The sequence below is a fragment of the Cricetulus griseus genome, assembly GCF_003668045.3.
Source record: "Cricetulus griseus strain 17A/GY chromosome 1 unlocalized genomic scaffold, alternate assembly CriGri-PICRH-1.0 chr1_1, whole genome shotgun sequence".
NCBI classification, from domain to species: domain Eukaryota; kingdom Metazoa; phylum Chordata; class Mammalia; order Rodentia; family Cricetidae; genus Cricetulus; species Cricetulus griseus.
The window spans coordinates 143,028,390-143,172,568 of record NW_023276807.1 but is presented as its reverse complement, the minus strand read 5'-3'; the positions used below and the strand labels follow the sequence as shown (position 1 = coordinate 143,172,568).

Genomic DNA, 144,179 nt, shown 5'->3' with positions numbered 1-144,179 from the left:
AGTAACTCATGAGGGCTCAGCTCAGTGTCATTCATTAAGATATACACATCACCTGTGCAATTTTAAAATGATTGAAACAACTGTTTCCATGTCTTGGATGCTGACTGTCAGCTGCTGTGTTGGGCACATAGACCTGTGTTATCCTTCTGAACCATCAAAACCTGTGGAGCAGGGACTAGTATAACTTTCCCCACGTTTCCCTATATATAAACTGAAGCTTGATGGCTCATCCAACAGGACAGCACTGACCAATGAGGACACACTTTCGTTTAGCTTGGCTCTAGAGATTCCTAATTTAATGCCAGGTTGTGCTTTCAAGCATTGCTTTTCAACATATGCTGTTAGAATTTGGGGTTTATGAGAGTTTCACCATAATTTCCCATAGCACTTAGTACAGTCCTTCAGGACTGAGGCTCCAAGTCCTGCTGGCTAACTCAACACTTAGTCACTTCTAATAGAATCATCAGATGTGTGATGTACTGAGATGGTTTTTAGACTTTCAACCAGTGCAGAGACTGTTTTCAGTTATAAGAATGGGGTCTTTAAAAAGTCATTTGAACTAGAAGCCAAAGCTTAGTGACATGGAGAATGCGGGTACACTCAGGCAATCTGGAGCTTGGGAGGGTAACTCATGCACAGCTGACTTGGATTGCATCTAACCACTAAAATTCACAGAGGCTCCAGAAAGAAGACTTTTGTCTGATTGTCCTCAAGCAGTTCAAGTGTGCTGTACCCTCAACAGGCACTGTAACTTCAGAGTTAAGTTTCTTCCTGAAAAGCCTCTACATTTTATTTTGCCCAAGTATTACTTCATTTATTTTCCAAATTTTTGGGGGTCTTTTACTTACAAAGAAGCAAATGTAGAGCATTTAAGAGCAACTTTATACAGCTGTGCTAAAAAAGGAATTGATTTTTCTCCCCATCTGGTATGTTTACTAATCTTCAACTGTAAGTTTTGAGGAGTTTGTGGATTTTCTCTTTTCCTTGGAAACATTGATCTATGTACTGAGTCATGGTACCATTCAGCATTAGGCTTCTCCTCTTTAATAAAATCTAGTTTGTGATGCATCAAAAATAGAGCTGAGGTCAATTAGCAGGACCGAGCAGAGGGCTGCAGCAGAGCACTGAGAGGGAAGAAGAAAGACGGTAAAGGCTCTCCATGCTTCTTTCTTGCCATGGACAGAAAACACATGTTTAAATGCAGTTAGTAAGATCTGAAGCAGGGCTATAGCGTAGTTTGATGCTATAGCAGTTACCTAGCACGTGTGAAGCACTGGGTTTGATTGATCACCAACCCCACAAAAAGGAAAAAAAAAGTCTAAAGATGAAATCCCTACTATTGAAACTGTATATAAGAACCTGATCAGGGGAGGGAGAGGGAGAAGGGACTTACATGTGAAACAAGCTAGTTCCCTAACTTGAACTAATAAACAAACAAACAAACTAACAAAAACAAACAAAAAAAGAACCTGATCAGTCAGCAAGATGGAAAAGAAAATAGAAACAACATGAAGCCACAAACAAAAAGACAATGTCTAATATTAACAGATGTTCAACATGATTAGCTATTAGGAAAATGCAAACCAAAAGCATGGAATACCACTTCACATCAAGTGGGACGGCATACTGGCTTACTGAGGCTGTCCATATGAAAATGTCATAGGCTGGGTTGTGGTAAAATATTTTAAGGTGTGTGATTTTTGTTTATTCTGCATTTGTTTAACTCGGTGAAGCTGTGATTCTTTGCTTGTCTAAAACACCTGATGGTCTAATAAAGAGCTGAATGGCTGATAGTGAGGCAGGAGCAAGGATAGGTGGAGCTGGCAGGTGAGGAGTATAAACAGGAGAAATGAGGAGGAAGAAGAAGAGCAATGAGAGAACAAGGAGAGGAGGACAGCAGGAGCCAGCCACTCAGCCACTCAGCCACTCAGCCACCAGGACACCAGGACACCCGGCCACCAGGCCACCTGGCCACCCGGTCACCCGGCCACCCGGCCACCCGGCCACCCGGCCACCCGGTCACCGGCACCCACCCGGCCACCTGGCCACCAGGCCACCCGGCCACCCAGCCACCCAGCCACCAGGCCACCCAGCCATCCAGCTACATGGCAGTTCATGGAGTAAGAGTAAGATTTACAGAAGAGAACAGGAAAAGTCCAGAGGCAAAAGGTAGATGGGATAATTTAAAGATAAGAAAAGCTGACTAGAAAAAAGCCAAGCTAAGTCTGGATTCATAACTAAGAATAAGCCTTCATGTGTGATTCATCTGGGAGCTGGGTGGTGGGTGCCCCCCACAGAGAAAAAAACATCTTTCTACACTGGGTGTCTTAAATGAGAGTCATAGCTGTGGAGTCTGGAAGTGCAAGGTCAAGTCATCTAGTTGTCCTAAGCTTTTCTTGTTGACTTGTCGATGACTACCATCTTAGCACATCCTCTCATGGCCTTATTCCTGTGCCTGATTACCCCTCTGTCTCTTCATTTAAGGACACCAGTCACATTGGATTATAGACCCATCCTTATGATACTGATGAATTCTAGCTTTTATTAAGGTTCCAGCCCCAAACACACATGCAGAATCATAGACAAGTTCACATTGCTATATAGGAGCTTTTAAGGAGTCGAAGTTAACTATGCAACAGATGACTGTAAGGACAGTTGGAGATGTGGAGAAAGTATAGCACTGGTGCACTGATGGTGGGACATTAAAGTAAAGCAAAAAGATAAAAGTGGTCTCAGCATTTCAAAAAGTAAAATGGAGAGTATAGTTGCTTCTTCATCAGCCTTCCAGTGCTCTGCTATCTACTTGGAAGAAGACGGATGGGGAAGTCTGATGCTTATGGCCAAGAATAAGTGCAAAAAGATGAACATGGAGAATTTCAAACAATTCAAATAAGAAATGAGGTCAGATGGTCCCCCGGAGAAGGGGAAAGGGACAAGGTCTCCTAAACTAATTGGGAACATGGAGGGAGGGGGAGGGGGAGTTGGGAGAAAGAGAAGGGGAGAAGAGTAGGGGAGAGAGGACAAGAGAGAGCAGGAAGATCTAGTCAGGGGAAGAATAGAGGAGAGCAAGATAAGGGATACCATCATAGAGGGAGCCATTATAGGTTTAAAGAGAATTCTGGCACTAGGGAAATGTCCAGAGACCTACAAGGTTGTCCCCAACTAACAATATAAGCAATAGTCGAGAGGCTACCTTAAATGCCCTTTTCCAATAATGAGATGGATGACTACCTTACATGTCGTCCTAGAGCCTTTGTCCAGTAGCTGATGGAAGCAGACACAGACCCCCACAGCTAAACACTGAGCTGAACCCTGGAATCCAGCTGCAGAGAGGGAGGAGTGGTGAGCAAAGGGGTCAAGACCAGGCTGGTGAAACCCACAGAAACAGATGACCTGAACAAGGGGGAGCTCATGGACTCCGACTGATAGCTGGGAAACCAGCATAAGACTGTTCCAGACCCCCTGAACAAGGAGGTCAGTTTGGAGGTCTGGAGAATATATGGGGCCACTGGTAGTGGATCAGTATTTATCCCTAGTACACAAATGGACTTTGGGAGCTCACTCCACATAGAGGGATACTCTCTCAGCCTAGACACACTGGGGAGGGTTTAGGCCCTGCTCCAAATGATATGACAGACTTTGAAGATTCCCCCATGGAAGCCCTCACCCGCCCTGGGGCACAGAAAGGGGTTGGGATAAGGGGTCAGTGGGGAGGGGGCAGGAGAGGAGGGGAGGGAGAGGAAATTGGGATTGACATGTAAAAGAAGCTTGTTTCTAATTTAAATAAAAAATGGTTTGAATGGAAAAAAAAGAAATGAGGTCAGACACATGTGGATGAGGTTAAGAGTTACACACAAAACTTTGAATGGGACATATATGGAATAGATCAACTTTCATAAATAGCACACATTTCCTCAGGAATAGAAAACAGAATAATTTAATAGCTGGAAAAAAACTACAAAGTGCTTAAGGATATGATTAAACACCCCAGTTAGATCCCCTGGTGCAAATCAGTCAAAATCAACTAGGCCTTCCTGGGTCACAGAGCTTCCTAACCCTCAGGCATCTACGTGCAGCCCATTGTCTTCTTCTGTTTCCCACAACTCAACTGGTCTCCTAGCTCCAGTCTTGCCTCCCTTCCTACCAATGAGTAAGATTCCACTAATAAAGAGATGGAGTCATAGCACTTTTATGCATAAACTCCTCTGAACACCCAAACACCCACATATGCTCCACAAGACTCCTCAAGTCCATCTGTGGGGAGCACCAGCCTCATCTCTAGGTGTGTCCCCACCCCCACTCCACATCTGCTCCTTACTGCTGACTTCTGAGCAGCTTTCCTTTGCCCTGTATCCTCCTTCACCCACTATCTTCTTGTCCTTCCACTATCCAGGGGAGTCTTTGGCATGGACCTTCCTAGTCCAGCACCAGTTTAAAGGCCACTTCCTTATGAAAGCCTTATGTGTCTGAGGGTGACTTCTCTTACCCTACATGCCACATGCTTCCATTGTAATAGGATTTCAACACAGAGCGCCTGTTTCCTGCTTCCTAACTCCCTCTAACAAGTTCATGAGCATAGGGGTTTTAGCATCTTGTCCACCATTCAAGTCCTAGTACCTAACACTATTCCAGGCATGTATCAAGCATTTAACACAAGCTTAATAAAGAATAAATGAAATACAACATTTAAACCAAAGGTGAAGATGACAACACTCACTGATATAAACTATGAGTAAGTAAATACTTCACTCTAATAAAAATAAAAATATATCATGGTCCAGATGAATTTACCTTGGGACTATAAGGATGATATAACATCGGAAGCCTAAACAGAAAACCACACATACAATCAGTTTGGTAGATGATAAAAGACATCTGAAGGACTTCAAAATTCATTATGATAACCACTAATGAACTTAAAAGTGGAAAGGTTTTAACTTTGTATAAAGCATCATTGTGCTTTGTGGATAAATCGGCAGGGCAGGAGCCCTTTGGAAACTGCAATGAACGTTTTGTACACTGTAGCTTGAATACAGTAAGGAAAAGGAAGAAAAGTCCAGAGGACTGGCTGTATCTCAGTGATGGAGTGCTTGCCTAACAAGCCCAAGACCCCAGGCTCCATCTCTGGAGGATAAAACCAAGGAAGGGAAGGAGGAAAGAAGGTATGACAAGAGCTGGGGAGGGGAGAGGAGGGAAAGGGAGGGAGTGTGGGGAACTGAGGAAGCCCTGAGTGAATGTGTGCTGTTGACAAGGATCAAGGCCTCTGACCCAAGGGGATTGGCAAAGTATTCCTGTGGGTGAAGCTCAGAAACCTGGCGAAGCCTTCCCCTGTGTGTTCACAAATACTGACCAGAGTGTGCAGAAACTACAACTGCAGCTGCCTCCTCCAGGCTGACTTTAGCCTGAGACTGCTCCTGTACAGACACCTCCTGAGGAGACCAGCTAACCCCTCCTGCTAGTGCTGTAGGCAATGAGCTTGCTCTACATAATAAAAAGGTGCATTTGAGCCCTCTATTAGAACATTCAATCTACCATAGCAGCTTTTATGTATGTGTGTCTGTATGTCTGTCCTTCCTTCATTTCCTTGTCACTCCAGTCAGGTTTCCCGGACTAAGCAGTGCATAGCATTGAGGGAGGGAGACAATTACTTCCAATTATGACTATCTATTCCAGTACTACTTGAAATAATCACAAATCTTACTAAGTTTTATAGAAATGAGCAGCAGAAAGGCTGATTCATGAGAACAGTGCCAAGTTTCCAAGAATAAGCATAAAAATATAGAACTTAAATGAAGCAAAATTTCCACAATAATCTCTAGGTTTAATTTAACCCAAGTCCAATCACACCAATGAAATCGCTGCCTGTAGTTAGACACTGGATGTCTAAATCTCTTCTAGCAAAAAAAGTCATTGATAATACATTTTTTAAGGTAGAAGAGACAAATCAGTTAAAATGGCTGATTTTTATCAGTCCTTTATCAGATAGTAAAGTGGGATATAACACTAAAATTTAAATACTGTTCTGTAGCACCAAAACAGAAATGTCCAAGAATGATCATAGAATGTTCTAGGAAATGCATAAATAAAAGTATAACTGGATTTTAGTGCAGCTACATTGGGGTTTCCCAGGCACACAGAGGAGCCAGATTATTTAATAATGTGGTTGTGACAACTAACTTTAGTTGAGAAAAATTGAGATAACTACTTTTTTTTTTTTAAAGGTAACTACTTTTATGCAATTCTTAAGTATATCCCATGCAGTTTACAAGAATACACACTTTAGAAGACAGGCCTGGCAATAAAAACCTGTTCCCTCAGCACTCAGGCTCATGCAGGAAGATCCTGAATTCAAGGCTAGCCTGGGCTACCTAGCAAGACAAGGAACCCCACCTCCAATAGCATTAAAATAAATATTTTTAAAATTCACTACATTCGTTATTTTTCTTGCTGCTGAGACAAAACACCCCCACAAAAGGAACTTAAGGAAGAAAGGGTTGTTTTGGTTGATGTTTGAGGAGCGTCTATGATACCATGGAGGATTGCGTCTATGGTAGAGCCAGGTCATGTGCCTCTGCAGCCAGGAAGCAGGGGGTCATGACTGCTACTCAGCCGCTGGCTACCCCATTTATTCAGTTTGACACCCATGGAATAGTGTCATCCATATTCAAGGTAGCTCTCTGCTCCTCAGTTAACTCCCTCTGGAAATACCTACCCCAGACAAACCCAGATGGCCATCTCCTAGGTGAGTCTAAAACCAGTCAAGCTGAAAATAAAGATCAATGCCACATTCAGAATACCAAAAGGAAGCTCTACTGCTGAAAGAAACAAATCCAAGATACAAGAGAAAGGCCAGTAAAGGCAATCCTATTTGAGCAAATCAATTTTGCCTAGCCTAAGTTATGTAGTATGGAAGTAAAAAGGGAAAAACAAAAAGATAAACCGGAAAAAAGGTTTGATAACTCCAGGATGACAGTGGTTATGAATCATAATTTAAATATCTGATATGTGACCCCCAAAAGGGTTGTGACACACAGGTTGAAAACTGATGCTCCAGGATTTCTCATGGATAATAAATGAGATGGTATCAGAAAATACCCTCTGAGAAGGGCAAGGCCACTGTGAAATGTATGCAGCAAGTTCATGTTCTGAACGTTAGCCCCCCCCCCCCCCCCCCCCCCCCCCCCGGCCAACCCAATGGTGGCCATATTAGGTTATTTTTTCTATTGACAGAATAAAACACCTTGACAAGCAACTTAAGGAAGGGTTTATCTCACAGTTCCAGGGTAAAGTCCACTTCGTCTGGGAAACACCTCACCCAGAGGAGGATACAGAGGGGGATGAATGTTTGTGCTCAGTTCACCTTCTACTTCTTACTCAGTCAAGGACCCCAGCTCATGAAGAGTGCTGCCCACACTTGCTTGGGTCTTTGAATCTCAAAGTGATCTAGGCAATCCTCCGCAGTCACGCTCAGGGGCTAACCATATTAGATCATCCCTCATAGGAACGCCCAAAGACTTGTCTTTTAGGGAACTCTAGATCCTGCTAAACTTGACTATTAACCATCTCAGTGGTACTGTTTGGGGGACAGGGGTTCTGGAAACCTTAGGAGGTGGAGCCTACCCAGTGCAGCAAGCCACTTGGGGTGTTACTGAAGGTCAAACCCAGCCCCAGGTTTCTGTTCACCTCTGCTTCCTGGTCTAAAGTAACGTGAGAACCTTCTTCACCCATTCCAATTGTCATGAACTCAGCTATTTCGCCATGCCTTCCCCACCACAATAGCCTGAAACCCGAGGCCAAGATAAATCTTTTCCCTTAAGTTGTTTCTATCAGGTATTGTGGCCACAACAATGGAAAACACTAATACACGCACTGTGGTGATATTTCATAAATAAGTAAATGTGGAATTAACTTGAAGGCAACCATTGAAGAAGTGGTTAAATTATGGCATGATTACACATCTGCTCATTAAAAATATAATTAATGATATGATAAATATCTATCTGCTCATTAATATAGTGTTGGTACCTATTTGTTGAAGTGAAAAACATCCATGGTATATATTTTTTTCAGAGAAATGTTGTTGGGAGATACCTTAGCCCTGCCCAATAGTCCTGAGACAGGTGCCAGGTGGACCCGGGACTCGCCCATAAGGGGCGTGGTGAAGGAAAGCTGGGGTGACGTAAGAGAAGCTTCTTAAGGGCTGCACGTGGAGATCCTAGCCCCTTCTTTCTGGCGGCGCTAGCTGGGTTCCTGTGACCTCGCTCTGGCCTGCGTTTTGCCCTGGTGCTTTCTTGAATAAAGAAATCTTATCATCACGGACTAATTCATCCTTGAGTGCACGCTGCACACAATAATCTTCAGTTGGCGCCCAACGTGGGGCTCGAACCCACGACCCTGAGATTAAGAGTCTCATGCTCTACCGACTGAGCTAGCCGGGTTTTTTGTTTTGTTTTGTTTTGTTTTGGAGTTTTTTGGTTTTTTGTTTGTTTTTGAGACAGACCCTTTACTGAAACTGAAGGTCAATATCTAGACAAGACTGGCTAGCAGGCAAGCAGGTGGATGCTCCCGTCTCTTTGCCCTACTGCTGGGATTACAGTAGCATGTTACCATGTTAGATTTATTACACTGGTGCTAGTGACCTGAACTCAGGTCCTTATGCTTAGGCAGCAAAACTTTTAATCTCCCCAGCCTTGGCTTCTATTTATTTAATTTTAGATAGGGTCTCACTATGTAGATCAGGCTGGCCTTGAGCTAACAGAGATCTGCTTGCCTCTGCCTCCCGAGTGCTGAGTGTGTGCCAAGATGTCTGGCTTGTAGCTACTGTTTCTTAGTTTGTTTTTTATTTTGTTTTTGAACACTACAGAAATGGCCTTAGAGGAAGGGACTGCCATTTGAGTTCTTTGCACTCTTAAGAGCTTACTACAGAGTGGAGGTTAAGACCGGAGGTTCCAAGTCAGACCTCTGAGGTTATAGTCCTGTTCCAAACTCTGTTTTTTATACACGATTCCCTAAGCCTTCATTTTCTTCTCTGGAATTTGAGCTAACCTGACGCCTTCCCTCACGAATAAGCATTATGAGGATTAAGTGATGCGTCTATTTGAAGGTTTGAGGACAGTGCCTACAATAGAGTAAGGCACAATTAACGATATCATTCTTTTGCAAAAGGCAGATAAAAGACTATATACCCCAAGGCAGAAAGGATGGGGCCCTAAGTGACTATGAAAGAATGATGGAGAGGCAGAAAGATCTAGTCCCAAGAAGTGCTGAGTCAGCTTCCTGGGGAACAGATTTTTCACTTACCCCTCCCAGGCTGCAGGTGGACATTTTCAGAGAACAGTCTGTTTGTGGGCACGAGTACTTATATAATCCAAGAACATTTGCCACTCAAGAGAGAATAAGAGAGACACTCAAGAGCACAGGGCGGTTTCATCAATCACACTTATTAAAGAAAGATCTCTCTCTGATGTGTGCATGCAAGCTTCAGAGAACAAGGTTATTGAGGCAGCAAAACATAGAGAAGTAAACAGAGAAGGCATAGAGGATGCTACCGGTCCAGACACTCTCCCCAAAGCCAGTGAGTAACTTCCAGCCTCCTCCACCATCACAGTGAAGGCAGAGAACAATGGCAAGTCTGAGGTGCAGTGGGGAGACTGAGAGGTGTCCAGCAAACCCAGATCCCAGTGGCTAAGAGGCTTGGGGACTCTGTGGACACAGGAAGAGGACGGAGGCATGAGATTTGAGAGGTCAAATATGAGTTTCCAAAAGAAAGGGAAAGAAAACGCATGTAGCTCGGTGGTGGTAAGACGTGTATAGATGTGCATGGCAGCTTCATCCAGATGGATTTGCATTATAAATGCAGAGTGAAGCAAAACCAAACAAGTTTACAGCAACTCAAAAAATGTGTGGAAAACAGAGAAGGTTTGCATCGTGTATTATGTAAGTCTGACTTTCAAAACCTGAACGATAAACTGATAGGCATGAATGGGGATGTATGGGGAAATCAAGGTCTAGATATGCAGAGGGGATCTAGGGTCTTTATTTTTTATGGTATATTTATGCAGAAAGCATTTTTCTCTTACATTCAGAGTTTTCATATTCACCCCCATTCCAGGGACATAAACCTATGTCTACCATGAAGGCAGCTGTCAACCATCTGATCACAATGGAGCTGTTCCCTTCCCCTCAACTTGTTCATGTTGCAACCATTTCTCCTAAGGTGGCTGGAGATTCTGGAGCCATGACACAAAAGGGGAAACCAAGTCCACATTGCCTTGACGTTCCTTTTGAATCCAACCTTCTCCCTCCTTCTCCCTCCCTCCCTCCCTCCCTCCCTTCCTTCGTCATTCCTTCTGACTCTAAGCCCTGGCTGTAAGATTCAAAGAATATCAGTTTTCTCCCCTCTACCCTTGCCTCTGGGGATGCAGCAAAAATGAAAGGAGACAGACAGACAGAATAGGGATGAGAATGAGACAGAGGAAAAAAAGGGGGGGGCTATTTCCAGATTTAGAAAAGGAGAAAAGGGGTTTCCTGGTTTTTTTGTTTTTGCTTCTGAGAAGGCTCGGAAGCCAGGCAGTGATAGGACATTAATTAACAAATGCTAGAGCAATGCCATGAATCATATCCCATAAGGAGACAAGTTTTGTCAGTTCATATGTTTGTAATTGAGGACAGAGGATGTTTTATGACAGAGTCTTCAATGTGACTTTTTTGGCTTACTGTGTACCCTAGACGGCACCAGGAAGAACTTCATTAGCACATATTTTCAAGGCCGTCGGTTTGTCAGAAGAAACCTTATACTCACTGGCCTTGAAGTGGAGCCTTCCAGGGCCACACATACTATCACACACTCTTAATAAGCAGAGTTGCTTTTTTTTTTTTTTCGAGTCAGGGTTTCTCTGTGGCTTTGGAGGCTGTCCTGGAACTAGGTCTTGTAGACCAGGCTGGTCTCGAAGTCACAGAGATCCACCTGCCTCTGCCTCCCGAGTGCTGGGATTAAAAGCGTGTGCCACCAACGCCCAGCTCAGAGTTGCTTTTTTAAAAAAAAACATTTCTAAGAAAAGGGGCACTTTTCAAGAAATGACAGAACACAGGAATTGACAGAGGTGTTTCTTTGTGGAACAGAAAGAAAATGTTGCAGTTTCTAGGTCAGAGGAAAGTCATTTCTGGCTGTTTGGGTGGGGTCAAGTCTTCTCACAAATCTCCCATTTCTCTCCACTCACAGAGTGCAGTCTGTGCTTTCACAGGTGGGGAGCACAGGTGCTGACCCATGGTGCAGGATGACACACAGGAGAAGCCTGGATTTCCAGCCAGAGAAAAGAAAGGTTAGAGACTTTTTATCCCTCACCACTAGCTGCACTGTGCAATATGCCCAGGCCCAGAAGGGAAGTCGAGGCATGTAGTATGCTGTGTTAGTCCCATTGAAGGTCAGTGACGACAAGGTGTCTGTTTTAGTCCCTACCCTACAGTCCAGAGGATCAGAATACCTAAACAATGGCATCCTTTACATCCGGATGTGGCCTTTCTTACCTTTTTTTTCTTTTCATATTTTAAAAAAGTTACCTGCATTTAGTCATGATGAAATAATAGGGACCAAATTTATCCAGTCTACTTAAAGGACAAAAAACTAGACAAAATATATGAAGGAATATTTCTCAGATGCAGTATTGCCTGGGATAAGGACATCAGAGTTGCCCCCACCATGACTCTATTTTTACCACATACAGGAACTTTACTGGCTAGGGTGCAAGGAGGAGGTAGGGAAGCCCAGTAGCTGTGAGTTGAGGAAACAGAGTGAGGAAGACCAGGGCTACCGAGACTCAGGACTGGGGTCAGTAAAGAGTTGAAAGTCCCAACCTTGACTTCCAGGGAGTTTTCTATTCAGAGGGAATTTCTTTAAAAAAACAAGTGTCAATAAAAACCCACCACTAACAGTCTAGGACAATGAAAAGTGGAGAAAAGGTTCTTCAGGCAGAAGAGAAATGAGAGATCTGATACTATCTACAAAAACAATCTGCTAACATTATATCGAACAGTGAAAGTCCGAATGCCCTCAAGTAAGAGCATAAGCAAAGCAAGAATATCTGCTCTCACTAATTCCACTCAGCACTATCTGAAACAGTCATTGCAATAAAAGAAGAAATTGCCTAGAGCTTGAGAAGGAGGAAGTAAAACTACTTTTACTTGTGGACGACATAATTACATTAGTAGAAGATCTTATGAAATGTATAAAGAAAAAGCTTTAAGAGCTAGTAAGTGAACACACCAACATCATAGGTACATGATCACAAAATGCGTGGGGAAAAGCAAACTGCAGTTATGGATACTAGAAACCAAGGGCTTGACATTAAAATTTTAAAAAGTACCATACTTTAGTTTTCTTTCACACTTTTATTTTCTTTTGTGTGTGGAGGGGTACATGAGCTTGTGGAAGTCAGAGGACAACTTTTGGGTATCTATTCTCTCTACTATTTGGAATCAAGGAGTCAAACTCAGGTTTGGTAGCAAGTGCTGTTACACATTGAGCTTTATTGTCGGACCAACAATAATTTTAAACTATTCAATCCTTAGGAAAAATGTGACAGAAGCTATAAAATATAGTCCTGAGCCAGGCCTTACCTGGAATTGCTATGGGACTCTCAGCATCACTCTGTCTTTTTGAGTCAAATAATGTGGGGCAGTTCATATGAAATCCTAATGTTTCCATCTTTATTTTCTCTGAGTAAATCTGATAATTACTTGCTTGACAAAAATAAGAAAAAAGCTTTAAAAGTAAGTAAGTAAGACCAATGAACTGCTCTGTTATGAATTATTTTTTTGGTAACAAATCCCCCTAACCGTTAGATGTATCTTCTTAGACAATGAAGAAGAAATGCTGGGTTGATAAATTTTACCTCAGCAATGTTTTTCTTTTTGACCTACTATTAGTCAATAAGGACAGAGTTATTATTTCATTTAAAGTATCTTTAGTGCTTTTCCAGTTACCATAGAATATAAATAGTACCTTTTTTTTTTAATTTCCTTTCCAGCTTGATCATAACTGAAAATGTCAGCGGATGATGTGATAGCCCTTCCTTGTCAAGAAGCACTTGCTGTAACTGGAAGGTGGATGTGCCCTGCAGACTAACTGTGAGACCAGACACCAGGCTGGAAACCACTGAGAACAAATGGTGACGGGGTGGCGGGCAGGGACAAGACTGAGACCCAGAGGCCCCATGTCAGGCTGACACAGCTCAGTAACATTCCTCCCACATGTCTCCAAGTCATGCTCTGCAGCCAACTTTACAGTCTAAGATCAGCAATAAATTTAAATCAGCTATTATTTTAGACTCTCAGACAGTTTGAAATACAATCACTCCCTGGCCCATTTATATTTGAATAAGCATTTATGCATGTGTATATTTTTTAAACCAGCATTTCTTAAATTTCTATAGCTTTCACGCCAATACACACACACACACACACACACACACACACACACACACACACACACACACTCATTCTGTCTCTCACACAGGCACACTCACATCTCCCACACTCACTTATACTTACACCCTTGTACATACACAGCTCTGCATATGCAAACACACACACACACACACACACACACACACACATACACACACACACTGGAACACCAGAAAAGACTGATACGATGGCACTTGGTGACAAATTCCTACTTATTCACTTAAATCGTTCCCTTGTTTGGACTTCAGTCTCGTCTACTAAAAGAACACAGGTGAGAAAAGGTGGTAATATTTCCCTCCTCCACCCATTGTGACACCAATGACAATGTATTGGACATGTCCCTTCATGACAACAGCCTGCAGACAGCAAGTTACAGTTTCCTTGGGGTTGGCTCAACTTCTGGGAGCACAGCTGAGATTTAAGGAGGCCTTCCAGACTGAAGGTCACAGCAGTGTGCTGAGTAACAAACAGATCCCTATAGAGAACCAGTACACTAATCCCAAAGAGCTGCATATGGCTCAGTGACAGCTGAGACACCTTACTAGCAGGAACAGGATGCCCTGCGACAGCATTCCATGAAGACAGTCATCTACACAGCTGGGTATCTACCTGAGGATGTTATGCAGCAGGCAGGAGTTTTATAACCACTTACACCACAAAGCCCCATCCTCACTTCCACCTCTGCTCCCAAAAGTATTAGTCACCTTCCACATGAATATCAGGGCAAAGGGAAGTGCAGATAAAGTTTTAATATGAAAAACACTGTTCTTATTAAACTATAAATACTGACTGCCCCATGTCTAAGGACTCTTGTTATATGTGTATGTATGTTCATGTGTGTGCATGTGTGTGTGCGCATGTGTATGCACATATATGAATGAGTGAGCACACAATTCCTCTCTTCACTCCACTGACATTCTTTTTTTTAAAACTATATTCTAGAACTTCCTATGAAATAAAATGGGGTCAAATCAAGAGAATAAGAGACCAGAAATTACAAAAACCCATCCTAGGTCTGGTCTTGTTTCTGATACAGTGGGATCCTAAGATCGTCACCAAGCTGAAGTTAGCATATATAAACATCTGTGGGTGGGCATTTCCCAGGCTGAAATTCATTTTCATCATTGTTGAGATTTACCAGGTATGGTGTCTCACATCTGTAATCCTGGCATTTAGGGTGCAGAGGCAGGGGGATTTCGACAAGTCTGGGCCAGCCAGGGAATCATATCTGGGTCCCCTGGAATAGCAGCCTGTGCTCTTAAATGCCGAGCCATCTCTTCAGTCCTAAAAGTGATTTTTATATGAGGACGAATTACTTACTACTGAATTTCCCAGTTCTCAAACCCAGAGTTTAGAACAAACACAACATCAGATCTTCTAACTAAAAGGTGCCATGGGTAATGGGCCTTAATTTTATTACAGCACACTGGGATTGGGCAACTGAATGCCCTGTGGCCAGTTGTTCTGCAATTGTCCTACTATATTGGTCCTGTATGGATATTTGTCCATTGTGGGTGACGAGCTTGCAAGAGCCCATATATCTTCTACAGTGTATGTTTAGACATTCCCATCATGAAGGCGTGGCTCTGAAGAAAGAATGCCATTTTAGCTAGCTGTGTGAAGAATGTGTAGTCAGTTGGGATACACGGCTGCTTAAGTGGTTTCTGGGCTCACACAGTTCATGTCAGTCACTGTGTACATCCGGAATGCCAGCCAGGTTCCAGGGTGTACAGAATTCATTGATATTCTTGGTTCCTTTAAGAGACATGGAGAGTGTGGTGGTTACTAGTGTGGTCCCTAGGGCCAGATGGTTTGGACTGCAATCCTAACTCTGCCGACAACTTCCTGAGGGACACGTGGACACCATTTGATTTTTGTTTGCCTGTTTCCTCTTCTATACCACAGGAATCATAATCCCTACCTGCTGTTGACTGAACCCTGTCATCTCATCACAACTGACTGGTTGAAGCACCCACCTCCAATTGTGACTTCATTTGAAAATGGGAGGCAGCTAGAATTAGGTGGAGTGGAGTGTCTTCATGATGAACTAGAGCTGTATGAGAGGAATCCCTCCTCTCTCCTTCCCTTCATTGTCACCTCTCTCTGTGTGGACACGAGAAGGTAGTCCTGTAAAGGAGGGAAGAAGGCCAGCACCTTGGCCTCAGACTTCCCAGTTTTTAAAACAGTGAGAGGTAAATATGTCTACAAAAGGAGAGAGAAGAGGCATCAGCAGAATCTAGAGTGGGGAGCAGCAGGGCAGAAAAGGGAGTTTGGATACTGGGTGAAAAATACAGTTAACTGGGGGATTAGTTCCAATGTGCAAGCACAGTAAGGCAAGTGTAATTTATAACTGTGCGTGAAGACTTCAAAGTAACTAATGGAGAGACTCTGAAGTCCCCAAACACAGAAATGACTGTGTACGGTGACAGAAATGCTCATTATCCTGATCATGACACATTGTATATGTATCAAATGGTAATGCTGCACCCTCTTCGTACAAAATATGAGCCGGCGTTGGTGGTGCATGCACTCGGGAGGCAGAGGCAGGCGGATCTCTGTGAGTTCGAGGCCAGCTTGGTCTCCAGAGCCAGTGCCAAGATAGGCTCCAAAGCTACACAGAGAAACCCTGTCTCAAAAAACCAAAAAAAAAAACAAAAACAAAAACAAAACAAAAACAAACAAACAAAAAACTAAAATGAAGAGTGTTATTCATGAAATAGATAAAAAAATTTAAGATACACAGTTATAGCAGTACAAGAAGAGTGATTTATTCCCTCCATAGATCACACAGTCAGCACTCAACACACGTCAGCTAGTACCAATATTCCACAGTTGATCACATTAAGGCAAACTCCATGGTGTATATTCTACTACCACTAAAAATTTCATCTGTCTCACATTGATAGCCGTTAATCAATTTAATGCCATTCCAGATTTCTTAAAATTGGATGGATGTGGCATTTGGTTGTGACAAATCTTTGATTATAACAGACTGAAGAAACATTATGCTTCTTCACATTAATTGACAAAAAAAAAAAAAATTGCCAAGATGCAGAATAGCAAGAAATCGCCCATCTGCCCTTCAGTGAGTCACTTTATGCAGAAATACATTTTGTCCTGAAGCAATAGTCCCTGATGCTCATCTGTATATATAACAGGACAGAACCATGAGCACTGCTGGGATATGCCAACCAACTTGATTCACTGAGAGTTTGAAACATGACAAAGCCAAAGAAGAACAATGAAGGGGACCTCGGCCTCCTAGGCACAAGTGGGAATCCGGGGGAAACGGCTGATAGCGGTGAGGGCATGACTGTGGGAAGGGAAGGCAGTGGTCACTTCTGGAAGCAGAGAGAAACTGGATCCACACAGCACCTTGGGGCCTACTTGAGGACAGCGGGAACAGTGCATGCTCAGTGCTTACTGTGAATGGGAACAGGAAGGAGAAATAAAATAGTGACTTGGGTGCTCACCAGTGCTAATCACAGGCAGGGCCGTGGCCGTGTTCTGCCTTAGTGAGAGCAGTAAGAGGAGATGAGAACTTTAAAACACCAGCTTACTTTTAATTCTCATAATGCACTAGCAATTCAGGACAATAGCAAGTGTTCCTTCCCCTGAAACAATCTTGTGTAAGTTCTAAAGTGTCACTATAGTCTTGTCAAGGTCTAACACTGTGTGTATAAGTCTCAAGTTAACACATTTTTGTTTTGTGTCTCCAATAAAAATTTACTGTGTGTGGCGGTTAGTTTGGGGAGTGCCCACTGATATACCCGGGGAGACAGACTCTGCTACGCTGATTCATTTACTCTGGCTCACATACTCTGTCAGGCTATAGGGCATGCCTGTAACAGCAGGCTCAAAATGACAGTGTTAGTCCAGCACTGCCCTACGAGCAAAAAACTTTTCAATGATTTCACTTCTGTTGTTTAGGTGACCCTGTAACAGGTAGAGCATTACTAAATGCCAGGAATGATACTTTTGTTTGCTAAGAGCAAACTTTATTTTATATAGGAAATATTTTACATGATACTGGTATCACTACAATTGAAATGTTTGAAATTTTGGTTTTAAAGCAAAGACTCTTGACAAACACTACTACTACATTACTACAACATATTACTACATATTATTATTATTATATTATTACATCATTATTAGATGATGAGTGAAAAAACAACAACTATGGTTACAGAAAAAGGGATTTAAAAAGTGACTTGTTGACTCGGTAGAAGAGTTGCATGTCCAAGGCCCCAACACTACAAAATAAATATAACTAAAATGACCTATTCTAGCTTAAATATAGGTTACACTATGACCTGAACAACAAGGGTTGACTGGTTCTGCATTTTGATTGTGAACGACAAGAGCAGACATATCGGTTTCTTTAGTGTCACATGAAAACATAAAACATGTTTCTAAAGGAGCTGGATAACTCAAGTCCAACAGGCAATTATACTTCACTAAATAGAAACTAAACATGACTTAAAACTGCCAACTGTTGGCATCAAGGCTACTGAGTCATAGTCCCTACACACATATTCAAAACTGTCTCAGTGGCTACTCTGTCACACTATCTATCCAGTGTTCGAATTCACATTCGATTTCAGACCATTCAGGTAAGGCATCATAGGTTGGAACTTCTTAGAGCTGAAAAAAAAAACTTCATTCTTATCAAGAGTTTTATGAGATTAATACTATATTCAGAGATTTATCGACTTATATAAATTTATGTGACGAAGGCTAAAGTTAATGATTAGAAAACAGGTAATTCTAAAATTCTATATAACTGAACAATTATTTATCTGGCTGTTTACTAATGGAGAACAATTTAGTAACTCCTTAGGAAAGTTAAGTCACAGTTCCCTACCATTCTTGCAATTAGTTTCCAGTCTTAACATTCTGTGAATCAATCTTTCAGGCAGGAAAGGTCAGCAAATGTTTGCCATGTGTTTAGCATTTTGCTTGTCCTCATCATTGGTTTGCAAGACATATAAGACCGGAGTCTCTGCTGGTCACTGGAAGGAGAACTGAATTCAATCACAAAATGTTCCAGCGAGGGCACAAGGATGTACTCAAAGCGCTACAGGGGGACATGGGTAGCTCAGAGTACACTCCAAAACTCATCTGTGTTGCTTTTCCTAGGGCCATGTGAACCGGCCATCTGTTCACCCAAGACAGAACCAATGATAGAAACAAAGCAACGATTCCACTCAAGTGTGAGCCAGTGAGTTTAACCAGGCTTTCTTACAGGGGCATAGGTGAGGGCTGCTTGAAGGAGCAATGGGCACTGAAGTCTCTCTCCAAACACCACCTGTTAACTGCTCACAGACCCTCCCACGGCAACTGCCCATATGTCCTCAGAGGGGTCAGAGCCTCATGAGCTCTTTCCCAGCATAACATTAATGGACTCAATCTGTGAAAGTCTCTTACTGGAAATCAAAGCTGCTGGGCATTCAAGAGGGTGACAGCCGTAGACTCCACACCCGTAGACGGTCCATGCAGGTGTCAAGCTAGAATCACAAGTCTGCAGTCACAAAAGATGGGCATGCTGCCATCAATGAGGAAGTCATTAGGGGGAAAATGATGAGGATTAAAACATCCCAGACAGCATGAGATCTGCTAGGGAGGTCATGTTTAAGTAGAAGAGAAATGACAGGGAGGGGAACCCTGTCTGTAGGAATAACCTCCTGGAATGCTGGGGCTGCTGTTCATGTAAGATAAACAGTCACATGTTTTCACTTCTGCAAACAAGGTTGGTTGCCCCAACTGCACAGGATGTGCTTGATCATACATAGGAGGGAGGTACATAGGCAGGAAGTACGTCAGCCTTGTGGGTTTGGTCTTTATAGGCACCTGACTGACCTAAATTAGTGACATTTCTCTGGGAATCCCAGTTTAGGGTAAAAAGAAAAGTTTTGTTTTTTGTTTTTGTTTTTTAAAAGAAATCTAATACTCTTTTTTTTTTTTTTTTTTTTTTTGGTTTTTTGAGACAGGGTTTCTCTGAGGCTTTGGAGGCTGTCCTGGAACTAGCTCTTGTAGATCAGGCTGGTCTTGAACTCACAGAGATCCGCCTGCCTCTGCCTCCCGAGTGCTGGGATTAAAAGTGTGTGCCACCACTGCCTGACCACAAAGAAAAGTTAATAATTTCTTTCTTGACTAAAAGCAAGAAATGTCCTTGGGACTCATTCTTATCAAGAGTTTTATGAGATTAATACTATATTCAGAGATTTATCGTTTAAAGTATATTAAAGTATACTTTAAAAGTATACTTCATCTTTTTGGTGGATGGCCTATGGGAAAAGTCTTTGTTGAATGAGTAAAAAGTAATTCACTTACTGTAGAGCTCGAGTATTTTCCCTGCTTATCACATGCAATCTACACTGCATAAAGCAACTTGACTGAGAAATTATTGCAGCCAACGAAGTTATCCTTCAGTATTCTTTCCCCATCGACATTAAACAATGACTTCCTGACTCTGATCCTTTTACTACTTTATACATCCTAGGTATCCAGGAACAAAAACAAAACAAAACCATTTCCTAGTCATCCAGTATGGTAAAGTGTTAAACTGTTCAGACAGCATTTACAGTGTGTTCTCAAAGCTCCTGTATTTGTGGCTCTGTTCCCCAACCTTTTGAAGTATATTATGGTTGGCACTATGAGAGCCTGTTCCTTCTTGCAGGTTTCCAGAAACCTTGAAGCCAAGACTATCTGTAACACAAATAAATAAAAAACCCAGAGACTGATATTGGGGTTCAAACTTCAAGCTGAATATAAGAAAAGCAAAGTAACTGGCCACTAGTTCTTACCACTACCTCAGGTTGAAAGGTTTGAACCATGAGATTTCCACTAAGCCTCACACGGCTGCCTCTCCTCAGTGTGGCTGGAGAACGAATGCCTCTCCTGAGACCTTGCTTCTGTCTTATATACTTCCCTAATGTTGGGATTAAAGGTGTGAAATATAATTCTCTTTTAGAGTGATTCACTCTTTGTAGATCTGGGTGGCTTTGGACTCATAGAGATCCATCTATCTCTTAATACTGAGTCCTAGGATTAAAGATGTGTACCACCACCTCCTAGCTTCTGGCTGCTGGGATTAAAGGTGTGTATCACTACTGCCTGATCTCTATAGCCTAAGGCTGACTTTGCTTTTCTGAATCCTCAGGCAAGCTTTAAGAAATCATAAATAATATATCATCACAACTATCTTCAGGATGCAGCTGGTACTTAGCATGAGTAATCGGAAAGGGTCCCGGCATGAGTAAATGGGAACACGGAAGACTGAATGAATGCCCGTATGAATGAAAGAATTCAGGAGCATGTGTAATAGGATGGGTTACTTAGACAGCATGTATAGTGAGGACCTAGAAGATATCTAAGATATCTATTTATTGAGTTGATAACTGGCCTATGATTGACAAATTATAATGGCATTGCACTTGTTCTCACTGTCACTAATTTATCAGTTGAACAGAAACAAATGATAGAGGACAGTCTTTTATTAGTGTCAGGAATTGCAAAGCATTTATGAAAAAACTGCCTATTTTGTGTTACTATACACATTATATACCATATAACTTATTTATTTAGTGGTGTGTGTGTGTGTGTGTGTGTGTCTGTGTGTGTGTGTGTGTACATAATGTCTGTGTGGACATGCATGCTAGGTAGGGTACATGTGTGGTCATCAAAGGACAACTTTGTGGAACCGATTTTCTCTTTCCACTTCAGCAGTTTTAAATGTATCATCAATACAGTGTAACCATTACCACCATCATCTCTATAACCTTCCATCTTACAAGACTGAAACTCTGTACCCATCAAACAGGAACTTCTCATATGCCCCACCTTGTAACCCCTGGAGATTGCCATTCCTGTCTCTAAGAGTCTGACTCATATAAGTAGAGTTATACAGCTTTTGTCTTTTTGGAGCTAGTTTTTTTTTTTTTTTTTTTTTCACTTGGCACAGTACACTCAAGGTTCAGTACAGAAAACAATTCTATTTTTTTTTTAAATTCACATAGGGAAAAAAGAAGACAGAGTACACACACACACACACACACACACACACACACACACACACTTTGTTTGTTTAGAGATAGGGTCTTACACTACAACCTGAGCTGCCTGGGAACTTACTATGTAGCCCAGGTTAGCCTCAAACTTGAAGTGATCCTCCTGGTTTGGCTTCTCAAGTGCTTGAATCACATGCATTAGCCACCATGTACTTAAGGCACATATTTTTAAACTGCATAAACTGCCTTGTGGAGAGGATAGTGTCCAAACCTGGTAAGAATCTGAACTGTCCCAGCAAAGCCTGTGAGCAAGCAGTCCTTTGAAGAACCCTATCAAGCACAGCTCTATTTACCTTGCCCTATATGCATGCCCTGGTTCTGCACTGAGTGAAATTAGAAGGACCTGGGGTAGAATTACAGCACCACTGCTCACTCTGACCCTATAAAACAAAAGTAAAGACTACCTCACAGAAATGGAAGAAGTAACAGCCATGTCTAATTCCTAGATACAATTGCCCCCTCCCCCCAGTGTGTGTGTGTGTGTGTGTGTGTGTGTGTGTGTGTGTGTGTGTGTGTGTATGTTTCTTTTCCTGGCATTTATGAAGCCAGACCATCACTATGGCCTTCCTGGGTCAAAGAGCAGGAGCAGTGGCCCTCATGGAACTGGAGAAAACTCTCTACACACAGAGAGAATCATACCTATGGTCTCTGATGACAAGCACGAGTGCATCACACTGCCTTCCTCAGGACTGGGATCACAATCAGGCTTGTTAAGAAAAGCAATTATTCAAGAGTGCTGGCAGAGGAAAGCTCGAAGCACCGAACACCTAGCACTGACTGGTGAGGACATGGTCTCACTGATCTTTTTGATTCTGAAATTGGGTCACTGTGTCCTCAGCAGTAACCTTGGAATTCTAATGATGGGGGACCAAAGCACAGAATGCGGAATGAGGAACGGCGCACTGATGGCACTGGCAGGCCTGGCTGCGTTAGCAGCAGATAAACTCCGAGGTGTGGGAGCGTCTTGTTTCTAGTAAGAATAGAGGATCCTGAAATAGTGTTCTCCCAAGTTCTGGCTTCCTCCTGTCTGCAAAGCACTATCTAGTTAGTAAACAACAGCTGGGCGCCAGGAAGTTGACAGCCAGGTTGGGGTCCTGGTGAAGGCTGTCTACCATAACCTCTGCTGACCGCATCTCTCCATATAAATCAGGTGAGGTTGGACCACGTGGTCCCTGAAGCATCTCTGACACTAAAACCCTATTGGTCTAGGAGCAATGTGATTTCTAAATAGATTCCTTTCATTTAACCTAATATTTCCACAATATTTGTTTTTATGAGCACACACACACACACACACACACACACACACACACACACACACACACACTCGACAAAGAAATTATCTTCAAAATGGGATAGAGACCTGGAGGTAAAGATGATTTGTCCCAAACCCATCTTGACATCCTGAGGTTTAGAAAATGCAGTCATTTTTGAAAGGTCAAAAATCATCAAATAGTGAAAGAAAAGCCTCCTTAAAACTCGTATAGTTTTACAACAGTGTGGTTGTGATGTAACTCACAGGGTGATGACACAGGTGCTCCAGCTGCCACACGGGTGTGAGCAACACCCAGAGGCTTTTTGGGGACACAAGGAGGAACATTCTCTGATCCTTTAGATTCCAGTTCAGATAACTCTCTCTAGGATCTTTCCCAACTTCTGCCAACCTAAGCCCAGCCCCAGGAAGTTGCCACAAGTCATGCCCCACTGGCCTTCTGTGGCACTTTACTAGTATCTTTCATGACATTTACCGCTTTCCTCTTATATTGTAAAATTTGATATATTTTGTCACTTTTATTATTAGTTCCCCACATGTTCCCAAATTGCTAGTAGAAATAAATGCTTGCAGCAATGGTTTTCAGGAAAAATATGTCATCTAAACCAGGCTGGAGAAACCCACAGAAACAGCTGACCTGAACAAGGGGTTGCTCATGGACCCCAGACTGATAGCTGGGAAACCAGCATAGGACTGTTCCAGACCCCCTGAATGTGGTTGCCAGTTTGGAGGTCTGGACAATCTATGGAGCTACTGGTAGGGATCAGTATTTATCCCTAGTACACAAATGGACTTTGGGAACTCTCTCCACATAGAGGTATACTCTCTCAGCCTAGACACACTGGGAAGGGTCCAGGCCCTGCTCCAAATGATATGACAGACGTCGACGATCCCCCATGGAAGGCCTCACCTCCCTGGGGAGCAGAAAAGGGGTTGGAATAGGAGGCTGGTGGGGACCAGAGGAGGAGGAAAGGGAGTGGGAACTGGGATTGACATGTAAAACAAGCTTTTTTCTAATTTAAATAAAAAATAAATAAATGTCTTCTAAAGATTTTTTTCTTACTATAATGCATAAGTAAAAGATACCTTTCATTGTTACATGGTATAACTAAATTCTACCTTAGATAAAAATAAAATTCAGTTTTTTGAAATTTATTCTATAGTTTGGGTATACAAAAGTAAATCCATACTTTGTTTAGCCTGTATCTTCTTATAGATACTGGGAAGCTAGATACCTTCCCAGACTCTCTTGCAGCTATGCGCAGTCATGACACTTTCTGAGCAATAAAGTGTAAATAGAAGTCATTGAAGTATTTTCTAGGAAAAAATTTTTTGAAGGATGAGATCCTTTTGGTCTCTCTTTTGGGCCCCTTCCCTTTCTCTTTTTCATCTGAAACATGGAAACAATGCCTAGAAATGCACTGAGCACCTTTTGGAAAACTGATCTTACAGACTTAATAGAATTTTTTTTTAAAGAGTAAATTATATTTTATACGGCCTCAAATACTTTCAGGTATGGAAATGGCTTTGTTTGAGATCTCATGTGGAAAACACCTTCTGTGGTCATTTCCATAGAAAAGAATCCCTCCTGTCAAAATTCAAATCATGTATTTAATTTTAGACAACATGAAGACTAGAACCCAATCCTCAATCCAGGTTTTGCTTCTGTGGAAGAAGCAAAAACATCAGCTGCCCAACATTATGAGGTAGACACTATCCTAGGGATATCAGGCCATTCACACAACTGTCCAAGTGTCACACACAGGCAGCAAAACCTAGCAAAGTTTACTCAGTGGTCTTTTAGATGATGAACTGCAACAGTCTTGTCAAATATTTTAAAGATAGACAACATTTTAAAACAACCTTGACTACAAACAGGAATTTTAATTCATATGATGGGTAAGTTAATTAAATCAAGCTATTCAAATCCACATTATTCTACGCTGGCATCAGTATATGGTGGTTTTAACATTTCTTCGAGACTCTTTGCTAACAATTGAGAGGTCTACTTAAACCCACCCAGGATTTTCTTCTTGGGGAAGGTTTTTTGATACATCCTGTACTTACTGAACACAACAAACAAACAAAACCAAAACAACGACAAAACCACTTTCAAGCCAGACTCTGAAAAAGATTTGAAATAATATGGCTTAGGTGTAATTTCAATTTTAGTCCATGAATTTTTTTTAATTTTAAATAGAACTGTAATTTTTTTTTTGTGTGTAGACTTGTCAGTCAGAACAGTTGCCAGATTGCAATATGTATAAAGATGTACTTCCTCTAGGTATATATCTGTCAGGAATATATTATCACCTTTTTCTATCTTGAGGTTATTATATGATGATCATAAATAATTCACTTCTTAGGTTAAATTAAAGAGTTTTAATTAAATATTTTAAACTTTTTAAATACTTGACATTTGAGGAGTTAATTTTTACTTTTTTATGCATGCTTCTTTACAACCAAAGTTATAAAGACACATTGAAGAATCAGAGAGTTCTACAGGCTTACCACACAACAGCTGTGCCCTGCCCATCCCCATTTTCCCCACTTCCTAGAGGGATCCTCATTCAGATCTTTGAGTATTTCTGTTATGTTTTCAAAGAACATGTTACATTGCTACTCTTGATTTTCCAGTTGTTATCTTTTCATCTTTTGACTTCCCATCCTAGAGGTTAGCCCCTCACATATACTCACCACCAACTCCACCCACACTCCCCACCTAACCACTACTTATTTTACCATTCCGTTCTATATTCTGTTTTTATACTAGCCCTGTATAAATGCTGTTCGAAGCTGAACCACGTGTCACACTAATGATTACTTGTCATTTCCCAAGGAACTCTGATATGCCCATCCCCATCCTACCACAAGTGACTAATTGTTTTAGTGCATGTTTATGTATCTAATTCCAATTATTTTCAAAATCATCTACGAAGTGCACTTTCTCTCAGTAAGTTAAATCAAGAATTCTGTCAATTTTGTTATGTGGGGCAGAGACAGGCGGAGCATGAATTCTACACCAGCTGGGCTCTACAGTGAGGCCCATGTATCAACATCAACAACAAATCCCATTTATCCTCTTGGAGACATGCATGGTCCCCTGAGATGTCCAGCCTATCCCTATTCGAGCTTCAGGACCACTTCAGGGCTGGTATTTGGGGATTTTTTCTTGTAGGACCTGAGAGGTTACTTTTAGTACTATGTGAAATTCATTATTTCCTGATTTTCATGTTTTTCTCTTCTTTTTTTTTTGACATTCTGTTTTGATGAAGACTCTAGTAACTTCCCAGGGAAGGGAGTTGGGAGGGTATGTCTTGTGCATGGCTGATGGGTGTCATTGTTTCATGGACTCAGGGGCCAGTGTGAGCACTATTACAGCAATGTGAAGCCTAAGCCCAAACACAGGGAGCTTGGCCTTAAGAATACCTTGAGCTTGCTGGTAAATATATGTCTGCCCACCCCCCTTTTTAACCTTAGTAATTATCACAGCTCAATGGTCTTCATTAAAGGGCCTCATGTTCTTATACGACCTAAATGAGATCTGGTTATTAAAAGACCAAGTTATTACAGAGGAGGCAAGAAAAAAGAGAAGAATAATGACTTCCCCCACCTAGTTCAGATAAGCCAGCCTGCTATTTGCTTTAGGGAACTATGCAACCCACTCTGACTGCAAAACAGCTTGTGTGAGGCTGATGAGAAAATTTCCGCACAGCTAACATGGAAAATGCAGAATGCATCAATCTCTCGCTGCTGGAACTTTCCAGATAAAACATTCTGATGGGCAGTGACAAGAAGGTCAAGAAAGGGAAAATCATCTCCCGTAAGTTGTGCTTCCTAACCACAAGCAAATACCTCACTTACATAAAGGAGGAACTGTTTGTTTCAGCTTACGGTTGCAGAGGGCTCCGTTGATGGCTGCTTAACTCCAGGTACTGGGGCCAGAACATTATAGTGTTAGAAGCATGTGGTGGCATGCGGGGGAGGAGACTCTCACTCCACGATGGACAGGAAGTATACAGAGAGACACGGGAAGGGGTCAGGGACAAGATACTGCCAAGGACTCATCCATGGTGACCTACTTTGTCCAGTTAGGTACCACTCCTTGCGGTTCCAAAACCTCTCAAATGAGTGCCACTACACACCAACACATGAGTATATAGGAGACATTTCATACCCAAACCCTAACAGGGGTGCTGTCAAACATGATCTCTCTCTAGAGTTCCATTTTATAATTACTCAGGGTATAGTCCACCCTTGGGACTTGGATTTCATGTCTGCATACTGTGCTCCTCAGTTGTTTATGGTTTATGAATCAGAAACTCTTTAGGGCCTTTCCAAACTTATGCAAATGTCCAAAGAAACAGAGGGGCTTGAGCTTGAAGATGTGTGGCCTGGGGACAAGCAAGATTGCAATTTTTAAAGCAATAAAAGAGTGCAGTGTGCCTCATGGGAGTCCTCATGGGGACTGACAAAAAGACAATGCCCAGAATGATACTATTTGTGACAGTTCATTGGGCCTGAAAGTCCTTCAGTGGAAGACTGAGCTGCAGCATGGAAATTTCAATACATACTCTGCCACTTTTCAGAAAACAGGTTTCAACGGGAGTCAAAAACTCAGGTTGGGAAAAGAACCCTGAAGGAAGACACAGGCCACAAAAGAGGATTATTTGACACATTAGCAAAGGAAAATAATTTGCAACTTTGCTTAATGCCAGCTATCTAGCCCAGAATCCAGAAGGAAACAATGGAATCTTAAACTTACTTTTAATTTTTTTTTTCAAGAAAGGGTCTGTCTCTCTGTGTAGCCCTGGCTGGCCTCAGACGAAGAGATCAGCTTGGCTATTGTCTTCTGAGACCTGGGATTAAGGGTGTACACCACCATGCATGCTGCAACTGGATTGTATAATGATGGATTTGCAGAGCAGCAAGAGTGGAAGTAAGAGGATGATGGGTTAATACATTAAACACCGAGCACCCCAAAGAGATGTTCTACATTTGCAATCAGTGCAGCTAATCTGTTGCCCCATTTGAGTCAGAGAAGAAACAAAGGTATTCAGTGGGAAACAATGGCACTCCTACCTAAAAAGACAATGTGGGTTTGCTAGACTGAACATCACTAGATGATAAAAAATGGTGGCACGAACAGTAACAGCCAACACTAAACATGGCACTTACTACATAGGAGGAAAGTTCCAAACCATATAGTCCCTTGTCAAACTTCACCGAACCCATGTGAATATATAACAAATCCTTGAATTACAAATGAACACAATTAATTGCAAATGAAAGCAGACCTGAATTTGTGCTTTGCAGACTGAGGAATTCAACCTCATCAAACCTTGTTTATTTTTATTCAAATACAGGACTAACCTTATGCTCAACAATCCAGTCATCTGAAAAATCAATAATATACTACAGGAAAATGCCTTCTATTTCAGGGCAAAAGAATCACACTTCCTTAAGGCCACAGAGTTTTGTTTTATTAGCTTTAATGTGCCTGGTTGGCATTCTTGCAACACCAGAGTCACTCTGCCGGCAATGAAAGCAGAGAGCTCATGTGGCTGAGAGCAAAGTGAAGTCTAGACTCCCTGCCTAGGCTAAACAAACAAACAAGTGACAATTTTTTATCATCAATCTTAAAAATGTTTGTTAAGTGAATTGTTTCTTTTGGTAATGAATTAAGATAACACTGAAGATTGGGTCTCTTCAATAGTTCAAGATTCACTGTTACAACCATAAGGAAAATAAATAAATAAAAGAGAGAATATGGCTCCTCTTTTCCTTGACACCAGGAACTCTGGGACTGGAAGTCACAGAATAGAAAGTTGAAAACTGAAGCAAAAGTCATCATATAGATGTGGTTTGGAGGTAGCTCACCTAGCACCCATGAGGTTCTGGGTTCAATCTTCAGAAGTGAAAATAAAAGTATGATGTCATCAACACTATTTGGACTATAACAGGGATTCTGTAACCCTTTAAGGGTTATTATAACAAAATGATTATCCACAGAGAGAAAATGCATAGGTCTTGTGTAAGTCAAAGCAGTCATGGAGGGGGGTGCTTCTTATATTATACCTTTGTTTTGAGTTCTTTAGACCACACCCTTAGAAGACACAAATGAGATCTACTTAGATGTTCTCCCCCTTATGGTTCAGATCTCATCCCAAAAACCACATGCTGGAGGATTGGCAGCCATTTGGGGGAGGAAGTAGAGCCTTTAGGAGACAGAGCTTAGTAAGAAGTAAGTAGGTCATGGTTAGGGATTCTTTGGGGAGCATTGCGGACCCCCCCCCACCCACTTATTCCCCCTCTCCTCTGTCCTCCCTCCCTCTTGCTTTTTGGCTATAGTGATCTGAACAGCTTTCCTGTGTCACCCCTTCTGCCTTGATATAAAGTCTCAACACCTGATTAGGATCACTGGAGGAAGTAACTATGGACGAAGTCCTGCACCGACCCCCCCCCCCCAAACTGTGAACCACGATACAAGTAAATCTCTCCTCCCTCTAAGTCATCTCAGGTATTTTGTCACAACTACACAACGCTGGCTAGCATTCCCTAAGTTATAATAACCACAACGAGGAAGAGTAACAGCTTGTCCTGCTGTGGTCCAAGCTGTGTTTTCCGTGGAGCTGGCATGACCAGCTGGATGTACTGGAAGCTCTCAGAAGGGAACACTCCTACTGCCTGGGCTGAGGGCTGAGGGCTGAGGGCTGAGGGCTGAGGGCTGAGGGCTGAGGGCTGAGGGCTGAGGGCTGAGGGCTGAGGGCTGAGGGCTGATGGAGGCCTTTGTAGGCATAGATAGCTCTAGCCCACCCGCTTTTGACAAATGATCTCCCCGATTTTCCCCTTCTCCCCTATTTATCTCCTTGCTGTGCCCTTTGAGACATGGACAACTTTAACAGTCTACAAGATTTGTTCTTTTCCAGAGGACCATACTATAGGGCTAGGCTGGGGAAGAAATGGGAAAGTCCAATTAGGTAGACAGCTTTGCCTTCAGGAAATTAGACAAGAAGAGCTTTGAAAAGACAGGCCACTTATTCATTCCCTCGCTTCACCAATATTTGCTGAGTTCCTTCCTGCCATGTGTCAGGAGTACTGCTAAAAGCCAGGGATAGAAAGAGAGCACACCAGACTTGGTCCCAGACTTCCTGAGGTGCCCCAGTCATACAGAAGTGTAAACTAGCTAATGTGGTAAGGACTCTGGAGGGAAAAGGTCACAGGAGAGCCAGGGTTGGGGAGACTTCCTGTGGATGGAGCACAGGGATAAGGAGGGGAGAGCTACAGGTGGAGAGGACACAGAAAAGACCTGGTCTGGAAGGGCTCGGTAACTATAAAGATAAAAGAAAGCCAGGTTGGCTGTAGACCAGAAGCAAGGAGAGGTTCAAAAAAGGTCTGGAGAGGAGGATAAACAGATCCAATAAATGAAGCTCACATGTTCCACTTCCCAGCTCCCTGAGGGTTTACACAAGGTGACGATCCGGGACTGCAGAACAGTCCGATCAGAGAAACCCCACCTCTGCCCAAGGTGCATAGGCTCTCTGATGAACTCAGTGAGAGGTGGTCTCATCCAGGCCCTGCTCAGAATAGCACCCAAGGGTCATTCATTCAAATGGGTCGTCTGTGTGGTTGGGACTAAAGAACAGAAGATGGAGAGTCACAGAAGCTAGTCTGGGGATCCGAGATAGCCACCGCATTTCTCTATTTTCTCATTGACAAATGATGGAGGTGAATTCTACGTTCATCCATTCTATTTGCCTCTGAGTAGTACAAAAAAAAAGGAGACACAACCAAAACCCAATTAATGAATAAACATGAAAGAGAAACTCAGACTGCAGGGCATTAGATTATTCCGAAAGCCCTGCTTGGATGAAGTGGAGCCCAGGAGATCCTGACTTTAAGCAGGAATACAAACTGTTACAATCCTGGGAAAGACCATTTGCAATTTCTAGAAAGACTGAAGGCAAGTGTTCAAGCACCCCCTGTGACTTAGCAATTCCGCCCACGGACACACATCCTAAATAAAGGTTCACATATACGCACAAAGAAACATGTATAAGAATATTCATAGCAGCACCCCGAATGACAGAATCAAGCTAGAGGCAGCCTAAATATCAGAAATGGAACAGAGAAATGTGGCTTAGTCCAGACCTCCATTTTCACTGCATCTGTACCAAGCACGGACAGACTATTCGTGTCATTTTCTCCCAAACAGTACAACACAGCAGGCTGTGTTTAGGTATCACCTTATCAGAACCTAAAGAAATGCTAAAGCAGATGGAAGGTTATAAATGAAATAAAACACTATTTTATCTTGCTCACCCTGGAACAGTATTTTTAGCATCGAGGTTAAATTTTGTAAGTAAGCCTCAGTGGAATAACAGATTGAGGGGGGTTGATGAGATGGCTCAATGGGAAAAGACCCTTGTTGACCAGCCTGTGAGTTCAACCACTGGAACCCACACAAGAAAAACCTTAATTTCAGACCTTCACATACACGCTGTAACCTGTAGGTGCCCATATAGACACATGACAAAAAAAAAATGCAAGGTACTTTTAAAAGGACAACTTGAGATCCTTGTGACATGTTTCTATGTAGCATTCAATATGTGGAAAAAGACAGGAAATGTTTAATACTGATTTTTTAAAAATTAAATTTTTAAAAATTAAAATTATTTTTAATTGAAACATAAAACCTGTACATGTTAACGGGGTATCACATGATGTCTTTTTTTTTGGTTGTTGTTGTTTTTGTTTTTCGAGACAAGGTTTCTCTGAGTAGCTTTGGAGCCTATCCTGGCACTCTGGAGACCAGGCTGGCCTCGAACTCACAGAGATCCACCTGCCTCTGCCTCCTGAGTGCTGGGATTAAAGGCGTGCGCTACCAATGCCTGGCTTCACATGATGTCTTAACACATGTACACATCATGTACTTGTGTGTGTGTGTGTGTGTGTGTGTGTGTGTGTGTGTGTGTGTGTGTGCACATGTATTTGTGTGTGGTGTATGTGTGTGCATGTGTATACATGTTTCTGCTTGTGCCTGCAACGACCAGAGGTCAACATCCAATGCCTTCCCCAGTTACTCTCCATTTTATTTCTTAGACAGGGTCTTTCACAGAACTGAGAGTTCATCCATTTGGTCAGGATGGCGGGCCAGTGTGTTCCTGGGCTCCGCTTGTTACCCCTCCCATCCTCAGTAATGGGGTCATAGACATATGTCACCAGACTTTTACATGAGTGCTAGGACCCAAACTCAGGTCCTCAGGCTTGTACAAGCACTTTACCAACTGGGCCACCTCCCACTCTATTAAGCATGCTTCTCCTCAAAACATTTACCAGGTCTTCATGGAAACATTCAGCATCTAGTTTCCCCTGTGTGGTACCCTGCATTGCACTGGCACATCAGAAAGAGTTCATTACCAACTCATGCCCACAGCTCACTTTTTATCATGTTAGTAACTATAAAGAGGCACACAGCATACAATGGCTAGATGCCAGATCTAAACAGCAGTCGCCTCTATAGAAAGGGAAAGAAATGTGTCCATAGAAGCAGCCTAACTTGATCTTGCTTTTAATATCTTAAGTGGCTCAAATGATTATGACCCTAGAATTATCCCTTTGTATGTGGAAAATATTTGCAACAACAAAAAGAAAGGAAGGAGAAGAAAAACAGGTCACTTAGCCAAGCCAATTTTGTCATAGCAGAAAGAGCTAGATGTATGTAGACAGAGTCCTAGGGAGAGAAAAGGCTAGGGCTTGCTTTAACCAGAAAGCAGGAGGCCTGGGTTCTAGGCACGGATGAGCCCATTACTAACCTGGGTAACATCTGGATAAATGTCTATGCACAGCAAGAGCTGGCTGTTCCCCTACAAATACAGAGTTCACAACAGATGACGTCCAAGGACCCTGCCACATCTAAGGCCTCATGGTTTCTTACTATCTAGGGCTCTGATGCAGGCAATAGAGGAAATAAGCATTAAGTTTCCCACACCCAGGTCATATTTAACCCATATTGACGTTTTGAAACTATTGTTTGCTAAATTTCCTCCAGATCTCATGTTATTCATTCTCTCTCCTCCCACCCTCTCTCTCCCCACTGTCCCTACCTCTCCTGAGACAGGGTCTCTGCACATAGCCCTGGCTGTCCTGGGACTCACCATGTAGACTAGGCTGGCTTCAAACTCACAGAGATCCATCTGCTTCTGCCTCCTGAGTACTGATATTGAAGGTGCACACCACCATGGCTCATGCTGTTATTCTCATGTTCATACTCAATAGTGAATTCATTGACCAAGCACCGTAGGTTAGGTGGCTTAAACAATAAAGCTTCCCTGGACTCTGGAGGCCAGAAGTTTGAAATCAAGGTGATTATAGGTTAGTTTTGTTTCCTCAGCTTGCAGAAGGCTGCCTGATCCCTGGTACTCTCTGTGGGCATCCAGGTCCCAATTCCTTCTCCACATACAGATAATTGTCATGGTAGATAGGGCCCACCCTAAGAACTTCAGTTTATCTCTGCAAAGACCTTTTCTCTAAATAAACTAAACTGTGAGGTACTAGTGGTCAAATTTGAATAAGAGCACAGTCCAGCCCTTAAAGTGGCAAGTCCTTCCTTTTGACAGGTTTGTTGGAAGGTAGCAAATTTACCGACTTACTCATTTAAAGTATGTGCTCTGCTAAATTCTGTAACTTCTACTTCTTGCCACTAAAAATGGTACACGGCTTCCTACTTAACCTAGGAGGAATCAGCATACATAGCCAACTAGAAATGGTGGGTTACTAAATGTGGACACACATGCTGTTCAAGTAGGAGTAATGGTTTCTGATGTTGAAACTAAACACGGCTTTCCTTTAAACACACTCTCGTTCACTGTCTACAACTGGCCTAGTGAGAAAATAAACACAATTGATTTCAAGGACCACAATTTGGTATTAAAAAAATGACACACGTATGATTTCCCCAGAATGCTATGTCAATAGTCTCAGATAATTGAGAGAATATAGTTCTGGAGGTCGTCTTCAGCAACACACTGGGCACTGTCTCATGTCCAGTTGGCGAGTCTGTTCCACACATGCTCATCAATTAATTTAGCTCACTGACTGACACACTAAATGATGCTGGCTGGCCCAGGGAAGCCTTGGTCTCTGCTAGCTCACACAGGGCCTCCTTTCTTAAGCCTGTAAGTCACAGGCCCTGAGCCAGGTCTCAGGGCAAAACCATCAAAGGACACCAGGAGTCATGGAAGTTGGCCATCTGGAACAGTTGATGGGCTAAAAGCCAAAAATGTCCCAATGAGAGCAGCTGAAGGACACTGTCCCTCTATGACACAGACCGTTATTTTTAACTTGGGGGTCTGCAGTTTTGACAAATTCATAGCTCACTGGAAAGACAGGTGAGTATTCTATCAAAGCAGAGTCCCAAAGAGCAGGTGTATATAAAATCTAACTGCATTTAACAAGTAAGGGTCAGAAGAAGCAGAATATTAAAACACGCACTGGATAAGGCAGTCATACTAGGTATCCAGTCTGCAAACCCAAAGTCTTCTATGTGGCTCTAAAGGTATTGGCTATGTTCTCCAAATGAAACCCACAGTCTCAGAATAAACTGATGATTCAAAGGTCTACAATCACCCAGAGGTCCACGATTACCCAGAAAAGCCCACAATTACCCAAAGGCCCATGATCACCTAAAGAGACCCACGATCACCCAAAGGACCTTGATATCCCAGAGAAGCCCACGATCACCCAGAGACCCACGATCACCCAGAGAAGCCCACAATTACCCAGGGGCCCTGTGACCACTTAGAGAGGCCATGATCACTCAGAGGCCCACCATTACCCAGAAGCCACACTCTTGATGACATCTAAGCAGCCACCTCTACTTCAAGCAGTGGTTTGAGGGGAAAAAAGAATGGCCAGTGATCTACACAAATGCTGTTTGCAAGGGAATCAGAAGGCTGAGAAAACAGTAGGGAGAGCCTGTCCCTTTACCTTGGTAACAAAAGCCACTGTGGTGGCCAGGTTCAAACGTGGGAGTCTCCTGAAGAAAAAGTGTTGACCGTGGGAATTACCTTGTTGACATTATAAGTCCCTGTTCTTAGTGAGTGGGAAAAAATGGCATTTACATCCATTATTAAAATGATACATTAAACCTGTCATAATTAAAAGGATCCTTGAAGTGTAAGTCAGAATAAACTTCCGTAATTGACTTGAATTTTAAGTCTACACTTTGTAGAATTACTCAAGACCATAATAGTTCATACATTTTTACAGGAGTAGAATATAAACATATCTAGTTACCATTAAATTTATTTGCTATCCTAAAAAAAAATGAAAAATTTTAGCTACATTTACAAACACACACAGAAAACTCAATTCGTATTTTACAACCCATCCACACTGGACTCCATCCCTCTGTCTAGGTAGCCCTTCCTGGCTTTCTCATTATGCTTTAGGCTCCAGCCAACTTGACTACAGCTTCAAAGACACTTTATTAAATGTCCTACTCGGGCTTCAGTAAAAACACTCATTTATTCAACTAGCATAAAGCACCAGAACTTCAAATAGACAGTCTCAGGTCACTGGATGTGCCAAGACGGTTTTCGAAAAAGAGCCTAAACAGTCAACAAAACCCAGAAAAACATTTATGGTGTTTAAAGGAACTTAGAAAAATCATACATACATGGGATGTTTTCAAAAAACGGTAGGAATCCTTGAGAGAAATGTATGTCAGTGTGACTTGCAGAATCTTAACAACTGAGAGTGGGGTGGGGATGGGGTAAACATAGGCCAAGAAGTAATTCTTTAAAAATAATTGCCTGAGACTAGATACAAAATGGAACTGCCACTTTAAAATTTATCAGCATACATTAATTATACATAATAGGTTTCATTATGACATTTTATGCATGTACATAATATATTTTATCATGTTAACTCCATATTGCCTTCTCATGCCACACCCCCACAGTCTCCTCATTTTCCCAACTAATCCCTATTCTACATTTCTGCCTTAATCTTTCCCCCCATGGCACTTCACTAACTGATACCCAATCAATAATCCTGGCTATAGACATGGAGTGCAAAGTCTCCTGACAAACTCGGAGACAGGTTCACCACAGAACAATGTCATGTGGAACCTAGATTCTCAGAGCAACTCAACAAAAACTACTCAGGGCTTAAGCAATTGCTCAGTGGGTAAAGTGGACTGAATTTTGGATCTTCAGAACCCACCACATAAAAACTGGGTGGGCAAGGCTGCTGTCTGTACTTTCCGATCTCAATCTCCTGGAGACAGGAGAACTCCAGGACAAGCTGACTAGCTACACTATCTGGAATTGGAGAGCTCCAGGTTCAGTGAGAGATCTTGCTTCAATAAATAAAGTGGAGACTGAGGAACACATCTCAGTTCAACTTTGGGCCTCCATGTATATGTACACATAAGCACACACACCTGCACAGCCATGTGAGCCAACACACACACACACACACACACACACACACACACCACACACACAGAGAGAGAGAGAGAGAGAGAGAGAGAGAGAGAGAGAGACAGACAGACAGACAGACAGACAGACAGACATAGAGAGATGGAGACAGAGAGCTCTAATATAACGTGGTGAAGGACAGAACTGGCTCCTGAAAGTTGTCCTCTGACCTCCCCACACACATCATGACACATGTACACCTAAGCCTATGACAAAGTCAATGGATGGTTCATTGGAACAAAAGCCTTCCCCAAAGACCCAGTACATAGTATCAAGTGTGTTCCCCTTAATAACACCAAGACTCGTAAAACTCAGTAGAAATGGATGAACCCTGTATAAGAAAAAATAAAAGTCATTCATGGTTTCTATGGGTTAAACAATTATTTATGGGCAATCCTGGACACTTAACCAATGGTCGGATCGCTGTAAATATGTTTCAGGTGACATTCTAACTTTCCCTGGTTCTTTCATTTGAACTAGATCCTCATGCTACAAATACCTGCATTTTACACACACACACACACACACACACACACACACACTCAGAGAGAGATGGGGGGAGAACAGAAACAAAAACAAAATAACATGAATTATGGGGAATTCTGATGTGAAGTATGGGGAATGCAACTAAACTACCTTAAATAAACAAACAAAAAAGAAAGTTTGTGCAAAAGATTCTGTCTTCCCAGCTTGGGTCTCAGAAAGCTCTGACATGAATCCAAACCCCTTTTTCTCCATCTTCAGTATCCACCCCTGTTTCATGGCCATTTCCTCCCATGCCTTTGCTTTGGCATCATTACTCCTCCAGGTCTGTGGTGAGAGCTGTGGGCATTCACAGAACACACACGTTCATGTCACTGTTGAGACATCCAGAAATGCCTTGGTCATCTGGCCTCTAGCTGTAGTGTGGACCTGGCCAGTTTTAACTGAAGGCTTTATGCTCAGAATGGTGCTACGAGGAGGCAGTGAAATTGTTAAGAGTGACATAGGAGGCATTTAGCTCATTGGGAGATGCAGTTCTTGGGAGAAACCTTGGGTTTGTATAAAAGTTGTTATAAAAGGTCAAGTCTGGCCCCTCCTGTACTCTCTGCTTATGATATAATCTTACTGTCACACACTCCCACCATCGTGATCACCATTTAAAGTGATGCAACTGAGTGCCTTGATCCTTTGCTGTTTAAGGACTTGAAACTCCAAAACAGTGATCTAAATAAACCCCTTCTTCATAAGTGATTTGTGTCACATGTTGCATTTTAGCAAAGCTGACTAGTACATCCATGTTCCATTTTAAAAGTCTCCATGGAAGAGCAGTTATTGTCCCTCCTTGGCAGGTACTTATCCTTGGACCTTGCATTGCATCAAGTTGCACTTGCAAATACCATGTGGATGATGGGGCGCAAGAAGTGATTCCTAGGAAAGGAGGCGGTAGATGACTCCCACTGCATCCTTTACGGGTTCCATAACCTTTGCACCCAGCTTTCACTCATCTATCACATGTTATCACAACTTCCTGTGGAAAGATTGCACTTGGGACCAGTGAGGTAGTTCAGTAGGTAAAGGTGCTTGCTGCCAACATTGATGATTTCAGTAAAATCCCCAGTACCCACATATCAGAAGGAGAGATTCAACTCTGCAAGTTGTCCTCTGACCTCCACATACCCACTGTGGCCTGGATATGAGCATGTGTGTATGCACACAAAATAAGTAAATGTAACAAAGTCTGCCTTTCTTATTAAGCCATGTGCTTAAGGAAGGCAGGGTATGTTTTTCTCTACTTATACACTGGGAAGTTTTCTGTCACTTAGATGTGAACACATGCATGAACACATGAGATAGGGTCTCAGACAGCCCTGACTGGCCTCAAATTCACTATGTGACTGAACTTGACCTTGAATTCCTGATCCGCCTGCCTCCACTTCTCAAGTTCTGGAACTATGGGTCATAAAACCATGGTGGTTTTCTGTGGTGCTAGGGACTGAATTTAGGGCTTCGCTCATGCTAGACAAACACCATTCCAATGGAGCTACATATATTTCTGTTAACAAATGAACTCATTTTTGTTGTGAATTATTAGTTGAAGATTCGTTACATTCATTTCGTTTATGGTGTGGAATATTTGTTTAATGATGCAAAGTTGTGTTGCATTCTTTATGTTGCTGCATTTGTTTAACTCTGTAAGGTCATGTTATTTCACCTGTCTAAAACACCTGATTGGTCTAATAAAGAGCTGAATGGCCAATAGGCAGGAGAGGGATAGGCAAAGAGAATAAATAGGAGAAATCTAAGCTTGAGAGAACAGGAAGAGGAGTGAGGAAAGAAGGAGAGGAGAGAAGGGGAGGGGAGGAGAAGAGAGGGGAGAGGAGGGGAGAAGGACACCAGCGGCCAGTCACCCAGCCACACAGATGCCATGGAGTAAAAAGTAAAGAAAGATATAAAATAGAGAAAGATAAAAGCCCAGAGGCAAAAGATAGGCAGGATAATTTATGTTAAGAAAAGTTGCCTGGAAACAAATCAAACTAAGGCAGGCATTCGTAAGTAAGAATAAGTCTCTGTGTATTTATTTGGGAGCTGGGTGGCAAGCCCCAAAAGAGAAAAGAAAAAAAAACCTACACATTTTAAAATGAAATTCTAAGATGAAATCATAAAATAAATGCAAACCTCATTAGGAAATTTTTATGCTAACTAATGGCAGATGAAAACCCTATCAATCTACCCAACAAAGCCCCCTCCTTTAATAGGCAAGCACCTGGAGCCCATCAATTGGGGACCCAGCATTACAAACTATTAAACCTGTAATATTGACCTGGACTACTTTGTCCAAATGATTTCTGTGCGCACACTTGCCTAATAAGATCCCCACAGGAAGCATCACTGTGGGCGGCAGCTTAACAGTAGACATTCTATCAAGAAAAGTGATAGGGCTCAGAAAAGTCTACAAAGTGAACCCTCCAGTGCAGCAAGGGGCGGTGAGGGATGAGGGAATCACTGTTTTTATAGCCTCACAGAGGGTGGAGCAGTCCAGTGACTCCAGCAACACAGGCGCCTTTCACTTCCAAGTGACCCACTTTAACTGCACAGGACCCTTCACTTCTGGTGAAGGTGTGACCATCACTTCTGGTGAAGGTGTGCTTCGAGGGGCACATCCGAGACACAGAAACATTTGAAACCCAGATATTATCTCACTTCTCACACTTAGAGTAGTATCTCTAATTGGTTACTCAAACTGCAATACTGAGTAAAAATTAGTTTTCCAGAATCTGGAAATAGACAAGGTATGTCTATTATATTTAAAATCAAATAAAACTACTAAGTTCTATTTGTGCATCTCTTAGAAAAACACAATGTATTTTTACTATTGTGTTCTATTATTATTATTCCCATTTGAAAATCCATTAAGCTCATATAGTAGTCACCTTTTCCTCACTCCTATGACAACTATCAGGCACAAAGCTACTTGAAGAAGGAATTACTTGGCCTCACACTATATGGAGACACAGCCCACTGTGGCGGAAAGGCAGAGGCCAAGGGCTTGCTCACACTTAAGTGGATTAGGGACAAGAAAGGGGAAATGTCAGCACTCCTTCAAACAGCCCATGGAATGGTGGCAGTTGCTTCCTGGTGGGTCTACTCTCCAGTTATTACTCTCTAGAGTCATTCTCACAGACACCCAGAGGTGTGCCTCCTTAACTTTACATCTGTCAAGTTGACGATGAAGATTTACTATCAATATGGCAACACCAGAGCCACTGAATGAAAAGGAGGTGTGAAGTCAAACACAGAAAGTGACTAAACGTGGAGTGTCCTAGTACATGCCAGTGATTGAAGGTACACGAGGAAGAGTCTGAGGCCAGCCAGCGCTGCATGGTGAGACTCTATCTCAAGGAACTGACCATGTGCAGAGCTCAGTGGATGAGTGCATGCCTAGCACACAATTTAACCCTGAGTTCAGTTCCCAGAATCACACATGCCAAAACCCCACAGGTCCAAGGCTAGTACCCTGACCTCTCCTCCCTCCGTCCTTCAGCTGCTACCCAGAAGGAAGGCAGTCTCTGGTGTAGAAGACTCTTACTTTTGATCACCTCAACAGACTTGCTCAAAGCGAGTTCCAGGATAGCCAGAACTGTTGACACAGAGAAACCTTGTCTCCAAAAACCAATAAAATAAAATAAAATGAAACCACAGCCGGAAAACCTTCAGCTCCAGACCTATTTCCCTTTCCGCAGGGAACAAATATTAGAGTTCTGCATGTAAATGCTTAACTCTGACTCTCCTCTTAATGTTCTCCTCTCCTTTTCTATGACATAAATCTGGAGAGTCACAAAGTGAGGCCACATACAGCCCATAATTTGCTTTCCTAGTTACAGGAAGTAACAACATTCTGTAGGTGTTTTAAAGGGTTGTAATAACACACAAAACTCAAGTAGTTAATGTGGCTTGGGGAGCCTAAATCACTTACTAACACCTTTAAGAAAGGTAAAGAATTATAAAGAATTGATGCCTGGGAGAGCTAGGGATTTCTGCGGTCACAGGGCTCAGCTAAGACTGTACCTCTGGGCTCTGGGCTCTGAGTCCCGGATGTCCCTCACCACCACAAGGTAGCACTGCTGACTAAAGCCAGCCAGGCATAAATGGAAATACCTTCCATTTGGAGGGGAAAAGAGTAGCCTTCGGGGTCTCTGCCACAGCCAAGTGAATAAACTAAAAATACAGATTCTACTAGTGTGCCCTAGGGAATCCTAGTTGAGTAACGTGAAGTGGATAGGAAGTCTTCGGTGGTGCATGGCACACCCCTGACAGCCCACCCTTCTCACTCTCATCAGAAGCCTTCAACTACCTCCTGAAATCCATTCCAGTCTCTGTCACTTGAAAGTAGGATTTGTTCATGGTCAAGTATCATTTATGACTCATCCATGCTCACACACGTAAAACCAAACTTTGGAGGTATGTGGCAGCCCACAACAACCACAGTCACACCAGCAGTAGTGAAGACAACAGCCTGAACATATTTTCATGTAGTTTAAATGTTAATTCAGGTCAAAATGACTTTTTTAAAAAAATTAATTGGGTGTCATATGCAATTCACTCACTTTGATGTCTGTAATAATCCAACCCACCTTAAAGCAACCAAGAAAAATTCAAGTAGGAATCCCGCCTTCCCCGCATACACATACCATATAAAAAGTTACCGATGGACAGGCTGGTTTCCATGTGGGCCATCTGCAATGGATGCTCACTCATTCATTCAAAAGTCCTCTGTGACAGGCAGAACCATTCACCAAGAAAGGTAGTGATAATTTATCTGTCTGTATGAATCATAGCATAGCCCTTGTCATCTATCTGGACACTTCTCAGTGCCCATGGCTGTAACTGACCCCAACTGTAAAGATATCATAAACAACATGTCCAAAACCTTAAATCACAAGGGGCCAGAAACAGAAAACGAATGCAAGTTTTATATTGTTAGGTTGGTAAATTAAAATAGAATTTTAGCAATCTATCCCAGTTGTTCCAGAGAAATACTGGTATGGCATCTTAAATAATGGTTTTCAGTGTTCTTTCCATATCATAGTCAGGGTTCTCTAGTGAAATAGAACCAATGGGATGGCTATATATTACCAAAGAGATTTACTAATTGGCTTATACTTTACAAGCTGGGTAATCAAGCAATGGCTGGTGCACACTGCAGAGGCTGAAAACTCCTAAGCCTGCATGCTTTGCCAGGCTTAGTCTGATACTATAGGCCTGGAGAGTTCTTGGAGAGTCAGGCAAACTCTAATGTCAGTGGAGGATGCAGCAGCAGCTGCCACAAGAGAGGAGATGCACTCATCACCAAGGAGTGAAGGCAGTAGGCAAAAGCCATGAAGCTCTTTCCTCAGACCTCTGTATAGCTGGAACGTGAAAGGTGAGGTCTACTCTAGAAGACGGTCTTCCCTCTCCGTTAACCCGTAAATACCCTCACAGACCTGCCTAGTACCTTGTCTCTTAGTCCATCCTAGGTCCAATCTGAGATTAACCCTCACTCATGTCTTATTAAAGAAGGATCATAGGCCAGTGAGGCACTAGCTGCCAAACCTGATAACCTTAGCACAGTCCCTGGTACCTACAAAGTAGAAAGAGAGAACCCACTCCTGCAAGCTGTCCTCTGACTTCACACACCCCCACACACATGTACGCACATGCACACAACAATAATAGATGAATAAAGAAAATGTCATTTTAAAACATTCATATATGAGCCAGGTGTTGGTGGCGCACGCCTTTAATCCCAGCACTCAGGAGGCAGAGGCAGGTGGAGCTCTGTAAGTTTGAAGCCAGCCTGGTCTACAGAGAGAGTTCCAGGACAGGCTCCAAAGCTACACAGAGAAACCCTGTCTCTGAAAAAAAAAAAAAAAAAACACCCAAGAAAATAAAATAAAAACAAATAAAACATTCATATATGAATTTTTAATGAAAATTGCAAAAGAGAGGAAAGAAGTCAGGAAAGGGGTAGGAGAGGTAGGACAAAGATAAATATCCTCCCGAGGTACAGTTCCTGACTTCGGAGCCCACTCTATTTCCACAGCTTTTGAATGCCCTAATTGTTTGACTGATTTGTGAGAGTAGAATGCCTTGGCCTTTGTGGGTGATGCAAAGGGCTCAATGATGATTCCTCTCACTGTACATCTGCCAGATTCCTAATAACAGACCTCTATTATTAGGAATTATTTAAATTGTTAAATTACTAAAATCTTAGTTCTTGGACCTTGCTGTCAAATCAACTCATTTTGCAAGACCTTATACATTTCAAATAACATTTAAACCAACAAACATTTTTTATGAACATTAACAGTGGGCCTCAAATGTCTGTAAATCCTATTTACAGTGGTCAAACTTAAAAGGGTATTTTTCTGTTGTAAATGGAGGGTACTCATTTAGAGAGGCTTGGGATGTGGATACATGTGTTTATACTCATACTCTCACAGCCCGATTTAACCAGTCGATTCAACTAATCTCTCATCCTATTTTTTTTTTCTTTAAAAAGAAAGATCTCCTTTGGGATCCTCTTATGAGTAAAACTGTAGGCACAGCCCTAACAACATACTTCTCAGGCTGTCATTCAACCTGCAGCTTAGTGATAATATGGCATAAATGCCATGCCATCTCAGAAATGCTCCAGGGCACAAGAAAGCAGTATTAATTTCAAAATGCTATTGATAAGAAAATGCTGATAACAAGGAGAGTTGTGCAAGGGTGTAACTTGACCACGGTGACAAGATAATTCTGGTAAGAGATGAAAGGAGTGGACATGCCTTGTGTGGCATGGGAAAAACACACTTTAGGAACTTGGTTTGGTGGATGTTACTATTCAATATCATGTTCTAAACACACTCACCACCATTGTTGTAAGGATCTGGTGCTCTGGTTACCAAACAGTGTGTGTGCCTGGAAGTAATAAATATTTTAACCCTTGTCACTTGGACTTGCCACTGAAGCCATCTGTTAATGAGAGAGGGGCACTAATTTTGTAACCTCTGGAAAGCTGACCTCCTAAGGAGTTGGCACGTTACCAGCACTTACCATAGCAGTGTGGCACTCGGGTTCAAAGCAAGTTCCATGAGCGTAGGAGCCACTGTTAAAGTCAGTAACCAGATTATATACCAAAGAAAACAAGAATTCATAGCCACCTAAGCAATAAACGGGCACACACATGAGGGTGACCACCTCTGTGCAGCACTGTAAAATTACCCTAAATGACGTGGGACATCTGATCTTCGGACTTCTGCCACAAAATACCCTCAGACACATAAAAATATGATACAATAGAATACTTGATCAAGTGCATTTGGACACAAATAATGCAGGGTGATTTGCAGCTGTCCCATTTACAAGTGTTTGTACTGTCTAAGAAAAGAACACTTTATGGTAGGAACGCATGGCCGCATTTCCAGAGGCCAGCCAATGAGATAATTTGGGGATAACCATCCTGTTTTTATGCCATTGTTTCATCTAATGTGGTTGCTGAAAAGCAACTTAATAAAAGAGACTTTGGCCTAATGAGATGAATTGTAAGTTACAGTAATGGCATTTCTAAATCCCAGTCTACCTTCCTCTGTCATGTGTCCCCATCCCAGGCTGTCATCTTCCAGACCTCAAACTGTGATGAATCATAGTGTAAGCTGCTCCCATGAGGGAATACACACAGCTTGCTGGTGATACAGAGAAGGTGAAGATGGTATTATAGCTTCCACTGAGGATTTTACATTTTGAAAGAAGAGAAAGATGAAAAGAAAAAAATCAGAAGCCAGACATGGTGGCACATAGAATTCCAGTACTTAGGAAGCTGAGGCAGGAGGCCTGCTATGAGTCTGAGACCAGTCTGGGCTATAGGGAGTACAGGCCATCCAGGGATACATAACAAGACTACCAAAAGAAGAAAGGAGTCAGGAGGGGGCTTTCAGGTCTAAGCTTGGACCTGACTCAGCTAAAATAACTAATTTTAGTCAAAAAGGACAGACAAAAATATCCCAGCTAGGCAGAGGATGTGAAATGATTGTTTGAGCATGACACATTAAAAAAAATACTTTCAATCTTCCACAATCAAACTCAAAAGCAGACATCTTTCCATGGACACCTTTGGAGTCAGCCATAACCTTCAGCATCCCAGCAAACTGAAAAGCCCATTCAGTCCCCTGCTATAGAGTTGTTTTAGGAAAACCTCCAGAGCCTGGTGTGTGGGCCAACACCGTGCCTCTAAGTAGCCTCCCTTGCCTTGGCAAAACATACCAGACTCCACAGGAAAAAAAAAAAAACCTTCCAACCCTAGCCAAGAATCTGTAGATTTCATTTCCTGAGAATCCTAACCTCACCTGCTCCATGCTCTTGCTCCATACCCTGGACCGCAAGCTCCATCCGTGGTTCCTCCTTTACAGTGTGAGCTGGACAGAGTTGCTCCCCCATCCTGCGCCACACTTTTACGCTGCTTCTTTGGCTAAGAGGACTCAATAACTGCACCCACTGTTAACTCTGCTCTAACAAGCTACCAGACACTTTCCCTGAAGTAGCTCGGGAAAACACCAACCTGGTCTTGAACCCAGATGAGACCCAGGCAATGGAAGCTCAAGAGAAAGGGAAACATAATCGAATGTCAAAAAAGAGACCAGTGGCTGGGAATGTGGGTCAGTTGGAAAAGCGTGTGCCTTGTAAGCACCTGATCCGAGTTGGATCTTTGTTAAATAAATAAATAAATAAATAAATAAATAAATAAATAAGAACAAAGCCAGGTGTGGTGGCACATTGTGGGGCTAGATGGCCAGCCATGCTAGCCTAATTAGTGAGCTCCAGAGCAAAGGCTGTAGACAGTACTCCTGAGGATAACACCTGAGGTTGTCTTCATGCCGCCACATGTGTACATGTGCATGCACACACTTGTATACACACACGTACATACGCACACTTGTAGACACACAGCACTACCCTCCACACAAGGCACCAAATGGTGTCTGTCCTGTACCTCCTACGAACCTAATAAATAATTCAGTGAATTATAAATACTAGTATTTTAGTCTAGGTGCTAACCTAACAACAAATGTAAACAACAAACTACAAAATAGTTAATTCATGCTAACGTTCTGATCCAACAGTCATGGGCTTTTATTTCATTTCAATGTGAATGAATCTAATAAAACAACACAACAGGAAATTCTGGACATGACAGAGATACCTCACTGTCTAAGTCTCTCTTCTGCTGCTGTAACAAAATCCTCCAACAAAAGCAACTTAAGAGTGTAATGTGGAGCTCCCGCCAATGGTGTGTGACACAGTCACTACCTCTGTGAGGATAGAAACTTACTAAACTTCCTTCTCCAGGGTGTGCTTGTTAGCCCACTTCTGGTTGTAGCACACCCCTTTTTTGCAAAATGAAATTGCCTTGCTGTGGTTACTTTCATTTTGTATATGTGTTTCTTTGTGCAACACTGAGGATATTCTCTTCCAACACACTCAACAGGGGTGTGTTAAATAACAAATGGCACTTGAAACAAAAACAAAAAGGTTATAAAGTGGGGTTTAAAAAGATCTTTTCACCAGGCTAGGGAAACCCACAGAAACAGCTGACCTGAACAATGAGTTAGCTCATCGATCCCAGACTGACAGCTGGGAAACCAGCATAGGACCAAAACAGGACCCCTGAATGTGGGTGTCAGTGGCCTGGGCAGTCTATGGGCCTCTGGTAGTGGATCAGTATTTATCCCTAGTGTACAAATGGACTTTTGGAGCCCATTCCCCATAGAGGGATACTCTCTCAGCCTAGACACACGGGGGAAGGCCTAGGCCCTACCCCAAATGATGTGACAGACTTTGATGACCCCCCCATGGAAGGCCTCACCCTCTCTGGGGAGCAGAAAAAGGATGGGATGGGGGGTCAGTTGGGGGCAGGGGAGGATGAGAGGGAGAGGGAACTGGGATTGAGATGTAAAATAAGGTTGTTTTTAATTTAAATAAAAAATAAATGAAAAGGTCTTTTCGATAAAACGGTTGCTAGAATAACCACATACCCATAAGCTAAAGAATAAAGTTGGAACCTTACCTTATACTACATGAAAATGCATCAATCCCAAATGGATCTCATGCTTAAACATGAGAGCTAAAACCATGAAGGATACAGAAGAAAGTACAGACATAAATTTTGGTAACTATAGATAAAGTAGTGGGGTTTTTTTGTTGTTGTTTTGTTTTGTTTTTCCTTTCAAGACAGGTTCTTTCTGTGTAGCCCTGGCTAGCCTCAAACTAAATCTGTCTGGCTCTGTAACCCGAGTGCTGGGACTAAAGGTGTGCACTACTATACCTTGCAAGGTAGTAGCTTTTTAATATGACTGAAACGCAAATGGAAAAAAACACTTGACAGAATTGTGTAACAATAAAACTTCTGTGCTTCAGAGTCTAACATCCAACAAGATGATGACTCACAAAAAGAAAATGCTTTCAAGTCACACCTTTGGTGATGGACTTGGATCTATAATATATGAAGAATTCTTACCAAACAACAATGAAAAGACAGTTCAACAGGCAATGAATCTGAGTAGAAAGTTTTCCCAAAATATACAGTCAGTCAGTAAACCCATCAGAAGACGCTCAAGATCATCAGCCACTGGGAAAATTAAAATTAAAGTAACAGTGAGAACTGGGCTTGGTGTAATGCCAACATTTAGGAGGAGAGAGCCAGAGGATCAAGTTCAAGGCCAACATACCAAGGCTAAGGTTGGCCTCTATCTCAAACAAGCAGTAAGCAAAGAAAACGGCACACTGAGTTGCTAGAGAGATGCTCAATTGTTAAGAGCACTGGCTGCCCTTCCAGAGGCTCCAGATTCAATTCCCAGCACCCACATGGCAGCTCACCACGGCCTCCAACTCCAGTTCCAGGGAATCTGACACCCTCACACCAATGCACACAAAATAAGATTAAATAAATTATTTTAAAAAATCACAATGAGGTATTACATCGTGCTCACCAGCATGCTCAGAGTAAAAATGCCAGATAGACTCTGAGGAGTGACTAAGTGGTGTGGGGCTTTTGTAGCATGTATGCACGTTCATTCTCAGCAATGAGAAAAGAGAGATAATAAGGGTTGGACGAATTGGAACTGTAAGTAAGTTGCATTGTAGGTAAGCATGTGAAATTATGTAGCCACTTGGAAAAATAGGTTGGCAATTGCTTATATTTTTGGTTTTATTTGTTTTTGGTTTTTGGAAGTGCTACTAAGAATTGAACCTATGGCCTCACACACACTAGGCAATTGCTCTACCACTGAACTACAACCCCAGGAATTTCTCATAATATTAAACAGAGAGGTTCCAAGCAACTCAACAGTTCTGTACCCATATGTAGATCAAGAGACTAAAAACCAAAGTGATGGGGGATGTCCAGAACAGAAACTTCGGTCTTCACCAGAGTCACATAATATTCTGTCCCTAAATATTCAGAACTTTATAACTGTTTCACAGTGAAACAGAATGGTGACATGGCCCATCAGTTAAAGGGGCTTGCCATGGAGACAGGCATTTAGTTCCTGGATCCCAGACTGTGGAAGAACAGGATCAACCTCTGTGCTCTACACTTACACACACACACAGAAAATAAGTAAATACATACAAAACTGTGAAAACAACTTATCTTCACTAGCCAATGAACAGCTAAATATGGTGTGGCATACTGATGTAACAGAATTTTAGTGTGAAATGAAAATGATCAACACCCCATACAGTCTATGTACAACATTAAGTAAAAGAAACCAGTGGTCATAAAAGGCCACACCCCAGTATAATGAATCAATTTCATACATCTATGTGAAGTGCAGAATACGAAAATCTATTGAGACAGAAATGTTTGTCAAGGGTTAGGGTGAGGGAGAAACAAAAAATGAAGACAAATGGCTTCATTCTCAAATTAGACAGTGATATATACAGCTGTATCTATGCATTCCACCTCCTGCCCCCCCCCCCCATAAACTATGTGCTTTAAATGGGTTTTATGGTGTGTGGATTATATCACAATAAAACTTTATTAAATGGAAAAATCAAAAATAAAGATGGAAGGAAAGTTTATTCGCTTTCATAATAAGCTAGGAAGCAACAATGAAATGGTAGGAATTAAGACCCTGTTTCTAGGCGCTGTCTCTAACACCAACAACTTCAAATGAATTCCTTCTTGTTGGTTGTGGGAGGATGCAACTATGGTGTGTTCTACAATGGAACATGAAGGTGGTTGCCCATTCACACACTCAATGTTTTATGAGCACTTTCAGAGCACACGGATAGCCATGCACAGATTCTGAGAGGACGAGAACAAACAGAAGCACAGCTCTTATGTTAGGAGCCTCAGTCATTGCTTAGATTTTAGCCAGGCCTTATATCCCAACCCTGAAACTTCTGTAAATAGAAAAGAAGAAAAACACAAGTCAGGCACAGTGGTGTACACCTGAAGTCCCAGAACTTGAAAGATTGGGGTGAGACTCGAGAGATAGGGTAGCCTGGGCTACACAAGGAGTCTCCGTCAGAAGAGAGAGGGAGAGAAAGAGAAGCTAAGGGAGGGTATGGGGAGAACCCCTAATTACTAAGTGGAAGTATTCACATGCCGATATTTCAAGGTGAAGGAAAACAATCTAAACCTTCCCTGACAAGGTCAGCACCATTTCAGATGGAAGAGCAAAGACTGGACACAAACATTCATTACCCTCACCATGAAACCAATGCTTTTCTGCCCTTGAAACACCAAAGTTATCTTTCTGAAGAGATACTAGGTACCTCGGGTGTCTGTCACTGTTATCAGTGCCTTTCTTGCATTGGCTCAGTTTTCTTTTTCCTGGGTTATCAAAAACTTACCCTAGTACAAAAATGTTAGGCTACAATTCTTAGCCCCAGAGAAGCGAGGACTTTGATTCTCAGAAGTCCTCTGGGCAAACAGGGAATTGTGTGAGTTATTTCAGTTCAGGCAGTATTAAGAGAAACGTCCAACTTGAAAGGCCACACAAGATCCAACAAGCTAATAATGACGGCAAACATAAGACAGGCCTAACCAGACAAAATACACAAACTCAGAGAGCAAAAGCCAGGGAAGTGTTTAAGAGAAGAAGGGGGCCTGGAAGTGCCTCAGTTTTTCTCCCTGGGACCATCACCCGGAAGCAGCCACAGCTTCAGATGTGTCCTGGAAATCAAGCCAGGGGGCCTCGAAGGGGAAGGGAACTGTGTGGCTACTTGACTAGGAAATTCACAGCTTTGAACATGGATGCGACCTGATCAGAGAGGGAAATTGAAGGCTATGGGCCAAGCACAGCAGGGAACAAGGATGTGCATTGGGGTGGGGTTGGGGCGGGGCTGGGGCTGGGGGTGGGACTGGGCTAATGCCCTGATCAGGGGTCCTACAAAAGCCCTGGGTGGAGAGAGAACAGAAATGCAGGTGGAGAAAGAAGATAGAGGGTCTGGGGTCCTAAAGTAAGGACTTTGCATTGATTTTCTGTTCTCTTTGTGTACCTAAGGAAATCACTATTGGCTCCTAAACATCTGACTCTCAATTTCTCTATCTGTAGAAAGAAAATATAGGATTATAAAAAAGTTATTAAGTGATAATCATATAATTTGCTAACCCACAGTGCTGTAGCCTAAGCCAGGATGCTCATTATACATTACCTCATTAAATTAACCCTCTCTAGCTCCAACCTGCTGTGACCAAGAGTCAGTCTCTCCATGCCCACCGCCTTTCTCCACTCCCATCCCTCCCCATCTCTAATTATAATTCCTCCTTTGATGTGATACGGTTTCTCTTTGGGAACTGGGAGAAGCATTAGAGACATCTTTGTCATTCCTCTGTAGTACTCTGCCCCCTTTCTACTGCCATACTCAAGAAGATGAAGGGGCCTCCTTGCCCTTTCCTCCCTCATATGAAATGATACCTGGGTGAGGTCATCTGAGGTTAGCATCGAGAAATTCAGCCTAAAGCTACTTTGTACTCTAGTGATAAAATTTGATCCAAGGCAGTCTCCATACATAAAAAAGCCATATTCACATGCATGTATGTATATTTCTTCACAGACACAAAATTTATAACCTAAACTAAGACTATATCCTTGTAACCAAGCAACTGATACTTACCCAATCATAGCAATGGAACCTCCAGCCAATAAGAGGCTAACATTTGCCAAATTATGACCAAATAAGGCAAATGCCTGCTGCAGCCAATACGGTTGCTTTTGTGTACTTTAATTCATTTTCTTTCTCTCTTTCCTTCTTTCTTCCTTTCTTCCCTTTCTTTCTTCCCTTTCTTTCTTTCTTTCTTTCTTTCTTTCTTTCTTTCTTTCCTTTTTTACTTCATTTTCTCTGGCTATAAATATAACTGGCTCTTGTGCTGGAGAGGGGCATTTAGAACCAACTCCAGTTTGAGATGCCAGTTCTAGAATCTTCATTCTTATTCAAGTACATTTTGTTAGAATTAACATCGATGTTTTTCAATAGAGAGGAATAAACACAGAGCATCTTAACTCAGGACACACTGGTTGCTCTTCCTAAGACCCCTCCCCCCTCTTGCTTAGCATCAGCACACAGGAGAGCCCAGGACTAGCTCCATAAGAATTTTGTTTCTAGATACTCTCTCCATGACTGTATCCACCCTTCCTTGCAGTAAACATCACCTCTGCAGTAATGACTTCAAGTCTGTCTCCAGCCCTGATCATGTCACCCAAATCCAAAGTCCCTCATTATTTTACTATCAACATATTGGTGTCTGCTGGGCACCTGCTCAGTCTCCTATGCTGCTGTAACAAAGAACTACAGCCATGTGCATCAGAAAAACAAAAATGTATTCCTCACACTTGCCTCCTTCAGTTCCTCCTGGCTGCTGGCTGCTTTTGGCTTGGAGTAGTATACACTCCAACCACTGTGTATCTTCACACAGGCCTCTGTGCTTCTATGGGTCCTTTTCCTGTATGAGGACACTAGCCTTTGGGTTTAAGGCTCAACTGACGTCTATGATAATCTCCAAGATCCTTAACTAATACTGACCTTAGCTTCCTGACCTGTTGCTAGGTAACAACAAAATACTCTGACAAAAGCAACTGAATGAAAATGGTTCATTTCCGTTCACAGGTCAAACAAAGTATAGCCCATTATGGCAGGGAAGTGACAATATCAGGAGCTTGAGGTAGCTGGTCACATCATAGTCACAATCAGGAAACAGAGGGGTGGATGCTTCTTCAACTCCCTTCCTAGATTTTATACCATCCATAATCCCCACTATGATGGGAACAGTGCCATCCACAGAGGTCACCTCAACTAATCAAGGAAATTCCCCAAAGGCATGCCCAGAGCCCAGAAGCTCTTCTTCCAGGTGATTCTAGATTCTGTCAAGTTGACAACTAACACTGGCCATCACAACTCCATCCCTTATCAACTTCATACCCAACACACACTTTTAAGCCACAGTATTCCACCTTTTGACCAAACAATCTTTAACAACTCCAACACTTTAAAAGTTCAAGGCCAATTGTAAGCGCCTATAGAGTAAAAAACGTGTTACATATTTCTTCCATACAATGGCACCAAATAAACAATTCCATTCAGTAAGAGAAAAGTGGAGGCATAGCAAAGAAAGATAAGAAGAAAACAAGACCAAAACTAGACAGGGAAAACAAACCTTGCTATTCCATGTCCAGCATCCAGAGCTTACAATGCAATTGACTGGGGTCCAAAGGGTTTGAGCAGCCCCACACCTCCAGATATTCTACCCATGTGTCTTAGTTAGGGTTTCTATTGCTGCAATGGAACACCATGACCAAAAGCAAGCCAGGGAGAAAAGGGTTCATTTGGCTTCTACTTCCATATCACACTTCCTTCATCACTGATGGAAGTCAGGACAAGAACTCAAACAGGACAGGATCCTAGAGGAGGAGCAGATGCAGGAGCCAGGGAGGGGAGCTGCTTATGGGGCTTGCTTCCCATGGCTTGCTTAGCCTGCTTCCTTACAGAACCCAAGACCACCAGCCCAGAGATGGCACCACTCACCATGGGCTGGGCCCTCCCCATTTGATCACTAACGGAGAAAAATGCCCTACAGCTGAATCTTATGGAGGCATTTCCTCAGCTGAAGCTCCTTCCTCTGACGACTCTAGCTTGGGTCAAATTGACACACAAAACCAGCCAGAACACCAAGGCACCCATCACCTCTTTCTTGGGCTGACTCCATGGCTTGCCCACAGTTCTCTTTATTAGATAAGTCTTGTCATCTCCAATATCCTGGAGTCTCCACTGCTAACTTAGGCTCCACCTACAGTTTGACTTCTCAAAGCCTCTCTGTAGGAACTCAAATCTTGCCACACTGTCCTGACTAAGCTGATCTCTAGGACCCAACCCACCCCTAATCTTCATCTTTCACATTCAAAACCAGTACCACATGAAAAAGGCCGCCAAGTTCTGCCCCCAGCTCAGGATGGAACCCAGCTCGGGATGGAACCCAGCTCCCTTGGACCACAACTGCATCTGGTTCTGTGTGCTGACCCCCAGGAACACCCTCCTAGGCATAAGACCTTATGCTTTTCTCCTCTAAATGAATTTGAATCTTCATAAGATAGAGCCTGTGGATGGATAGAGTTTGCCCACAGGACACATTTCCTGTTATCCTGATGCAGTGTGTGTGTGTGTGTGTGTGTGTGTGTGTGTGTGTGTGTGTGTGTGTGTGTGTGTGTGTTTGGGGGGGCTTCCCTTCACTGGTGCTGATTTCTTTAGCAATTGCATCTGGTTTCACAGCACCAGCTTGAATGATCTCTTGTCTGGGAAATTTCCTCTGCCGAATAAATTTGTTCACTAAGTTTAAATTTAACTTCACTCAGGTTCTCAGGACATTGGCAAAATGATGTTACATTCTTGGCCTGTTACATTCAGCATCACCTGAATGGCTCCTATTGCCATTCCTGGTGGAGTCCTTAGTCCCCTCTGAGACGTCATGAGGCAAACCTCCGCCGTTCACGTTTGCCTCAGCATTCTTGTCTTCCAGGCTCCCATAAGAATGACCCATAAAGTTTTGCTTCCAGTTCCAAATCCTTCCACATTCCAGCCACAAAACAGTTCCAAAGCCCCAAGGACCCTGTGGTCAGGTACATCACAAAGCATCCCCATTTCTCAGTGTTGATTTCTGAGTTAATTTCTTTGTCGCTGAAATAAAAAATCCTGACAAAAACAACTTAAGGGAGAAAGGTTATACTCTGACTGACAGTCCTAGGTCATAGTCCAAACAACAGGGAAGTTGCAGCAGGGGCCTGAGGCAGCTAGTCACATAACAATTTAAGGGAGGAAGGTTCTATTCTGTTTTCCAGTCCTAGGTCACAGTCCATCACAAGGAAGTTGCAGCAGTAGCCTGAGGTAGTTGGTCACAACATCCTCAGTAAAACCACAGGCGGGGGGTAAATTCAAAGTTAGTGTTCCCTTTGCTATTTTATACATTCCCGGATTCCCATCAGGGAATGGTGCCATCCATAGAGGGTGGACCTTCCCACCTCCATTAACTCAATGTTATCCTCAGAGGCATGCCCAGAATAGCTTCATCCCCAGGTAATTCCGGATTCTGTCAAGTAGAGGACACTAACCATGTCAATATTTCTATTTGTAAATACAGCCATATTCTGAAGTCCCAGGTAGACATGAATTTTTCAGGGCCACCATTTAATCCTCTACAGTATTGTAGACTACCCAAACTCTTGATTGCTCCTTCAAAAATACAAAAACAAACAAACAAACAAAAAACAACTCCTGCAACAACGGAATCAACACATCACTCTCCTCTTGTGCCACTTCACCATACGAGGAGCAAAAATTGCTTTCAGATTGGCTTTAGGCCCTAAAATATAATGAAAAATTCCTCATCTAGAATCTTAGAACTTAGCTATGTATTTAACAATGCTCAGAAAAACACTTAAAAGGTAGAAGCAATAATATGGATGCATATTTCTTATCTCTTGCTTGGGTAATCAATCAGTTGTCAAAACTAAACAACCGCCTGAGACAGTTGCACACACACACACACACACACACACACACACGCCTAATTTCATTAGTCATGAGGCTGGAAAGGGGGGATCATGAGTTACAAGGTAGCATGGGCTACATGTTGAGACTCTGTCTCAAAACAAGTTCCACTGCCACCATCATGGCAAAAACCATACAACTGCTAAGTAGTGCTAAAGACCTACAGCTCATTCTCCACACTTTTTATGACACCCTTCAGAAGTGTCTGTTCAAGTGCTACTCAGGACAGTCAAAAAGTAGAAAAAAACACAATGGAATGTCATTTGTTCATTAGAGAAGAGTACCATTTTGAGCATGCTACGACAGGGATGAAGCTTGGAACCCTTAAGCTATGATGTGAAGTGAGTTGGGGACAAAAGGACACATTGTACAGTCCAACTTGCATAGGGTTTGCAACAGTAGAGCAGAGAAGAGAGATCATTGCTCAGTGAATGATCTCCAAGCTAGCATGAGCTGGGATGATGGAAAGGTTCTGGCGATGGAGAGAAGTGATTATACAGCATTGTAAATAGATATACCACCACACTATGCCATGCATTTAAAAATGGGTAAATTGTAAATTGTATGTCATGTATAGTATGCCACAACTACAATAATTTATAATAATAATGATAATGATGATGATGATAAAAATTATTCCTACCTGGCCATGAGCCTAACAATCAAGTCAGGACAGCATCCACTCAGTCTGACCATACAGTGGCCTAAGCCATATCTCACTGAGGTTGTAGGAAGTACTGAGGAGCCAGGACTCACTCACTTGTATAAACATGAGGAAAAGACCAAGGCACCTCGAATTACCTCAACCTACTTGCAAGCAACTACAGAAAGAAGGTGAGGGAACATGGAACATAACAGTCATCTGTGTGATCACAAAGGTCTATGTAAACAGGCTCCAGAAGCTTGTGTCTTTCCCAAGGACTCAGAGTTCTCATCCTCCTGCACTTGGATCATCTCCAGCATCTGTTGCCCAGCAACCACCTGGTCATCCTCAACCTGGGTACCAACCTTAGATGACTCCAGTCATCAATAAAACTGTGACCAGCCTGCATCCAGACAAGAGGCTGCAAAAGAGTACTTACTGTGTTTGGGGATGGGGGGGGGTCATTGACATTTTTGGTGAGTCTGGATGAGGTAGTATCAGTTCAAAATGAAAATAGATAGCTAGATGGGGAACCAATGGAAAATGGAAAGGATAAGAGTCGTGGGCAGCACTTAAAATGTGTGAGTGAAAAAAGATGGAATGGTATCTCACAGAGAAAGTGTGTGTCAGTCCTGTGTGTGTGTGTGTGTGTGTGTGTGTGTGTGTGTGTGTGTGTGTGTGTGTGATAGAGGACAATTAAAGATATCTGTATTAAGAAAGAAAAGAACTGGTGAGAAGTGAGTGAAGTCTAAGAATGAAATTCCTGACGAGGATACACTTGAGTGAGAGAACACATGCCTTAGGTTCAGTCCCCAGTACGTATGTATGTGTATGTATGTACGTATGTGTGCATGATGTAGTGTGTGTATACATATATAGGTGTATATACATACACGCACACACACACACACACACACACACACACACACACACAGAGTCAGCCTATAATCCTGCACTCAGAAAGCAAAGGTGGGAGGATTTCTGTAAGTTCAAAACTAGCCTGGGACCATGCCCCCAACAAATGAATAAAATCCAGAGTTGCTGAAGTTGAATGAAGCGATGAGGTTAAGAGAACAGGCAGGGTGTTGAGCTTTAGAAGAAGGTAGACTTCTGAGGAAATGATGAAGATGGCTTAGCCCCTAAGTGTATTATCATGAAAGCCACCTGGTGTCATCCCTGGGAAGGTGGTCCTGGGTCCTATAAGAAATAAGACTGAGCAAACCATAGGGAACAAGTCTGTAAGCATTGTTCCCCTATGGTCCCTGCTGTACTGGACTGTGCCATGTACACCAAGTAAACCCTTTCTTCCCCCAGGTTGCTTTGGGTCATGGTGTCTATGAAAGCAAACTAGATCAGAGGTTCTGAATCCTATGATTTCATACTTCAATCCTGAATCTTGGTTGTTTAAACATTGTTTCTCCTCTTCAAACAATGCAAAAATATTCATATGTGTTCCACAAAATAAGATCTACTAAGGCCAGGGTTGGGAAGGTTCAATTTAGCAAAACAAACAAACAAAAAAAAACATAAAGTCCCTTATGTCTTTCTTTTCTTATTGCAATGATGGAGAATGCTGTGAAATTTACACTGAATTGTTCTTAGGTCTGGGACAAACACTAATGCACTGACAGAAAGTCAGAGAATAATGCATGTGTGGAGACACGTCTTTCACAGTGAGACAGTGTTTGGTGCAGCAAAGCTGAAATGCATGCAGAGGAAATGTGTCTCCATATTGCCTTATTGAAGGTGCTGGTGCTTCTAACCAACCAAATACAAATACTGTACTCTGCAAAACTACCTGTAAATTAGGCTGCATAAAAACAAAGGCAGGCAGGCTTCAGAAATGGAGCTGGGAATTCAGTGCTTCCCTGCCATGTCCAAAGCTCTGGATTCAGCCCCCAGCACACACACACACACACACACACACACACACACACACACACACACACACACACACACAGGCACACACACACTTCAAAATTCTAGTAACCAGAAAATTATTACAGCAAAGTGGTTTTATGATTTCATTTTACTCAGACGAAAGTTTAACTACATCTAAGACCAATTCTTATTCGCTTATAAGAAAATAAAAATGGGATGGTGTGGCAATTAATAGCACTGGTTGCTTGCTCTTACAGCGGACCTGGGTTTGATTCTCAGCACCAGCATGGTAGCTCACAACTGTTGTAACTCTAGCTCCAGAGGATCCAGGGAATCTGATGCCCTCTTCTGGTCTCCATGGGCACCAGGCACACACATGGTGAAGACATGCATGCAGGCAAAATACCCATAATAAACAAATAAGTAATAAAGTATTAAAGAAAACAAACAAACCCAAAACTGCTTGACTCCACCTGTTCAACATCTGGGTTATATATTTTTAGAGCTGAGATACCCCCAATACCAGGCTGTGAATTCGGACCTGGGGTTAACAGCTATATTTGGGCTTTGGTTTTCACCAACTTACCAATGCTAATTCTATGGTCCACTAAGAGTTTCCATGTGCCAAAAGAACAGCTATTTCTTTGCAACCCTCTAATCACTTGAAGACTAGCGAGCCCTCCATCTTCCTCTTCATGTCTCTATAAGGATGTGTCAGGAAGCAATGCTATCCCTAAAATTGTCAATGACCTGCATTCACTTAAAAATACTAAAATTAAAGCCAAAGGATCACTAACTAAAGTGTACACACACACACACACACACACACACACACACACACACACACTGTGACAGTTTCTCCAGCTGTCACCCTTGAAAACAAGTTCCTGAAGATCCATAAGGAGAGTTCAGTTTAATCCAAAGTTTCACAGATTACAGGAAAATATTCTTTACCAGATGGAGAGAGTTAGCAAAACATATATGAGTGCTTTCTCCCTGTTGTCCTAAGTGCAGGCTTTCGAATGGCAGTGAAAACTTTTTTTTCCCATTTAAGCAGTGAAAACACAATATATCAGCTTCAGGCTGTGATCATTGACTCAAAATGGCATACATCTGGGGAAACTTGGATGTGACAGTTCTAAAAAGACACTTTTGACTGACAACCATGGGAAGATGGGCTGTGACACTTAATCCTGACTCCAAAAGAAACTGTCAGAGCCAACCAGAGCTGGTTGCCCACTGTGCTGGTGGACAGCTTTTCTCTCATCAGATGAGTTAAAGGGAACAGTAGAACTCTATCCAGGGCAAATGGACATAAAATCAGGAGCAGTGTAGCCAGGAATAGCAGAGGATCTGTGTGTAGTAAGGAAAGTCAGCAGACTAAGAAAGCAAGAACAAGGAAGTTGTGGAAAGTTCTATAAAGCAACACAGAGGAAAATACATCCAATGTCACAGTGTCAGATGTCTTGAATGCAGGAAACTCCAAATCTCAAAGGACTCACCCATGGCTTTATCCCCACTGACTTCCCGGGAGGAACATCTGTAATCTCACAGGTAGCCTAAATTCAGGAGGGGACTTGGACATTTGGTTCATCTGGGGCAACAGTTTGATCTGATGACAGATCAAACACCAGCAATATTCCTGTCTCTCGGAAAAGGTAAGTGCATGTTTGCTGATGGTTTTTTGAAACAGTAATATTCTTTCAGCTTCATAAAGAGTCTAGAAAAAAACAAAACACACACACACACACACACACACACACACACACACACACACACACACACACACACACACACACACGTGGACACTGTCCAGAGAATGAACAGAAAGCCAGGATGGGAGTCAGTATTTGTAGAACATCTACCCAATGGTTGGCATACGGATACATAAAGAAGTTTTCTAACTCAACAGCAAAGAAAAACAATAGAAGCAGAAAGAAGGAGAAGAAGGGAGATAAAAGAAGGGAGAGAAAGAGGGAGGGAAGGAATGAAGGAAGGGAAATCTAAATTAAAAATGAGCCAAGGATTTAACAGACATTTCTCCAAACAGGATATACTAATGGCAAAGTCACATGGAAGGGATACTCAAGGTCATTAGACTTATGTGTGAACGAATCAAAAGCAAAATGAGATTGCAGTTCACATTCATCAGGAATGCAAAAGATGTCAAAAGACAGAAAATAACAAGTGTTGGTGAAGATGTGGACAAATTGAAATCCTCATCTATTGCTAGTAGGAGTATAAAATGATGCAGTTACCATGAGAATTAGCTTGGAAAGTTCTCAAAAAGTCAAACATAGAATTGCCATATGGCCCAGCATTGCACTGTCGAGTATATCCAAAGATTGGCAAGCAGGATGCAGCCACTGCACACCAGCTTCACAGCACACTTATTCACAGTGGCCAAACCCTCACCATCAGATAAATGCATATTGTTGAAGAGATAAATGAATTTTTATCTGTTATTACATTCAAGAGTATCATATATACTGACAAGAAGGAAGGCCTGATACTACAACATGGATGAACGTCGAAAAGATGTGAAATTAATAAATGAAACCCACCAAAGCAAATATTATACAATCCCACTGGTGTAAAATACCCGAAATAGCCATGCAGTGGTGGTGGTGGTGCTGGTGGTGCTGGTGGTAGTGGTGGTGGTGGTACATACCTTTAATACCAACATTTGGGAGGCAGAGGTGGGTGGATCTCTGAGTCCAAAGCCAGTTTGGTCTACCGAGTGAGTTCTAGGACAGCCAGGGCTACATAAATAGACCCTGTCAGAGAGGAAGGAAGAAAGGAAGGAAGGAAGGAAGGAAGGAAGGAAGGAAGGAAGGAAGGAAGGAAGGGAAGGGAAGGAAAGGAAGAAAGAAAGAGAGAAAGGAAGGAAGGAAGAAAGAAAGAAAGAAAGAAAGAAAGAAAGAAAGAAAGAGAAAGGAAGAAAGAGAACCAGGATAGGCAAAGTCATAGGGATGGGCCAGCTAGCCTAGGGGATGCCCCTTAATTGCAATAAAAATAAGAGGAACCCTGCCTCCAACAAACTGGAAGAAGAGCACTGACTCCTGGAAGTTGCCCTCTCACCCCGACACACATGCTACCCATCCCCACAGTATCTAGACACAGAACATGGTGATGGGTGTTTCTGATGTTTTATACACTGGATGTACTAAAGGCCAATGAGCCACACATCTAAAGCAGCAAGAATGGCGTTCTGTTAAAACATTTCACCACGATGTAAACATTCTTTTGAACATTTGAAAAAAAGAAACCAGAATACTGGACATCTGATGTGACAAGTAAACCAACTCCCAACCTAACCTGTTAGTGCAGTGCCTATTTGGAACTGCCTTTCTCGTGTCCCTCCCTCTTCCTTCCTTTTCCTCTGTACTTCCTAGTTTTATGCAAAATAACTAAACATTCTGAGGAAGACAGATGCATGCAAAAATTATGATGAGAATCTGACTTTAAAAATACAAATCACAGTCTAACACAGACTGGCAGAATGAGGTAATGTAGAGTGGGGGCTAGAAACAACAGTAGGCTGAGCCAAAGGCCCAGAAGGTTACTATCTTCAGCAGGAGCAGCAGCAGGACATTTGCAAGCCCTGAATGTGTAAGCCACTCAGTTGCCCTACAGCAGTCTTTAAGGAAGAGGGAAGCTAAATAATTCACACAGGGCTGGTTTCACTGGCTGTGAAGTTCTATCCAAGGAAAGAAAGCAGCAGAGCCTGGGTTCCATGCCAGCCAAGGTCAGGGATCACATCTCAGACTGTCTCTACCATACTAGCCTCCCAATACTTCAGGTGGATGCATGAGAAATCAACAAAACTAGGCCATCTGTCAAGGGAAAAAATGTAGTTCACCCGACCTAATATCTCTCACCAAAAACTAGCTATTGCACCTGGTGGTAGTTGTGTATGACTTTAATCCCAGCACTTGAGAAGCAGAGGCAAGTGGATCTTTGAGTTCCAGGCCAGCCTGGTCTACAGAGTGAGTTCCAAGACAGCCAGGGCTACGTACAGAGACCCTGTCTCGAAAAACCGAACCAAACCAACCAACCAAACAAACAAACAAACAAAAACCAACAACAACAAAACCTAGCCATTGCTTTTGTTGTTCTGTTTTGTTTGGGGATTTGAGCACCCAAGATTGAACCCAGGACTTCATTCATGCCAAGCCTGCACTTTACCACTGGGCTACGGTCCAAGCCCTGGAATAAGCCACCCATAAGCATACTCTTCAACTCTTTCACATCACCCAGGACAATGGTGCTGAAGACAAATGTTTGTACTCCAGTCTTTTCACTTGAGAAGAATCATCTGTAGACTAAATTAAGACCTCAGGCTAGACCCTGATTATTAATGATTCTTTAAAAAAATACATAATGACAGTGTAATGATAACAACTGTTAGAGCCGTCTCCAAAGATGTGTTTCAGTTGTAATTAAAACAGGACTGTCCCAGGGCTCCCACTTCATTTTAATTTATATTAAAATAACTTAGGCAGGCTCTCTGATATATCGAACAACCACTTTAAATCCTAAGTAAGTAAAAACTATTTATCGTCTTCCCCTTTTGCCATGCTTAAGGTGAGCGACATCCCAGGCATCACAATGACCAACTCGAATGTGTTTTTTTGACCCCCATGGAACTAAAGACATCAATCTATATGTAGTGAGCCTATTTAAAACACGGACTACTAACGACTCTGCCCACCAGGGACCACACTGGTGGATCTAATCAAAATTGTAAGAACATTTACTTAGAAATGGATTGTAATCAGTGTTGAAGAGGCTGAGCTCCTGTGGCTTTTCACCTAATTAGACCCAGGCTTTTGGATTTGGAAGAGATTTCAGCTATCCCCATGGCTTCTGCAGCTTCTGTCAGTCCTCCCTGGGCTACTCTACCTAGGAAGGGGGCACAGCAGCCTAAAGGCACTCACCCAACCTCATTTACTTTACAACAGGTGCCATTCACGACCTGACAGCATATTGTAGACACAGTATAAATGCATCACCTATTACTGTTTACTGACCCTCTTGTAACAGAATATCCCCTCCACAGTGCAGGTCCTCTGTCCAAATACACACCACAATGCTGCTCAGAGAGACAACCTCAGTTAAAACCTGTATGTGTGAATCAGCCAACTGGATAACTCTCACCTCATCCTTTCCCCTTCCATGTGAGATATTTGAGGCCTAGGGACATAAAGTGACATAAAGGTCACGAGGGCAATGAGAGGCAATGCTGGGCCCCAGGACCAGGCCTCTCTTCTCCCACCCATCCCCAGAAAGGAGGTATGTTCATTTCACTCTCGTTCCTTGGCATCCCCCACTGCAGTTGTGGCTCAGTCTGATCATGTTGCTGTAGCAAAAGTTCATAGACTGAGAGACTTATAATAAATATATTATAGTTCTCTGGAGGTGGGAAATAGGTGCTTGTAGGTTTGGTGTCTGGTAAGTGATGTCTTCCTGGTTTATAGTGCATTCTCACCGTGTCCCATATAACCTGTGTCCCCCGCTTGGTTATACCTCTCCATCCTACTGTTCAAATATCTCTTTCTCCTGCTCTTTCCTCATTCTACCTTCCTTCCCCCAAAACATCACTCCTTCCTCCAAGATCTCACACCCACTGTTACCTGGTAAACTCCACCCTGTCTGTCTTCAGTGACCATATTTGCTATTGACTCCACAATGCCCAGAAAAAAAGAGCTGGAGCAGCAGAGGAGAAGGGGACTCACAGGGATGGCCCTGCCTTTCCATGTCCAACTCCTGTTGCCAATTCAGATCCCACCATCCCAACTGTCCACAAAAATGACCCAAAGGGGAAGATGGCTTACAGCTAGAAAGAGAGTACCATTAGTCCTAGCTACACATGGAATCAGCTAGAAAATCATCAAATGTCTACCAGGATGCATTGTTCAACAACAACACAAAATTGTGGGTCTTTTTCAAATTAGAAACTATGACAAGAGGCTGGAGAGATGGCTCGGTGCTTAAGAGTGGTGTCTGCTCTTCCAAAGGACCAGGGTTCAATTCCCAGCCTCCACATGGCAGCTCACAGCTGTCTGTAACTGAATTTCAGGGGACCCAACACCTTCACACAGCCATACATGCAGACAAAACACTATGCAGATAAAATAAAAATAAATTATTTTAAAAATTTTTGACAAACATAAGTTGAGGTCTACCATGTCACATCCATGTAATCTATCCCCAAACAGTCAATTCTAGTCAGGCTACACTAGAGTGCCCAGCACATTTACAGTAGATAGGTTTGGATGGAAATGGTACTTTGCACTAAACTTCCTAACACAGGACACAAACACTTGTTTTTTTTTCCTCCCCCAGGGGAGCCATGTGGAAAGTGCCACCCTGTTTTGTTTCTCTGTACCTAGAACCACCAGAGCTATTTGGAACCAACAAAAAGCATAGAAAATAAGAAACATGCCTACATATCATTTGTGGAGTAGTCATTTGTCTTCTTTCCATTGCCCCTTTAAAAGCATCGATTTGTGAATATTAGTAGCATCTGGATTGTGAGTTTATGTGTCAGAGGTCCCTAACAAAATGGTTGTTCGATAGTTGTCCCTAGGAGGTTGATAACAAACTGGCAGTCACTAGGAACTGAGCATGCGCCAGAAAGAAATACTAGACTTGACACCTCCTAACACAGACATCTTTAAGATATTAATCATTGCCACATTAGAGCTGTCTGCAACCCAAAGCACAGCTACTCTGTCCACAGCTCACCCATGACTACCCACAAAAAATACATGTTAAAGTGCTCACTTGAATGAGAGCCCTCTTTTATTTTTGTTATTGTGTGTATGTGTTCATGTGTGCACAGATACATGTGTATGTGTCTGTGTAAGAAGGCCAGAAGTCAACATTGGTTGTCACCTTACTGTCTGAGACAGGGTCTCTCACTAAACTTAGAGATTGACAATTTGGCTCTATTGGCTGGAGGGTAAATCCTAGGCTCCACCTCCCCAGCCCTGGGATTAAAGGCATACACCATTATGCCTGGCTTTTTTACATGGATTCTGGAGACTACACTATGCATTTTAGCTATCTCCCCAGCCTCTAGTGTCTAATATTTTAATATGCTTTTCTCAGAACCAAATAAAACTGCAGGACCTCTGACCCATTTCAGAAGGTGAAACAGCCTAAATAACATTATGGACACAATGAAACCATCTCATCCTTGGATGAAAGGGTGTAGAAAATTTAGTATAGTGTAACTAGTATCATACTCAACATGCAGCGACACCAGCATAGGACTTCTGACACAGGACAACTGCATGCATTAAACAGTCCACTGGTGGTCCAGAGTTCCTGCTTTCCTGAGTGCCCATCCTACTATCAGGAGTTTTCCAGGTAATGGAGAGCTCAACCTACTTACTGAGCTTCTAATCAGGGGGGTTGGTCTAGACCAGTGATGCCTAGCTGAAATACAACACAGGCTATGTATACAATAATAAATTTTCTAATGGGCAGACTAAAACAGAGATAGCCAAAATCAAGAATAATGAATATTGTATTTAATCGATCGTAGCCAAAATGTTACCATTTCAATGTGTAACTAACATTTAAAAATTATTAATGACATATTTTTTACAACCTTTCTCATCCCAATAAACAAGCACATATTTTAAACTGTCAGCACCTCTCTTGAGACCAGTGAGGCCATATGCCACAGCATGGGTCTAATTAGCCTCGGATAGTTCTCTCAGCACTACAAGATAGTCTAATAAAGAAGACAACAGATTTGCAGACCAGAGTACACTTAGAAATGCCGTAAAGCACTTCTCCAGAAAGTCTTAGTAAAAGTGGTGTTTTCTGTTCATTGTTCTTTATAACTTAGTGGCTGTGTAAAACAGTAAATTGTTTGATCCACTACTTTAACCCAGACCGGGCTCTCACCACCACCATCCTACAAACCTCCAGGTATGTTAAAAAACATTGGAAACAATGTATAAGTGACTACTGAATCGATGAGATATCTTTTTAAAAAGTAACAACAACCAGTGAAATGAGAGTTGAGCAGGAATGACCAAGAGAAACGTCTGATGACCATGTCTTCATCCACATATTAAAAGGATGATGTGAAATAAGACTTGCACATGATTTGCAATCTTTGCTCTAATTACTCAGCATCTACAGAGAGATTCCCCAGCCCTCCTCCCCACCACACACACTGTATTGTTTAGTAGTCCCTTTGTGATCAGAGAGCTGCCTCCGCCAGATGGCTGGTCTGGGATAAGAGTACAATAAGCAATTGCAGAACAAAGCAAAGATAGCTGGCTGTCCCAGGAACTGAACCTATGACCCCAACCTCATTAACTCTAAAAAACAGTTAACCCATCACAAACATGGACTGGCAGGTGTATCATAAAGAAAGCCGAGAAGTCCCACTGTGTCTGTCACCGGGACACCCAAAGAGAAAAAGGTCACTCAAGATGTATTATGTAATAATGCCTCAGGGCAAAAAAAATAAAAATAAAAAAATGTTTCCCTTGACTCATATATCACACGATGTGTATGTAATATGGGAACAGCACATGGTACCCCACAATTACATATAATATGCATGTTTTATGTATCAGTTTAAGTTTTAAATAAAATTTTGAGAATTTATTTCTCCAAAATTCTTCAAAAGACAAAAGAGATGTGGCTTAGGGAAGTTCAGGTCACACTGGCATCTAAAACAGCCCTGCTGGCCCTGTCACAGCATCCTTAAGGATATCAGCTGTGACCCATCCTCCCTGGAGACCTAACTGGCTGTGGCTATAGGGTTTGGTGTGGTGAGGTTTTGTCTTCTGCTAACAGTGATCGCAGGATTGTGGTGTTTCTTTCCCTTTATCTTCCCCCAATGAAGAAAACACAAGATAACAATTACATGTATGACCTTTCACCGATAATTTACTGACTCAGCTTTTCCTAGACTTAAATAATTACCAAGTTTCCAAGCAGGTCAGCTCCACCTGCAGCCTGTCCTTGGATCGTCCTTGGTGATGGCCAAACCCTCACTGGTGAGTGGACCTCACCAATGGGTCTTTGTGTGGAGCTGCTTGTTCCTCCCTAACCCAATCAGTACCTTTTGAACAAGCTGCTCCTCTTTTCTAGTCTCTTGGATTAACTCCCCTTCACAGCTGCTACCTACTTCTCGCTCCTACTCTAACCCCTTCTCTAGGGAGCCCATGATTTCTGATTTCCTCAAATGCTTGGGAGATGAAGTTTCTATGTCCTTTCTTCAGTCACTTCGGATTGAGCACAGCACCAGTCTGAGAAGCAAGGGTATTGAAGTTTCCCCTTCATCAGCACAGCACACATCTGACAGGTTCTACAGATATATAGAAGGCTTGCTGAGGGTTCAAGTGCTTGTTTGGAAATAGGCTTTGCATTGTTGGTGCTTGAATGAACATGAACTTCTAGAATTTAAAGCTTATATGTATGGTATTGTTCTATATGGCTATATGTTCTATATGGCTTCTTCACTATATGCAGTAATGTCACTTTACCACTGACTAGCTATGAGATATCTCTTTGATCTTTTTTTTTTTTTTTTTTTGGTTTTTTTGAGACAGGGTTTCTCTGTGTAGCTTTGGAGCCTATCCTGGCACTCGCTCTGGAGACCAGACTGGCCTCGAACTCACAGAGATCTGCCTGCCTCTGCCTCCGGAGTGCTGGGATTAAAGGCATTCACCACCAACACCCGGCATCTTCTATTTTTATACTTATATTCTTTAAAATTGAGTTCCACTTATGAATTAGGGGGGTCTGCAACCTTGTACTACTCATGTGTGTGGAAATCATACATCTAAACTACAGACGCCCACACCAACATGCTTCAAAGTCATCAGTACAAGAAAATACCCAAAATGATTTAGTGTCACTCTCTAAAAATTATCATGTTAAGAATAAAAAAGGTGAAATGTAATGATAACCAAATTTATTATCTCCCTAAACATACAAATTACAGCAACTGTGACCATCCAACAGCTAAGTTTCTGTTTTGTTTTTTGAGACAAGGTTTCTCTGTGTAGCCCTGGCTGTCCATGAATTTGCTTTGTAGACCAGGCTGGCCTCCAACTCAGACCATCTGCTAGCCTCTGCCTCTCAATTGCTGAGTCCAGTGGTGTGCACCACCATGTCCAGCAGAAGCTAAGTTTCTTAATTCTCACAAAATTGTAACAGTTCAATGGGGGTCAAGGGTTAAAAAACAAAAGGAAGAAATTGATAAAATAAGCATAAAGCCTTCATTGGTGAGTGGACCATGCCAATGTGCCTGGACCTCTACAATAATTCATTAGATACAAAATCACTTTTATATAGGTTGGGAGCATTTGCTTCTGTTTGTTTTGTTTGAGACAGGCTTTCCTATGTAGCACAGCTGCCCTTCAACTCCTGATCCTCTTGCCTTAATCTCCTGAACACTAGGGTTACAGGCATGTCCAGCTTGCAAAGTGATTTTTCTCATAGCCAACCTAAGGACAAAATTGAATGTTTAACAATAAATACAACTGTATCTACATCCAGTTACACTAACCTCATAAGAAAATGATGATTGACAAGTAGAAATATACAAATTTCCAAAACACATAAGTCATTAAGCTGCTTCTTCAAAGTTCCATTATCTATACAAATTTTGACTTTAAAATTGTCAACTTTTGGGCCAGAGAGATAGCTCCACAATTATCATCTGTGCTTTTCCTGCAGAGGACCCAAATTTAGTTTGCCAGCACCCAAGCTAGATGGCTCACAACCACCTGTATCCCCAGTTCCAGAGTGACCAGTGCTTTTAGCCTCTGCAGGCACTTGCACTCGCATGCATATACCCTACAGGGACATACATAGACATATATGTAATTTCAAAACTAAAACAGCGTGCTGGACAGACACCTTAGTGATTAAGAATGTTTGCTGCTCTTCCAGAGGATCCAAGTTCAGTTCCCAACACCTACATAGGGTGGCTCACATCATCTGTAATTCCAACTCCTGAGGATACAACCTTTCTTCTGGCCTCTGTGGGCATTACACGCTCGAACATGCAGATAAGCTTTTAAAAATTATAAGTTTTGAACAGTTTAATTCAACTAACTGGTTACAAGAAAGGTAGGGGGGCACAAGCCAGCATCTGAGAGGTAGAAGTGGGATGACCAGGGTTTCAAGATTTAGAGGCTAACCTGGGCTAAAGAAAATTTATCTCAAAAAAAGCAACATTTTAATAGAGTACCTCTTTATCAATTGCCTCTCCTTTTTTGTTTTTCCTAGCATCCCTCGCTGAATCTAGAGTGCACCATCTGGCCTGGACTGGCTGGCCAACAAGCCCTTGGGATTCCCCCATCTCCACTCCTAGCAATGGAGTGGAATGCCTGCCACCATGCCTGGCCTTTTATGTGGATGACAGGGCATCACTCAGGTCCCCACCCCTGAGCCACCTTCCCAGCCTCCTAACAATACTGTTAAGAGCAGGAAAGTCCCAGAAACAAAATATATTAAAATTAAGTAATTACTAAAACATAAGGAATGTTGTTTTAAAATTGAAATGTATATATATTCAATATACTATACATGTATAATAGTTTGATGGTAGTTTCATACATGTACTGTCTAAAATTAAATTTTTTTACTGCCTTGTGATTTTGAGACTAATCAATACACTATAAAGTACCCTCTGTGGCTCTTAAGTCTTCATTTGCCTTAACAACAGCCGACATTCATTTGTAATGAGGCCTTTTTATAGTTACACAGTTTCTCTTCGGAAGATATATTAGACCTTTGAGCACTCAATAAAAATGACCAATTAATTGACTCTGTCACAAAAATCTGAGAAGCTACTCCAAAAATATTTACATTAAAGACTAGCCAAGTCAAAATGAATTACTGGCCTCCTGTGCAAGCTTCCACACTTATAAACTAAGTTAAAAATGGATTTCAAATGAGTCCTTTCAAAAGAAGCTGTAAAACATGTGCTATATTAGGTATATTTTAAATGTTGCCACCCAAATTGATGGTTTTATTTAAGGTATGAAATGCTGCAGCAGTCACTGGGAAGGGACCCCAGAAGAATAGGGGAGGTCAAGAGTAGGGACAGGCTTGGGGATCCAGCAGGACTCAGTCTGAACCCCACATCGTTCCTTTGGGACCTTGGGCAAGCTCCGCAGAAAAACACTCATTGAATCATAAATAAATTAATTTTTAAAAACACAGAAAAAACTCACTGAGTCCTAATTTCAGTTATCAAATGGATGCACGAGGCTTCCTGTGGTAAGGACTAAATTAGATAACACACACACTGCTTAGGATGGGCACTTGACCATAAGAAATACTCAAGAAAGTCCATTACACCAGGAGATGGCACCTTTAGTCCCAGCACTCAGGGAGGCAGAGGCAGATGGGTCTTTGTGAGTTCGCCTGGTCTGCAGATCCAGTTCCAGGACAGCCAGAGATACACAGAGAAACCTTGTCTCAAAAAAAAAAAAAAAAAGTCAATTACAAAAAAAGAAACATTTAAGAAACATGTATGTGTGGGAGTGGGGAAGAGACTGAGCTCCCTAAGAGAAACTGAATAAGCACTTTACTTCTAAGAAAATATTTTTGTTTGTAATTTAATATTCAAATTTCCACTGAGGTAAAGCTTGGAAGGGCAGTATAGAGGCAGCACCAGACTTTTTCGGCATGTGCTTCTTCACCTGATAATCCTTTCCACTAGTTCTTTCATTCGTACCACAGTCATTTACTGGACCCCAAGGAGCATCCTAAAAATCATATAGAAAACACATGTGGGAAATCTAAACACCACTTCAAGAATTCAAAAATGTATTATTGGTGCTGGACATGGTGATGTGTGCCAGTAATTCCAGCAGGTGACTGGCTGAAACTAGTCTACACAGGAACTCTGTTTCAAAAGACCATAGACTGGGGACATGACTCAGTGACTGGATGCTTGCCTAGCATCTGCAGGGGCCTACACCCAATCCTCAAAAAGTAAAACTAATAAAACACACACGCTCAGTGTCTGTATATCAGAGAACAACATACAATGCAACTCCTAATTCAGACCCACCCTTTTATCTTCTCCTAAAGGGAATAAAAACAAGCTGTCCTTGAGTGTTCAGCTTGTGTGTCTGATATTGTGCAAAGGGTGTGTGAATGTCATTTCGTTTGATCCTCACAAAATCCCTCAAGGAAGAAGGACTCTTCCAGAGGAGGAAACCGAAATTTTGAACTGCTTGTCACAACAAAGGGTCAGGGCAGCCAGTTTCAAATTGAGCCCCCCAATTCAAAACCTTGGCACTTTTACTCTTTTCCTTCTATAAAATTGTAGACTTTTCACAAGTCCGTAACTAGAGTGTGGTTTTCTGGGGGTGCTGCGTGAATCAGAGGAGGTTGTGATTTGGGGGCCAAAGTGGCAGGCATTCGATCCAGCTTCTGCCCCTGGCACTGTGGCGTTAGTGGCAACAGTTGGCAAGTCATTTAATCCCACCGTGTCTGAATTTCCTTACCTACAAATCAGAATGATAACCTCTGCCCTGACTCTGCCTGAGGAGACTGTGAAATAAGCATATTTAACAAGTGAAATGTCCTACTGTCCTATTCAGTTATAGGAATACTTCACCTGCAAAGCCCCATTCTTCATGAATATGCATATCAACTAAGACTGTGAAAGGTAGGCACCACTCTTTCATGAGCTACACATGGAAATGCTTTTCAGTTCTTTGGACATAGTAGGTCTTTGGCAAATGTTCACTGAAGTGAGTCAGCTGCACCTGAATGAATATTATATTCATTTTATTTATCACTAGGCTTATTATTTCTACCACTAACTATTGAATACCACTCTGTGCCATATATGGACTTCAGCTCAGCATGGAGGCACACACCACAATCCCAGCATTCCAGAGGTGGAAGCAGTAGTTCAAGGCCATTCTTGGCTACATAATGAGTTCAAAGCCAGCCAAGGCTAAATGAGGCTCTGTCTCAAAAAAGAAATACAGACCGAAAAATTGGACAATTGGAACTGGGTAGATATTGTACCTGGTAAAGCCCCTGCAGAAACAAACATGAGGACCTGAGTTTGGATCCTCAGTAAACATGTAAAAGTCAGATATGTTGAGACGGTTTTGGGGGAGGGGAGCATTGGCCTGCCAGTCCAGCCAAACTGATGAGCTTCAAGTTCAATTCAACAAGAGACCCTGTCTCAAAATACAAGGAGGAGAATAATGGAGAACATCAAACCACTAACCTCCACAGGCAGAATACATGTGAGTGGGCACAAGCATACATGCCCGAGCACACGTACACACACACATGTACAAACATACATGAAAATGAACAAAAATTAATCATTAGAAAATTGTATAGGAAAAAACACTAGAATGCAGCTTTTTTTTTTTTAACCAAGCAGTAATAACTGACACTATTATGGTGCTTTGTAGTTTATGAAGAACTATATAATTTCATTTTTCTTATCTATTACCTGAGTCTATCATGTCAGCATCATTATCTTCCTGGCTCCAAATTCAGGGCTCTGCTTACACTGCAAAGTCGTGAAAGTTTCTCAATTGTTACAGGTGACTCTAAACAAAAACTTTGGTGTAAAATTTAACTAATCAATGGTAAGTATATATACGGTTCAGTTGAAGAATTCTCTGCTGCCCCACACATCCATGAGTTAACATAACCTATAATACAATCACATAACCTACACAAGATACATTTTCAAATGTTTCTTTTAAAAACTACCCTTGAATTTCTTTTTTCTTATAGGCAATTTTCTCTTGGAGAAGAAGGAAAAGAAAACCGAGCCAGGTTTCTCCCAAGTAATAAAGGCGGTGGCTGTGAAGGTGCCCTCTCTTTGTTGACTCTTTCAAAATTACTCAAAATTGATCACTGTATTCAGATGCCCAAGTCACAAACAATACCAAATGACCGTTAGCCATTTTATTATATAATTCAACAACTACTGTAGGTAATTTTTACGGGGGAACATCAAATTAATTGACAACTTAATGAATTGGTCATTTGCCACTGGATATCTACTAAAACCTTCCACTAAAACTGCCTTATCCTTTGTATTCTAACCACTCCCCTTCAACCATAGCCACCTCCCCACCACACACACACACACACACACACACACACACACACACACACACCTACACCCAATGCCAGATCAGATTCCCAGCCATTATTCGTAAAACCATATTAAAATTTCACAACACATGGTCACTGTTACTAGGTTTTCTCCCCCTCCCCCTACACTGAATCAATGTCTTAAAATATACATTCCCCCTTGAAATTCACAGTTCAGAAAAGCATTGCGATGTCTCGCGTGTGAAAACATTTCACAGAAAATTCAAATGTCTGCTCTTGGCTGATACTCTGGTTCTTTTAAAAAGCCATACCCCACCCACTGCATCCACCGGGTTAGAGGTTCAATCTTGCCACCACACAGCTCTGCAAGAAAGGGCGGTTATAGCTGCGGGAAAACCATCGCGATGGGAGAAGATAAGGCGAGCCCATTTCACGCCCTGGTGGCGTGCGGTCCCGCACTCCAGCACTGGGAGGGAAACCTTTGTTCGCCTCTGCCATCAAACTGGTGGCTCATCAGAACTGGGGCAACAAGAGTTTGTGAGCATCGGTTCGGCAGAGGTTAAACAAAGCAATGCAGCTTGGGGACTCGGCAAAGCGGGTCCACGTCCCAGTTCTGGGCTGCCGAGGTCCGGCTCCGCACCGGGGACCGGTGAACCGGACAAGGCGCGGGAAGGGGCGCAGGGCTGAGCGGGTCCCACGCTCTCGGCAAGTTCCCGGGGTGCAGCCCGTCCGCAGGTTCCTCGCGGGGACCCACGGGCGCGCAAGCTCCGCACGGGTCCGGAGGACAAGGACCGCGCCGCGCGTGGGGTCGCCGCCCCGAGACCTCTGCCGGCCGCCGGAGCCCACGCCCCGGACAAGGTCGGAGTCTCGCGCGGGCCCGGCCGCAGGGAGAAGCCACCAGCTGCCCATTGTCTGTCCCCGCGACCGAGGGGCGCTCACCTGCGGTTTCACGGCGCGCCACGGTGGTGGGAGCGATGACCGGCAACGCGCGTCCCGGGAACGTCCCAGCCCGCGGAGCCTCCGCAGCAGCAGCCTCAGCAGCGCGACCAGCTCTCAGGCGCCCGCGGCCTCCATTGCTCTCCCCGCCGCTGCCACCGCGCGGCACTGCGCGCCCAGCCCCGCGCGCCGTGGTCACATGCTCCGCCCGCGCCTCGCCTCGGCCGCTCGGACCCGCGCCCGCCCCTCCCGGGGACCGCCGAGTTCGGATGGCGCGCCCCGGGCGGTTCCGCACCTCGGCTGACCTGAAACAAGAGTTAGCCCAGGGCACTGTGCGGGACGTACCAGTACCCTTTCTTCTGCAGGAATGGTCAGACCGAGGGCTGAATGCAAGGGTTCCGGCGCACCTTGCAAGGGGCGAGAAGCCAAGGCCATCAGTTACCACTCCGTCGGGAAGCCAAGTCAGGTCCGGGGTACTTGCATGAACCGGTCACTAACTCAAGTGACCTAGACCATAGAGGGGTTTCACCCCCGCACAGTGCAAAGTATTCAAATGGGTCTCCTGAGTCGCACAAGTGGAAAGATGTCCCTCCACAGATAGAAAAGCTAGATCGCCCTGCTGAGTCTCAGTGCATTCGACACAGTAACCTTAGTCATTATTGTCCCCAGTCATAATAAAGTTAAATATTGGTTCATAGTTCATACTAAAAAAAGATGACTTATAAGGACAGCTGAGTAAGCAAAAGAGTTATACAAGAATTAGCTCAAAATACATGTTAAGTATAAAAGTAAGAGCTTAACCTATGAAACTCGAGAAAAAAAAAAAAAAGCAAGACAATGTTTCTCACACATGAAAGGAAACCCTGGGCCAGTTCCACTAGTGAGTGTAGATCTTAAAAAACAAAAAAAACAAAACAACAACAACAACAACAAAAACGTGTAACCTTAAGAAGGAAACAGTCCGTGAAATGGGAAGTGGTGACAGTTGTTTAACATCGGGAATATGCTTGATGCCATTGAATTGTACACTAAAAAGAAATGGCTATTGGTGTAATCCTTATATGGCTTATGTTTAGGCAGTCATGTTGATGAGAGTTCATGGTGTAGCTTCTGGCATTTCTAAGTTAAAAATCTCACAGCAAACTCCCTGTTCCTCTGGCTTTTTGTCTTTCTGCCCATTCTTCCAAAATGTTTCCTGGGTTTTAGGCGTGGGAGTTGACTTGTAGATTTATCACTTGGGACTGGTCTCCACAACTCTGCATTTTGATTAGTTGGGGTTTTCTGTAATAGTCTCCCCTCTGTTGTAAAGAGAAATTTCCTTGATGTGGGGTGAGGACTACCCTTCTCTGTGGGTATAAGGATACTTATTTAGAGTATAGCTAGGAGTTGCTGGTTAAGTAGAGCAGTGGCTGCAGGTTCTCTCCAGACATAAACTTTATGTATATTACAATAAAAATAACAGTCTAAGTGTTAACAGAAGTTCTCCATCTACACATCTTTTCTCTATTTCCTAAGTCTCATCAAGTATTACTGCAGACACAGCCTAAAGCAAGAGATAGCTCAGTGGGACAAACTACACAACATTTGTCACCAGTGAGTGAGCCAAGATCTCTGTCCTCTGAGTTTAGACAGTGTCCTGTGGGCTGCCAAGTCAGAAGTGTTCTCACTGCCCCACCAGCAGAAGTGGCTGGTGACCTGGAATGTGCAGAGGCCTGCTGGATGGAGCAGGTGTCTCCAGAGCAGCTCTATGATGCGCCTAAGGAACAGATCACCAAAGGGAGGCTTTATTCCCTCGTCAGATCTTCTTGGTGCTGAGACAGAATGGACCATATCCTTGAGCATTCTGTTTGATCCCCAGTCAGTATCCTTTGAGGGACCCAACTCAATAGCAGTGAAAGCTTTTTATTCACAGATGTTTTCTAGCTCAACACATGGTGGGCCTGAATCAGGAAACTTGCCATCCAGCCTGCTGCCACCATCCCACCCACTGCTACCATGCAACCTGCTGCCACCATGCAACCTGCTGCTGTTCTGGTCCCGAAAACAAAGTCATGTGGGCACAACTGCTCTTTAACCATTGCTCCCCCTAAATGCTATGAGTGGAAGGCTCCCAGCACAGCCTCTACCTTGTACACATCCAAACACAAAACTAGCATCACGCTTTTCTACAAATTCATCAGCTTCTCCTGACTGAAGAGCTGCCCGATGTGGTAGTTACTGTTCTTGTGTCTGTGATAAAACACCTGACTTAGGCTCACAGTTGAACAGAGAAGGCTCAGTGGGAGGAGTCCAAGGCAGCTGGTCACATGACATCCACAGTCAGGAAGTAGAGAGTGATAAATGCTAGGGTTCAGATCTCATTATTCAGTCCAGGACCCCAGCCCATGTAACGGTGCCGCCCACATTTAGGGTGATGATCACCACATTTAACTCTCTATATAAATTCCCTCACAGACATGCCCAGAGGTTTGTTTCCATGGTGATTCTGAAGTCCATCAAGTTGACAAAATTAACTGTCACACTTGAGTTGCATCATGTGTAGCTGACATGGCTAAATTTGGCCAGTGACTGACCCTGAGCAGACAATGTAATGATGATCTAGAGCTATTTGATAACACTACCCAAAGCGCAGAGACTTCAGGCTACATCCTAGTTGTGTGAATGATAATACTGACTACCTCTTCCCATGACAGCTAGTTTCTGGGACCTTGGGAAGTATGACAGAGGTCAATCCTCCCTGATTCTGGGAATCCTGTTGAGGTAAGTCTTTAACATTGAACAGGTTTGCACCAGCCTCTGGTGGCCATATAAGACAGTGTGGACAATCAAATGAGGAACACACACACACACACACACACACACACACACACACACACACACACACACACACGCAACACACACACACACACACACACACACACACACACACACACACACACACACACGCAAGTTTGTCTTCCAAATGGAGGGTCAAGAAGTAGCTTGTCTTCAAGAAAGCCAGTTCTCTGTGGACTTTGAACATTGCTGCACATCCTTGTGGGTAATTGGAAATGCAAGGCCCTTCCTGATCCTCACCCAGGCACATCTCAGCACGTGTGCTTATGGTAAGCAGCCTTGAGGGGTGAGGCATTGTCTACAAAAAGCAGACTTACTTGCACCTGCTATGAAAGAGATGGGTTTGCACAGCTCAGTGTTGCTAAGCTGTCATGTGAACCTCTGCATGATTGACACTTATCTGGACCTTTCTACATGCCTCAGAGGCTTGGGAGTCAAAGAGACCAATGCAGACATGCTGCTTATGGTGCCCACTGTGGCGTGAGTAATAAGGGTCTTTATCCCTGACCCAAGAGTCTTGTTTCCTGCAGCATCCACAAACATTTAGATACTCACTCGTCACTTTGTTCATAAAATTAAATCCCAGACATGTTGCCTTTATCACATATCGTTCCACCTGGATTTCATATTTCTTAGTCTAAATTTCAGCATTTAAAATTTTCGTACCCACTTCATTCTTGGCTTTGTTGATCTTACTTCTTGTGGTTGTTTTATGATTTCCTATTTTCTGTCTTGATTTTTAGCAGGCAGTAGATGTTGTTGTGCATTTTTCTAACCCTGAGGTAAATGTTTGTTCATTAGCGGTTTTCTTCTAGAGGATTTGAAGTTATGTGTCTTCTGATGATATACCATTTGTACTCCAGATGATTCTACATCCATTACCATTAATCCTAAATCCCAAACAATTTCATTTCTCCCATGATTTCTGTTCTTATTTTGGCTCTTTGAGACTGTAGACTATCCTGCCCTTGTAACTACTACAATCCTCCTGCCTCAGTCTTTTGTATGCTGGGATGGAATTATGCACACTCCACTCAGTTTGGTCTCTTATGATTTCTTTAATCCAAGGGAAATTTATAATATATTTTAGTTCCCAAGTGCTAGAATCCCTGTCTTTTAATTATATTTAATCTCTCCCCCCTTGTCAGAAAAAAAAGTTTAGCTCTTTTGACTCCTATGTTTCCTTTGTGGCTAATAAATGGTCTTGAGTTATGTGTTTGTTATTGGGAATTGAATGTAGATCCTGATACATGCCTAGGCAAGAGGCCTTCCCTGGGCTGCACTCTCAGCCCTGTGGTCTGTCTTTTAAATGCTGGCAATATCGTTGAAAATGTGTAGTTTTGGTTGGGGTGGAGTTTTACATTTGTACATGCCTCTGAAGCTATATTGTTGTGATGGCCGTCTTCTTGCGCTGAGTGTTACTTTTACCAGCATAAACATATTTAAACTATTTTAGGTGAATATATAAAGTAATAGCTTCATTATGGCATATATATATATATATATATATATATATATATATATAATGCCTCATTATACTTTGTTATAGTTTATGATCCTACCCTCTCTCCCATTCTCCTTGCTTTGTTCTCTCTTCCTCATTCTTTCTGGTTACCTTCTTAAAACACTGATATTTCTCTTTTTGCTTTGTGTTACATGTACTCTATTCCCTCCTTCTTTCCCAACCCTGGAAGATCCATTCTTCTCTTTATGATTTCCATTCTAGCTTTTTGACCTTACACAACATTCTCTCTCTCTCTCTCTCTCTCTCTCTCTCTCTCTCTCTCTCTCTCTCCAAATATTTATATAGAAATATATCATATTAAATGTAGATTCTGCACATAAAAGAAAACATGTAATTTTTGAGACTCACTCTGTTTAATGATTTTTAGATTGACCCACCTTTTTCAACTATGATGTCATTTTTATTTATGGCCATTGTATATATATGTACCACATTTTCATTATTTGTTACTGTATTGATGGACATCTAGGTTGGTTCCACATCCTGCCTTTTGTCAGTAGTGCAGCCAGAAGCATGGATGTACATTTTGTGGTAAACTGACTAAGAGTCCTTTGGGTATATGTCCAGGAGTACAGTTGGGTCCACTGCTCACCAGTACTGTCAGGGTTTTCTTTATAGCTGTGCTGACCGAGACAAACTGTAGTCTCAGGGCAGTGTTAACTTCATATTTCTATGATGGCTAAGGATGTTGAGCATTTTTTCAAGTGTGTATTGCTATTTATACTTCCTCTTTTGTGAACTGCCTTTCAATTCACTAGTGTATTTATTGATGAATGATTTTGGTTTGGGGTGTTAAATATTTGCAGTTCTTAATATATTTTACATATGCCGCCCCTTCAGTTTCCTCTAATCCCTTCAGGTACTTTGGCATTCATGGGTCCCACTAACTCTCTCTCTCTTCAAAGTAGGACAGGAATCTCCTCAGATAATAAAAGAAGCACCACAAACCATGGTTTTATATGTTAATTCTGCACCAGCTGCTTCGCTGAGAGTGTTCTTAGAACTAAGTTCTCTGGAGTCTTCAGGGTTTTTAAGGATAGGATTTTTTGTTTGCAAATAGGGATTTGACTTCTTCCTTTCCTGTTTGCATCCTGCTTCTTTGTCTTGTTGATCTAGCTAAGGCTTCAAGCAGGGCATAATATTTATTCCCTCTACATTTTCTTCCATTATTTTTACAGATACTACAGGTTCTCCAGGCCTTTATTGCTTAACTCAGCTCCTCGTACTCTCAGATTCTTAGGTTTGGTCTTTTGACTGTATCCCAGAGGTCATACTTATTTTTCATTTGCTTAATTTTTGTTTTATGTTGCCTTTACTTCTATCTTAGGGTGTCCAATGCTGTGAATAATGAATTGCTGTGAAGAGATACCATGACTATGGCAACTCTTATAAGGAAAACATTTAATTGGGGTGGCTCATTTTTCAGAGGTTTCAGAGGTTCCCTCCATTAACATCATGGTGGGGAGCACAGCAGCATGCAGGCAGACATGATGCTGGCTACATTTTAATCAGCAGGCAACAGGAAGTGGACTGAGTATCACACCAAGCTTGAGCATAGGAGACCTTAAAGTCCACTCCCACAGTGACACACTTCCTCCAACAAGGTCATACCTACTTCAACAAGGTCACACCTCCTAATAGTGCCACTCACTGTGAGTTTATGGGGCCAATTACATGTAAACTACCATGTCATCTATACTGCTGAATGTCTCCATTGCACCATCTTTTGACATTATATAGATGACTCTTCTCTCCAACTCCTGGATTGAATTAATCTGCTTCGTTGTATTTCCTTTCAGCACATTGGATATTTTTAGCAGAAAAGTAAGACAAAGTTTTGGAGCTCAGCTCCAAAAACAGGTTGGGCCCCACTCTTATTACTGCTAGTTCAGGAAACAGGCTTCAGGAAGAGGCTGATCAAGTCATGGACCTTTCTCTAAAGTAGATCATATAGCAGGGCACGTCTTAGTACAGGAAATTAAAATAAATCCTTACATTACAGCTGATCACAATGGAATAACACTGCCAATCAGCAGCAAGAGAATTATGTGCACAAAGTCAACAAGGTAAAACATTCCTAGACCTGAATGAACATGAGAAAATGTTAGACCCCCGAAAACTCAAGTATCCGGGGTCCCAGGCCACGTTCGCGGTCACCCCAATCACCAGGCAGATTCGAGAGCTTGCTGCAAACTGCACGAGACTTTATTGTAATTTAACGAGCTAACCCCATGTTAGCTCGGGTCTTTCACCCACCCGCCATGGCGGATGGCTAGAAAAGACAGTTTGAAGCCTCTGCGCACAGATCTTTATAGGGCAGTGTAAGGGGAGTGTCTAGGGGTACGCACAGGCTCAGGATTGGTGTGCCTCCAGGCTTGGAGGGCTTGCCCTGTGTTGATTGGTCAACTGGTTGTTATGGCCCATAGGCCCTCCCAGGGTGGTTGCTATGCTCTCTACGTCATTGCTGTGTGCTTGTCCGTAAAGCACACCCAGGGTCGTAAAGCATAGCGCCACCAGCTAACTTCCGATTGGTTCCTTGTCATGAGACAGGCATCTGAATTTCTAGCGACTAACTTCTGATGGGTTCCTTGTCAGAGACAGGCATCTGACCTCTAAGTGACCAAGGCAGGTTTATGGCAAGCACGTGTTCGGCTGTTATGGCTGCCGAAAGGGAAGCTGGTCCCTTCATTAACAACACACCAAATTCTATGGGCTATGATGAAAAATGCTATGTAGGCTCTTGACAAGAATTGTCATCAATGGTCTTACTCCACCAGGCATGATGTGCCCACAGATACAACAGGAGCATGACTGTTATGGGTGGGGGGTAACCAATCACTTTCTGCTTATCTTTCAGCCCCTCCCCATAGGAGGTAATTCATACTTAGTTCTGAAAACCTGGTCAAGCACAAGACTGTGCCCTATTCATGGAAATTCTCATCTATTCATTGTAGTGTATGAGCTCATGTGTAGCTTGGTTTTCCTTGAAGTCCTCCAGGTAACTACAATGTGCACACTGAAAGACAATGACATAAAAGGACTGATGCTAGATAAAGCTAATAGTAGAAAGACGGACAGTAAGCCATGATGTAGCATGAGTTCTAATAAGTCTTAGTAATAAAAACTGTGTCAGCTATCATGGGGTGCAAGCTGAAGGATCAGAGAAGGAGAGCGGCCAGCCACCAGGGAGGTCTTACCTCTACCAATGCTCTGACCAAAGGGGTGATCCTGTCCTTTGACTGCTTGGACTGCTGCATCAGACTGCCTTGAGCTCCTGTCTCCTCCTGCCTTATATTCCTCTCTGCCCAGCCATATCACTCCTGTCTCTACCTCCTTAGTGCTAGGATCAAAGGCACGTGATCCCAGGTGCTGGGATCACCTTTGTGTGTTAGCTCTGTTTCTCTTTTAGACTGGATCAATTTCGTGTAGCCCAGGGTGGTCTTGAACTAACAAAGATCTTCCTGCCTGTCTTCTGATTGCTAGGATTAAAGGTGTGTGCTTCCACAGCCTGGCCTCTATGGCTGCCTAGTATGACTAGCTCTACACTCTCTTCAAACAAGCTTTATTTGTTATAGCATAAACAAAATCTCACCACACCATGTGGTAGGATCTTTAAGTAGGGGAGAAGGTTATGAGGTGTGTGATAACTTGCAATGAGGTGGGAGGACAGGAGACACAGAGTAAGGGTAACTGTATAACTACAGACACACTTTAGTGCATTTTGTTCACAGGGCACCCAGTAGGAACGTTGATTTAAATCCTTTTATTTTGAACTAACTGGAAACAAATGAGTTATTTAAAAAGGTGGCTGGCATCACGATGAAGTTTGATTTGAGTAAAATTTACAATTAAGAACATTACTAATATAAAATTATAAAACATATTGGAAAGAAAGAGAAAGCAAATTGACAGGTATGTTTATTGGTAAATCTACAGTCAAGCTCCATGATTTAAAACAAAAAGTAAAAATAGCTATAAAAAGAATAGGGTATTTTAAATTAAAATTGTTTAAAAAACTGTAGTCTGATAGTTATAAAATAACAATTAGGAATATGACATTTATAATTACAGAAACATAAAAATGAACATTAACAAAGTGTGTCTTGCTACTGCTTTGGGGGAAAAGATGTGGATGAATATTTTTTTAAATGTGTATTTACTAAAAGATTTTCCAAATGACATTGCAAATGCTCCTCCCTTTGGAATTTTGCTATAAAACATGAATTTACTCAAAGGAGATAGAATGAATAAAATCCCAAAGATGGTGGGAGAGTACATTATCCTACACTCAAATATGGAGCATATAATTGCAAAAGGGCACGTCCTGAACATCCAAGGCACAGCAGTTACACAAAGAGCACTACCTAAAACCCACTTTATTAACCCGAGAGGAAACAAAACACGCTCATAGTTGATCTTTCACTTGTCTATGCTGACTTTTACATTCTTTCTCGACCATAATGAAATCTAGTTTGAAAAGAGGATTTTCTTCAAACGAGAACAGTTGAAACATGATTAGTATTTGTATTTTACATTCTATTTCGTACTTCTGCTCTTTCCTTAATGTTTGCATACAACTCAGTTCTTTAAAATGACAACCTTGAAAGTGAATTTCTAAGAAGCTGTTTTCAATTTATATGCCCTAGGGACAGTGTTTTCATACTATTCTCAAAGACTGGGCTGAGTTATGCGAGGTTAGAGGACACAATATGTATCTGGTATTGTCAGATACATATTGGACTGTTAATAAAACTATTTTTCTATGTTTACATTATATACTTTCATATTCTGAAATTTTAGAATAGTACACTGAAGAATCTAATTAGGTAAAAAATGCCCCAAATTTCCATTTTGTTATCTTACAAAACTCTGAATATATTTTAAATTAATTCTAATAAAATTTGTATCATGTGAAAAGCCCACATGACAGCCAAAATAATAAGGTGTATCATAGATAAATGTTATGTCTTCAACCATAGTTCTTCCAGATTGCAGCAATTAATTACACATGGCAATAACTACTTTATCAAGAGTTCTGCTAGTGAGGTCACTAGGCACATAAAAAGTTATCTTTTTAAAAACGCTCAATGAAAGAAATATTCTATTGGCTAGGGCTCTACATCCAGGGAAATATTTTTCATAGTTGATGGTAATATAAATAAATTTCAAACAAGGAGCTGATCTCTAGTAGGTTTGAATGTTCAGAAATAACAAAAACATCTTGGGAAAAAGAGAAATGGTGTCACTTAAATTTTTGGTTTTACAAAATGTGACGGTTTAAACGAGAAATGAGATACTTGGAATACTTGGCCCCCAGCTATGGGTTGCTGTTTGGGGGAGGTTTAGGAGGAACAGACCTACTGGAGCAAGTATGTCCCTGGGGGAAGGGCTTTCAGAGTACACAGTTTCTCCATACTTCCTGTTCACTCTTGGCTTTGTGCTGTGGTAAAGGCATGTTTACTCAGTTTCCTGCTCCTACTGCTATGCTGCCATGTTTCCCAAATGGATTCTATCCTTCTGGAACCATAAGTTCCATAAGTTCAAATAAACTCTTTTATTAAAAAATAGAGTTCTGATATTAAGACTATATTTAAATATAATTTCTGGATGATAGACAGTAAATGTAGGTTGATGTTACACAAGAGAAAAGCATCAAGTGGATCACTCTCTTAGTCCATCATGCTATGGGCTTACACACAGGTATGAAAACCAAACACATCTAAATAATGGAAGAATATTTACATGCTTATATTTTTGTTCATTAAGAAACATTATTAAAGCATAGTGTGAGTATATTAAATTAATTCACAGTATAAACACATTTTAAGGAGTAATTTTAGTTGGGAATAATAAAAATACACATATTACATCAGTTAAGCACTATTATTAATACATATTTTGTTTTTTCACATATATGAAAATATACATGTAGGGCTCTTTTAAACTAAACATTTTTATATAAATATCCACTGATTTAAATAAAGGTTGACAGAGGTAGAATTTGTGTCAATGTTCATGATTCGCAGGAACAAGTACTTCAAATATTTCATTACTCTTGTGCTCTTATAAAGATCCATGTGGGAACTCACTGAAAACCATCATCTGAAAAGCAAATGAAGAGGAAAACCATATAGTTGTTCAATGTATTAATAAAAACTTAATTCAACAGTGTTTTAGTCTCTCATAAAAACTTGTTTCCCAAATCTCATGATATTTAAAGAGCACCAGTCTACTTTGTGAAGTAGTGTTGGACACACGAAGACAAAAGCAATAAAACGTGATTTGGGATTGCTTACTCCCAGGGTCCTTAACATGCTTGTGTGCTACTGTGATTAAAGAACAACTACATAGTTGGTCTCTGCGTCTTGTACCTAGCATAGGCTCCCAGGAAGTACTTGGGCAGTAAGAGTGACTCTGGGGATGTGGATGTAGATGAGAGGCCTAAGGGCTGAGGACTTTAGGGGAGGGCTGCTCGCCAGGAAGGTGCTGCTGGGTAGAGGAGGAAGGCCAAGAGCCCAGTCACCAATGCTAATGATGTGTCCATTTGTTACGCTGGGTACTCAAGCCTCTGTAAAGGCCCCAGTGAACTAGGGCTGGAGGCCTTCCAGAGAGCTGGACATGTGGAAGCTGTGCTTGGAGAGGGAATGGAAGCTGTGCACACCTTTTTGTAACTTGTGTTTGTCTGGCAATACATTGATATCTTTTGTAGTAACTGGGTAACCATAAGCAAAGTGTGGGCCCCTGGCAAATTCAATCAAACCTGGGAGGAAAACCCGTGGGACCCTAGATTTAACAGCAGGTGGGTCAGAAGCACATTCACCTGGGGTGTATTTGGCAACAGATGAGGGGAGGACCCTTGTTGACTGACGCCTTACCAAAGGGATCTGACATTGTCTTCAGGCAGAGCAGTTTAAAGAATGGAGTGAAACTATAGGACACCTAGCCAGTGTGTGATGGAGAATTAATTGCCAAAAGGTTTGTGTTGGGTGTGTGGCAGTAGGAAAAACATGTTTTCCTATTTTCTGTGGTGTTAATAAAAAGAAAATAAGAGCAAAAATTGGGTTATGTATTTCTAAACTAGAGAGACACTAATCTGAGAAACTATTTCATGTGTGTGTAATTTGTTTCTGAGTGTTCACTGGAGGAATCCTTTAATATTAGTTTTAGCGACATTACCCAGAAACATCTACACAAATGGATTACTGGTTAATAAACATGTTGCAACACTGAGAATTGTCAATTATTACAAAATTAAAAGTTGTGAATCTGTTAACTGCTGTAAAGGATTCTAATGTACATGGACTGGGATGGTTGTAAGTCTGGAAACGGAAGTGAGTCTGGTGAGGGTGTGGAGACCAGAGCCTAGGCAGTGCTGACGGGTGTGAAGCAGTGGAGCTATGTGGAACACACTCTGCAGAGGCAGGCTAGCAGGTAAAGTGCTTGTTATGGAAGAGAAAGGCCTGAGTTCAGAGCTGGCCCCTGAGTAGCCCCAGAGCTAGGGGCATGCAAAGAAAGATGGGTATCAGGGGTTCACTGGCCAACCAATCTAACTGAAATGATGAGCTCAGGTTCCAATGAGAGACCTTGCCTGAAAAAGTACAGTAGAAGGCAGTAGAGGAAGACACCCAGCATTGACTTCTGGACTTTACACGTTCACATACAGGCCAACACGTCACACATGCACATAGACATTCACTTTAGATGCTGGGGTCAAACCAAGGGCCTTGCTGACACTTGGTGTGCACTCTACCACAGTGGCTGGTCCCCAGCCCTGTGATCAGTGACTCTTAAGAAGTCCAAGATCCCTGAGTTCCAACCATCCCCAAGAAATTTTTAGGGAATCTACAAAGTCAAGCCTTTTAAAAAATAAAACCAATGAATTATTTGTCATTTTACTTCTTTTTTCCCCCCATTGGTTACAGCTGAGTTTTTTAGAGGCTACCTGATGAGTGAGACCAGGAAATACATGTTTTAGATGGGTAGGCTATGGGGAGCATCACAACTACCCAGTTTTGCTTGTGTAGACAAGTGGCTGTCTGGGGCAGTATGTAAACACAGATGATGCTCCAGTAAAGTTTAATTTTATGTGGAGAGGCAGGGGCTATTGGCTCCACATCCTATTTGGCCCCTGCAGAACTAAACCATCCAGTCAAGAGAAAAATTGTTATCTTATTCTGAAGCTTTGTAACAAAAGGGAACTGGTAAGGTACCTTACCAGATGTAAGGATGCAATGACTCAAAGGGAAAGAGAAAGTAAGTGTTATAAGAATGTAAACATTATGGCAAAAAGTAGCAACCAGGAATCCCTAGCCAGGGACCCTAAACACTGGCCTCAGTTTGTGGAAGCACAGAGCAACCATTGTTTGTTATGAGGACTTTGCGCCTCTGAGGAAATGCTAATTATCTTCTACACACAGCACTTCTATTAAAAGAGGCAAAGAAATGCATCACTTGAAAGAAACTGACTCAACCATTTCTGTCAGTGAGTCTGCACTCTTCCGTCACTATCTGACTCAGGCTTCTGTCCTATTTTCCAGGGAATTAGTACATCCCTTCAACCCTGCCTCAGCAGAAGGTATCCCAACATCAACTTCTTGGGATCAGATCCTCATGTCTACAGAAGATTGCACATAAGTGACCTCAGCAATTTCAGTCCTAAGTCTATACTCAGGACACTTTTCTAACAGCTATCAGATGCCTGTCAAGCACAGAGCATAAACTAATGGTGTAATCACATCAGGGTACTCCACTGGGCAGCAATTATAACCACGGGTAGCACTCACAACAATGGCTGGGTCTCATAAATGCACTACTGAAAATAAGAAGCCAGAAATGTACAATTTCACTGACAAAAATCCAAAACCAAACAAAAACAGCTGCTTTCAGAGCAGAGCTTGCAGCTAGAACCAAGGTACGGGGCGGGGGGGGGGGGAAGAGCTGTGTTCTTTGTCTTGGTGCACGTCAGATAGCTGTGTTCAGTTTAATCCCAGTGAGCCACATACCTTGGCTATGGCGCCTTTTCTTGATTGTCTGTCTATCTGTCTGTCTGTCTGTCTGTCTGAGGCAGGGTCTCATGTAGCCTATGTTGGCCTCAAACTCACTATGCAGCTGAGGACAACCTTGAACTCCTGACCTTCCTGCTTCCACCTCCTAAGAACTGGGCACACAGCTTTCTGAACTCATTCTGCTCCTCCTCTGTCTGGTTCCTACACTTTTGTGTGGCTCAGACACAGCTGTGAAGAAGGTCTACCACAGACAAGTCTTCCCTCAACCCTCTGTATCCACCCCATAGTCAGGAAAGACCCAGGCCCCTTCTGAGTTAGAGTGAAGTCTCCACCTGCGCATACCTCACCTCCACGTACTGTGTGTACCCACCCTACATTATTCCCCTACAGCCCGCCATTCCTGCCAGGCTGAGTGCACTGTACCTCTACTGTTCTGTCTCTAAGCCTTTCCCACTTCCATCAGCTATTATCAGTACACTGAACTTGGTACTTGATTAATATCATCCTGTGACATCTCATATTTCTTAGCGATTTCCTATGGCTTTGATTCCAACTCCTCGGCAGGGCTAAGAATGAACCAAGGTTCCTGCATGCAGGGCAAGTGCTCCTTACAGACCCACATTCCTAAGCCTTTCCTTTTTAGCTGGGTGAAATAGACACAGAGAGAAATGCATGGATCACATGCTCAGCTGATGAATGTTTACAACCGCACATACCATGTAACAGCTGCCATGCCACCAACACACACAACATCTCTGTTGCTCCAGAAGTTCCCCTGAACACCTTCCTGAGCCATCTCTTTTTCCCTGACAAGGACAGTAATTCCAGAATTTTTACAACTACAGATCAGCTTTGCCTGTCCTTGGTATCTGATACATACCTTCCTGATAACGATGTATTAATATGTTCAGGAGACTGTATAGGAGATTTCAGAGTAGAACTCAGAGGCGATGTGGGAAGACCATGTCGGCGCATCTCTTGGATTGTTCGCTCTCTGCTGGTGAAGATCACAGAAGAGATTATATGTACCATCAAAACCCAAAAAGTGTCCCTGCAGAATGGGAAAAGATCTTCACCAATCCAAATCTGACAGAGGGCTGATCTCCAAAATATAAAAAGAACTTAAAAACTAGAACTCAAACTACCAAATAATCCAATTAGAAATGGGGTGCAGATCTAATAGAGATTTCTCAATAGAACAATCTCAAATGGCCTAGAGACACTTAAGGAAATGCTCAACATCCTTAGTCATCAGGAAAATGCAAATCAAAACCACTCTGAGATTCCATCTTACACCAATCACAATGGCTAAGATCAAAAAACACCAATGACAGCTTATGCTGGAGAGGATGTGGAGAAAGGGGAATGAACACTCCTCCATTGTTGGTGGGAGTGCAAACATGTACAGCCACTGTGGAAATCAGTATAGTGAGTTCTCAGAAAATTAGGGATCAACCTACCTCAAGACCCTGCAATACCACTGCTCTTGCATACACCCCAAAGGAGGCACATTCACACCACAAGGACATTTGCTCAACTATGCTCATAGCAACATTATTTGTAACAGCCAGATCTTGGAAACAGATGCCCCTCAACTGAAGAAGGGATAAAGAAAATGTGATATGTTTACACAGAGGAGTATAATACTACTCAGCGGTAACAAACAAAGACATCCTAGAATTTGCAAGCAAATGGACAGAACTAGAAAAAAAAAATCATCTTAAGTGAGGTAACCTAAAACCAGAAAGACAAATATAGTAAGTACTCACTCATAAGTGGATACCAGACATGAAGCAAAAGATACCCAGCCCACAATCCACATCCCAGAGAAGCTTGAACCCTTCTCCAGAAACAGATGCAGAAATCCACAACTAACCAGTAGGCCAAGCTCCTGGAGTACAATTGAAGTGAGGGAGGAGTGAAAATATGAACAAAGGAGTCAAGACCATGATGGGGAAACCCACAGAATCAGCTGACCCGAGCTAGTGAGAGATCGCTGACTCAGGGCTGACAAATGGGTAATCTGCATAAGACTGAACTAGACTCCCTTAATATAGGTGACAATGGTGTGACTGGGACAATATATGAGGCCACTGGCAGTGGGTCCAAGATCTAGTACTAATGTACAAACTGACTTACTGGAGTTCATTCTATATGGGGAGATACCTTGTACAGACTAGACACAGGGGTGTAGGGGTACAGAGGTGCCTTGGCCCTGCCTCAACTAGATGATGGGACAGACTTCCTAGGGGAGGCCTTAACCTCTCTGTGGAGCAAATGGGAAAAGGGGGGAGTGAGGAGAGTGGGGGGAGAGGAGAGAGGGGGAACTGGGATTGGAATGTAAAAAATAAATTAATAAAAAAACCCAAAAAGTGGCTATTGGATTATTAGTCAATTAAATAATACCTACTAATGTAATTAGCATTTCTACTACCTTTATTTTAGTTTGTTTTTGAAATGGGGCCTTACTATGTTACCCAGGCTATCCTAGACTTAGACTCAAGTGATTTTCCTGCCTCAGTCTTTCCAAGAAGCTAGAGCTACAAGTGGAGAGGATGCCTGGCTTAGCCTTATATATTTTTACCAAATCTGCAATATTAAAAAAATATTTATTTTTATTTCATGTGTATGGGTGCTTTGCCTGAATGCTTGTCTATGCACAATGCACATGCCTGGTATCTGTGGAGACCAGAAGAGGGTTAGTTACAGATGACTCTGAGCCACTATGTAGGTACTGGGTCCTTTGGATAAGCAGGCAGTGCTCTAAACCATTGGGCCATCTCTCCAGCCCTGATTTTCAGGTTTTTTTTTGTTTTTTTTTTAGGAGTATATAAAATATTTCAATTAAAAGAATATGCATTAGAAGAAATTGTTCAAAGCAAGTCATAACATTAGAACATCAACAAAATAGTATATCTGAAACATAATGATCACAATATATCTAGTAAAAAAATAGGATACCAAGTATACATTCAGAAACATACAAATCCCCATAAGCCAGTCAGGGTGGTACAAGCCTATAAAGCTAGCACTTGGGAGACAGAGGCAGTAGGAGAGAGACCTTGTCTCAAAAAGCAAACCAAAGCAAACAAAACCAAAAACCAGTATACAACTAGATGCTAAATTAAAAATATTAATAGTGATTCTGTGAGAGCTTGCTTTTTGCTCTGTTTTAAAAATAAATTTAAGAATATTTCTCGAGTGTTCTGTTAACAGGCAGTTCCCTTGTCTTTTGGACGCCTTCTGTGGCATTTGGTAGAGTTAAGTCTCTCAGTTTCACTTGTTCCTTCCTGGTTCCCTTTCTAACCTCACAGCCAAGTCTTGGTTCTTTATTGGACCTCTGTTTCTCCCTATTCTCACACCAGTGCTGTTCTCCGGGCATGGTTTACAAAGTTACTGATTTCAGCTGAGGGAAATTCATCCTCCAATAAGTCAGTCAATACCATGCTACACTTGCCTCTACCCCTGCAGTTATACATTTCTGATTGGCTTCTTGAGATAGGATTTTGCTATATAGGGCAAGCTGGCCTCAAGCTCACTATTTTCCTGCCTCAGCCTTCTGAGTGTGAGGATTACAGGTATGCACTGTCATGCCTGGCACATGCTATTTACATTCATTCTCGAGTGTACGTGTGTGCATGCATGTATCAACTCAAGGGCAGTTGTTTAAAAAAATCACGTATCATTCTTATGTCACTAACTTGTCACTGCAGGCCCAGGCTGAGTACAGAGCTTCCATTTTGGACGCTTCCTTCCTCTGTCCCTTCCTTTCTCATCTCTCTTTATACATAACTCTAGCCTTCTCTGTGCTTGAATCTCCCAAACATCAGAGACAAGAGAGCCCATTTTCTCCATCATACATTCTTTCCTGTTGCCTGGAATCTGCCAGTGCCCACTGTTTCCTCTGTGGCTCCCTAGTCTCTGGTGCAGGCCTTTTCTTGAGTTACTCAGTACAACTTTCCTTCCTAGCACAGTTCCTCAAACCCTTCCTTTTCTCAATATTACCCTGTCAAAGAAAGTTCCAGAAGACGAATGAACATGCAGGACCCTGCTAGTGTCCTGCGGCCTCTGAGGGATTAAGCACTGGAGTTACTAGATTATTCTGCTGCCTCTTCCCACCCACAAAAAGCATGTTTTGAGGTTGGGTGATTGTGCCTGAGACTTCACACAGCCTATCACTCAAGTTTGATGCAAATGGAGGATTAAAATTTTTCAAACAATCTAATAGGCAATTTTAGCCTACTTGAGAACAAATCTATGGTGTCTAAGAAAAAGCAAATTAGACTTTGATTTTAATTCATTTCTTTCTGGACACTGGTCTCCCAGGCTGGCCTTAAGCTCCTGATCCCTCTGACTCAGCCTCCTGTATCTAGTGTTGTTTATCTGTTAAAGCAGGTCTCGTCTCTGAAATATTTAGGGACTCAATGTTTTAACATAAAGCAAATGAACTGAATGATGAGCATGAAAATGACTAAGGAACAGAGAATATATTATATAAGTTAAGGGCATGAACAGGTATGTTAGTATTTTCACAGTGGCTCTGTCATGTCCAAGTGTGACCCTGGTTTCCCATCATGCAGGCATAAGAGACTGGGATAATCAGACATGTGCTGTGTGTAGGGCTCACACCTGCTAGCTGCTCCTAGGATACAATCACCATCATCATCTCATGATATGCATTCAGAACTTCCTAATGCACTCTAATTGGGGGGCTCTTTCAGGGACCTTTGCTATCTCCCCGTCTATACCTCACTGTCACCCTGCAGAATGCTCCAAGAAGCAGTTCTATAGCAGTGTTATTTTCCTTATTACAGGGATTCTGTCTCTTACAGAATCTTTTGCTCTACAGGAGAATTATCCATAAAATTTTACATCTTAATACTAAAGAAGCTCGATATTTGCAAGCCACATTAAATACTCTTTGAATAGGATAGAAGATATGTAGGAATACTGTTTAGTGTTAAACAGAAATGTCTTACCGTTCATATCTCTCACTTGAAATCTGCCTTTTCAGATTGTCATAATCTGCCTGCAACTGTGTCACTTTAGCTCGTAGCATGGAGGTTTCTCGGCTCTGGCTAGCTCTTAAAAACAAAGGTAAAGCTCTCAGGATCAGAAATGAACGATCTCTTTTGGAGGATCAGAGCAAATACAAACAGAGGCGCTGCTTAAGAACAGACAAGGATCTGGCTTTTCAACAGTGGCCCTCTCAAATTTGGGCTTCTTCAGCATTCTTTTGGTTTCCCATCAGTCACGGAGCTGGTGGTGTGTGCTGCCCATGCAGCAGAACATGAACTAGAACAAAGATGTAAAACATCTTCATCGGCTCCCCCCCCCCTTGCCCCTGGAAGAACACTGTTTTCCACTCCCTAAACGCTGTAAAAAGCCCATTCTTCTGCACACTCTCTAGTCCAGGCTCTTCTCTTCTAGGATCACAACAGCTTTAGTCTCTTCCATGGTGACAAACACAAACACTTATGAGGACCAGATGTCACCTACTATAAGCCTTTGTCCATCTACAACACAGCTCGTCTTGATACCCCCCCTCCCCCCAAGCCTCTGTTCACTCCTCAAATCCAGGTTCTTCCCTGAAGCTCTCTCCCCTACCACTCCCAGGGTGCTACCTGGGGGTGGGGAAGACATACACACCTACAGCTTCATTCCTGGGATGTTGGGAAGCCCAGGCAAGAAAGCCAGGTACCTTGATTTTCTATCACTCCCCGCCTCCCCCCCTCCCACACACACACAGTGTCCTTGCTACCACAGAAGGTGAAAGAGTATGTGTGGTCAGCACTTCCCCACACAGGTTGCTCCATGACACTTACAGTTTGCTTTCTGAGAGGTTTAACTTCTCCTTCAGCAGCTGGATTTCTGTGTCCTTCTCATGGGAGGTCAGATGGGAATGAAATTCTTTATCTCTGTTCGTAGCTAACAACGATTCAAGATTTTTAATTGTCTGCCTCTCACTTGTCAGTTGTTTTTTAAATAGTTCTGATTCTGATTTTATATTTTCTAATTCTGCTGTTGCCTATAGGAAAAACAAATTTAGTAAAAACTTAGGCTTAGTCTGAAAATTATTTATTTTACAATATAATAGTGATTGACATTAATTGTTTCACTTTTGAGTACTGGTTAAAGACTTCAAAACATTTCTTTAGTCATAAGAAAGGACCCTCAGCTAATGAGGTTCTCTGGTCTATGCAGTAGGTTACTCTTTGACCACACAATCAAGCAAGTATTGTTACTTCTCAGTACACGGACTGGCAAGTAAACCTTAAAGACATACTCCTGTGAGAGCACACGCCAGCTTGTTCAAAGTCATGTCTCAATTTGGGAATGGGGAAGTCCAGTAAAGGTGATTTAGTTAATAATTTAAATGTCTTGAGCAAGAAAAATTCAACTTAGAAAAAATCAAACTGTTGAATCTTCCAATCAAATTTTACTTTTAGACAGAAAAAGAATGTATGTTCCTGATCTACAGTTTGAAAATGCCTAATATGTCAAGTGCCATCTATTCCAAACCCAATTTTATCCTCTTCATTTTCTTACAGCACTGGGACCAAACCCAGAGCGTCAGGCATGAATGCCAGGACTCTGCACTGAACAACATTCCAGGTCATCCTTATGCTTCACTGACAAATCTTGGCAGAGAATCTGTAGTCGGATCCAGTTATCAAAACCTTGCTGTCAAAACGATCTAACAGAGAACACTTGAAAGGGGAATGTAAAGTAAAAGCTTGCCAGAAGGGTTCCACCAAGCAATGTGCCCAACACTCTCTCAGCACCTACCTTCTCCAGCTCAAGGCTTTTGGAATTCAGCTGTTGGGTCATGAGGTCTTTGCCTGAGTCAAGCTTAATGCAAAGTTCTCGGAGAGATGACAGATCGTTTAACACTGCTGCCTTCTCGTTTTCAATATGTCGAAGCTCTTCTTCTAACCGAGCCATGGCTTTTACCATTGATGAGATCTGAGACTCGTAAGCATGATGTGCGTTTATGTGCTGAGTAAAGAAAGCAAAGCATGAAGAGATGGGATCCAGTCACTTCAAGTGCAAGCCTTCTAAGACAGCTACTTGTGTAGACATAAACATACTTCAGAAAAACAAGTGCCAATTTTTACATATGCTAAAACATTCTTAGGAAGAAACGTGCTATTTTAAGATGGCCTACCTAATGCACAAAAGGAAGAACATATAATTATTAATCATAATGATTAAATATCTCATGTATTCATTTAGAAAATACAAAGATGAAAATTATGCTAAGATAGTGTGAATATGATTTTAAAAGTTTTTCTTCAAAAACATCCCCTTTATAATAGTATTTTCTCATAAAATAGTAACATTTTATTTATTTGTATATATTTCCAAATCATTCTTTTAAATTCTAAACTTTAAAACTAGTTTATTTTAATACTAAATATCTGAATTTATATTTAAATTTAGTCTAGTTTCATTGGCCAACTTTATAAGATTTTAGTAATTTTGAAATAAGGAACAAAAATTGAAATACTGATAAGACTTTTCTAAAATAATCGACATTTTAAATTTCTTATCATTTAATTTTATGCAATAATTATGAATTTATATAAACTCTACTTTGTTGTTTCAGGAAGACAGCCACTCTTAAAAAGCTAATGATGTTAGCAAAGTTCACAGAAATCAATTAAAAGCCAATATTGTGCAATGAAGATTATTAGATATCATAGCTATAGAAAAATAAACACTTGAATTTTCTAATATTAGTATCCTGAGCAAACAGAAGCAAATTAAACATAAGCACACGAAGCCAGACTAGCAGTGTGGTTCACAGGTAGGTCACTGTCCTAGTATGCAGAAGGCCCACGAGAGTTCCAGCCTCTGCACTACAAAAACAAAACAAACCCATAAGAACCCATTTTATATATCACATAAGAATATTAGCAATAATAAAGAATAAAAAATGAAGGGCTCGTCCCTGAGAAGCTACTAAAAGCAGAGAATCATTTCTTTAATAAAAAATTTGTAGTTGTTATATTAGTGTGGAGGGCTGCCATTACAGACTCTGCAAATGGTGGTGCTTTGATCTTGTGTCCCTCATAGGCTCATGTAGTTGGTCCTGGTCTCCAGTTGGTGGCGCTCTTGGGGAGACTATGGAAATTTTGGGACAAGGAGGCTTGCTAGAGAAAGGGCATCACTGGGGATGATGGGCCTTGAGAGTTTATAGTCTTGCCCACTCCCTGCTTACTCTTTGCTTTCTATGTGTGGCTAACGGTATGACTTCAGCATCCTGTTCTAGCCTCCTGCTGCCAGGCCTCCCTTGACCCCTGTTATGGATTCTCCTGGATCCGGAAAGCAAAAACTTTCTTCCATAAGTTCCTTTTGGTCATGGTGTTTTATTACAGCAACAGAAAAGTCACTAATCCCCTTCAGATCTGGAGATGGCAGGCCATTATTCCTTTTTGTTTTTAAAGACTTTTTTTTAAAAACAAAACAAAACAAAAAACTTTACGTGTTATGGGTATTTTGCCTGCAAGTCTGTATACCATGTGCATGCAGTGCCCATAGACACCAGAAGAGGGCATCAGATTCCCTTAAAACTGGAGTTACCCACTGTTGTGAGCCACCAGACATCAAACCCAAGTTCTCTAAAAGGGCAGCCAGAGCTCTTAACTGCTGAGCCATTGCTCTAGCCCTGCAAATCCAGATGTTAAGTTTTCAGGGCTAGCTCCTTCTGGAGACTCTGAAGCAGACAATTCTATGGTGTTTGTGGCTTGATGTTTGCCTTGTGGACCATCTCTACCTCCTCCAATTTCACAGTGTTCTCCCATGTCACACATTTTCCTCATCTTAGAGAGACGTGGGATGTTCATGGTCCACCTTAGCAAGCACAATCTAATCTTAACCATATCTGCAAAAATAACACTGTCAACAAGGTCATGTTCATAAGTAGTTAGGCATTCAGGGTGATTTTTCAGCAGTCTTGGTTCTATCTGAAGCCCTCCAAAGTTTAGGTCCTTCTCTAGCACAAAACACCTCTGCTGTGTCTAAAATTCTCTTATTTAATAGGCTTAATTTTTTTGAGTGTGTGTTTACTGTGGGGTGGAGGTATGTATGTGGAGAACAAAGAACAACTTGCATGGTCGGCTGTGTCTTCCTATCACATGGGATTGAGTGCTAAAACTCAAGCCATCTGGATTTATGGCAAGTCCTTTTACCCAATGTACCAGTTCACTGGCCCTCCATCCAATAACAGCATCACTCTCATCTCATTTAGGCATCATCTAAATTAGATATAAATATGACTCTGGTGCACTTGGGGGTGACATTTTTCTCTATCTCCTAGCCTCTAATACCAGAAAACAAGTTATATGCTTCCAAAATACAAGACTGTGTTGGACACAGAGCAGTCGGCTCCATTCTGCACAGGAGAGGAGGAGGAATGAAGGTGGGTTGCAGTTGTGTTAGTCAAATGTCACTCACTGTGACAAAATACTGCAGAAGCATTTGGAAGGAAGATTGTCTTTAGGCTCTCAGTTTAGAGATTTCGGCCCATGGGCACTTGGCCTCATTGCTTTGGGGTTGAGATGAGGTAGTAAGTTCATCATGACAGGAATGTGTGGCCAAAAAGTCCAGTCACCCCATTGCATCCAGGAAAGGGAAAGAGAGCTAAGAAAGGACCAAGGTCCCAATAGCTTATCCCTCAGAGATACACCCAGCAAACTAACTTCCTCAGTGACACTCCACTTCCTGAAGATTCCAACCCCTTGCAGGAACATCGCAGGCTGGTGACCAAGTCTTTAGCCCCCAGGTCTTTAGGAAATGTGTAAGATGAAAACCATAGCCCTAGTCCAAGGTAAGTCTGGAATCAAGCAGGGCAACTGCTATTCAATTTCAAATATTGAGTAATTATCAATGTAACTGTGACACTAATACTTTGTCTTTTGGGTCTCCCAGGATGGTCTCACTTTCTTAATCCTCAGGGAGAGTGACACTACCTCCAGTCCCAATCCTAGGGCCTACATCCTCTGGCTTCTGGTGGCAGTGGAAGACCTGCCAGTCTCTGAACTGCCCTTTGGAGCTTCACTGTGGCTTCTGAGCCACTTTTAAAAGTCATTATCAGCTGGGCAGTGGTGGCACACGCCTTTAATCCAAGCACTCAGGAGACAGAGAGGTGGATCTCTGTAAGTTTGAGGCCAGCCTGGTCTACAGTATGAGTTCCAGGACAGGCTCCAAAGCTACAGAGAGACCCTGTCTCAAAAAACAAAACAAATAAAATGTTATTTTCCCCTTTTCTTAAAAGTGACTAGCCATTACAAGACAAGTAGCCACAGTGACCCATCTTCACTTAGTAAGACCCCAGAGGCCCAACAACCTTTCTTCCCTTCGCTTCATGTCTGTCCCATTTGATTAAAATTGTCAGTCTCTGCCAAGATGGCTGGCTGGACCCATGGATTCCAACCTCAGCTTATCTAGTCATACTACTGGCTGCCTCAGGGTATGATGTGGACACACTGAAATACCTCTGAAAGCCACTAAGTTCTGGTTCCTTTGCTTGGTAGTTCTGTCTGCACGCTCCCTCATAATGAGGCTTCCTTCCCACACTGCGGGGACATCTCATGCCTCTAAGTATGTCATTTACTGAGTGGTTTCTTCACTAGACAGTGGAGCATTACCTCCTGGATTTCCTTTTCTAGGAGCTCCACTCGCTCTCGCAGGTGTCTTCTCTCTGTGTCTATGGACAGCAGCTCCAGGCGGACCGAGCTACTCTCCCCTTCAGCTTGCTGGGCTTTGATTTCCCAGTCCTCAGCACGGCTGTGAAGCATCTGGAATCTGTCTAGTAAGTCTTTGTTTTCATTTTCCTGGTTTAAGAACAATTACATTATTTCTAAGTCAGTACTTACTGTCAATGGAATGACTATATCATAAACACATACACAGACAGACCCACACAGATACAGATAGATAGACACACACACACATGTATAGCAGACACATACACACAGACAGACAGACAGACACATAGACACATACAAACATACACATAGACAGACAGACAGACGGGTAGACAGACACACACACATGGAACTGCTTGAACTTAGGAAACATTAGTATGTGTACAAGCACTACACTAAGACCCTTGGGGGGTAAATATAAAGTTAGTAGGAAAGACCTCTACTCTCTACTGTCTAATATCTAATATCAAATCTCAAGTGTCCAATATCTAACACTGGAGGCAGAATTGAATTAAAGACAAAAGAGAGTTCTTAGAGAGCCAGTCTTCAATGCAAGCCAACACTGTTTTTCACCTTTGCAGCCATCAGGCTCTCCCACCGTGACACCTCAGTGATGTACTTGTGAACCCTGCTCTTCATCTCTTCTTTCTCTTGTATTGCTGCTTCCAGTTCCATTGAGATTTCCTGAAAGTCAGCCAAGCATAAAGAGCCAATATCAAGCTTTGGTCATGTCAAATACATCCTTTGGAATTGAAGAAGAAACAAGGGAAAAACCAATACTGTGTTATTTTGATGTATTTCTGAGTGACCTTGGTGTGTGTGTGTGTGTGTGTGTGTGGTGTGCACTTGTGTATGGGTGCAAGCTCATGTGCACAGACAGAAAGCAGAGTAGGATGCCTTTCTTTACCATTCTCCCCTATTCTCTCAAGACAGGCCTTTCAACAAGCTCCTGAGATCTGCTAGTCTATGACCCCCAACTCTGGGTCGACAGTCATGCCAGGCTTTTGTGTGGCTGTAGCGCATTTGAACTCAGAACCTCTTACTTTCATTTCACAGCAAGCACTCTTACCCACTGGGCCATCTCCCCATCCCTGATCTGGACTTTTTAGCAAACTTTTCCACAAAGTTCTCATGACATTCTTGTCCTCACATTTGATTTTACATCAGGGACAGTTACGGTCAGTAATTCACATTAAAAATATCTACTATGACATATCTACTATGATTGATATTGAATAATACTAAAAGTAATTTTTCTAAACATAAGAAAAATCATTGGTCATCAGAGCATAATCCTGTAATACATCTGCACAAACAAAACTACCACCTTACAATGTCTGTCATTTAAAATATCCTTTTACTTAACTACAGATGTATCTCTAAGACAATAGAAGTAAGCACAAACTACTAAAACCTGTCATGGTCCTTTGTAGACAGAGAAAAGTTGCCCTAAGAGTGATGCTGCTGAGCTGGCCGTTGGTGGCGCACGCGTTTAATCCCAGCACTCGGGAGGCAGAGGCAGGTGGATCTCTGTGAGTTCAAGGCCAGCCTGGTCTCCAGAGCAAGTGCCAGGATAGGCTCCAAAGCTATACAGAGAAACCCTGTCTCAAAAAACCAAAAAAAGAGAGAGAAAAAAAAAAAAGAGTGATACTGCTGTCCTCACCAAATGCTGTGACAATAACTTATATCACAGAGAAGGCTATGCTCTCTAGCAACAAAACCAAATGGTATCATGCCTGGTGACACATACCTGCCATTCCCACATTTGGGAGGCCAAAGAAGAGGATCAGGATAAGCCTTGGCTACATAGGGAGTTCAAGGCCCACCTGGGCTATATGTGACCCTGTGTCAAAACAAAAAAACCAACAAAACAAAACAAAAACTCAAAAACCCCAGTGTGAAAAAAGTTCAACTCCAAATGGAGGAGACTGCAGCTGCCCTGATTAGGTGGCCTGTGACAGCTGCTAACACTTGGACAGCCACTGTTCCTCTTAAGGAGTTACACCGCTTCCATTCTTAGAAGTCGAATACTTAGCAAACAAGTAAGTCCCATGGAAATCTCTGCCTGGTGCCACACCTGATTTTCCCTTGCCATCGTGGCCAGGTCATCTTGTAGCCTTCTGTTTTCCTTAAAGGAGATGTCTCTAGACTTCCCAACGTCATCAAGCTCTTTGTGAGTCGCATCAAGCTGGCGGCGGAGGCTGTTCACCTCTCGGTCTCGATTAGCCAAGGTGTCCTTTAGCTGGCTGTGGAAGAGTGGTATGGCAATAATAAAGTGTTATAGAAAACTCTAGTTTACTTAAAATAAGACTATTGCAGTCTCAATAAGAATATGAGTACAGAGTATAGCTGCTGCCTTTGGACACTTATTAAAAATGCTCAGGTACTTTAGATTCCTATCAATTGTTATATGTAAATAAGCTAAAAATAAATATTATTATTCCACATGTTAAGCAAACATAACATTTTCAACTATTAGGAACAAAATATAACAGTACATTAAATATTTAGTGTTTATATTTCCATTATTATATAAAACATAAAGGCATGTCAAATAAATATAGCTAGTGACTTTTGCTTTTAGATGGCTTAAATTCTTTCTGGAGACCAGACACAAAATGTAAAATTTTTAGAGTGCTCAGGATAGGTTTAATTGAAGAACAAGTACAAAAACTGGCTATCAGTGCAATCTAGGATGAGATGATGACTTGAACAGATGACTACATAAACACAAAGAGCAAGCAGATAAAAACATAGGCAATAGGACACAACAGAGGCAGAGAGCAAGTCAGAGCAGGGGACTGAGAAAGCAAGGTTATCATGGGCAAAACCGGGAACTACACATGAGATAGTTTCCTCTTGCCAGACTGCTAACTAGGTTAAGACCCCATTCTCTGAACTGTTTTCAAACACGGAATGCCTTTTCATTGATTACTTACTTCAAAGATGTTTCATACTCTGTGACTGTGGCCCTCACCTGGGCAATAGCTTTCTCCTGAAGAAATTACAGAAACAAAGATTCTAAATCATTCACACAGAATCATCCTTAGCTAAATTTGCGTCATCTACTACATTTAGATAGTAAGTAGTTAAATATACACTTCAATTACATAAATCATACATAAAAACAAGCACTAAGTAAACACACTTCTATAACCATCTGTATGTCACATCTGGGCATGTTTCTACCCACCTAAGAACTGAAGTGGTTTCCTTAAAGTGTTCCTTAATGAGACAAAAATTATATTCTAGAAATATATCAGACGCCATCTTAAAAATTCCAATTACTTGCTAGAAGGAAATTTAGATCTGTCAAAGACAGCCATGGGTCTCAGAAATTACCCACGGAGTGTAAGAACTCCATGTTTCAAGTGGAGAATACCGTCTCTTGTGCTGAGATGCCGGAGAACGTGTGACAGATACATACTTTACTGGCAAGGCTTTCTTGCAGGTTGGCGATCTTTTCTGTCTTCTCATCGACCGTCTCCTGGAGAAAGTCCTTTTCCTTGTCAATCACACCAATGGTCTTCTTCATCGCGTGAGCTTCTTCGCTCTGTGATGTCATCTTATGGCTTAGTTTCTCTACACAGAGAGAGGAATGTTTGTTAGATGGAGGGCATTAAGGTTATTGAAAGCAAAATGTCAAAAGGGCTCACCTAGTTTTTCCTCCAGAATTTTAATTTCTTCTTGGGCTGATTCAAGTTCACCTCTTTTTATGGAAAGCCGGTGCTGACAGTCATCAAGTGACCGCTGTAGCTGTTCATTTACTATCCTAAATCGGTGGACAAAAACAAATGGCATTCTTTATCTCTCATAGAAATAGCTTTGTTAAATGAGCGGTCTTAAAATATTTTCATTTATTTAAATTTCTTTTATTTCTAATTATAAAGCTCTTCCAGTATAATCAATGGCATTCTATTATACAATATTAATCTTGCTCTCCACCATTCTTCTCCAAAATGACTCCATATTCCTAAAAATAATATGGTATAAAAATGAAATTAATTGTATATTCTTTTCTAGAAGTTTCCTGGTAGTTTTAAAGTTCTCCTTAGTTTCCTAACATCAACCCCCTTTCCCTCAAAATCTATTTCTAATAGTGGAGGCAAAGAGAAAGCCCCATTTTTGTAACATGGTTGGACAGTCTAGACTCTCCGTAAGTCTTCACCATCCTGACCATGAGAGCTTGCAACTTTGCTCCTTTTGACTCTGAGTGGCAGGTGGCTGGCTGTAGGTCAGGGTATGCTGAGAAGACAGGCATTTCTTATACTGCAATGGGGTTACACCAAAGGCTGGCTTTGGAGGACAGGTAAAGGATTCATGAAAGCTAGGCAGTCCCGGTGAAGCATTTCCAGAGTCTGTTACTCTGGAAATAACAGAGGGAAGTAACCGTTCCTTCAGAAGGAGCATCCCAGATGCTCTCAGTTATAGGCTGCTGAATGGCCCAGCCTTGCTGGAAAGACCATTCTCCCCTCAGGCCATTGGCTGGGAATTGCTTCCAAAAGGAAGGGTTTCCTTGGAGGAGAAGACATTGAAGAAGCTATACTAATGGCAGCTTGACTTAGAATGCTTAATGAGGAAGAGGTCTGCTTCTCAAAACAATGAGAAAAATGAGACATTTCTATAGAAATAAGGACGTTTTATAGCAATGTTGGGGTATTCTGAAACAAACATTAACCCTAGGCCTTCTCACAGCAAGTGAATGATGATGACCGAGAGGCAGGAAGGACAATCAAGCTGGTCTGACTTCTTCAGAACTACACAACTGAACCAAAGCAAGCAAGAAAGACACCAGGTCCAGGCAATTTTACATGAGAAGTTTCTGCACTCCACATGGCTGCTCCCAAAGCCTAGAGCCATTGTGCATGGGGACAGCATAAGGGGAGGTACCATGTACATATGAGTTCATTTGTTCCTGTATGAGAGTTCCATTGGAACTATTATCCCAAGTTTACAGCAATAATTTACTTGTCCAAGGTCACACACAAAACTATCAGGGCAAAGGCAAAAGCGCAAAGGCTGTCTCATTGGTTTCTGTTCAGAATACAGAGACCAATACCTCCTAAGAGGACAGGAAAATGGAATGGCCCACAGAGGCCTTGCTGAAGAGCAAGCGGTCAGCAGCACTCTGGGCAGAGCTAATGTCCCCTTTGAGTGTAACTTTATAAACAGGGGGATTTGCTCACAGAACAGGTGCTGATAGAGGCAGCTGGGATAACATTGTGACTGTTAGAAATATAAAGGAAGTCCTTAGGTGAGTCCTAGACAAGGCTTTGGCTTTTCTCTTCCAGTGTAGAGAAGAAAGGGACAAAACAAACATCTCACTGAAGTACTGCTGCCCAGAGTCTTCCTGAGGGAAACCAAGAGGGATGCTCACCAGAAGAGCTGATGATTGCCATTTTACTCATTGTAAATTCAAACAGAAACTCTGCAAATCAAGTTGTCAGTAAAAATGAACCAGTTTCTTAGCTTTAAAGGTTACAGAGACAGAGGAAAGAAATGATTGCCCAGCAGAAAAAAAAAAAAAAAAAAGCAGTAATATTGAACTTCATTCTGGCTCTCCATCTAACAGACCTATGTCTGGCTCAAATATCCTCTCAGCCTCAAATTCCATAATTCCATTACACTGATTATGTACTGCACTTTCAGTTTATGGGACAAAATTCATAATTTCCTTACATGATATAATATATCTAAGACATCTCTTAAAGGTTCCTTCATCCATAATAAATGTTTCAAATTCTAAAATGAAGTTCCATCTAAGAGAGGTAGGTTTGGAAATCCAATGGCTTATTACAGGAACACTACTGGGGAGTTTTCTTGGAGGCTCTCCTATGAGCCCAAGGTTCCAGCCCATTATGAAGGCTGGGAATAGCATCACATGGTACACCAGAAAAGGAAGAGGGATGGAACAATTTTAGCATCAGCTCCACAAGCTCAGCTGCTGTCATTCAGTAGCAACACTCTTGTTCTCAGTGCTAAGTAGGGTTGCCCCTAAGACAGTTTCGGCATCTGGCACAGCCTATGACTCTTCTTTCCCTTATCTAAAATGATTCTTAATTCCTTAGCAAACATTTCTCAGAGAAACTAGCTGTATATAGCTAAATACACCTAATATTTCTGAATCTAACATTTTTAATATATTTACATATTTCCTAATATATCTAAATAAATCTGAGTAAAACAGCTGACACCTAATGGTATAATCATAGATCCACCTAGAGTTCTTGGGTCATTTCCAGGAAATTCTGCTCTAGCATGTTTTCCATCCTAAATAAACATGTGACACTCCTGACTTTATTGATACATGGAAGGCTAAAGCAGCAGAGGGCTAAGCTGAAGGCTTATAGTTCCAGGATTCTATGTTAAATGGGAGGAACACTTGAGCACAGGATTCCAGATTAGTTAATTGGAGGAGCACTTGAGCACAGGATTCTATGTTAAGTGGAGGAGCACTTGAGCACAGGATTCCATGTTAAATGGGAAGAGCACTTGAGCATAGGATTCCATGTTAAGTGGGAGGAGCACTTGAGCACAGGATTCTAAACTAGTTAAATGGGAGGAGCACTGGCTTGAGGTCAAGTCTGGGCAAAAGTGAAAACCCACACAATAAATTAAAGTGACTTGAGACCAATATGACAACTTTCAGCTGTGTCACTGTTTGTCAGCAGTTACAAAGTGCTATGGAGTGATGGAGAAAAAGAGAGTTGGCTGAATGGGCTGGAAAACAGTTTATAAGCCTTGATCAAGGGTTGACAAGCAATCTCCTATTATTTCTTTCTAGCTGCAAAGAGTTTAAATGTTTAAGTAAGTGAAAAAGATTTTCACAGGAAAACATTTTGTGACATGAAAATTAAATGAAATCCAAATAAAACTGTATTGGAACAGAACCATGCTCATTCACTTGGCTTACAGTGATTTTTGCATGTCTGAAGCTGGTTTTTAAAGGTAAGAAGAAACTGAATGGGCCACACAGACTAAAATACTGAGCACTGACAGTAAGCTTGCCAACCCTGGCTCTGGCTAGCATGTGGAGGCATCAGCTGCCATCATCCCAGCACACAGACATTTCCTTATTATACTGAGGAAGTTAGGGTTAGACTATAAAGTGCTAGACCATTGAATACTGCGGTACAAGAGAGATAGAGTCATTAACATTTTCAAAACTGCTGTTTTAATACTGTCTTCTGATGCTACACCCAGAAGCCAGACCAAAGACCCTCTATTTCTACAATGAGAGTTGTGCCTGATCCAGGAGGCCTGTTTGAAGCATGGAAATTTGGCGAAGACAATTCCTAACACAGAAGATGGCCCAGGGGGTACAAAGGAGCATGTACCTCATCTGCCTGAGGACGAGCTTCTTGCATTGGACACCATGTAATCTATAGACTACATTGAAAATGGCACAAGGTTCGACAACGTGCTTCCACTCCTCTAAAGGCTTTACTTGTGGTTTGGTGCTGAATTTAGACCTGATAGCTTAAATGAGTTTTTATCAATGTTTACCAATAGAATGTGCAAGATACACTGTTCTTAGAGATAGTCTCTTTCTAGTCTTCTACTATCTTGTTGAGACTTCTGGTTTTGTATACAGGGTCTGTTTTATGTTCATCATCTCTTTGTCTTTCTGAATTGTAGGTGAAATTCTTGAACTCATTATTTGGCCAATTCAATTTTCTACAGTAGCCAATCTAGTTACTTCTCAATAACCTTCCCGTGGTAATTTAATCAGTCTTTTAAAAATCATCATGGCTACCATTCTCTTCTGGTCGCAGTTACTGCTTCATTACTGAGTTTCATAGATAAAAATCTGTTGACAAATGAAATATTTCTTCCTATTTTTTATGGTAGATACAACTAAGACAAAGAGATTCCCCGACTCTTCAGAGTCGAGCCTTTCTCCCAACCTTCAGTTACCTTTTATTGTATTTATTTATTTATGCTTATGGTAGCTTGACAATGTGGGGGCTAACACTGCTAGCTTTTATTTTTTAAGTTTTATGTACTTGAAACTGACAAATGGCTAACGAATGTATACATTATGGATTACTGTACTACTATATTCCCATATACATCACCTTTTGATTTTATGAAAGAGACCTTTCTTAAATTTGCCTTTTGCCCTCAAAGTTCATTGCTACTGTGTCAATGCTGACCCATGACCTTTGTTGCTTATTGCTCATCTCTAAGACACCAAATCCATGTTCTATGTGCTATCAGAGTTAGCTTTCCTACCCCTTGGCTAATTCTTCATTTTCTAAATCAGAAAGGGTTAAAAAAAAAGGGCATAAAACATTGGAATTTCTATTATTTTAAAAGAGGAGAGAAAAAGGAGGAAATGGCCCATGTAGAGGAGGTTCTAAGAGCCCAGCCAGCAGCCCTTCCCTACAGAGCACAGCATCTGAGTATTTACTAATAAGGTATAGAGAACTTCTGGAGTCACATCAACTTGTGAAAGGTTCAGAACTACGGACACCCAGCTCTCTCCAGATGCACTCACTAAAGTCAGACCTCCAGACCTCCCTCCATCCTTCCTAAAGACTCCAGGAAGACTGAGCTATGAGGCCAACTTGGGAAACCACTGTTCAAAGACACAGAGCAGAATGCCATGGTTATGAACTACATAACCAGAAGAAGCATGTCCAGAGGTGAAGTAATGAAATCTTTAACAGACTTACCTAAGGGAGTTCATCTCGGTTTTCTGATGGGATGAGTCTCCAGTCATGTGGCTAAGCTTCTGAACTTGGAGTTTTGATTTGTTCTCTAATGACTCTACTGTTTCTTTCATTATTAATATTTTAGATTGCAATTCATACTTTTCACTTTCAAGCTATAATTTAAATTTAAAACATTAATAAGCATGTATATAGTAATATCTTATTTTTCATAGTTACTCTTTAATAATATTTCTGGAAGACAATTATGGAAATATATTAGACTTTTCTAACACTAAACATCATCTGCACTCTTAAGATTGAGATGTCAAGATGGGCGTATCCATTTGCCTTTCCTCGCTATTATTACAATGAAAGAAAACAGGGAAACACAAATGACAGCAATGAAGCAGGAAGGGAGACGATAAGCAGGATGAAAATCAAAGGAACTTGATTTTCATAAAAACCCCTCCATGGTTTATTTTCCAGCTTTTAGAACCAATAGACTGTCCCCCTCCAATCCAAACCTGCAATAAGTAGACAGGAATTATACAAGACTGAGAGCTGAAAAGAAGGAAACCACAAAATTGCTGAGATTTCTGTGAGAAACAAAGTGGAAGTTTCCCTTGAGTGCATAAAATAAGATCTGACTTAATGGAGACTGCCGCATTTCTCTGGGTAGGACCATAATAATTTAAATGTATAAAATTTTCACCAAATTAAAAATTCAATGAAATGCAAATAAAAGCAATTCTTAACTGAATTGCTTTTTTAAAAGGATGGTCCCTTATACTTTATGCAAAAATTCTTTTAGAAGAAAAAAACAACAGAAAGACAAATTGGGAGTGAAAGAATGTAAATAAATTTTACCATAACTAAAATAAAAATACAGCTACTGTAATTAAAACTGGACTTCATGTAGAAATGAATAAGCAAATACACCTATTTTTCCCCATGTAAGAGTATATACAATATGAAGAAATCATAAAACAAAAAGAGTATCTTTTATGTGGCTTAAAAAATATTATCTGGATCCCTTTCCGCCGACCAACCCAGGAACTAGGTGAGTGAGTCTCTGCCCTTACCCAACTCCCGCCCAAAACATCACTCATCCCGACCACACGCCCCAACCCCTACTACCCTCCCCCCCACCTGCGCCTGCTGGCTTGGAGTAGACACACCCAGGCAGGGAGGAGCTCCCTGCTCCCTGAATCTGGTAGCACCCCACTCTTCCATCCCTTTAAGCCGACCGACCCAGGAAAGAAGTAAGTGAGCCTATGCCCTTACCAAACCCCCATCCAAACCATCACTCACCCCGACCACCCCCCCACCCCACCCCCACACCTGTGCCTGCCGGCTTGGGGTAGACACGCACAGACAAGGAGGAGTTCCCTGAATCTGGAAACACCCCACTCTTCCATCTCTTTCCACCAACCGATCCACAACGAGTGAGGAGACTACCAGGAGAGGCAAGACCATCCAAAGTTGTGGACATTGAATTCCTGGCCCCCACACACCACTGGGTCACAAGAGGAGATAGAGAGACCCCACCTGTACCCACTAAAAGAAGATATGGGAAGAAGACAGAATAAGATTTCCTCAACAACAGAAAGACCAATATGACACCACCAGAATCTAGGGACTCCACTCCAGCAAGATCTGAAAAGCCCAACACAGAGCATAAAGATGAGATGGACCTCAAAAATTATCTCAGCAAGATGATAGAGACCTTTAAGGAGGAAACAAGAAAATCCCTTAAAGAAATAGAAGAAAAAGCAAACAAAAAATTACACAAAATGGAGGAAAAGACAAACCAAAAAATCCATGAAATAAACAAATCTCTTAAAGAATCTAAAGCAACCCAAGAAAAAACATCCAAACAAGTGAAGGAAGTTCTTGAAACAGTTCAAAGCATGAAAGCTGAAATAGACATAATAAAGAAAACACAGAAGGGAATGAGGCCATGCTGGAAATGGAAAGGCTGGATAAATGATAAGGAACTAAAGATGTGAGTATAACCAATAGAATTCAAGAGATGGAAGAGAGAATCTCAGCTATTGAAGACTCGCTAGAGGATATACATTCATCAACCAAAGAAAACCTCAAGTCCAACAAATCCCTAACACAAAATATCCAGGAAATATGGGACACCATAAAAAGACCAAACCTAAGAATAATAGGTGTAGAAGAAGGTGAAGAAACACTGCTCAAAGGTACAGAAAACATATTCAACAAAATCATAGAAGAAAACTTCCCCAACCTACAGAAGGATATGCCTATGAAAGTACAAGAAGCTTACAGGACACCAAACAGACTGGACCACAAAAAGAAGTCGCCCCGACACATAATAATCAAAACACCAAATCTACAGAATGAAGAGAAAATATGAAGAGCAGCAAAGGAAAAAGGCCAAGTAACATATAAAGGCAAACCAATCAGAATCACACCCAACTTCTCAATGGAAACTCTGAAAGCCAGAAGGTCTTGGATAGATACCCTACAAGCACTAAGGGAGCATGGATGTCAACCCAGACTACTGTACCCAGCAAAACTTTCAATCACTATAGATGGAGAAAACAAGATATTCCATGACAAAAACAGATTTAAACAATACATATCCACAAATCCAGCACTACAGAAGGTTCTGGAAGGAAAACTCCAACCCAACGAACATAACTATACTCACAAAAACACTGGCAATAGATAATCTAATTTTACCAAACACAAAAAGAAACAGGAGGGCGAAATCCACACACAATGACACCACCACCAATAAATCCAAAACAAAGAACCAATGAATGATCATTAATATCCCTAAATGTCAATGGTCTTAACTTACCCATAAAATGATATAGGCTAACAGAATGGATAAGAAGACAGAATCCATCCTTCTGCTGTTTACAAGAAACACACCTCAATTTCAAAGATAGGCGATACCTCAGAGTAAAAGGATGGGAAAAAATTTTCCAATCAAATGGGCTCAAGAAACAAGCTGGTGTAGCAATCCTAATATCTAACAAATTAGACTTTAAACTAAAAGCAATCAAAAGAGATAAAGAAGGGCATTTCATACTCATCACAGGAAAAGTCCATCAAGATGAAGTCTCAATCCTGAACATCTATGCCCCCAATAAGAAAGCACGCACATTTGTAAAAGAAACATTACGAAAGCTCAAACCACACATAAAACCACACACACTTATAGTAGGAGACTTCAACACCCCCCTTACACCACTAGACAGGACCACCAGACAGACACTTAACAAAGAAACAAAGGATCTGACAGAAGTTATGACCCAACTGGGTTTAACAGATATCTATAAAACATTCCATCCAAACACAAAAGAATATACCTTCTTCTCAGTGTCACATGGAACCTTCTCAAAAATTGACCACAAAGCAAACCTCCACAGTTACAAAAGAATTGAAATAACCCCCTATATCTTATCAGACCACCATGCATTAAAGCTAGAATTCAACAGCAATACAAATTGCAGAAAACCTACATTGGCGTGGAAAATGAATAACACCCAATTGCACCATTCCTGGGTTGAGGAAGAAATAAAAAAGAAATTAAAGACTTCCTAGAATTTAATGAGAATGTAGACACAACATACCCAAACTTATGGGACACTCTGAAAGCAGTGCTAAGAGGGAAGTTCATAGCACTAAGTGCCCATATGAAGAAACTGGAGCAAAGTCACATTAGAGAATTGACAGAACAACTTTTTGCTTTAGAGCAAAAAGAAGGAAACACACCAAGGAGGAGTAGATGCCAGGAAATAATCAACCTGAGAGCTGAAATCAACAAAGTAGAAACTAGGAAAACAGTACAAAGAATCAATGAAACAAAGAGTTGGTTCTTTGAGAAGATCAATAAGATAGACAAACCTCTAGCCAAACTAACCAAAAGGCAGAGAGAGAGCATGCTAATTAACAAAATCAGAAATGAAAAGGGGGATATAACAACGGACACTGAGGAAATTCAGAGAATCTTCAGGTCATACTTTGAAAACCTGTACTCCACAAAATTGGAAAATCTAAAGGAAATGGACAGCTTTCTGGATAAATATCACTTACCAAAATTAAGATCAGATAAACAGTTTAAATCAACCTATAACCCCCAATGAAATAGAAGCAGTCATCAAAAGCCTCCCAACCAAAAAAAGCGCAGGGCCATATGGCTTCACTGCAGAATTCTACCAGAAATTCAAACAAGAGCTAATTCCAGTACTCCTCAAACTGTTCCACACAATAGAAGCAGATGGGATATTGCCAAACTCTTTCTACGAGGCTACAATCACTTTGATACCCAAGCCACACAAAGATATGACTAAGAAAGAGAACTACAGACCGATATCCCTCATGAACATCGATGCTAAAATACTCAATAAAATATTGGCCAACCGAATCCAAGAACATATCAGAAATTTCATCCACCATGATCAAGTAGGCTTCATCCCAGGGATGCAAGGATGGTTCAACATACAAAAATCCGTCAATGTAATCCACTATATAAACAAACTGAAAAAGAAAAACCACATGATCATCTCACTAGACGCTGAAAAAGCCTTTGACAAAATCCAACATCCCTTCATGATAAAGATCTTGGAGAGAACAGGAATAACAGGAACATATCTAAACATGATAAACACAATATACACCAAACCAATAGCCAACATCAAACTAAATGGAGAGAAACTCAAAGCGTTTCCTCTAAAATCAGGAACAAGACAAGGCTGTCCACTCTCTCCATATCTCTTCAATATTGTACTTGAAGTTCTGGATATAGCAATAAGACAAGAAAAGGGGATCAAAGGGATACGAATTGGAAAGGATGAAGTAAAACTTTCACTATTTGCAGACGACATGATAGTCTACATTAGTGACCCGAAAAACTCTACCAGGGAACTCCTACGGCTGATAAACACCTTCAGCAAAGTAGCAGGATACAAACTTAACTCAAAAAAATCAGTAGCCCTATATATACTATATACAGATGATAAATCCAATGAGAAAGAAATCATGGAAACATCACCTTTCACAATATCCACAAGCAACATAAAATATCTTGGGGTAACACTAACCAAAAAAGTGAAAGACCTGTACAATAAGAACTTTGAGACTTTAAAGAAAGAAATTAAAGAAGATACCAGAAAATGGAAAGATCTCCCATGCTCTTGGATAGGTAGAATTAACATAGTAAAAATGGCAATCCTGCCAAAAGCAATCTACAGATTCAATGCAATCCCCATCAAAATCCCAACACAGTTTTTCACAGACATTGAAAGAACAATACTCAACTTTATATGGAAAAATAAAAAACCCAGGATAGCCAAAACAACTCTATACAATAAAGGATCTTCTGGAGGCATCACCATCCCTGACTTCAAGCTCTACTACAGAGCCATAGTTCTGAAAACAGCTTGGTATTGGCACAAAAATAGACAGATCAATGGAATCGAATTGAAAACCCTGATATTGACCCACGCACCTACAAATACCTTATTTTTGACAAAGGTGCTAAATCTATACAATGGAAAAAAGATAGCATCTTCAACAAATGGTGCTGGTACAATTGGATTCGGACATGCAGAAAATTGCAGATAGATCCATACCTGTCACCATGCACAAAACTTAAGTGCAAATGGATCAAAGATCTCAGCATTAATCCAGCCACATTGAATCTTCTAGAAGAGAAAGTGGGAATTACCCTTGAACAAATTGGCACAGGAGAACAATTCCTGAACATCACGCCAGAAGCACAGACATTGAGGTCTGCAATTAATAAATGGGACCTCCTGAAACTGAGAAGGTTCTGCAAGGCAAAGGAAACAGTCAGTAGGACAAAACAACCACCCACAGAATGGGAAAAGATCTTCACCGATCCCACATCTGATTTCCAAATATATATAAGGAGCTCAAGAAGCTAGCCACCAAAACACCAAACAATGAAATTAAAAAGTGGGGTGCAGAACTAAATAGAGAATTCTCAACAGAGGAATCTGAAATGGCTGAAAGACACTTAACAAAGTGCTCAAAATCATTGGCCATCAGAGAAATGCAACTCAAAACAACTCTGAGATACCACCTCACACCTGTCAGAATGGCTAAAATCAAAAATACCAATGACAATCTATGCTGGAAAGGATGTGGAGAAAAAGGAACACTCCTCCATTGCTGGTGGGAATGCGAACTTGTAAGACCACTCTGGAAATCAGTATGGTGGTTGCTCAGAAAAATGAGAATCAGTCTACCTCAAGATCCAGCCATTCCTCTCTTGGGTATATACCCAAATAGGGCATGTTCATACAACAAGGACATATGTTCAACCATGTTCATAGCAGCATTGTTTGTAATAGCCAGAACCTGGAAGCAAACTAGATGCCCCTCAACTGAAGAATGGATTGAGAAAATGTGGTACATTTATACAATGGAGTACTACTCAGCAGAAAAAAGCAAAGGAATCTTGAAATTCGCAGGCAAATGGATGGAACTAGAAGAAACCATCCTGAGTGAGGTAACACAGTCACAAAAAAGACAAACATGGTATGTACTCACTGATATATGAATTTTAGACATAGAGCAAAGGATTACCAGACTATAATCCTCTTCACCAAAGAAACTAGGAAACATGAAGGACTCTAAGGGATAAATGGCCCCCAGGAATGGAAGGGGCATGAACTCCTAAACTAATTGGGAACATGAGGGTACGGGGGAGGGAGCTGCTACAATAAGAGCAAGAGAAGAGGAGTAGAGGAGAGGAAATGGAGGGCAGAAATATTGAGTTGGGGGAAGAATAGAAGAGAGAGAGCAGGATGAGAGATACCACATCAGAGGGAGCCACTATAGGTCCAAGAAGAGATCTGGAACCAGGGAGATCTCCAGAGACCTACAAGGATGACATGATCTGACAATCCAGGCAATGGTGGAGAAGATAACCTAAAAGCCCTTCCCCTAAAATGAGATTGATGACTTCTCTTTATGCCATCCTAGAGCCCTCATCCAGTGGCTGATGGAAGCAGATACAGACATCCACAGATACACACTGAGTTGAAATCGGGAATTTAGTTGAAGAGAGGGAAGAATGAAGAGCGAAGTGGTCTGGACCAGGTTGGAGAAACCCACAGGAACAATTGGCCTGAACAAGGGAGAGCACATCGACCCCAGATGCTGTCAGGGAGGCCAGTACAAGACTGATCTAGACCCCTGAACATGGATGACAATAAGGAGGCCTCTGCACTCCAGGGAGCCTCTGGTGGTGGATTAGTATTTTTCCCTGGTGCAAGAAGGGACTTTGAGAGCCCATCCCACATGAAGGGTTACACTCTGGCCCTGGACACATGGGGAAGGGCCCAGGACCAGCACAGGAAGATTTGGTGGACTTTGCAGAGCCCCCGTTGAGGGCCCTACCCTGCCTGGGGAGTGGTGGGTGGATGGGGTGGGGGGTAGGCTGGGGGTGGGGGAAGAGGGATGGGGGTGAGGGGAGGGAGAGGGAGAAGGGACTTACATGTGAAACAAGTTTGTTTCCTAACTAGAACTAATAAATAAATTAAAAAAAATATTATCTGACCCTCCATGCGCAGGCCTTAGTAATATCCTTTTTCTGCCACACAAACCTACAATCCTGAATCTTCTTCCTTTTTGTTTTGTTTTTCAGATGGGATCCACAGGCTGTCCTTGAACTCCTACACTCAAATGATCCCCCTGTCTCAGCCTCCCACATGCTCAATCTGCAGGCATGCACCAAGCATCTTGCTTTTCGTCAATGAATCACAGTGGCATTCTTTCCTAAGCTTAGTTTTCCTTGTTTCTGAACTGTACACGAGTAGACTCAGACTACATGCTTTCTCCCGAAACATGCATTTGTATCAGTCATACAAGTTGATGTTTGTAACTTTCATCATACTTCTGTTCAGTAGCACTCTACTGTATTGACTTACAATCACATATTCGTTCAAGTAAATACTTTAGGCTTTGTGGGACCTATCATCTGTCACCACCACTCCAGTGAAGCATGGTAACAGATACAGACAATACAGATACACAGCAGATGAGGTGGTCAGTATCTTCACTAAAAGATGGCTGCTAAAGAAAGTAGCCACATTAAAAATATGTCACAGACTTTGTAATAGGGTAAGAAGTCCTGAGAGCTTGGCCCATGGTCACCTCTGGTACACAAGTATAAACCCGTGAAAGACTAGGCTTTGAGGAAGGGACAGGGTGATTCTCTGTTTCTCAGTAGCTGTTGCAGCCATGGTCCAAGTAGGCCTGGCTACTGCTCAAATTGGCAGCAGACACTGTGTGAACCTCATGCTTCAGCCTTGACTAGCTAGCTGTAAGTAATCTTAAAATGATTTCTGCATATGGTCTATTTCAGGCAGGAGCCAATTTCTTATTCTTTGTATCTTAATATATGTAGCCATTCATTCGATAATCACTCTTTACTCCCTGGTCTGGGTTTCTGAATGTTAGGTTCCTTTATGTGGGTTTGTTATATTTGGTTTAATTAGGTAAGTACTAATACGGATTAGTCCTTATCTTTAATTATAATGGCCCTAAAAACCCAGTATCAATGTTCCTTAAACTTCTATGTGGCTTTTGGCTCTTTGTTTCCATATAAATTCTGTAATTTCAGAGTAGCCAACTGTAGAATGTATATTATCTAGTTAGTATAGAATGGTTGTATCTATACTCAACATATAAATATTTTCCTATCACTATTTCCTGAACAACACAGCATAACAACTGTTTATACAACATTTAAAATGTATAAGACATTATATAGTTGAAGTACTGTAAACAATCTAAATGAATATGGGAGGATATATAGGTTATATGCAATATTATGGCATTTTATTAAAAAAAAAACAAAAAACAAACAAAAAAACTTGAGATTCTTCCGACTTAGGTATCCAAGGAAGTCCTAGAAGCAATATTCTGCAGGTACTGAGGGCTAATTATAAAGAAAATTAACAGTGAGCTTCACTTTTTAGTCTATATCCTATAATTACATTTATAACACCAAACCACAATAATCACAGTTAGCCACTACCGATGCCTGTAATATTTGAGGACTCTTAAGTGTGGCATGTGTGTTGGTCATCCATTACATTTTCACAGAAAGCCTGAGAAAGAATTACTAGTCCTATGTCATAAATGAAAACCACTAGAAGACAGAAGAACCAAGAAAATGGTTCAGACAAGAGCCAGATTTGAACCAAGTAATTAGTCTTAGAGCACACTCCTCCTTGCTGCATATTAGTTTTCAAAAAACATACAGTGTAGTAAAATTGTCACTGGCACAGTCATTCATCTGATTTATATACTATGCCCCAATCCTTTGATAAATTACCTGGTGATTCATAAATGTCAAATGTTCAATAGTTTTCTCTAATTCTGAGTTCTCCAAAACATTCATTTCTTGGATATTCTGAAAAAGAATTTTATAGAAAATGTTCATTTGTGTCAAATAATCACAAAATTAAGTAATGCCAGTTTGCAGAGCTATGTATCCTATTTCATAGAATCTATGAATGTTCTAGAAAGGTCAGACATTTTATAAAAGCATTCTTTCTGTTAGAAGTTACATTTCTGACCTTCATGTGTCACACAGAAAAGAAAAAGGAGTGGATTCATTTAAAAAGACTTAGGTGGATGGATACTTGTTAACACAAATGTACTGAGAACAGCACACTAAGTCACATGGGCAGGAATGAGCCCTCATAAGAAGAGATGTACGCAACTCCCCCCCCCCATTTATTTCTTACAGTGTTGCTAACTCCTCACATTAGGTTAGAGCTCTACTGCTGAGCTAGAACTCAGATGTAAGAAAAACAGGACACAAAGAAGAAAATATACAATCAGGAAGGCATAGGCAACAGAATGCAACAAGACCAGTTCTAAGAACTGGCTGGTCAGGATATAGAAGAAGGCTCATTTTCTGGTTATATCACACAAGTACCAACCGCTGCCAAGTCAAGGACACATAACGTAATGGTCACGGAGCTTTTCTTTTTTTTTTTTTTTTCCGAGACAGGGTTTCTCTGTGTAGCTTTGGAGCCTATCCTGGCACTCGCTCTGAAGACCAGGCTGGCCTCCAGAGATCTGCCTGCCTCTGCCTCCTGAGTGCTGGGATTAAAGGCGTGCGCCACCAACACCCAGCACAGAGTTTTTCTCTGTGTTGTATATGAGCTTATATGAGTATATGAATATACTCATATTCATGATATTCATTAGAAAGCTGTATTTGATACTTGGATTGTATATCTAGTTAAAGGAATCACTGCTGTGTTTATCAACTCACTTAAACAGTGCTGATATATGTTCTTTACCAAGCACCAAGCAAGGTGTTAGGGCGCAGCCATGAGTAGATTACATAGATTACATATAGCTTCATAAAAAAGACCGACCTAATACGAGAAACTAAAATAAAGCCATGAAGGCAGGAAGCCAAGAGTTCAAAGGTGATCCTCAGGTTTAAGTCAGCCTAAGATACACGAGACCTTGTCTCAAAATAAATAAATGGTCCTAGAAGTGCTATGCAGGCTGCTGAAGGAAGGGTGACAGTAAGAGTCACACCCAGCCCTGGATCTTGCATTCTACAACACTCACCTGCCAGGTAAGATGTGCCACTGATACAACAGTGACATGTTACAGGTGACTCTTTTCTCATTAGACTCCAGGCCTGCCCCACAGATGGAAGTTGCATGTCTGATGTGGTAAGCCTGATCAAAGGCCCAATGCTACTGAGATCATGGTCTGCAGGGTAGAACCCACTATTGTTCTAATGTTCTAAATGACCATGCTGTCAAAGTGCCTCCAAATACGTATGTTCATACCTACCCAGCGGGGCTGCTCTCTTGACCTTGGTCAGAGAGGCTCTTCTTTGCAGTGGGCTACAGTCAATGGAGAGATGCAGAACTGCCTAAGTGCAGAGAATAAGAGACTTACCCTGGACATTTATATCAACTCCCTGCCCCCCAGCAGAGGATAAGGGAACATCATAGAAGGGGAGGAAGGAAGGACTCGAGAGCTGGAATATGGGAAGGGTGCTGTGAAAGGCTGTCTTCTGGGTATGGCACGGCCATCACACCCATGCACTCGCAGCTGCCAGGACTATGTGCACAAGGCATAGAGAAAATCAAGCCACCCAATACTATTGCATAAATGGGGTATGTGGTCTCCAGGCTGCAATCTTTACTGAGGAGCTACTGGTAGTTGACAGTTTGAGGAGGGAGAATCATTTTTTTTGTAATCACTGATAGGATTCCTATGCCCCAAACCATGCACATATAGTGGGTTATTTAAAAAAAAAAAAAAAAAGAAAGGAGGAAATTAAAACATGAGGGGGAGTTGGGAGGGGTTAAGAAGAATATGTATGATCATATTTCATTGTTATACACGCATGAAATTCTCAAGCATAAAGGAAAATGAATATAAATAAATAAATTTGTTTCTAGGCTAGGAGCTTTATTTTCATATGTCAAAATGGATCTAGAGCCTGGTGCTCACTGTCTGGTGTTTTACCTGTAGTTAAAGGATAAGTAAACATAGAGAAGACCATGTGAAGAGGTGCCTTAAGCCAGGAGCCTTGAAAAAAAGGAGTATGAAAGAGCAAAAAATGAGTGTTGGAGAAAAGATGACAGGGCTTAAAACAGGCCAGGGTGATCGCTAGTGGTCTTGTAACAGGTAATGAACTTTACTAGAAGTAGCATGACCAGAGTTACATCTTTGAAAGATGAGTCTAAAATCATTGTTAAACACGTATCAGAGAGCACAAAGGGCCCCACTATAATAACCCACGTGAGAGAATAACCACAAGGAGTGCACAGTCGGAAGGACACAAGGAGACTGTCAACACAGATGGGTGAGGCTGGACAAGGCACTTAAGTTTATTATCATTCAGGGCTCTATCTGTCAACGAAACAACCAGAAAAGGCTTTGTGAAGATCCACTGTGATAGCTCATGTATAAAAGCACTTGAAACAGAGCCCTCCTGGGGGAAAGGCTTAGTTGTTCAGGAGGCAGCACTGATGGCCTTGGCTGACAGCTGTCACTCGAGCTTTCAGGGAGAGCTTAGTCATAACGGATGCTGGAAAGCAGGGCGGCCAGAAGACAGACGGACGGGTAACACTGCAAAAGTCTGGAGGAGTCAGATGGGTAGTGCTGATTTTAAAGGAAAGGTCTCCTGGAAATTCATAAAAGCCTGCCTCCTACAACCCAGAAGGGTTTTGCTAATCTGAATGCAGTCTTTCTGGGCTGCTAGTACTAATATGGTTTTTAAAAAGTCTAGTTTTACATTTCTGGTCATTACAACAGATAAGGAAAAGGGTAAGTGAGTGGCTGTGCTAACGATGCCATATTGCACATAATTTTTCTCTCTGGTAATTTTAACTGATTTTTTTTTCTAATTTCTAGAAGGCAGCATTCCAAAAGACTCCAATTAAAAACATTCTTACACTGCCTTTGGGTGTAAAACTTTAACTGAAAGTTTGTAGCATAAAGACTATGCATAAAGTGTTTATATTTTGTTCCTAATTTTAGTGGTTAGCTTCAAAGCATTTATTTCATAGTATTAACTGGAAGTAACCATGGCTTCCCCAATAAGAACACTCAGAACTTACTGTGTGGACGTACTATGAGATAATGCTTTGTATATATTAACACACTTAGTTGGGAGCAATTCTAAGAATAATAATCTACCCAAGAGAAATAAAAACTTCACACAAACACTCGTACAATCATCACTCATGGGTGAACCTTAAGGATATCAAGATGGGAAACATCAAATATTAAAACACACATGTGGATTGAGGGTGGAGCTCAGGGGCTGATCGACTGTCTGTATATGCTAGACCCTAGGTTCAATGACCAACACCACAAAATGAAAAAAAATCACATTTAATTCATATGTTTAGTTCAAATGCAATGTCCAGAGAAGGCAAAGGCAGAGAGGCAGAAAGTGAATCAGTAGTGCTAAGCTGAGGAGGCCTGGGGCAAGCTGAAGCTTTTATAATGGATACAAGGTTCTGGTCTACGGTAATGAGTTTTTCTAAGATTAATTATGGTGCAAGTTATAAAAGAGAGACAGGGAGAAAAAGGATAGCAAGCGCCACTCAACTGTCCCTTTCATTAAATTGGTAAATTGTCTGCTGGTGAAAAATAACCATTGTCATTAGGTAAAGAAGAAAAGAACACCACTATTGACCTACAACAATCCTGAGTTCAGGGTGTGGCTCAATGCTTCTGTAAAGACGGAAAGCGAATGTTTTAGGATTTGGGGGCCAAATGTCTGCTATGACTTCCCAACTCTGCCACCATGGTATGAAAGCAGCGATGGACAACACATCCATGCTGGAATATTCTTAGCTATGGCCATACACAAACAAGGTGGCTGAGTTTGGGCTGGCATGCTGCTATGCTAGCTCCACCTAGATGTGATGTATACTCCCAATAGTAACTTCACAGGAAAGTGAAGTTACAAAGGCAGGCCGTGGGGGAGGGGCACAGTCAATGTGTTCTACTTTCATTTTCTTCCCAAATACTTAATAAATTACCTTTCAAAAAGATGTAAATTGAATTACTTACTTTCAACTTTTCTCTCAGAGCTTCCTTTTCTGCTGTAATTCTTCTTAAGTCAGATAATGCACGTTCTTTCTCCTTTTCAATACAATTAACAAAACTGTTGGTAACTGTCCCATTAGTGGGTTCTTGTCTCAGTGTGGATAGCTCCTCCTTCGCCTTGATGCATTAAAAGATAGAAAAGTACTCTGGATATCATCCATTATTTTAATAAGGGCATGGGGCAGGGATATATGAAATACATGCTACTTTCCCTTTCTTTCCAAAACCCAATAAGATTAAAAGGATTAAAATGAAACACTAAAGTCCCAAAGGCAAGAAGACAGAGAGAAGCTGCAGCCACAAGACATTGGACACTAGAAGCAGACGGCAGAGAAGAATGACATAGGTAACTCAAGAAAGCTGAGGGCTAAGTCTACTGTGGGGCAACTCCAGAAGAGGATGGATCCCTTTAATCAATGCACTGACAAGTCCTAGAAAAGCTCACCGAAGTCAAAGTGTCTCTTTTAACTTACATGTCTATCCCTCCCATTATAATAGTAAGGAACTTCATGAGAGATAGGTGTGAATAAACCAGACTCCAGAATTTGTTCAGTCATTTCACCCTCTGCAAGCTCAGGCTCTGCAATGGGCCAAGCCGTGGCAGTGCTAGCCTCTCCAGAGCAGATTTTCCCAGGAGCTAACCTCGGAGCGTGCATGCACCACCGGCTCACATGGACTGGCTAGCCTGGGCTAAAAGGCACCTAGAAACCCACCTGTCTTGGCCCCTCAAGTTCTAAGATTATAGATGAGAGCCACCAAGCCCGCTTTCACGTGTTGGGGATCTGATCTCAGGTCCTCATGCTTGAGTGGCAGGCACTCTAACAACTAAGTCATCTCCTCAGACACAGATGATGTGAAATAGTGCTCTTCTTCACTGTAAAGATTTGTCACTCATATTGGTTTCATAAAATGGTGATTTGGCCAGTAGCCAGGCAGGAAGCACAGGCGGAGCTACCAGACTAGGAGAAATCTGGGAAGAGGAAAGGCAAAGACACAGTCGCCAGCCAGACACAGAGGATGCAAGATGAGAATTCCTTACTGAGAAGAGGTACCAAGCCATGTGGCTAAATATATATAAGAATTATGGGTAAATCTAAGTTGTAAGAGCTACATAATAATAAGCCTGAGCAATAGGCCAAAGAGTTTATAATTACTATACGCCTCTGTGTGTTTATTTAGGACTAAATGGCTATGGGACGGGGTGGGACAGAAATTTCCATCTACACAGAGAGGCCAAGAGCCAATATTTCAAACAGTGACTGCATATCCAGTTTGTCCCTGGGATTCAAATACATGACAGCATGTCTAAAGCTGAGGAAAATTTTGACAGTTAAGGTCGGTTCAGTTAGTTTTAGAACAAAGAGATAATCTCTAACTGACCTGGTACACTAATAAGCTAGAAAAGAGGGGGAACAAATAAACAAAAAGAAGAGAAATATCTGTTTTGAAGATGACAGTAAAAACTACTACTACTTATCATCTTACTTGGGAAGGAAAATCCTGAGTCCCATGTGTTAGGGAAACATGCAGGACACAAAGTGGTTCTGTTAGAGCAAACTGATTCTAAATGACCAGTTGGATGAGTTGGGACCAATAGCTTACTTCGTTATACAAGACACTTAGTTTATCCCTTTCTGATGTGAGCAGTTTCACATTGGACTGTATATCCTCCATGTACTTTTCAAATCTTTCTAGCATGTACTGAAGTTCATCTCTTTCTCTTGTGATCAGATGAATGTCTGAATTGTGATCACCCTGAAACAATTAGAAAGATACATATTATCATTTGTTATAATTACAACTGTGTGGTTGTCACAGAAACCCTGGTGACGAGGCTGGCTGAACCAGGTTCAGACAGAACAGAAGCTCTTTTAATGTAATTAAAGAATAAATTTCGTGAGAGTAGATAAAAGCCCTGGCAGTAATGGTACAAATTCCCTGGCTTTGGGTTCTCAGGAAGGTACACGGCTGCCAGTAATACCACCTGTGCAGATCTCATTAGACGCTTCCACAGTTGCTCTCCTTAGCTGCTCCCATTACACATTAGTAGTGCCTAAACTCTAACCTCCAGCCCGGGAGAGCAGCAGCCCTAGAAGCTTGTTGTACACATATGAAGCTGAGGGTCCATGCTGGTACCTTTGGGAGAAGGGTATAGGACATTTTGTCAAGTCTGCTAGGTCATTCAGATGCATGGTAAGTTTTCAGAGTCATCACTTTATAACTCTCTGCCAAGGAAGAGCCCAGGAAGGTACTGGGTACCTGTTTTCTATGACTGACCATTAAGGTTGGCGTCTCAGGTACAACAGCGCCGGCTTCATACCCATGTGAGGTCTATCTGTGCAATGGTACAAGCATAAATATTGCTACCAAGCATTATGTATTGGGATTTTTACTGACTAAGCAAAATTTCTTCCAACATTCCACTGATTCCCAACATTTCTAAGAATATATCTACTATAATAGTATAATTCAAAAGATCCAGTCATCACTGCCATGAAAACAAGAATGGCTAATTTATAGTATATTAATGTCAATGACCTAAACACAGAAATCCTGATAAACTGCTATATTAGAGTGGCAGTTTAAATGAGAATGGCCCCTAGAGGCTCATATGTTTGAATATTTAGTACTATGTTGCTGGAACAGTTTGGGAAGGATTGGGAGGTGTGGTCTTGTTGGAGGAAGTATCACTGGGGACAGGCTTTGAAGTTTCAAAAGACTCCCTTTCCCAGTGTGCTCTCTGTTTCCTATGTGTAGATCCAAAAGTTAACTCTCAACTGTTTCTGCCACTCCTTTGCTTTGCTTTCATGGATTCAATCCCTCTGAAACCATAAGCCTAATTAAGTGCTCTTTTATAAGTTGCCTTGGTCATGGTGTTTTGCCACAGCAAAAGTAAAGTAATACAACTGGAAAGAGTCTTGGCTTATGTTATTTGATATCTACTGAACACATACAATCCCAGTGAAGACTTGGTAAATGGTAGAAATGTGTGAGGTAGCTTCCACATAGGAATGAGCTATCCTTTTGTTAAACAAGCACAATTAAAGCATGATGGACATGACAGGGCATCACGGACACATTAAAGGGGAAGAGGTTTTACACAAGAGCAGAAAACCATAAGAGGAAAGCCTGTGACCTAACATCTTACAGAATGTAGTCTGCATAGGCCCTGGAAAAGGAGTGCAATGAATAAAGATCCATAATTGTTTTCATTAGTGTCTATACGTCAGCTTAAATGTCACTTTCTACAAGGAATCCTTCCAGATTTTCCATATAGTTGAGATGTATGTAAAACTCTGTGTTGTGAGTTGTTCCTGTACAGTCTTCATTAATACTTAAAATAAATGAGATCTTAAAGTTATTTAGCAGTCAGGGATGTAGCTCAATGGTAGATATACCCCTCGAGTACTTTTACTAGACTGAATTTCTGTGAGAGTCACAGAGGGCTCCAGTTCCTGTTGTTTTGTGTTCAGTACCTGGTATGATACCTGACTTGTCTGCTTGAGCTGGAACTATCAACATTATCTCTACAGTACATACTTCATTCATAGAAGACAGTATATAACTACTGAACTTAATCACACAGATCAGAGCTGCTTTACCCCAGCAAGCAATAAAGAAACAAATTGCTCCCTAGTTGGGAACTAGACACTCTGCTAGAGGGCCCTTATGTCAATGATCTCATTCAATCTTTATAAGGTTTCTTTTCTGGGTCTGCAAGTGACAAATCAGGGCTGAATGAGGTCAGTTTCTCTAAGGTTTATCATAAGGTGCTGCAAGAAGCTGGAACTGGCATCAGGCTTCCAATTCCAAACTCTCGTGATGTCCTCAAATGCTCCCACCAAAGACAAGGGCAGCTCAATGAGGTTGGGATGATGAAGATAATGGGATAATGAAGATCACTGATACTAAACATGCCTATATTTTCCTGATTTATTGTAATTGCAATAAACTATGCTTACCAGTTGACCATAAAGCAGGAAGCTGACAGCCATAGGCAGTACCAAGTCCAGATTGAGAGAGCTTTTTGTTGTCTGCTAACAAAGTGCTTCTACACATGCTCAAAATACTGACTTTGATGTGGGATATGCACTCCCCAGGTCCCCATGTTCACAACTGTCTCTTATATACTCATTTTACTCGTGTGCTTACACAGTCACCCACCATGCCTGCAGCTTATTACTGGTACTGTGAAACAGTCATTGAAAGTGATGATGCTCCTAACTCGACCAACAAAGCTGGGAATGACATAAAGGCTTGCTGTATGCTATGAGGACAGAGCTACTCTGTTAGCAGAGGGAAAGTGCAGCTGTTACAGAACATAAATCCTAGAAAGAGCGGAAATGTACAGTATTGTGAGTCTCTATGGTCTGGTTTCTGAAAGCCGACAGGCCTCTCACATGACTCAGCTATTCAGACTAAATATACAGGAATCAAAATGGTGTCCTTTATTGTTGGGTAGTTTTCCTAATAATGCAGGGTTTCCCACATTGCAAGTTACAGAAAAAACAAAAATCAAGATTAGGACTTCTTAAAGCATGTATAAATGATGTTGCATTTAAAATACAGCAATAAAGCCACAGTGTTTATCACAGACACACACACACAAACACACACACACACACACACACACACACACACACACACGCGAACCCTTTTGATTACTCTTAGGAACAGTATTACCTTTTCTGAGCCTTTATATGTTGAGGTTTTCTCCCGGGCATAGTAATTCATGTAAACACAAGTTCTTCGCTGGATGGCATGCTGGAGTTTCTCCAGCTCTTTCTTGTAATAGTCTCGCTCCTCTTCTATGCCTCTCAGGAATGTGTCTAAACGGGAGGGCAACTTATCTCGGCGTTTTATCCCATGTTCTAGCCTCATCCTCTCAACTTCCAAAGTCAGTTCTCTTTCTGCAAATTAAAGTGGTTAAGATAACATTGCATATAGAATGTGGATTAGTCAAGTAAATAAATAATTTACAGAATGGAAACTACCAACAATCCAGAGCTGCTCTATGTATCAACCACAAGGATCAGACAAATCAGGTAAATATCAAGAATGAGAAATGATCAACAAGTGGTCACTCCCTGTTGATGTCATCACTGCTGGATACTATTTGGTACCATAAAAGAAAGCAATGCATTTCCAAGTGAGGCTTCCTAGAGACCTAAAAGAGCACTGAGAGAAAAGCACTTGTAAGCAACCCTGCAGGTGTATACTTCACTGAACTTGAATTTAATACATGCACAAAGAAACTAAAACAACTCATTGTTTTCTTCCAATAAGCACAAATACTAGTTTTCTGCTGTTAAGGGCCTTGTGTGTGTTAAGTGCCTGGGATTGTAGGAATATACCACTATAAACAACCCAGCTCACAATGATTAGTTTTGATTATAACGGTTACTTTTTCTTGAGGGAAAACAAAGCAAATACTAACAACTTCACAGAGTTTAGCCTGTGGAACTGACATTCAGGACAGTGATGTAAGAGTCATTTTCATGATGGATTTGATGCTGCCATCTTCCCCTTCATTCACTCAGCAGATGCACAATTTACTAGATGCAACTGGCTAATCCATAAAATTAGAAAAGTTATGAACTGGCCATTTCATCCCAAGAAGGAATGACTAGAGAGGTCAGAAAAATGGGAAAGCAAGAAGGAATGAGCAGCTGCAGTAAATGTTAAAAAAGAAACAAGCTAACAAGAGAAGAGCACCGGCTGCATTCAGTGTCCTGTCCAGACACGTTGAAGGGCAGTTCTGCTGGTAAGGTGGGGACAGAAGCTGCCTGGAATAGAGTGAGGAGCTCGGAGTAGGGGGTGATCAAACAGACACAAGCACGGATTTTAAGGGAATATAATGGCATTCCCTTAAAGACTCTGTACTTAATGTCTGCCATTTCAGAATGGTCTTCTCAGGCTACCTCAAAGAAGCAAACACTTCCATTGTAAACATTCCAGAAGCCTCTCCTGTGGCAACCAGTTATAACACAGGGAGGGGTTCCTACCATGCCCACACTGTCTAGCATCATTTCTGGTTCACAGCAAGTGCTCACCCCATGGTTATTAAATGAATGCATGACTACTAATAGCAATACCATAGAGAGAGCAAATCATTTTTAAACTTACATTTGGCATCTTAGCATCTTACCTGTGACTACAAAGCTTTCCAACTTTTTGCTAAGTCTGTACTTTTCTTCTTCAAGCTGATGAACAACAGTTTCCAGGTCTGATTTTAGAAGGAGCTCGCCATTCAGTCTCTCCTTTTCCTTATGGCATAAGTCTAATTCCTAAAAATGGTAATTCTATAATTAAGTATTCTAATAACTTTATTAAACATTTATAATGCTTATAGATGAAATGAATACTTTTATAAGCATATGTATATATACAGACATATAATAGCAATTCGTGTGTGTGTGTGTGTGTGTGTGTGTGTGTGTGTGTGTGTGTGTGTGTATGTGTGCACATGCACATTCTTTTAAGCCCTCTACCAAGGACTCACAGTTTACACAATGGGCTGGGACTCTGATCATTGCCACATTTAACTCTCATCAGAGATGTTTCTTCTCGTAGTAGATGGGAACTAACACTGAGACCCATAATTGAGCAATGTGCAAAGAGTGAGAGACTTTAGTGCAGTCAGTTCTAAATGGCATGTCTTCATCAAACCCTCCCCTCAAGGATCAGGGTTCTATGTGGAAGAGTATCCAGAAAGACTGTAAGAGCCAGAGATGGTAGATGACTATAAGGAGACAGTGTCTTCAAGACAACAGGACTGATGCACAAATGAACTCACAGAGACTAGCATCATACACAGGTCAGCTCAGGTTCATGGCCAGATGTGGTCCCAGCAGAGAAGGGAAAATGGACACAGTCTCCTACCCCTAATCAAGAAGCTATCTGCAATTGATACCTACTGGGAAAGGGAAAATCAGTATTCTCCAATGAAGTGCTTCTTTGTATATCAACCACACTACAGGGCAGGCCCCATGCCCAGTTGGCCAGACAAAACAGACTCCATGTTTTTTGTGTGCACTTTTTGCTTTGTTTTGGTATTTTTTTGTCTTACTGGGTTTTCTTTTGTTTTGACATTTGCTTTTGTTTTGTTTTGGAGAGAGGGATAGAAAGAGGGAGAGACAGAGTGAGAAAGAGAGAGAGATATGAAAGATGGGTAGGGAGGGAGGGAGGGTGTGGGAGGAGCTAGGGGAGAAAAATATCAAAATATATTACATGTAAAAAAATTAGCAAAAGGAAAGCAAAAAAAAACCCCAAACAAACAAACAAACAAACAAAAAAACCACACATAAACCAAACATATCATGAAACCCATAATGATAAATGCTAACACTGCTCTTTTGTGGAAGGCAGAACCCTTTCATTTTATTTGCTACTCATTTGTTTGGTATATTGTCCTACTTCTCTAAATGAATATGTATGTGTACAACACAATTTATCAATGCCTATGTTTAAAGATCACAACAGTACAGACCCAGTGACATAGTCACTGTTTCTGCTGTGGCAAGTGCACAGTGAACATTAGCTATCAATTATCATAGATCTGAGACAAGCATTGTCAACCATCCCCAGCACTGTCAGTGTGCAGAAAATAGTGAACAGCAGTAAAGCCTCTTGCACACATGTGTATGTGTGAGTTCTCTATGCTCACTCTCCCCCTCAAAATGCCTTTAGCACACTGCTTCAAAGATGCATAGGGTGAAATTTCTTGTTTATAATAGTCATCTTTTACAAATCTTGCTGTTATTTAAAATGCAGCCAGTGAGTCCAAATGACCTTTTCTCCTTAAAAGTCTGTCAATCATGAAGCCACTATCATGGGCTGTTGATACTATGTGTACAAAAATCCACACATAGTGAATACAGTCTACTATACCATAGAAACAGCATGTCACCAGGATACAGCAGTGTAGACATAATATATAATGAAGAGATGCAAGTTACTGTTGGTCTCTGCTTCTAACCTTACAGGAAATCCTTCCAACATAGGCTATCACAAGGAAGAGAGGCCTCCACCTCTGAGTGACTGATAGTTTTAGCCTGTAAGGCATTCTCCTAATTTTACACTAAGTCCCTGTCTCTTGAGGGGTCTCTTGGGATGAAGCCTGTCTTTGTCACCAATTCTATAGGGACATGCATGATGACTAGGAAAACAGCTTGAGTTACACAAAACAATTAAAAGAATGAGTACTTTTAATAACAACAAATAAATACAACTTTTTTGTCTATTATTAGTAAACTGCCAAGCCATAAAGCAGTTAGAGGAATACAGAATTACTACCAGGGTCTCATATTTTCCATGTTAGCTATAAACCTATGCTAGGAAAGATTAGAGAATGATAAAACTATGAAATTGTATAATCATACTGTGGAATATTTACCACTCAGCTATTGAAAGGAATGGAGTTCCCATTCATGCTATGACCTCACAAACCTTAAAAAACAAACAAACAAACAAACAAACACCAAGTAAAAGAAGCCTGATGCAAAAGGTCACACAATACATGATGCATTTATACAAAATAGTCAGAAAGAGAACTCTAGAACCCGAAGGTAGGCGAGTGGCTATCCAGGGCTAAGCAGAAGGTAATGGGTGACTGCTGGTGGGTGTATGGTTTCTTTCCAGGGTGATGATGTTAGGGATTAGCAGTGATGGGTGAACAATTCCATGGCTGTGCTAAAACCACACAGCTCATTAAAAAGCCTGAATATTATCCATACACATTGTTTGCCAATAGACTAATTTACACAATTAGGCATCAGTCCCAATCTGGAAACATTGACAACAGTGTGACATCAACTTACCAGTTGAAGTTTTGACATTTTTTCCTCAAGGTTCCGCATTTCACAGAGGTTTCTTTGAATCTCTTTCTAGGAATAAAAAGCTTGTTAGGTGAGCATCTAGGACCCTAAGACTGTACATTACTATGGCATAAGGAAGAAGACCAGCTGATTTGCACTCTGTCTATCAGTAAGGTCTGAGACTCTAGTCTAATGCTCGGCTTCAGTGAAGAGAGAGTGAAGCTGAGATGAGGTTCTGTTTAATACTGTGGTGCCCTGAACGCCTGTGTGACTCACTTATCAAATAGAGAACCACTTCAACTCTCCCTTCTTAGGCCTCAGCTTTGGGAAATGATGGTGGTCATTTCCTAACCATCCTCCTCACTGCTCTTGGTCTGCTTTTACCAACTTGGATCTCTTACACTACAACTGAGAGAGCAAAATGCCCTTGAAATACTGCGATCCAACAGCAATCTTGTGTTGCATTGAGTTAACATCTGTGGGATGTGTCAACAGGCCATGCGGGGCCACGTTCAATTTATTGCATATAAAAAGCACAGGATGTACAAAAGGGAGTAGAGCAAGAGAGGGAAGACATAGACTGTAGTAATACACTAAAACCAGAAAAGCAGAAATAAAACTATATGAACTACACACCCTACACCTTTCCCCCAGTTCTGAAGATCAAGCCCAGGGCCTCATGCATGTGGGTAAGCACTCTGCAAACTGGTTGCATCCTTAATCCACTGCTTCTTCCACTGTTTGGGTATACAGGGTCTCTTCAGAGTCCATTTACACTCTAGGACTATTTTCCTCTTTTGCAAATACTGGACTCCATTCTGACAGGACTTGAGTTGAATTCACAGACTGTGTGGTTTCACAACACATGTCTCCTAATGAATGCACACAGGATGCCTTTCTACTTACACATTCTTTCATTTTCACAAGTGTTCTATCTTATCTAAAGTTTTCACCTCACTGCTTAAGTTCATTCTTTTTGATATAGCTGCAAGTAGGATTAATTAATTTCTTTGTTGGATTTTTTATTCTTAATATACATAATTTATCTGGTGTATGTGTGTGTGTTTAAGATGCAATTTTGTTGAACTTGTTTATTCTATTTCATTATGTGCAAATCTTTGGGTTTTTCACAACCTAGGTCTTATCACATATGTACTCTTTCTTTGAAAATTGTATGCCCTTTATTTTATTCTCTTTTGTTTTTGTATCTATTTGCTGAGAAGATCTTCCAATACTGTTTTAGTTACTTTTATTAAGATATGGTTTCACAGTATACCTCAGGCTAGCCTAGAACACAGTCTCCCTGTGAATGCTGGGATTTCTAGTCATGCGTCAGCCCTTCTGATTCAGTATTATGCTAAGCAAAAATAATAAAAGTATCCTGGACTTGTTCCTGATTCCAGAATAAACAATTTTAGTTTTCCAACACTGACTATGTTTGCTGTGGGCTTCTTATTAATAGTTGTATTATGTTGATACAGTTTCCTTCTGGTTCACTTACCCTGGGGTTAGCATTGCCTAACATGAATGCAGCGATGCAAACAGTGGTCTTCACACTGGGTCCTGCGTACTCTTGTTAGGAAGAGTTCCCAAGGATGCTATCGAGCTATGGGTTCAACCAGCTCTGCTCTGTTCTGTGTTGCTGGAGACAGAACCTGGGCACATGTACACACTGAGCTTCACCTCCCTGCACAGGCCTTTAAAGCATGGCATCTAATTAATTTACTTACAGTGCTCCTTGGAGATGAGCTGAGAGCCTGCTTGTGGCCTAGGTATGTATGAGTTCTCTAGTCTCACTCTCTTCTTCACAACTGCCTTTAGCACACTGTTTCAAAGAAATCTCACTCATGTTTTGAAAGTACATGTCTTCAAGATTAAAATGAAAAGCCCTAGCCAGGTGTTGGTGGCACACGCCTTTAATCCCAGGACTCAGGAGGCAGAGTCAGGCGGATCTCTGTGAGTTCAAGGCCAGCCTGGTCTCCAGAGCGAGTGCCAGGATAGGCTCAAAAGCGAGAAAACCCTGTCGAAAAACCAAAAAAAAAAAAAAAAAAAAAAAGAAGAAGAAGAAGAAGAAGAAGAAAAGCCCTTTGATCATCTAGGCTAGGCTGGGGCTGGCTAAAGGCTTTATTTTTCTCCCATTACATTTCAATGAGATGTATTCCAAATACAGATTTACTTTTAAAATACTGTGAAATACCTGCCACTTTGACCTAGTGATTACTAACAACGGTAATGATAACACCATGTGGAGGACTAGTATAACACTGAACCTGACAGTCAAAGAAGTAAAAAAAGAAATTCATTTCATACATGCTTTGGTTCTAGGTCAATATGACACTGATCATAAAAAGGAACTAAGTAGGCTGGGTGGTGCTGGCTCACGCCTTAAATCCCAGCACTCTGAAGGCAGAGACAGGCAGATCTCCATGAGTTTGAGGCTAGTCTGCTCTACAAAGCTACATAGAGAAACCCTGTCTCAAAACCATCCCCCCAAAAAAGAAAGAAAGAAAGAAACAAAGAAAGAAAGAATGAGAGAAACTCAAAAAACCTTGGATTATTAAAAGCAGACGTGCACCCCCACCGAGCAGACTCAAAAGCTGAGCAGAGCGATCCTGAGCTCAGCTTACTACACTCAGAGCTAATGAGTTCCCACAGTGCAGACCCAGCATCACCTTCGCCTCCCCGAGCTCCTTGTCAGCCGTCTCCAGCACTTCCTCTTTGTGCCTTTCCAGCTGCTGTGCTAGCTGGTCGATTTCCGTTAACTCCTGGCAGAGCTTTTCATTTCTGCTACTTAGGTTCACAACTTCGGTTGTCACCGTTTCCTTGGTTTCCATGAGTTCTTGAATATGCTTCTCCAGTTCTTTATTAGCTTGTTGCAGGAAGTCAACCTGGATCCAGTATACAATCACAGTCAGAAAGTATATAAATTGGGAAATTATCTGAAATTCTCAACTTTCAAACTAAAAGTTCTAAATACTGTTTTAAAAGATACTGAAGTTAGATCCAGCTGTTTTTTATGTGTAACTTTTTTTTTTTTTCCCAAACTGACAATGGTGCCTTAATGAAAATATGTCTGTCCTCTGGCTTTGATTTTTCAAACACAAGGAAAGGATAAGAAATTTGTGAACTTGTTCCTAACAGAGGTCTAAAAATCTGACAAGACTGTCACAATGCCATTAGCTTGTGCTGCCCAATAGAGTAGCTACAAGCATCTAGATGTAGCTGCCGAGAACTTGAAATATGGAGTTTCTAAACCAAGATGCTCTATAAATGTAAAGTGCATGGGCTTCAAAGTTCTGGGTTTTTGTTGTTTTAGGAAAGTAAAACTATGACTTGATGAAATGAAGTTTTGGATATATTGGGATAAATACATTGTTTACAATTATAATGCTTTCTATCTGTCTGGATTCACATCTCCATTGGACAGTGTATTTGAGTGCTGCCTCTACTGTCTCTGAACAAACTCTACCTGCTGTGTACACAGCTAAACTTCTATGTCCATGTGTCACACCTTACAGAGCTCTTCTGCTTCTTCATCTGCAGGTCAAAGTATGGTACAAGCAGGCACAAGCTGCGTGTTTTATTTATGTTACTATCTCGGCAGAGGTGAGGATTGGACTTGGAACTTGCATGTTACACAAGCCTTTTACTACCAAGTTTCACTCTCACCATATTAATATATCAATAATATATTGCATGCTAATATATGCTATACAATATATATGTAAGGTACAAAGTAGATAATATTGTGAATCATATAACACATATTATAGACAGTACATATAACCTATAACATGTACTATATATAAGCATATGCATACCTTAAAATCATTTTTTACAGTATAAAATAGTCATCAAGTTTTAAAAATACAGATCCATCAAGCACTCCCCAACACACAAAGATAAACTTTGTCAGTATATTTAAAAATATCCCTTCTGAGTTTTCTTTCTCTATTTATATATTTTGTTCTTTGGAGATAGGGTCTCATGTAAGGCATGGAAGTCTAGAATTTACTATGGGGCTGCGGCTGGCCAGAAACTGATCTTCCTGTCTATTCCCCTCCTGTGAAAGATTACAGTAGTATGTCACAATGCCTCACCTATTCATGGATTTTGTAAGAGCAACCTGAAGGTACTGCCCAGGGTTTATAGTCTTCTTTTAAGTTTGCAACACTAGACCTATCTTACCTGCTGCTTCATTGAGCATTCTGACTTCTGAAAGCTTCCCCTTATTTTTACATACTCTGCTCTACCAGAAACTTACCAGAGCATGGTGGTGCATGCCTTTAATCCCAGAATTGGAAAGGCAGAGGCAGATGGATCTCTGTAAGTTCAAGGCCAGCCTGGTCTACAGTGAGGGTTTTAGGCCAGCCAAGGCTATATCCTGAGACCCTGTCTCAAAACGAATTAAAAAAAAACAAATAACAACTCCCATTTAAATAATACTTCAGTGAGCAAGCCCATCACCTTTTTTTTTTTTTTTTTTGGTTTTTCGAGACAGGGTTTCTCTGTGGCTTGGAGGCTGTCCTGGCACTCGCTCTTGTAGACCAGGCTAGTCTTGAACTCACAGAGATCCGCCTGCCTCTGCCTCCTGAATGCTGGGATTAAAGGTGTGCACCATCACCACCTGGCAAACCCATCACTTTTATAAACCCACAGATAATCATAAATCCTCAGATATTTATATACTTAGTGAAACAACACTAAGAGCCATTACCTGAATATTTAGCTGAGCAATAAGCTTTTCATTGGTTTTATTTCTAGTCTCCAGAGACAGCACATCAGGGGAACGACCACCATCCAAAGCATGTGACAGCCGTTCTATTTCTCGTTCTCTTAGTTCAATCTGAGGACATAAAGTTGTGCTTTCAGTTGATAAAACTGGTTGTGAAGCAAATCCATAACCCCACACTTTTGTTGAGACATGCTCTATCCTGATGTCCCAACAATGCACACAAGCAGCTATAGTTTATTCTGGAATCCACACATGTGTGAAAACACAGAACATACCAGAGTTAACAGTATCAACATAGTTCTTATCAGTGCTTTTATGGAATTGATTCTGATTGAATACTTTAGGTTTTTTTTTTTTTTTAACTCCTCTAAAATTAGGCAACTGTTTATATGAAGAGAAATGTCTTGGCAGATTATACACATGTTAAAGTACTGGAATAATGCTGACATACTTCAGTTCTTGCCAGACTGAATAAAGGAAGGAATGAGTGGAAAACATGAACAATTGAATTGTTATCAAATTCAGTATTAAAAAGGATAAAATAGAGTGAATTTACATATGATCAAAAGAAGACTGTTAACCAAAAACTGACACCAATTCACATGCAAGAATTGGAAAAATGCATACACACACACACTTTTTGTTTTCCCTAAAAAACAGAAAAACAACAACAAAGATTCAATTTAGTCATTACTGAACACACACTGAGCTATGTCAGGAGGAATAAAACAATGGACTCTGACTTCCAGGAACAGAGAACATAACAAAGAGTACTAGCTAGCACCCCAATAGTTGCTGGATAACAGTTTTTCTTCAATAGAAGAGTGAAGGAAATGGTTTATGATGGCACCAGTACTTAAAGGGATGAAGTGGCCCACTCTACATTCTACATCTGTGCCTATGAAATCACTAAGACTTTGCTAAATACAGGATGTCCATCAAGTTATAGCAATGCTGTATCAAAAGAAGGGGTGTTCTGAGCAGTGACACCAATGCACAAAATCATGGGAAATATCAGAGGCAGCAGAAATGGTTCAGCATAATATGCAAAGAAGTTCATTGCTGGAGAGAAGTGTGAAGAATTGAGCACTGAACCAAAACAACCCTGTTGTGGGATATTTGCAGACTTTGTAAAGATATATTGCTGTGATTGGTGTTAATAAAAAGCTGAATAGCCAATACCTAAGCAGGAGGTATAGGCGGGACTTCCCGGCACAGAGAGAACTCTTGGAAGAAGAAAGGCGGAGTCGCCAGCAAGATGAGGAGAAAGAAGAATGGGCAGTACAGAGATGAGGTAATGAGCCACATATCAGAACACAGATTTAAAAATATGGGTTAATTCAAGTTATAAGACCTAGTCAGGAACAAGCCTAAATAAGGCTGAGCATTCATAATTAATAAGTCTGTGTACCATTATTTGTGAGCTGGCAGTCCCAATGAGAAAGTACTGTTACACAACCCCCTGTCCATTAAGTCTTAGGAGACCCTGAGAACAAGTATTACTACTTAAAGATAAAAACAGGCCACTGAAACAAGGAGAAACCCTGAGAAAGTGGGGATAGATCGTCAGGAGAGGTTGGGAATAATAAAGTATGGGATGCTGTTACTGCTTTCAGTTCAAGGCTTCGAGCATGCTGGGTAAGTGCCCATCCCTGAGCTGACCACTGGCCCTCACAACCTGGAATACGTTCTGAGAAAAGCAAATGCAAACAAAAGAAGACTCAATAGCAGAGAGGACTCAACTAAGATGAATGGGCAGCCAACTAGTACTTTACCAGAAAGGCCAAGGAATGTCCTCCAAACCCTTTAGCCACTTCAGAGAAATGGCAAGGTTTAGGCAGTTTCTGTTCATAAAGTAATCCAGAAAATGTGGTTACAAACTGAAAAGTAACAATGGCATTCAATGTGTGCTTCCCCCCACCCCTTTTCTGCTATGCAAAGAACTGAATCCAGGGCCTAATACTAGGCAAGTTCTTTACCCCTGAGCCACACTCCAGTGTAAAAAATGTGATAATTTTAGTGTAGTGGTTCTCAACCTTCCTAGTGCTGTTACCCTTACAATCCCTCATGCTGTGGTGACCCCAACCATAAAATTATTTTCATTGCTACTTCATAACTGTAATTTTGCTACTTTTATGAATCATAATGTAAATATCTGGTATATGACCCTTATTAGAGTATCATTTGACCCCAAAGGGGTCATGACCCACATACTGAGAATCAACGCTCCTAAGTGCCTTCATAAAGGAGTTTTTGCTTGTTTGTGTGATTTGGTTTGACAATGTTAGAGCATCCTTTAACTTGTTTCTAATCCAAATAATTTTCAAAGTACTTTACAAACTAAGAGTTATACCAACACGTTGGCACATATAGAGCTATATGTAAACAAAATCATGTAAACAAAATACAACCATGTATATGAAAAAATGTTACCCAGTTTAAACTTCAGTGAGCACAGTAGGAAATAAAGCATGTGTTTAGCCAAGAGACCAACACAGAGAGCATGAGCATGAAGCTCGATGTGGTTATGATTTAACTGCATCTGCCCAGCCCTTGCTCCTTAGGAAACAGTCATGCTGCAATAATGCTTCCAGAGGAATCACACTGAGACATAGCAACCCAGAAGAGCAACTGTCAAAGATTTACAGTCAGTAAAAAAGAAATGAACAAAAATAGTAATACGAGCCAGGCGGTGGTGGTGCACATCTTTAATCCCAACACTAGGGAGGCAGAGGCAGGTGGATCTCTGGGAGTTTGAGGCCAGTCTGGTCTACAAAGCTACACAGAGAAACTATGTCTCAAAAAATAATACAATTACTTTCTTTTGTGTTTTTTCAAAAAAAAAAAAACTTATTTATATATATTTTGTGTGTGTGTGTGTGTGTGTGTGTGTACATGCCTCATAAATGGAGGTCAGAGGACAACTTTTGGGAGTCGGTTCTCTCCCTCCATTGTGTGGGTCCTGGAGATCAAACTCAGGTAGTCAGGCCTGATGACAAGCACCTCTACCCACTGAGCCATCTACTCAGCTCTCTTAACAAATATTGATAAAACATAAATATAATTATAAAAGGATGTTGTCATTCTTAAATAAAATTATTTTTGAGATGAACATAGTAATGTAATTTTTATTTGGCCAAGTTTTTTTCTTTTTTTAAATTTGGGGAAATAGATACTTCAAATAAAAGAAAAACCAAAACTAAAATGACTACTCACCTTAGTGACTAATGAAGGGAGGGAATGGACCAGATACTACTATCTAGAGCTACTCTGCCTATTGACTAGACTAACAAGCATTTTGGGGGGAAAAAAGGCTGCATTTAAAACTAGGGATCTGAAATATCAAATATAAGACAATTATAGTCATGATCGAATCATACACAACTCAACCCAGACACACGAATAAACAAGTCCTACCTGCTTGCTGTAACCTCTCACTCCATTTTCCATCACTTTTAACTTCTCTTGCAGCTGGAGGACTTCCTCCTGAAGTTCCTGAATCCTGAAACAAGTATATCCAATGTTAGCATATGTAACAGACTTTGGTTAAGAGAGACAAAACAATACAACAGAGCAAGAAAGTGACTGTTGTTGCATAAAATCCTGCTTCCAGCTTCTGGGGGAGGACACAGCGCTATGCTGAAGGGTCCCAGAGCCTCAGCTTAAATACAGTATCACCTTGGAGAGCTAATTTTATAGAAGCAGAAATCAAAATCACTTGAGAAGCAAGTGATTTTAAACCCAGATACATCATGCAATAAATCACCTCACTGTTCCATTGGGTATTTAGAGCAACTCTGAGGTACAGGTACCAATTTTTAGGCTCAGGAAACTCAAGGTATAGTTCAAAATCCACAACATCACTAAGTGAAACAAGGGACAAGTGCGTGTTTTCTGACCCTAACCAACCCATGCTGCCTACTGAGCTATTTTACACTTCTGGAGAGAAGAAAACTGAGAAAATGGCAATTTTCCAAGTGACCCCAGCAAAGCCTGCTTTTCCTAAAAGCTCTAATGGAATCAAGACTCTGTCCAAGCCATCTGAATTCCACATGACTTCCATAACCCACGTCTGACAGGGAAAGCCTGAAGCAGGTCTTCTTTGAGGAGAAATGTTCTGTGAGCTACAATAAGTAGGTTGCAGAGAGCTCATCTGAACACTTAGTGAAGCCAAAGTCTCTACTAATCTAGGCTAGAGATAAGATTATAATGCATGCAAACACTCTAAGATCAATGCAGGAGACAGTATGCAAACAATGTGTACGTGCACACCAAAGCAGACTGACAATAGGTATTGATGGCACTTCTACAGTGTAAACAATTCTTTAAATAATACTACCTGGCAGCCTAGCCATAACTTTAACAGATGAGCAAACACAAAAGGTCAAGGTAGCCATATAAACACAGGCACATAATATTAGGAGAGAATAAAGGACTGATGTGGTCTTCAGAAGATCCCAACCCAAGCTCTTTATATATTATGAGAGGCTGAAGCACCTCTGTATTCTCTACATGAACCACAAAGTCCTTAACTACACTGTCTCACCATGCACCCCACAGTTTGGAGGCCTCCCCCAGAATCTAACTAGAGTGTCACTAGAGCTTGCTCTCTTGCCCTTAAAGCCCTATAAATCTCTCAGGACAGCCTCCAAAGCAATAGAGAAACCCTGTCTCGAAAAATAAAATAAATAAATAAATAAATAAATAAATAGGGGTTAATTTAAGTTATAAGAGCTAGTTAGGAGCAAGCCTAAGCTATAGGTGAGTTTTCAGAATTATTAAGAAGTTTCTTCATCATTATTTGGAAGCTGGCTGGCAAGATAGAAAAAGATTTGATACAAAGATGAAGATGATGATGATGATTGAACTAAAGTCCTTGAGGACACTATGCATACCTCCACCACTCCCAGCTCAGCAAAGCAAGTATGTAACACACCTGTTATCAGCCACTTGCAGGAGGTCTGCAATGTATGGGTCCTCTGGCTGCGGGACTGGGTATGAACTGACTTCAGAGGGTGGGGCTGGTTCATCGATTTGCATCCGCTGGCGCCTAAATGCAATGCTTCTTTTCTTGCCACCTATAAAAGCAGAAACAGATGTTATATGTCTTAAAACCAAGGAGAACCAGAACACTTTTCTAAGTACTGAACAGCACATGTCAACCTTCTCTTATAAAGAGGGCTCCTCTGCAATATTCACCCCAAAAGAAGTCTGTAAGACAAGTTTTCTATAGCTGCAGGCTTGGCATATGCACACAGGTTTAAACTATCCCTCGGCTACATCAGATTCCAGCAGGATTAAAATCTGAGCATGCCTTGTGGTGGTCAGTGTCATGAGCTACAATATCACTATCATACAACTGTCAGGTGAGGAGCACTGGCAGCAAGAACTAAAATACACATGCTTATTAGACACTGTCAAAAGAACAGGTAATTGGAGGCTAGCGATTGCCCAACTGGTAAAGTGTCTGCCATTCAAGCATGAGAACCTGAGTTCAACCCCCAGAAAGCATGGGAAAAAAAAAAAAAAGCCAGTTGTGGTGCCATGCCGATAATGCCAGCACTGGGGAGGTGGAGACAGGAAGATCTTTGGGGCTTGCTGGCCAGCCTGTCTAGCCTAATAGGCAAGCCCAAGGTTCAGTGAGAAACCTTGTCTCAAAACAATCTGGTGGAAAGCAATAGAGAAAGAAACCAGAAGTTGACTTCTGGCCTACATATGCATATGCACACATTACTGCAAAAACATACAAAGAGCACATAACTGAAAACTCCAAAGAGGACAACTAAAATATAATAGATTGTCACCTGTAATACAGTCACACTATAATCTGAATTAGTACTGAACACCCCGTAATTATCTTTGTAGGTAGCATGTTTTTAAATGGACAGGTTGATCTTGGAATTCTATAAAATACTATGTTCACTATTTCAGCAGCTGGCAAGATTAGAGCTGCAATTTGTAAAAGAATAGATTCTCAGGACAAAGAAGTCTGTCTTCATGAGCATGCTAGCCAACTGGGTTTGAGAAGGAGAAGACTCACCAGGAGTTTGTACTATAGCTTGCAAATTCTTTTCTTGAAGTTGTTGGATTTTTTCATTTTTAGCTTTGCTCTCTCTCTCCAGGAGTTGGAGTTTATGAACATACTGGTTATTCAGAAATTTCAGATCAGCTGTCTCATGTGAACACTTTTTCAGTGTAGTTTTCAACTCTTAAAGTGAAAAAGATGAAAATACAACTCTAAAGATCAAGACATCCAAACCAAGCTGAGAGGCGCCACCTAGGCCTCACAGGTGGATGAAAACGAATGCACTTCTTACCTCTAACGAATCTGCACACACCCACTAATCCAAAAAGGCAACTTTATGTTTTTGTTATTACTGTGTATGACTAATGTGTACCATGGCTTTGATCCAGCAAGCTTTAAGTTAAGGAATTATTGAATATAAAATTTAGAGAAGATACCAAATAATTAGCCTTTATCTTTGAAATCTACTTCCTGGCTCAACACTGCCTAGTAAGTGCCAACAGCTTTCACCTACTCCTTTTCTTTTCAGTAATAGGAACAATAGATGTTTCATGAAAATGCCTTCCATCCTGCCATTTAATATTCTTTATGCCAATTTTAAACCAAAAACACCATTTACATATAGTGCTATGGAGTGCACACTTATTTCCACTCTCAAGCATTCTTCAACACATCTTCCTGTATTTAAAACAAGACTTTAGCCTTTCCCACTTATAAAACAAAGAGAACAAGGATCCTGCATTTAAAACATCATCAAAGCCTCAAGTACCTTTAATGTGCTGGTCTGAGTGTTCTCTTAGCTTCATCAACTCCAGATACAATTCATTATTCTCCCTACTCAGCCTTACATTCTCAAGTTTATAAGGTTCCAAAACAAAATCGCAATTGGCACTATCCTTCTCCGCCTTTGCCGAGGACAACCTGCTCTGCCGCAGGCTTTCTGTTGTATGAACCAAATCACTGGAGTTAAAGGACAGAAAATGCAAACACAAGAAAACATTCTATTAGTCTCCTACTAACATAAAATACATTTCTAAAAATCTTAATTGTAATGTTAATGTTAAATAATATCAAATCTACAGGAAGAAATGAACAGTTAGGTTTTTTCAAGGTATCAAAAGGTCCTCGGAAATTTCTCAAAACAAGCTAAGTTATAAGATACAAACACACTATATTATTGTCTGCTTGGTTTTTTTTTTTCTCCCAGTTTTAAAAGTACTTTTATTGGTAATTTTACCTTTAGTTAAAAAACCCCATTGTTTAGCAAGATCCAATTCAGGCTCCCAACAAAATGAGTTACCATACCAAATCACAGTTCAATCTCCCCTCTTGCTCATTCTCTAGGTCTGTGGACCCTGAAAAACTGGCTTTTTATTGAGTAAACATGTACTGATTATCTGTTGTACACTAACTAGCTCCAGGAAGACAGCAAACCAGAATCATGCTCTTACCTCTAAGACTACTCATTCACTAAATGTTTAGTGAGGAGAAAACACACACACACAGACACACACAATGCACTTACTAATGAAGAACTTAAGTTCTACAGTCAATCATCAAAAGCACATAGTACATGATAAACTAAACATTTCCATGCTTACTGTATGAGCAATCTACAGTAACTATAAGTGTTCATATCAGTCTTATGAAGTTTGCAATGAAAGGAGGACAAACCAAGATGGCAATGATGATGGGCAGTGAGACAGCAAGATGGTGAAGTACAAGGGCCAAGAACAGACAGGGAGGGCACTCCACAGGCAGAGTGTATGAAGACAGCAAAGGTGAGAGTGGAAGACAGTGTCAGGAAACGAAGGGACCACACCATGAGAGGTCTGGGGGCTCATATCCAAGGTCATAAGTTATCTTCATCCATTCTCTGCTTTTTACCAGCGTTACTCATAGTCTTACTAATCAACCTTAAATACCCACTTCAATCTCAAACCTCCCACTTATAGCTCTTCTGGAGAAGGAGGGAGCTACGCAGCCTCTCAGTTAAGGTAACATGTGACAGTAATAACAACAAATTTGAGAGCCTTGCTAGAACAACAGAAATTAAAGATCAGCTTGGCAGACACAGAACTTATGGGGAAAGTTGCGTATAGCTCAATGGTAGAACACTTGCCTAGCACATTCAAGGCTATGTTTCATCCTCACCAGTCCAAAAGGATAAAAACAAATGACAAGACAGAAAAGGGAAAAGCACCTCTGACATCTATCAGAAACCTCAGAGTGTAATTCCATTCGGGAAACTCTCACAAATGGTGACTCGGAACAGCACAGTTGGTATGGCAATCCCCAGTGTCCTGCACCATGAATGCAGTGTGTTGGGGACAAGGCTTTGAACTGAAGAGAGAACAGACAAGCCTCAGTGACTTCCCCAAAGTCCACTTGCTGCTTTCCTTAAGCAGGAAGGTCACCACAAACTCAGGATATAAATTAAGGATTACAGACATTTATAATAACTGTATTTTTATCTTTACCTGAAAAGTTTTTCTACCAAAGGCAGACTCTCCACTGTTAGAGTCTGGCGGTAGCCCAGCTGGTCTAACCTTTTCCTAATGTTAATATACTTCCTCTCTGCAGCTGTTGTCATCTTGTCTCCCAAAGCCAGTTTTATTCACTTTTCAAAATTAAAGCCCTGAAAGAGAGGATTGAAACATTGCTGTTAGTCTCACAGCAAGAAATTCCTTTAATATGAAAGAATGACTGTTTCTTTTTCAGATAGTCATTATTCTGTAATATTAACATTGATTTAAATCCACTACATATGATCTCTATATTGCTACATTAAACATGCATTTCTTCACAAACCCAAATGCAAAAGTTAAAACAATGACCATTCTAGAAGAAAACAAAGCCCAGAGGCAGGCAGGGGAGCCTTGAAGGAAATTCTTCTTTTTTACATATGGACGGCATACAGGCATCTTGCTCATGCTAGGCAATGGCCCTATGCTGGGTTGTGCCCACAACCCACAAAAGTTCCTTAATAGCAATAAACATAAAAGAAACATATGATAAGTAGTACCTCATAAAAGTGAAAACATCACCTCATCAAAACACTCCCTTAAGGAAAATAAAAAGTCACAGCTGGGATGTGGCTTAATGGTATTTCTTGCCTACTATTGTGAAACCCTGGGTTTGACCTCTGATAACACCAAGAAAGAGGAAAAGGAGAAAGAAAATATGAAAATCAAAGCTTGCTGAAAAATATTCATAAGAGCTAAGAAAATATTTACATACAGGACAGAAAATAAACTCTTGGAGCTTAATAATAATAGACAATCCAATAAGAAAATCGGGGCTAGGTCTGGCATGGAGGCATACACCTGTACTCCCAGCATTTAGGAGGCAGACACAGGGAGACTGCCCTCAACTGGAGAGCAGCCTGGTATACATAGTCCTAGGCCAGCCAAGACCTGGTCTCAAATTATCCTCCCAAATTGGGCTAAAACTGAATTTTAGCTATACAAAAACTTGAAAAGGCATCTTGCAAAAAGATATCTTGAAAATATATGAGAAGATGCTTAACATTAGTTACCACGAAAATACAAATTATAACCACAGTGAGGTGCAATTTTGCCTATATCAGAATGAGGAAAAGGACTGACAATACCCAATGTCAGCAAAGGCTCCCAGCAAGTGAAATCCACACAAGGCTGAGAGATTATAAAACCACTTTGGAACAAGTCTGGCGGTTTCTTACAGCATTAACACACAGCCTGTAAAGCTGTTAATTCTATTCCTTCGTATCTACAAAATGTCAACTAGGAGACTACAACAAAGTTTACAGCAGTTTTACTCACAATTGTACCAAACTAGAAAAGGGATGAAGTTATGGTACCGCATACCCGACAGTGTGATTCAGCTAGGCGGCAAGAAGCTGTCACTACAGACTGACAACAGGGATGACTCTCAAAATACTATTCAGGCAAAAGAAGCCACACATATATACTATGTGACTTCATTCATGAAAAGTTCAGAAACAGGTAAAAATTCAACTGTGGGGCTAGCAACAGTTTCACAGGGAAGAGAGCAACTGGGAAGGATAGCTTTCTTTCTCGGGGTGACAAAAAGCATTGACGTAAGTCACCCAGGCACAGACATTAATGGAAAGTTTTCAAATGTGCAGGCACACTCAAGGTCTATGCATTTCACCACGTACATTTCACTCTCATCTTTGTACTTTTTTCTATTTTGAGATCAAGTTTCTTTATGATGTTCTGACTGGCCTGGAACTCACTTTGTAGAACCAGGTGGTCTCAAACTTTTCCTGTGCCCCTACCTTTGGAGTGCTAGGATTACATACACCACCGTACCCACACTTACTTCCATTTTTTTAAAGTAACTCACACATATAAGCACCTCTGCATCCATTTTTATATTTGTCTATTTTGTTTGTTTGAAGTGTTGGGGATCAAACCCAGAGCGAGCACTCTGCTACTAGGCTACACCTCCAGCCACTATACTTGTCTTTGTTTTTCAAGACAGGGTTATACCTGCCTTTTAAAACAACTACGACTAGTTTCTCTATCAATCTACCCTAAAATTGAGGTATGCAAAGATAATGTCTTTAAAAACGCCCTCTTTCTAACCTTTACTAAATAAATGTAGCTATAGAACTCATATTTCTAAATCAAATAAAAAGTATGTTCTTCACCAACGGTAAAATGAAAGTGACATAAGTAAATACAAGTACCCAACATCCGGTATGGGACAAAGGACCAATGACATCCTTCCTATTTAAGCACGACGAAAGTAACTTCCCAGTCCACAAGGATACTTCTAAAATAGGACCTTCATTACTCCCGTTTACATATCTTTAGCCTCTATGAGGCTTCCCCTGGGAAC

At 41.5% G+C, this 144,179-nt stretch overlaps 1 protein-coding gene and 1 non-coding gene across 2 annotated transcripts; both read right to left on the bottom strand.

Annotated features, from left to right (window-relative positions):
* Positions 1-8,365: 8,365 nt before the first annotated feature.
* Positions 8,366-8,438, bottom strand: Trnak-cuu. The gene has a single exon. It is a non-coding gene; the product is annotated as a tRNA-Lys (tRNA).
* A 75,184-nt stretch (positions 8,439-83,622) lies between these two features.
* Positions 83,623-141,924, bottom strand: Cep135 (centrosomal protein 135). Its single transcript, NM_001246723.1, is given in 28 exon segments — positions 83,623-83,860; positions 87,644-87,757; positions 91,743-91,847; positions 92,589-92,791; positions 93,553-93,762; positions 97,416-97,601; positions 98,049-98,159; positions 99,553-99,721; positions 100,415-100,470; positions 100,903-100,911; positions 100,914-100,936; positions 100,938-101,057; positions 101,132-101,242; position 106,150; positions 106,153-106,305; positions 115,485-115,562; positions 119,720-119,872; positions 121,358-121,510; positions 124,439-124,665; positions 125,904-126,042; positions 128,575-128,640; positions 131,244-131,459; positions 133,289-133,417; positions 136,724-136,808; positions 138,243-138,384; positions 139,347-139,514; positions 140,101-140,291; positions 141,812-141,924. Coding segments are annotated over 28 exon segments (3,435 nt in total). The 3' UTR covers positions 83,623-83,856.
* Positions 141,925-144,179: the final 2,255 nt, after the last annotated feature.